This window comes from Lemur catta, chromosome 2 (assembly GCF_020740605.2).
Source record: "Lemur catta isolate mLemCat1 chromosome 2, mLemCat1.pri, whole genome shotgun sequence".
In the NCBI taxonomy this organism is placed as follows: Eukaryota; Metazoa; Chordata; class Mammalia; order Primates; family Lemuridae; genus Lemur; species Lemur catta.
Window position 1 is genome coordinate 7,951,071 of NC_059129.1, and position 142,040 is coordinate 8,093,110.

At 50.8% G+C, this 142,040-nt stretch overlaps 3 protein-coding genes and 1 long non-coding RNA gene across 7 annotated transcripts in view; 1 reads left to right on the forward strand and 3 right to left on the reverse strand.

The window, feature by feature from the left end:
• Nucleotides 1-5,040, forward strand: part of RMI2 (RecQ mediated genome instability 2) — a 5,409-nt gene extending 369 nt beyond the window's left edge. The window contains exon 2 of the mRNA XM_045542600.1: nt 3,917-5,040. Coding sequence (XP_045398556.1) covers nt 3,917-4,065 — 149 coding nt within the window. The 3' untranslated portion in view covers nt 4,066-5,040. The remainder of the gene's footprint in view (nt 1-3,916) is intronic.
• A 21,695-nt stretch (nt 5,041-26,735) lies between these two features.
• On the reverse strand, nt 26,736-82,849 carry LOC123631984. The gene is given in 39 exon segments (XM_045542121.1): nt 26,736-26,752; nt 26,847-26,915; nt 33,306-33,447; nt 33,601-33,683; nt 33,686-33,719; nt 33,971-34,080; nt 34,599-34,635; nt 34,637-34,692; nt 34,695-34,776; nt 34,894-35,099; nt 36,395-36,579; nt 37,683-37,780; nt 37,965-38,023; nt 39,124-39,334; nt 39,441-39,533; nt 39,746-39,930; nt 40,293-40,461; nt 41,176-41,347; nt 41,576-41,721; nt 41,832-41,874; nt 42,474-42,678; nt 44,418-44,578; nt 46,029-46,246; nt 49,281-49,373; nt 50,495-50,614; nt 50,711-50,848; nt 56,633-56,772; nt 59,898-59,978; nt 59,981-60,029; nt 60,626-60,760; nt 60,838-61,003; nt 63,231-63,301; nt 66,828-66,988; nt 68,215-68,268; nt 81,041-81,188; nt 81,277-81,482; nt 81,919-81,994; nt 82,373-82,724; nt 82,785-82,849. Coding segments are annotated over 39 exon segments (4,836 nt in total).
• Nucleotides 82,850-85,323: 2,474 nt separating this feature from the next.
• On the reverse strand, nt 85,324-86,361 carry LOC123632387. Its single transcript, XR_006733361.1, has 3 exons — nt 86,038-86,361; nt 85,535-85,884; nt 85,324-85,386 (listed from the first exon to the last, which is right to left on the reverse strand). It is a non-coding gene; the product is annotated as an uncharacterized LOC123632387 (long non-coding RNA).
• Nucleotides 86,362-91,748: 5,387 nt separating this feature from the next.
• On the reverse strand, nt 91,749-120,157 carry LITAF (lipopolysaccharide induced TNF factor). 4 transcript variants are annotated; one of them, XM_045542603.1, is made up of 4 exons: nt 120,139-120,157; nt 97,731-97,955; nt 94,485-94,641; nt 91,749-92,035 (listed from the first exon to the last, which is right to left on the reverse strand). In XM_045542603.1, the coding sequence occupies exons 2-4, from the start codon at nt 97,948-97,950 to the stop codon at nt 91,927-91,929; spliced, it is 486 nt and encodes a 161-aa protein (XP_045398559.1). In that variant the 5' UTR covers nt 97,951-97,955; nt 120,139-120,157; the 3' UTR covers nt 91,749-91,926. The 4 variants fall into 4 exon arrangements, with proteins under 4 accessions (XP_045398559.1, XP_045398557.1, XP_045398561.1 ...); XM_045542601.1 differs by lacking the exon at nt 120,139-120,157 and adding an exon at nt 119,887-119,952; XM_045542605.1 differs by lacking the exon at nt 120,139-120,157 and adding an exon at nt 119,124-119,144.
• Nucleotides 120,158-142,040: the final 21,883 nt, after the last annotated feature.

Sequence of the window (142,040 nt, forward strand, 5' to 3'; positions counted from 1 at the left end):
GGGGCTGTCCCACCTCCGGGCCCGTGCACTTGCCCGTCCCCCGCCTCGCTACCCTTCCTGCCTGCCCCTCGCTCGGTCGGGCTTCCTGATGATAAGCGTCACCTGCAGCCCGTTTTAAAAATGCAGGTTCCTGGGACCCTCCCAGCCCTCATAGAGGGAATCTCGAGGGGAGGGACCCCGGCATCCGTATTTGTCACAAGCCCCCTCCCCCATAGGTGATTTTCTTTTCCCCATCAAGTTTTGGGAAACGCTATCCTAGGAAACTTCTGCTCCTCCTTAACGTCTGTACTTACAGGTACCCTTCTCAGGGAAACACCGCACTCCCTAGGAACAGGGAGCCCCTCCTGTACCTCTCCTTCCTGGAACTGTCTTCGGCTGTAGTAGTTCACTAATGTTTGCCCCTCCTAGACGACTGCTGCTCAAACTTGCGCGTGCATCAGACTCACCTGGAGGGCTTGTTGAAGCTCAGGTGGCTGGGCTCCACCCTCAGGATTCTGAGTCCGTGGGCCTGAAAATCTGCATTTCTGGCCAGCTCTCTGGTGATGCTGTTGCTGCTGGTCTGGGGGCCACGCTTGGAGCAACACTGGACCAGGCTGAGCTGCTGGAGGGCAGGAGCTGTGTGGTCCTGACAGCTGTGTCCTCAGTCTGGCGCAGTGCCTGGCTCGTAGGGCTCTAAGCCAGTTGTTTTGAGTGACAGGCATTGGGCACCCAGGATCTCATGTCACTCATTCACTGGCATGTTAATTGAGCATGTGTTGGACATCAGGCCCCATGTGTGGCACTGGGCTGCAGCTCCGACCCAGATAGATAGGTCCCGGCTCGGGGACAGACTGGCGGCAGATTTCCCAGAGGATCATTGATGCCCGGGGAACGACAGGGAGGTGGTCCAGGGAGGCTTCTGGGCCAAGGAGATCTGAAGGGTCCGTGGGCCTTTCTTCTCCTCGGTTCCCTCTCCGGTGAAATCAGACCAAGTTCACTTCTTTTTAAGGGCCCTTCCTGCTCAGTCTTGGACTCTGACCAGGGGCAGATAGGTCCGAGGCCTGTCCTGGGCTGCTTCGGACTCAGACTTAAGGTTGAGTTCCTGGCTCCACCCCTTCCCAGCTGAGCTGCCTGGAGCACGTTACTTAACCTTTCTGGATTTTGAATCCTTTCTTAAAAAGGAGATAATAATTCCTCCTGTTGTGTGGATTCAGTAAGTAAACAATCGCCTTAACATATAGCGTTTAGCTGCTTAGCTCATGGTAAGGGTTCAGAAAATTTGCCTCTTGTTATCCACTGTAACTTGCTGCTGCTTCCTCCTCCCCTCCGCCCCTTACCCCTCAGCCTCTGCCCTCGGCAGCAGCCTTAGTCTAGTGCAGGGTCTAGCACAGGGTCGGCAAACTGCAGGCTGCCTCTTTTCACATGCTTTGCAAACTATACACAGTTTTTACGTTTTTAAATGGTTGGAAAAAATCATGACATCAAAATTATATGAAATTCAAACATCAATGTTCATAAGTAAAGTTTTATTGGAATGCGTTGGTAACTTACATAATGTCCAGGGCTGCTGTCCCACTACATGTACAGAGTCGAGTAGTTGTGACAGAGACCTTATGGCCTGAAAGGCCTAAAATATTTATTACCTGTCCATTTGCTGAAAAAGTTTGCCAACCCTTGGCTTTAGCCTTGGCCTAACTCATAACCCATGCTGCTTGGTGTCTTGGCCCCCAGGCAAAGCCCCTCGAAGGCAGGCTTGGGCAGTCTCCATGTCTGGTCCCAGCCCTGGCATAAGCCTGGCACCCAGTAGGTACCTCGGTGTTTGAACGAATGGGCATCGATGAACCTGTCTGACACACCTACTGGCCTGAATGCCCCCTAGCAGGGGCCATGTCATTTCCTCTTTCTGTTTAATGCCAAGTCTTGCTTGACAAAACTGAGTCACTGCCTCCAGACAGGGAGCCAGGGAAGTAGGCAGCCACTAAAACGCAAGTCATACTGTAGGCATGAGCACAGGGTGCTGTGGCCCAGAGAAGGGACAGCTGGTTCAGGCTCGAGGGGTCAGGGAAGGCATCCTTGAAGAGGCAGCCCTGAAGGATGTGTTGGAGTTGTCTGTGGGGACCAACCCTCCTGGGTTCCCTGGGACTGAGAGGGTCCCAGGATATGGGACTTTCCGTGTTAACACTGAGACAGTTGGGCACTCTGGGTCCATGTGCAGTGGGGGGAGAGTGCAGCTCCCTGGAACAGCATGTGCAAAGGCTTGGAGGTGAGAGAGCCCAGTGCCTTTGGGGGAGCCTGGGTCAGCACGTAGGGCAGCAGTGAAAGGTAGGAAGGTCCCATCCTGACCAGCTTCAGTGGCCACCTGTGGAAGGACCTGCCTGCTTCAAGGTGGACTTGAACTCTACTCACCGTGCCTGTGCACCAGGGCTGTTCCCCGCCCCGCTTCTCTGGAGCATCCAAGAGGTTGTTTCATAAACCCCAGGTGCAGAGTTCAGTCAGAAACTCTCCCTGCCCTGGAGTTGCTCCCAGTCTTCAGGGGAGCAGAGGAACGAAGATGACCTCGTCTCACTGTGATCTGCCGGGTTCTGGAGGCAGCTGGATTTAAGAACGACGCTGCAGCAGTGGGGCGGGGATGGGTCTGAGGAGGACGAAGCTGGCAGAAGACCAGCCGGAGCCACTGGAGTGGTCAGGGCAACCTAAGGGAGGGGTGCGTGTGGGGAGGAGAAGGGCGGCAGTGGGAGCTGCTTTGCGGGGAAGGCAGAGGGTGTGGGCAGAAGGAACAGGACCTCACCGGTGTGTCTGATCTCATGCCCCCAAGCTCATCCGTCCAGTGTGTGCCCTCCTCGCAGATGCCCTGGTAACCTGCCTGGTTGGCATCTCCTTGGGCTCTTGCTTTCCCGGGTCTCAGTCATTGTATTTCTGAGAGCTCCACCTCTACCAGCGCTTTAGGGCCGTCCAGAGGGATGGCAAGTGCATTTGTAGAACTAGCCTCTGTCACTGGGGCCCAGGTAGAATCTGGAGATGAGTTCAGAGACACTGCGTACACCCTGCCAGGGGCTGAACACCCGAGGGTCAGGGGTCAGCTTGCCTGGCTTCCTTCGGTCAAAGCCCTGGGCCCCACAGGCAGGGCGATAAAAGCGGCCTCCCAGGGACAGGCGGTGGGGGCTGGCAGCATGCCTGCCCTTCCTGCAGTGTTTGGAGTTTTCTTTTACACAATCGAGTTTGTGTGATTAAGACTGGCCAAGTTTTGCTTTCAAGGAGAGAGTCACTTCCCCAAAGGAATGGGAAGAGAATCACGGTTAATATGTCATTAGATCATCCCGGTGGCAGCCTGCCCTTTTGTGGATTTGCTTGCGTGTGCCAGCAGTGTCGGGATAAAGCTGGAGGTGGCAGGGATGAGTCCTGGGCAGCTGGCACAGTGGGGCCTCGGGGATGCTGCCGGCCCAGCTTTTTCGGCAACGTCGAGGGAGAATTGCATTTGCTTTGGGGCTGTCAGGGGTTGTGTCTGCACAGAAACAGGACCCGTCCTGTGCACAGAGACCAGTCGTGTACTCTGTGGCACTGGGCAAGGAACAGGATTAGAGAAACGCTTGGGTTTCCTGCCCCTGCCTTAGAGCAATCTAATTATAACTCATACTCTGATGCAGGAGTCTCTTCCATTTCTTGGGCATGGTTACTTTGTGCACGATGATTTCATTTAACATATGAAACCCAGAAACCAAAGATGATACAGATGTCATCCTCCTGGGTCAATGTTGTAATTAATATACGTGGACATCCCGATCACTGACTACCTTGCATTTTGATATCTACTATCTGAATGTTTTTCTTTCTCTAACTTCCCTCTCTCTGATCAAGTCAGACTCTCTGAAGGACTGGATCTGTTCGCTCCCCACCCCCTTATTATGAACATAACGATGGGCTTTTCTTCTTTTTCCAGGAAAGTATGTGATGGTAATGGGAGTGGTTCTGGCCTGCAGCCCTGAGCCGTGCCTTCAGGCTGTGAAGATGACAGATCTTTCTGATAATCCCACCCATGAAAGCATGTGGGAACTAGAAGTGGAAGATTTACACAGGAGTATTCCTTAATGTTGGAACCGTCCTTAAAAACACCTAGAGTTTCTGAAACAATTTAGGTTCTTATAACCTTGTGCATTTCACAGACATTGTTCAATGTGTATTTCTCAAAAGTTTCTCCGCTTTGCTTTGGTTGACCAAGGAGTCCAGATGTAGGAATTTGAAAATGCTGGGCCCCTTCAGTTAACACGCCTCTGCTGCCCCTTGCTTTGACTGTGTTTGCTGATGAAAAGCAGATGCTATGGGGTTCTTTTTTCTCCTTTTGGTTTGTGTGTGTTAATTCTCTCTCTCTCTAAAGTACACAGAAATCTCATGTTGCATTTTCCAAATTTTACCAGCGATGATACTTTTTCCGTGACTGCTGCATGTCCATTTTACTATGCAAAATTTGAATCTCAGTCATTGGCCGTGGTGATTAAATGCGGTTCCAGGCGGGAAGGCAGACTGCGTAGAAAAGGCGTGACATCATGGCTCCTTGTCGTCTTCGTCAACAACTGCCATGTCCAGTTTGCAAGTCAAATGGCGTTTCCTAACGGCAGGCACGGCGGCCCTGAAGGACACGGGTCCCTTTCTGCTTCGGACACGGCTCAAACACTTAAGGTCCCTTTCCCTCCAGGAAGGCGATACCTTCTTCCTTCTCTCGGAGATGTTGAGCCATTTTCAAATTTTCTTGTTGAAATTAAAAACTCAAGGTTGAGAACAACTTTCAGGCCTTAGCTAAACTTCCGCTTCGTAACTTTTGGCAAGACACTGCAGGGGGGCGGCCTCCTGGTTCGAGTTCCTGCATCTTTTTGTGTGGAGTGACTTTTTGTCGTGTTTGTATTGAACGTTGGGTTTCTGCGAGCTGCTTATTACCCGTGCCTGATTTTTGTTTAGATTGTAAATATCAAGGGAGTCGGATCATGTTCTGACATTGCTGTACAGTTTTGCCTGGAATTCTGATATTCTACCACTAATAAATTTTTTTTATATGCTGTCTGTTTTTTTTAAAAATAGACTTTACTTTTTACAGCAGTTTTAGGTTTGCAGGAAAATGAAACAAAGTACAGAGAATTCCCATATACTCCACTCACACCCCTCCCCTATTATTAATATTAACATCTAATATTAGGGTGGTGCCTTTGTTACAGTTGATGAGAGAATACTGATACATTCCTGTCAATCCAAGTGCATAGTTTACATTAGGGTTCACTCTTGGTGTTACACAGTCTGTGGGATTTACCAAAAGCATAAGGACACATATCTGCTGTTACAGTGTCTACAGAACAGTTTGCCCTGAAATCCTCCGGGCTCCCCCGTCCACCCCTCCACTACCCCCAGCCTGGCAACCACTGACCTTTTTACCGTCTCTATAGTTTTGCCTTTTCCACACTATCATATATATTAACAGTTGGATCATTCAGTATGTAAATTTTTTTCAGACTGGCTTCTTTCACTTAATATGCATTTACGTTTCCTCTACGTCTTTCAGCAGGTTGATAGCTCATTTCTTTTTATCACTGAATAATGTTCCACTGTGTGGGTATACCACAGTTTATTAATACTTCACCTATCAAAGGACATCTTGTTTGAGTCTAATCTTTTATAATTACGAAGAGAACAGCTGTAAACATTCATGCACAGGTTTTGTGTAGGATAAGTTTTCAACGCAGTGGAATAAATGCCTAGAAGTAATTTCTGGGTCATATGGTTATAGCCTTGTCAGAAACCGCCAGAATTCTTCCGAAGTGGCTGTATCGTTTTGCATCTTCACAAGCAATGACTGAGAGTTCCTGTTGCTCCACGTTCTTGCCAGCGTTTGGTGTTGCCAGCGTTTGGTGTTGTCAGTGTTTGGGATTCAAACATAGCATTGTCTTTTAAAGGTGGGGCAGATTGGAAAGTGCATTGTTTTTATTGCCCACATGAAGCCTGTTTTGAACTGGTTTATGTTCACAGGTTGGGATTTTCCAGGCAATATTGCTGAGCTTTAACAGGAGTTTTGCAGCCTTGTAGGCCTGAATTTGAGCCCATTATCTGTCACTAAACTTGCTGTGTGACTACAAGCAAGTAACCTAACCTCTCTGTTCTTCAGTTTCTTTACCTATAAAATGCAGATTATACCCAGTTTATAGCACTGGTGGAAGGAATAAATGAAGATATGTGTAAATTACTTTTACATAGTACCTGGCACACAGCGGTAAGTTCTTGCTTATATCCATCAGTTGCCTTAAAAAAAAAATACACAGAAAAATTGCAAAGATCCCAGCTTTCCCTATTGTTAACATCTTCCATTAGTAAGGTGCTTTTGTTACAACCAGTGAATCAATGTTGAGATGTTGTTATTGACCCAAGTCCCTACTTTGTTCACATTCCTTAGCCTTCTCCTAATGTCCTCTCCAGTCTAGGGTCCCGTTGCAGGACACCATGTTCCATTCAGTCATCCTGTCTCTCCCTGGCTGAGACAGTTGATCAGTTGTTTTGATTGCATTGAACTTTAATTTTGGTGCAGACCATGGGATCTCTGCTACAGAACTCTTAGGTTTAAAACTTTGGTACAAAATTATTATGGGGTAGCCAATAGTAGCCCCTGAGCTGGGTGTGTGGTTGACTCCTGAGGTCCCTTAACCTGAAATCTGCCACCCTCCCGTGGCTCTCCCTTATCTGAAATCTGCTTTTCTGCGAGAAAACAGACCCACGCTGCAGAGAACCATATCCTGCCCGGTTTGTCCTCACCTAACTTCTGGTAAATGATACCCGATTGGAAAATGCTGGTGGAGCCGACAGTGTCGCCTGGGCACTAAACCTCAGGATGGGGGAGGGGGACCGAGCAGGAGGAGGCTGCGTGTTCCAGTGGGTCGGTGCTGGATCCGAGTCACTTCTGTTTGTAAGCTGTGTGGTTTCTCTGAATATTAATAACTTTCACTGTCTCAGCTAGTGTTTCCTCCTTGACATCACCAAATGAAAACATATCTGGGAGGTTTTAGTTTCCCGGTGCCAAAGCCAAGTTGGTTTATCAGCGAGCACCCCTGGCCAGACAATGCGCGCCTGTGTGCTTGAGCGGAGCGGCTTCCCTTTCGAAATTGGCTCTTTTCTAAGAACTGAAAATAAGCAACCTAGGCTGTGACTTCACTTTTCTTGGAACTGCTTTATGTTACAAAAAATACATATACAAAACCCTCATTTGGCTGGTTTTGGATTGCCAAGTTCCCTAATCCTTTCTGTTGCCTATTCTTGTAAAGCTGAAGTTTTACTGAAATATTCTTCTGCATCAGGTGAAGCAGGAGGGAAGAGGAATGACCACATGAAAATAACTGAGTGTTTTGTCTCCTGGCCTGTTTGTGTACGGTTTAATGGTTGAAGGGAAAAAGAACCTGGGAGAGACGCTGTGTGTAGAGTTGCCTTCAGATTCCAAGGGTCACAACCCCGAGATCTGTTGGACCACCAAAGGGGCTGGTGTTGCTAAACCTCAGGCCACGACCCAAACTTACTGCGTAGCTGCCTGTTGCAAGGATAAGGGGAAAAATGCATTTCAGCCATAGTGACCTACATTCAGTACACATTTTGGATCCCGTGTAAGAGGACATTTTCCAGGGGCCCCTGCCTGTTTGGGGTAAGGGAGAGAGCAACGTGGTCACACCTGGAGTCCAGTCCCTGTCTGACTTGGGCTTGGAGGTCAGTCTGTGAGGTAGAGAGAATTCTGTCTTCCTGGGCTGGTACCTGGTGGGTTCTTAGGAGCCGTATGAGATGCCACTCCTGAGTGCAGACCTCTGCAGACGGGCACGTAAGTGGTTCTGAAATGTCTGTTGGGATCTCTGTCCCCACTGGAGTTGCTTCTAGTGATCGTGTCCTATGTATCTGTGTATCTCTGCCCAGCATGGGGCCTTGCAGGTGAGTCAAGTTAGGACTGGCTGGTTTGGGGGCTGGAAGACAGAGGAAATACTCATACACGAGCAAAGCCACCACGTTCCTGAATCTGCACTTGGCTCACAGCAGTTCTCACAAGAAAGGAACCCCCTTCTAGGCCTTGCCTAAGAGGGCCTTTTGAACCCGACACCCCCGTGTAGCTTATAGGGGCATAACGGCCGGGGTAAAGACATAAAAGGGCAGAGGAAAGCAAGAGAGACAGCCAAGTCCAAAAAAGGATCCCTGTGGTTTGGGCAGAATCTGAAACTATAGTCCTACGAGAATCATTAAACGTCTCTTAATAAAGAACGCAAATTCAACTAAGTTATGTGCTAAAAGCCTTCCCCCTTCGGCCCCCGCCCCGTGCTTCATTTTACTGTGTCAATAGCCCTGGGAGGGCGTTCGCTCTACAGCTGTGGAAGCTGCAGCCGCAGAGGTGAAGTCCTTTGTCCAAGAGCGTCTGGCCGCAGGCCCCAGGGAAGGGTCTGAAGCTGCAGGTGCCCCTCCTTAGGGACGCTCTGATTTTGCTGGTGGCCAGCACCTTCCTTCTGCTCTGAGATAGATGGCTCTTCTTAGGGCAGCTCTGGGAGCTGGTGGTCTTTACGTGGGCACTAGCACCCCCTGCCGGCCTGTCCCAGCAGTTTGGCTGCCCTGAGCCATCGGAAACGGGTTGACAGCCAGTCACCAGAATGAAAGGTGGCAGAGTGAAGCAAAGGCGCAACACGGGCAGCTGTCCACCCCGGGAGTTCTGCCCACTATGGCCGGGGGGCAGAGGTGACGCTGCATTTGGCACCCAGATGGGCTGCGATGGGCCTGCTTTTGAACCCCAGCCCCCTGTTTATTAACTGGGTGACCTTGGGCGAGTTTCTGCACCTCTCTGAGCCTTATTTCTGATATCCAGAGGGAAGGGGCGATTTGACATCAGACAGGTTGAATAACTGGTCCACCTGGCTGCTAACTGGCTGCCAGGCCGTCTGAGCAGGTGCTTTACAAAAGTTCATTTTATTGGCCTTTCTGTCGCCAAATATAGACTGAGCACCTGCTGGGCTCCAGGCTCTGGGGATACACAGCGAACAAGACACGTGGTGGGCCGCTGTGCCCCGTGCACCTTCTGTGACCGCCCATGCTGCCTTCTCTCTCCTGTTTCAGCCCGAGAAAGTTCTCTGCTTTTAGGAATTTGTGAATGATGTCATTGGGCTCACCTGGCGTCCAGGCTGATGTCTCCATCTCAAGGCCCTTAATTTAATCACCTCTGCAATGTCCCTTGTGCTATATAAAGTAACACAGGTTCACAGGTGCCGGGGATCAGGGCATGGACAGCTTGCGTGGGGGCGGGGGGATTCTGCCTACCCTAGTCTGCCCTGTAGCCCCCAAAGATGGAAGTCTGTCCCAAATGCAGAATGCATTCACCCTGCCCCAAGAGCCTCATCCCATCCCAGCATCAACTCAACGTCCAAAGTCTTGTCAAAATCTCATCTTATAAATCATCTGAATCTGGTATGCGGGAGGCTCAGGGTAGAATCCAAACTGAGCACAATTCCTCCCCATATGTGAGTCTGTGGAACTCACAAAGCAAGTCACCTGCCCCCAAGATACAATGGGCAGTGAGCCCAAGGGGTGCAGTCGAGCTCTGTCCCTGACCCTAGGGACCTGAGACGTGACATGAGACAGATAAAGGAGAAACAATGAGGCTCTATACCCGGAAGTACTAAACTACTAGGCTTTCCCTTCCTCCTGGTCGAATTGGAAAAGGAAAGGGGTTTCTCGGGAGGGTCTATCTGCCCGCACCTGTGTCCTACGGACTTAGGAAAAGGCCAAACCAGTTTTCATCCAGTAGGTGGTGCCCGTTTTGGACAGCGAGTCGGAGTCAGGCCCTGCCCTGGGCTCTCCCTGGTACAACCGCCCCCCGCACAGGTGAAGGCTTTCCCGGAGCACAGCCGAGCCCGCTTGCCCTGCACGGAGGACGCGCACGTGGGAGGTCGCTGATTGGCAGTGCCACGTGGGCTGTTTCTAATCAGTGCCTACCCAGATCGTTAGCATCCACGTGAGCAGAGGTGGTAAACGCTAAGCGCTCAGAAAGCTCCCTGGGTGATTCTCAGAACCAGCCGGGGTTGGCAGCCGCAGCTCCCCTGGCCCGGAGACACCTGGGCAGCAGGAGGGCGCGGGGCTGCCCGTGGCACTGGTTGAGTACTGATGAGGGGCCTCCCTGGGTGGGGACCCTGGAGCCCAGAGGACCAGGACCCAGGAGCCACTCATCCCCCAGGCTCCTGAGGAGGAGAAGGAACGAAGGATGGGAGGAGCCAACGTGGAGGAACTGCACTCATCCCCCTCTCGGACATCCTGCTGTGCGTTTGGTGCTGGGCTTCTGCTAAGGGCGTTGCAAGGTCGTGACATAAAAGTGAGTCTGTTTGCTTGCACTTGATGTTCTAGAGCAGGGCTGCCACTAGCCTCGCGTAGCTATTGCGTATTTGAAACGTGGCTGGTGTGACGGGCAGAGTCGCCAAACTTAGTAAAGACAGATGCAGGCTGCCTTCCCCTCCCTCAGCCTGGCTGGTGCACAGCGGCCTTCGAGAATAGAAGGGGACAAAGAGTCACCCTACAGCCTCGAAACCTGTCCAACCGCCTCAGCCAGGTGATCCCGGTTAATGTCAACAGTGGTAAATCACATTGACAGAGAGGAGGCTGGGATTTGGTTGGAATCTTCTATTGATAGTTCCAAGGCCAGTCCTCTCCTCACAGCCCTCGAATGGCTCCTGCAGCGCAGGGACAGCGCCCTGACAGGCCGTCAGGAGCCTCTTGGAGGCCTGGAGAGGCAGTTAAGGACATGGCGTCTTCCATAGGCTGTGACAGCTGGGGTTGGCGCTTGAGTCCACTGGTCAGGGACTGTAATGCCACGTAACAAACTGCCACAGACTCAGCAGCTTAACAGCAACCCAAACTTCTTATCTCCCAGTTCCCGTGGGCAGGGTCCCACAGGGCGCGGAGGGGTGCTCTGCTCAAGGCTTTGCCAGGCTGAGCTATTTCCAGGAGGCTCTGGGAAGAGTCCAGAAGGAGCGTCCAGGCTCACTCAGGTTGGCAGAATTCAGTTCCTTTCGGTTGTAGGACTGAGGTCCCCTTTCCTTGCGGCTGCAAACTGGGGGCTCCTCCATCTTCTAGCTAGGAGCGTGTCGCATTTTTCTCACCCTTTCCAATCTCTGTCCTGGGCCCAGATTGAAAGGACTCCTGTGATTAGGTCAGCCCCCCCTCAAGGTCACGTGATTTAGAACTTTAATTCCATCTGCATAAATCCCTTCCCAGCAACTCCGAGATAAATGTTTGATTGAATGCCTATAGGGAGGTGCATCCACCAGGGGCAGGAATTGTGCATGTTGAGGGGGGTGGTGAGTGGGGTCTTAGAATTCTGTCCACAAGGACCTGCCAGATGGCACAGCCCAAGGGCATTTTAGAGCCAGACAACATGGTGGCGGAATCCAGCTCTGTTCCCACTCAGCATATGACCTGGGACACACAGCCTTTTGGGCCTCTGTGTCCTCATCTGCACAATGGGAATAAGAACGGCCTTGTTCAGTGTGTTGCGTGTGTGGGTGCCCTGGCTGTCACACTTATTCCTGCTGTCACTAGTCACCTGCTCCCAGAGCCGCCCTGCCCATTTTGAGCCCTGCTTTGTCTTCATAGGCACAAGAGTCGTGTCTTCCCTGCCCTCATCATGTCCCCCACTTCCCTGGCTGGTGGTCTGGCCCTTTAAGGAGAGTGAGCTTGGTGGCTTCCGGATCTTGGTCTCCCCAGTTTGGCAGGCTTGGCCCAGCCTTGGCACGAGAAAGAAATGTCAGTGGAAAAAAATCTTTTTATAAATGTACGTATGTAGTAAAATGTATACGCAGTTCAAACATAAACATAGTTGCACGTGTTGATGTCTTAACGAGCCCAGGTAGGGAATGTTGGTAGGTGGAGGTTAATTTCCATCTCCTCCCTCATCACATGGGCCATGGAAGACGAGATTTTTGGCTTTAGCGTTCCGGTGGAGACATTTCGCCACGAGCATCCTGTTTATTCCACGGTTACGGGCCCTTAGTACCCAATTTGCTTGAAAACCTTGTGAAATTATTTATGGAGAAAAAAAGAATGAGGAGTCTTGAGTAACAGGAAAGCAATTGGCCGGTTTTGCAAAAATTCCAACATGGGTGGTTTATAACTAATTGGAAAAACATGTCTCTTCTCAGTTGACTTAATCCTCCTCGCCTTGCCTGGGGCCCTAAGCGTTCCCAGAGGGTTGCAGGGGCATAATCGGCTCCCAGGGTGGTCAGCATAGGGACAAAAGGGACAAAGCGCTCAGGCCTGCGTCTGAGGGTCCTTTGGGTGCTGCCAGCTTGGTCTGGGGGGCGAGGGCCCTGGCTGTCACCAGCCCCACTGGGGAGGGCAGAGGGGCCGGGACTGGCAGGGTGTGGGCATTCGTTCTGGCTTGAAATGGAGCCTCTGAAGAAAGGATCTGGAGGCAGAGTTGGGGACCCAAACGGGAGGGGAAACAGCCCACGTTTAAGTGCTGAGAGCTGAGGGATCCCTGGCCCTTTGATTATAAGCGCAGCGCTGGTCCTCACGCACTTTTACCAAGTTATTTTCAGAGACACGAACATCCATGGTCTCTGCTTTCCCTTCCTCATTGGGGTTCTCTGTAAGAGGACGTTCCCAGGGACGGACGATCCAACGGGGCCCTAACCCCGCCAGCATCCTTAAGAGGGAAACCCCTGGTCAGCAGAGGGAAGCTCAGCCCTCTGGTCTGGGATCTGCAGAAACCACCAGCCTGAGCTGAGGCCCCTGGGTCCCAGCTTTGCCGGCCGGTCTCAGTCCTGGGCTCCATCTTCCCGAGCCACTGTGGTGGTATTTATAAGATGCGGAGAATGACAGCCCCCTGCCCCCCGTGGTTTCAGGGTGAAACGCAGCATGTGGAACACCACCCCCCCACCACCACCACCGTGGACCGAGAGGTGACACTATTAGCGTTATATGGGTTTGTGGTTTCCTCTCACCGTCTCCACTTCCTTCCTGAAACCCTGAGAGAGGCTTCGCGGGAGAGGAAGGGCCTCTCAGATCCCTGAGTGCGGCTGGGAATGGCTGTCCCTAGTTAGCCAGGCTGGTCGGAGCCCAGGCCGACCCGGCCGGGCTGTGGGCATGAACCACCGGGGCCACTGAGGCACAGCTGCCTATGCCGAGCCCAGCCAGCCACCCTGCAGATGCCACCTGTGTTCACCCCTGGACGATGCTTTGGTGTCGACGGAAAGCACTGTGAGGTGTTGTCCTGCTCAAGACAGGCCACGTTACAGTGACCAGTAGTCATACTGTAAGGACAGATCTGGGTCATGTGCCACCCAAGAAGCTTTAGCATAGACTGGGTGTGTGTCACAGGGCCCCTGCCCATTGGCACTGGCCACTCTGCTTACTATTAATTATTCAGTCACGTGAAATGGATCCGCTCTTGAAGAGGTGGGCTGCCCATATTAAAACAGTGGAGGGGCAGGTCGCTAGGCTGTTTAAGGCTCCATGGGTCTCCCTGCCCGGGGGGCTCCGTGGCTGGCCAGCCCCTTGTTTTATGGAAACCCTGACCTGTTCCAGCTACCTGAGAACCTTCCTTATGAGGCTCTGAAGCAGGAATGGCTACCTAATTTGCAGGACTCAACCCTAAATGAAAATTCAGGGTCCCTCATTCCAAAATTATTAAGATTCAAGATGGCGACAGCAGAGCGTTGAAGCAGGCATGGGGCCCTACTGGGCACGGACCTGACTGCACGGAGTGTGTGCCCCCTGCTGCCAGCAGGTCTGGGAGGAGAGTGCACAGGGGTGAATTTAGTCACCCTGCCCTTTGGGGTCAATTCTTACCTCTTCTGGGCTGTTGCCCTGGGCGAGACTAATGACAGGAGTCGGGTTTGCTCTAGTTGAGTATGACATGCAGTGCAAATTGAAACAAGGTTGGGGAGGGTGGTCTGCAGGCAGCATCTTCTCTCTAGGCAGGAGGTGCCTGAGCTTGGGCACGTGACTTGATCATCTGTCCCAAGGTTCAACGTAAAACCCAGGTCAGGCAGTGACGCGTTGAAACTGTCACTACCCAAATGAACAGTTTCAACACCATTTTTTAAAAAAACTTTATTATATCCGTGATTTTGTATTATGCATCTTTCATTACTTCCATTAGAGAAAACTGACCAAACTGATGAACTTCAAAAACAGATTTGTCACTGCCAAGCGACCATACTAACCATGGCTTCCTAGAAGGAGAAACCAAAACCGGGTGAAAGAATTTGCTGCTTGTTTTCTTTGCCTTTGACCTTCAGCCCCATGCATTCCTGCAAACCCATTGCTCGTGGCAAACTTTTGGGAAGACCTTAACTTTTCTAAGTGAGATTTCCAAACAAACTTAGATTTTCTGGAAAGGGACAATCCTGTTACTGGAGAGCAATTTGTATCTAAAGAGAATGGGTCAGAGGTTGCTAAGGAAACCACTGTTTGCAAACTTTGGCTTCTATAAATTATTGGTGAAAAATAAAGCCACTTTATTCTCCCAGATGGCAAACAGGAAGGGAAGACTGTTACTGGGTAAAGTGAGTCATGGGGCACGGGGGGCTCAGCTGGAACCGGGGCCCTGCGACTCCTCTCTTTTCCCTTGGGACCCCTTCTACTGTACCCACCTGGCCTGGAAATGAAAAGACAAAGGCCTCTAATCTGTTTGGGTGGGAGCAGTCAAAAGATTCTCTGGGTGGGTGGGTGGGTAGGGGAAAGAGGAAGTCTGCAGAAACTGAAAGAGAGGACGTTTTGCAGGAGTTCGAGACCAGCCTGAGCAAGAGCAAGACCCCGTCTCCACTAAAAATAGAAAAATTAGCCAGGCATGGTGATGTGCGCCTGTAGTCCCAGCTACTCAGGGGACTGAAACAGGAGGATCGCTTGAGCCCAGGAGTTTGAGGTTGCTGTGAGCTGTGATGACGACGCCACTGCCCTCTACCCAGGGTGACAGAATGAGACCCTGTCTCAAAAAAAAAAAAAAAAAAAAGGGACTTTTGGGTGGTGGGGGCTGATCTCTTGTTTAATCTCAAAACCAAGATACCATTTGTAATGCTTTCTTTCTCCTGCTAGTCTTTTTAAACATTGAGATAAAATTCACATACCATAAAACATACCACTTTAAGGTGTACAATTCACTGGTTTTTTGTGTATTGACAGGATTGTGCAACCGTCACTACCATGTAATTCCAGAACATCTCATCCCCTTAAAAGAAAGGCCGGATCCATTAGCAGTCACCCCGCCCCCGACCCCATCCTCCCATCGCCCTCGGCACCTGCAATAACGAGTCTACTTTCTGTCTCTATGGATTATGGGATTATCTATTATGGACATTTCGTTCAAATGGAATCACACAACATGTGGCCTTCTGTGTCTGGTTTCCTTCGCTCAGCGTAATGTTTTCGAGTTCAACCACGTCATAGCAGGTGTCAGAACTTCACTCCTTGTTATGACCGAACGACATCCCATTGCAGGGAGAGACAACTCTTTGTCCACCCATCAGTCCAGGGGCTTTTGGTTGTTTCTGATTTTTAGCAAAAGGAACTTGTTGACACCTAGTGAAACTGCAGGAGTCCCAAAGCTGGGCCTGGGTTTTAGGAAAGACTTAGGCAGAAGTTCGGGAAAAGATAGTGCAATATTTTATGTTCCTATGAAAAAAGCCATTCTCAGTTTTTAACTGTTCCACCAAAAAGTACCAAGCCCACATTTTACTTGTCTACTTTATCTGATATTGATGGAGCTTTCTTATGATTGGTGTTTACATGGATATCTTTTTCATCCCCTTGCTTTCATCTTATCTGTGTTTTTCTTATTCAAACGTATCTCCTCTACACAGCATATAGGTGGGCCATGGTTTTGCTTGTTTTTAAAAATTCAGTCTCACTCTCAATGGGAGTGTTGAGATAGTTACATCCAGTGGAATTTCTAACATGTGTGCTATTTGCTCCTTCTTCCTCCTTCCTCCTCTCCTGCCTCCTTTTGGATGAAAGGAGTGACATTTAACATTTTCTTTCATCTCCTCTGTTGCCTTTTTGACTATGTCTTTTAGCTGTATGTTTTTAGCTACATATATTTCCTTTTTGTTCCAGGGATTACAACACACCCTGACTTACTATGCGTACAGCATACTTACAGTCCACATGGTCCTTCTGGGCGCTAAGGCAATGAAAAGGACCGAAGGGCTGACTCCTGCTGTGACAGACGAAGCTTGCCAGCATCGTGCAAAGCCAAAGAAGCCGGTCACAAAGGGCCACACATGGTGTGGTTCCGTTGATAGGAAATGCCCAGAACAGGCAGATCCACTGAGGCAGGAAGCAGATTAGTGGTCACCCAGGGCTGGGGAGGAAGGAACAATTGGGAAGGGTGATGACTATGGGTAACGGGGTTCCTTTTAGGGGTGACGAAAATGTTCTCAAGTTGGTTGTGGTGATGGACGCACAGTACCGTGAGTAGACTGAGCCATTGCTTGTTACGCTTGAAATGAGTGAATTCTATGGCATAGAAATTATACATCAATCGTAGGGGAGTCAGATCACCTCCAACCCCCTGAAGCTCTTATGTGGGCTCTTTGGCTGGATCCAGAAACCAAATGACACCAAGCAGCGTAACAGGAGAAAAGCACACCCTTTCCATCAGCTTTACCTGCACGTGGGGATTTCGCAAGAGAGCGGCGTCTGCAAAAGTGGCCAAAGCAAGATGCTTCTATTCTTTTTAGACAAAGAATGATAAATTTGAGAAGAATTGAGGACGAAGACAATCTGGCTGGGGGCAGGAACTTTCCTAGGGGAGTCACTGGGAGGTCTATGGGGGTGTGAAACCAGTGCAAGGCGGGGGTTACTTTGTTAAATAGGTTTATTCAGGTCCATTGCAGCCCCCAATTGTCAGTCTCTGGTGGTGAGGGACATTTTCTAACCCTGGGTACCCCTCCCAGAGGAATCTTCGTGGTTTGCTACATGCAGGGAGAGACAGGTCAGCTTGTCCTTTCTGGAACTACAATGTCTCCAGTGTTTTCAACTAGAAATAATCAACATATCAATTTGGCATATTTGGGGATGGCACTCCTTTACAACAGATCTGTTTAAAAATATTGTACTATTTTCATATAAGGTAAGAACCTTACAGCAGTGTAATTTCATTTACCTCTTTCCATCCACTGTGCTATTATTGCCATATATTTTATTTCTATATATTATAAACCCTACCATGAATTATTTTTGGTTTAAATTGTCAATAGTCTTAAAAATTAAAAAGTCTTTCTTTTCTTTTTGAGTCAGAATCTAGCTCTATTGCCAGGGGCTAGAATGCAGTGGTGTCGTCATAGCTCACAGTAACCTCAAACTCCTGGGCTCAAGTGACCCTCCTGCCTCAGCCTCCTGAGTAGCTGGGACTACTGGTGTGAACCACTATGCCCAGCTAACTGTTTCTATTTTTAGTAGAGATGGGGTCTCGCTCTTGCTCAGGCTGGTCTTGAACTCCTGACCTCGAGCAATCCTCCCACCTCGGCCTCCCAGAGTGCTAGGATTACAGGAGTGAGCCACTGTATCTGGCCAAAAGTGTTTCATTTTTACCTACGTATTGATTGCTTCGGGAGTTCCTCATCCCTTCCTGCAGATTTGGGCTTCCATTTAGGATCATTTGCCTTCGACATGAAAAATTAGTTTTAGTATCTCTTGCACCAAGGGTCTGGTGGTAACAAATTCTCATCTTTTCTTGAAATTTTCTTTATTTTGCCTTCATTTTTGGTGGCTTTTTTAATTGGCTATAGATACTAGGTTGACAGCAGCTGCCCCCCCCAACACCCCATCATTCCGTTATCTTCTGGCTTCCACTGTTTCTGCTAAGAATTCAGCTGTCATTATTGTTCCTGTGACTCTAATGTCTCTTTTACCCTCTGACTGCTCTTATATTTTCTCTTTTTCTTTGATTTTCATTAGTTTTATTGTGGCGTGCCTTGGCATTATCTTCTTTTTATCAATCCTGTTTACAGACTTTCTTGGATCTGTGGGTTGATGTCTTTCACCCATTTTGATATATTATGATTATCTTTTAGGATATTCTGCCCTATTCTTCCTCTTCTCCTTCTGAGAAGGAGCGTGTATGTTAGACAATTGGATATTGTCCTGCAGGTCTCAGCCACTACAGTCCATGCCCTTATGGCTTAGCCTTTCTGGAGTGTCAACTGAATGCCTAGGATATTCATTCCTCTCAGGCAGGGTTGGAACTGTCTGACCTCCAACATTTCAGTTCTCAGCCACTCCCCTCGCCCCCCCCCGGAAGGTGTTTCCAATAGACCTCATAGAGTCTCCCCTGTACATGCACAGTTTAGGATTTAGTTAAGGACCCAAGGTGAACCTCTGCAGATTTCTGGGGTTCTTTTTTCTGTGGCTCCTTCCTCTCCTGTGCCCTGCCTTGCGATTCCCGGGTGCCCTAACATCGATTGAGGTCCAATTTCTGTTTCCTCTACCCAAAGAGACTGCTGTTCTCTGCTTGGGCTGTACTTTCCTGCTCAGCATCTTGGAAAGCATGTCCTAAGCAGAAAGCTATGGTGAGCGTGGGCTTCACCTCATGTACTTGCCTTCCCCCAAGGACTATAGCTCTGTGCTGTGCTCTCCAATTCCTGCAGATAATTATTTTGTATATTTTGTCTAGTTTTAGAGTTGTTTATGACAGGAAGGGAGGGTTAATCCATTGTGGATAACCATGCGGAATTTTTTCTTTTCTTTCTTTCTTTCTTTTTTTTTTTTTTTTTTTGGACATATGAGAGAAATTTATTCTGGCACAGTTCTGAAGGCCAGAAGTTGGAAATGAATGTGTCAGTAGGGTCATGCTCCCTCGGAAGGCTCCAGGGGAAGATTTCCTCCTTGGCTCTTGCTAGCTTCTGGTGGTGACCACCTTCCTTGGCATCCGTGGCTCCCATCTGCGTCTCTGCCTGTCATCACATGGCGTTCTCCTGTGTGTCTCGCTTTCCTTATAGGGACACGAGTCATACTGGATTCAGGGCTCATTCTACTCAAGTATGACCTCATCTTAACTCACTACATCTGCAGTGATGCTGTTTCCAAATAAAGTCACTATCTGAGGTACTAGGGAGTGGGACTTCACCACATGTTTTTAGGGGATACAATTCAACTCTAATGCATGGGAAGCCAAAGAGTTTTGGTTTAGAGGTTAAATGATGTGACTTAGATTTTTAAAAGATCTTTTTGGCTGCTCTGTTTAAAGAGAGGTAAAGTTGGAAGGAGGGAGATTGATGATAGATGACAACAGCCGTGGACCCAGGTGGGGATAGTGGAGGTGGTGAGAGGTGGGGGAATTTAGATACATTTCAAAGGTAGAGCTGATAAAATTTACCTGTCGTTTCAATGGAAGTTTAAAAGAGAGCAGTATAAACAATTTCAACATTTTGACCTGAACAAGTGGAAACATGGGATTTTTAACTAAGAAAAAGATTTTAAAATTGAATCTAGAAGGATAAGATGGAGGATTCAGTTGAACATAGTGAATTTGACATACGCTTTAAATGGTTTGCCTGAAAAGCCCTGGTTTAGACCTATTTTCTGTGTCCTGTACAGTTCAGCCTGTCTCTTAGTATTTTATATTTTAACATAGTATTAGTAGTGTGTTAGTTTCCTCTGGCTGCCGTAACAAATTGCCTAAAACTATCTGGCTTAATTCAACAAATCCATTCTCTTATAGTTCTGGAGGCCAGAATTCTGAAATCCAGGTGTTGGTGGGGTTGGTTCCTGCTGGAAGTTCCGAGGGAAAATTCCTTCCGACCCTCCGCTCTAGCTTCTGGTGGCTGCTGGAAACCCTTGGTGTTGCTTGGCTTGTGGATGCATCCCTTTAATCACACCATTCTCTTCTCTGGGTAACCTTTCCCTTTCTCTTCTAAGGACACTTATTAAATTTAGGGCCCACCCCAATCCAAGATGATCTCATCCTGAGAGCCTTAATTGTATTTGCAAAGACATTTTTTTCTAAGTAAGCTTACATTCTCAGCTTCTGTGGAGGGGACAGCAGGAAGGCAGCCATCCACAAGCCAGAAAGGGACACCCCCTTCCCCCCGCTGGAGACCCGACCATGCTGGTCCTCTGATCTTGGATGTTGCAGCTTCCAGAACTTAGAGAAGCATTTTCTCTTTGTTTATTATGGTGGTTGCATCCATAACTCTGTAGGGACCAAGGCTCGTGGCCCCCTAAGGTTTGCTGCAAAATCAAATTATGGAGGCTGAGGAGTCCAAAGTCCAGGGTTGCAGCTGGTGACAGCTGTCTTGCTGGCAGGGGTTCTCTGAAGAGTCCTGCGGAGACGGAGCCGCAGGGTATCGCATGGTGACAGGGCTGAGTGTGCTCCCAGGCAGACTGTGGAAAGTTTTTATTAGGTAATATACATTTTATTTACATATAAATATTTTAATTTATATTTAAAAATTTTTAAATATATATATTTAATGGATTTCTGGGTTTTGAGTCATGCTTGAAAGGACTTTCCTACCAAGAGTTGGTTTAAAAGTTTCTTTGGGTTTTCTTCTAGTGCTTTTATGGTTTCATTTTTTGTTTAAATCTTTGACTCATCTGGAATGCATTTTGATGGAAGAGATAAGGAAAAGGGATCTAACAGTTTTTTCCCAGATGCTACCCAGTTGTTCTAATGCCAATAACTGGAGGGTACTTTTCCCCCACTAATTTGAAGTGAAGTGTTTATTTAGTTAAGTACTAAATTCTTGAATGTATTATATGTATTTCTGGATCTGACCTTCTGTGCCATTGCCTTGTTTTACGTACATGTACAGACATATACATTTGTTGGTAGAAAATTATTTTAATTCCTGGGGCATCATAACCTGATTTGGTATCTAGTTAGGTTAGTTCTTCATTATTCCTTTTTTCAGAAATTTACTGGTTATTATCTTTTTAATTTAATGAACTTTATTTTATTTAGTTAATTTTTTTGAGACAGGGTCTCTTTTGCCCAGGCTGGAGTACAGTGGCATGATCATAGCTCACTGTAGCCTTGAACTCCTGGGCTCAAGTGATCCTCCTATCTTAGCCTCCCGAGTAGCTGGGACTACAAGTGTGTGCCACCATGCCCAGCTAATTAAAAAAAAATTTTTTTTTGTAGAGACAGGGTCTTGCTGTGTTGCCCAGGCTGGTCTTGAACTTCTGGCCTCAAGCAATCCTCCTGCCTCAGCCTCCCAAAGTGCTGGGATTACAGGTGTGAGCCACCAAGTCCAGTCTAATTTAATGACCTTTGGAATCAACTTGTCTAGTTAAAAAAAAAAAAATTATGTACTCACAAGTACACACTCAAGCAGATATATACTATGGGATATTTTCATTGAGACCATGTTACTTATAGATTACATTTAGGAAGTTACTTTTAAAAGTGGCTTTATTGACATATCATAAAAATCACCCATCTTAAGTATACATTTCAATGCTTTTTTTGTGAACTTAAAGTTGTGCAGCCATCACTTCAAGAGGATTCCTCGTGCCCATTTGCAGTCACTCCCCATTTCTGCCCCAGCCCCACACAACCACAGACCCGCTCTCTGTCTTGATCAGCTTTCCTTTTCTGGACACGTCATACAAATGGAATCCTATGTTATATGGTCGTTAGCATCTGGCTATGGTCATTTAGCATAATGTTTTTGAGATTCAGCTATGTTGTAGCCTGTATCAATATTTGCTTTCCTTCTGTTGCTGAGGAGCTTTCCATGGTATAAACATACCACAGTTTATTCGTGCATCAGTTATTCATCCATCAGTTAATGGGCATTTGAGTACAAGACTCTATGTGAGGCCATATGTTTTCATTTCTTTTGGGTACATACCTAGGAGTGGAATTGCTGGGCCCTACGGTAAATTTGTATTTACCTTTTAGGAAACTGCCAGCTGCCTTTCAGAGTGGCCACGCCCTCTTATGTTTCCACCAGCACGCGTGAGGACTCTACTTCCGCACACCCCAATACTTAATATTGATAGTTACATCCTTTTAATGTTGAACTTTTCCAGATAAGAACGTATGTGGTGTGGCTTTCTTTGCATTTGAAGTGTTTTGTATCCCTCAGCAGCTTTTAAAAGATTTCTTGATATAGATTGTGTGTATTTTTGTGCATTTATTTCCAGAGGTTTTATTTTGGGGGGGATGAGCTATTATTGTAAATGGGATCTTTCCTTCTATTTTCTAACTGCTTGCTGTTTGTACATAGGAAGGCTGGTGGTTTAGTATGTTATTTTGGTGTCTTGCCCCTTAGCAAAATCTCACTGCCTCATTTTTGAGTTGCTTCTCTTGGATTTTCCACAGTCAACATAATTATTTCCCCTTCTCCTTTCTCCTTAAATTTCTCACTTTTTTTTCTTGCCTAGTTTCATCAGCTAGGCAAGCTGATGAAATAATAGTGGTGATAGAGGGCATCCTTTTGTTTTTGAGACAAAATTTTGCTATGTCACCAGGCTGGAGTGCAGTAGTGTGATCACACACACCTCACTGTAACCTTCAACTCCTGGGCTCAAGTGATCCTCCTGCCTCAGCCTCCCAAATAGCTAGACTACAGGCATGCACCACCACACCTGGCTAATTTTTTAATTTTTTGTAGAGACAGAGTCATGCTATGTTGCCCAGGCTGGTCTCAAACTCCTGGCCTCAAGCCATCCTCCTGCCTTGGCCTCCCAAAGTTCTGGGATTACAGGCATGAGCCACTCACTGCACCTGGCCATGATTTTTCTTTAATATATTAATATAAATGAAATTAAAAGAGATCTCAATAATGAACCATCTTTGTCACACTGTACAAACCTCATTTGGTGTTCTGATAACTTCTCTTAATATCCTGGTGGGTTTTTCCTGCTAATATTTCATTTGGGATTTTTTTGCATTGATTTATATGTAAATGAAGTTGGTCTGTGGTTATCCTTTATTGTACTGTATGGTTGACTTTTGATATCAAGTTCTATAGGTTCCCAATAAAGAATTTAGAAGCCTTTCTCCCTTCTCTAGGCCCTGGAGCAGTTTACAAAGCATGGGGCTTAGCATTGCTAATGGCTTGGTTGACTTCACCTAAGAAACCTCCGTGCCTGAGGTTCTCCCTTCCCCTCTCCCCTCCCAGCGCCTGGCTTGGGAGATGACAATGTCTTGCTAACAACTCTCCCGAGAAAACATCCATTTCCTCTAGATTTTCAGTTCACTTTCGTAGACAGTCTTGATAGCCCCCTTTTTGTCTTGATTAACTTAAAAACCTACCCCCCCCAATACAACTTTTGGATTAATGTAAGGCCACCGTTGTCCTCTTAGTTTGTTGATTTGTGCAAACTTTGGCATTCAGGAAATGCAGGCATGCTTCCAAGTTGACCTTAGAGAAATAGGCTAAGCCACATCTCTCAACTCCAAAGCCCCGAAGGCAGAGTGAAAGCACTGAATTCCAGGTTGGCTGGGTGAGAGCACTGAATTCCAGGTTGGCTGGCCGGAACCCTGCCGTGTGACCTCACTTCCACCTACTCCTCTATCTGTAAAGAATGTTTGAAACTCATGGTCAGTGATAAAAGCCCACTCCGTGTTTCCTAAGATGTGTGTTGGCTGGGTCAGTTTCCTTCCTCACTTAGACAAAAGGTCGAATGTGAGTTTTTTCCTCTCTCTCTTGTAAAACCCCATGGCCACACTTTGATTTGGTCACGACCTCAGCAGATGGCAAGGGTGGGATTGGAGAAATGACTTGAAAGGTTTTCCCCTTGAGGATAGACCTCCAGCTTCCTCCACACCTCCTGCCTCCCTCACCCTCTGTCTCCGCCTTCCCACTTGCTCTCTGTAGATTCTGTCCCTAAAACCATCGCCTGCTCTCTCCTCCGCCTCCCATTTCAGAAAACTTCTTTTAAGCTACTTATTTTCTTCCTTCCTTGGTTCTTTTTTTTTCTTCCAATTTTTTTTGTTGTGGTAAAATTCACCAAACATAAAATTTACCATCTTACTTAAGTGTCCAGTTCAGTGGCATTAAGTACATCCACGTGGCTGTGCCACCACTGTCCCTCTCTAGAACTTTTTCCTCTTCCCCAACTGAAACTCTGTCCCTTTAAATAACAACTCCTTACTGCCTTCTCCCCCAGCCCCTGGCAACCGCAACTCTTTCTACCTTATGGTTTCCACTGTTCTAGGTACCTCATATAAGTGGAATCGTAATATTTGTCATTTTGTGTCTGGCTTAGTTCACTTAACATAACATCCTAACGGTTCATCCATGTTGTAGCAGGTGTTAGAATTTCCCTTTTAAGGCTAAATAATACTCCAGTGTATGGATAAGACCACATTTTATTTATCCATTTATCTGTCGATGGACACTTGAATTGCTTCCTCCTTCCCTCCTTTTACTTTTTGAAAATTTCTGAAAGAAACAGCATCATAACAACTATGAAGAATTTTTTTTAAAAATCACCTACAGCGCCATCACCTTTCATCTGTAAACCGTTTCCATTTTTCTGTGTTCCCTCTGTTTTAGTCCACATATAGTCATTCTTAGTGCAGATTGTTATGCAGTTCTCATTTTCTGTTTTATTTGGAGTTTAATATTTTTTCCTGTTAAAACATTGCCCTATATTGGACTTTTTGACAAATGAGTTTAAGACAGTACATCAAATTAATATACCACATGTAAAAACAATTATTGCCTAATGGGCTATTTATAATTTTTTTGTCATTTTGAATGATGAAATTATTTTGAAATTTTTGGGTGTCATTTGTATTTCTCATCCTTCCCTCCCTTGTTTGGATCAAGTCCCAAGAGTGAACTTATTAGGTCAAAGGAGAGAATGGTTTTAAGACTCTAAAATTGCTGAACTTGGACTCGCTGAATTGCACACTTACAGGATTTGAGGGTACTGGTTTGACCACAGCCTCACCAGTTCTGGGCACTGTTATTTAAATACTAATTTTCCTGCAGAATAGGTAAAATTATAATCATTATTCTCATTCACATTTGGTTACCAGTGAAGTTAAATGTTCACCCTGATGTGTACTTCTCAGTTGTATTTCTTGTCTGTTGAACTGCCTACTCCTGTCCTTTGCCTAATTACTCAGAGAGGCTCAATGTTTTTTATTTGTACTTGCTCTTTACATGTGGTAGACATGAGTAGTTATCGGTCTTTTTGATGGAATCATTCCCCCTCCCATCTGTTTTTCTTTAAATTCCGTGTCTGCACATACACCCACACATTTCCACGTCCCCAGTCACAAGTGCTGACGTTGTCAAATCTGCCTCAAGAAGGAAGAACTATTAATACTTTTCTCCCTTCGTATCTCTGCTGGGGCCCAGCCCGCTGCCGTGTTCCTGGTAAATACTGGATCAGAGGAATGTGGGAGGCAGGTTGGAGAAAGCTTCTGCATTCCTCTCTGGACCAGAAATCACTGATCCATTAAGCCTATTTAAGCACCAACAAGTGAGGTGGTTGCAAACTATGGGTGCATCAGACTCTGAACTGCTCAGGGCCCCCTGCATTCCAGCGATTTGCTTTCCACTGTGAATTGTCGGTCTCACCCACACTCCCAGGCCGAGTTCCCTGAAACAAGGCCTAGCACAGCGCTCCTGAAAGTCGTGGGTGCGTTTCTGATCATGCAGGACGTGATGTGTACAGTGTGTTGAGCAACTGCTATATATCATGGCTTGGGACATGGCTAAAGTTTACTTGACTCTCTTTCTTAAAGTCATCGGTAGACTACGTGGCACGAGACTATTACGGCAAAAGCAGAAGGTGGATGACTGAGCTTGGGCAGCCTTGGGAGGCAGACAGGCTCAGCCAGCGCCATCCTGGACGTTTGCTAGTCCGATGACCTTGGGTAAGGCCTCTTAACTCCCCAGCCTTTGTTTCTTTCTTTAAATGAGGATCATCCGTTCCTCGTTGGGCTACTATAAGGTCTAAGAAAAAAATCAAACACCCAGAGCAGTGCCTGGGTGCTGGGGTGTTTTGGTTGTAACTTACGACCACATGGCAGGCACTCAGAAAGTCCGAGCAGCCCACCCTTCTTCTAAACTCTATTGAGCGCCTGCTGCGTGCCAGGATTCATGTTCAGGGAGGCCAGGGCAACTGCATGTGGTATCTGGCCTTCTGGTTGCCCACCTCTCATGCTGACACTTCGCCCTTTGCTCTGGGATCTGGACCCTGCTGGGCAAAGGCTGCGTGGAGAGGGGGATTGAGGGGGCCCCCTGCTGGCGAAAACCCTCCCCATCCCTTGAGTGGATGACGATGCCAGCAATCCAGGGGACATGCTCTCGCATTCTGCCAGCTTTATTCTTCCGTTGAAAGCTCAAGGGAAAAGCCTGCACCCCAAAAGGAAGTGAAAAACGTTGAATACTGTCCCCTGGGGGCCTGAGGCCCCAGGTACCCACCCAGTGGGACCTCACCAAGCAGCTAAGAGAACCCCCACCGCAGCCAGCCGAGGGCTCGTGCACTGCAGGCTTCAGAAACGGCTGTTGAGCAAGTGAATAAATATCTTGGGCAAAAGCAGTGGCAGGAGCGGAGCTCCCCTTCCATCCCTTAGTGTGCCGCGGAGGTGTGCAGGAAGGTAGAGGATCACCCAGAGTCTCACGTCCCCGGAAACATTTTGAAAGCAATGGCAAACAGCCCCTCCTTGCTGTGTGTGGAGCAAGGGCAGTTTCCCCTGAGTTTCCTGCTGCTTGTTCTGTCCCAGCCAAGAATCTTGACCTTGCCAAGGAGCCGGAATTGTGGTCGGAGGTGAAGGAATTTGAGGTCTTTGGCAGCCTGGAGCTGGCTCAGGCAAAATCTCGAACTGTAAAGAGAAGAGAGGTGTGAGGATGTGCTAGGGGGTCCGGAGGAGAGGGGCCCCCCTGTTTCTCTCCCCTTTCAGAAAGAGCCAGCCTCACCCCCTGGATGCTGAGGCATGGACCCCTCCAGCTTAGGGGTCACAGAGCCCGGTGGGCCCCCCGCGCCCTCTGTAGACAGCCACCATTAGCAGGCGAGCTTGAAAATCTGCTTCCTTTCCAGTCTCTGTGTGGATGGGATCGTGAGTACGGCAATGGAAGCGGTGACACGGGGCTTCCGTGTCTCAGTCCTCACTTTAAAGGGGCTTCTAATGTTTCACTGTCAAGTGTGAAGTCCAGGGTATACAGCAAATACCCAAAGCTACCAGGTTAAGGAAGTTCCTTTCTATCCCTATCACTAAGAGAATTGTTTAAAATACGGATATTGGAGATTTTTAGTAAATGCCTTTTCTGGCATCTATTTTGATCATGGTTTGGTTCTTCTTCAGATATGTAATTTTCAGTAATGAACTAATTAGCAATTTTAGCAATTAGTAAATTAACTGATTTACTCAATGTAGGAACTATTCATTTTAATAACTTCTAGTTCCCTGCTGCAGTCTGAGTCCCTGGGGTTTGTCTACCACTGTCTGTGTGCTGGTCCCTGCACTTAGAATTTGTGTCTTTCAGAGCAACTTTTTTTTTTTTTTTAACAACTACAGTGTTCATAGCACAGTGTTTACGGTTGTATCACCTAGCATGGAGTGGGTGCTCAGGATATATACATTTTTTAATTTAAAAAATTTTAAATCGTAAAATACATATAAACATGAAATTTACCCTCTTAACCATTTTTAAGCTCGCGGCTCAGTCAGTAGTGTCGAGCGCTTGCATGCTGTTGTGCAACCCGTCCCCGGCCCTCTGGCCCACTCCACATCCTGCCAAACCAAAACTCCACACCCACTGAACAACCCGGTGCCGCTGCTCCCAGCTCCCGGCAACCGCTGTTCTACCCCCTGTCTCTGCGAACTTGGCTGCTCTAGGTACCTCCGGTAAGGGGGCTCATATGGTATTTGCCTTTTGTGACGGGCTTATTTCACTTAGCATAATGTCCTCAAGGTCCATCCGTGTGGTAGCATGAGTCACAAATGCCTCCTTTTTTAGGGCTGAATAATCCTTGAGAGTATGAATAGACCACATTTTGTTGATCTATTCAAATGTCAGTGGGCACCTGGGCCCCCTTCCGCCTTTCGGCTGCTGTGAATAATGTTGCTGTGAATATCAGTGTATACATATGTGTGTGAGACCCTGCTTTTAATTTTGGGGGGTATATACCCAGAAATAGAATCGCTAGATCATATGATAATTCTATGTTTTTGATGAGCCGCCATGCTGTTTTTCATAACCGCTGCACCATCCTACATTCCCGTCAACAGCGCACACGGTTCTGATTTCTCCACATCCTCCCTAGCGCTGGTTTTCTGTTTCAACTGTAGCCATCCTAATGGGTCTGAGATGATGTGTCTCAATGTGGTTTTGATTTGCATTTCCCTAGCGATTAGCGGACGTTGGGCATCTTTTCATGTGCTTATTGGCCATTTGCATATCTTTTTTGGAGAAATGTCTATTCAGGTCCTTTGCACAGTTTTAAATCGGGTTGTTGCTGCCTTGTGGGAGTTCTTTATATAGTCTGGACAGTATTAATAACTCCTTTTCAGATACATGATTTGCAAATATTTTCTCCCATTCCATAGGTTGCATTTGCACTGTTAACAAGTGTCCTTCGGTGCAGTCCCATTTGTCTATTTTTCCTTTTGTTGCTTGTGCCTTTGGTGTCACATCCAAGATATCATTGTCAAGTCCAGTGTCATGAAGCTTTCTCTGTGTTTTCTTCCAAGAGTTTTATAGTTTCAGCTCTTACATTTAGGTCTTTGATCCATTTTGAGTTAACTTTTGTATATGGTATAAGGTAACAGTCCAACTTCACTCTTTTGCATGTGGATACCTAGTTCTTCCAGCACCATTTATTCAAAAGACTGTCCCCACTGCATAGTCTTGGCACCCCTCTTGAAATCATGTGACCATGTATGCAAGGGATTATTTCTGGACTCCCTATTCTATTGGTCTATATCTTTATTCCAGCACCACACTGTTTTGATTACTGTAGTTTTGCAATAAGTTTTGAAACTGGTTAAGTGTGAGACTTCCAACTTTGTCCTTCTTTTTCAAGATTGTTTTGGCCATGTAGGGTCCCCCTTGAGATTCCATATACATTTTAGGATGGATTTTTCTATGATTGCAAAAAAAAAAAAAAAAGGCCATTGGGATTTTGATGGGATGACATTAAACCCACAGATCACTTTAAGTAGTATTGACATCTCTATGGATTAGAAGACTTATATCATTGACATGAGAGGCCTTTACATTTATTTGTGTCTTTAAATATTTTCAGCAACAATTTGTAGTTTTCAGTGTACAAGTTGCAACCTCCTGGCTAAAAGTTCATTCCTATGTATTCTTTTTGATGCTATTGGAAATGGAATTGTCTCATTTTCCTTTTTGGATTGTTCATTGTTAATGTATAGAAAAGCCACTGATTTTTGTGTTTTGATTTTGTATCCTGCCACTTTGTCAATCTTTAGGATTTTCTACATATAAGACTATGTCATCTGTAAACAAAGATAATTTAACTTTTCTAATTTGTATTTGTTGTTTTTTTTGGTTTTTGTTTGTTTGTTTGTTTTTTGCTTAATTTCTCTGGCTAGGACTTCCAGTATTATGTTAAACAGAAGTGGTAAAAGCAGGCATCCTTGTCTTATTGCTGATCTCAGAGGAAAAACTTTGTCTTTCATCATGAGTATAATATTAGCTATGAGTATTTTGTTGAGGTAGTTTCTTTTTTTTCTTTTTTTTTTTTTTGTTTCTGAGACAGAGTCTCGCTCTTTTGCCCTGGCTAGAGTGCCGTGGCGTCAGCCTAGCTCACAGCAACCTCAAACTCCTAGGCTCAAGCAATCCTCCTGCCTCAGCCTCCCGAGTAGCTGGGACTACAGGCATGTGCCACCATGCCCGGCTAATTTTTTTTCTATATATATTTTTAGCTGTCCAAATCATTTCTTTCTAGTTTTAGTAGAGACAGGGTCTAGCTCTTGCTCAGGCTGGTCTCGAACTCCTGACCTCAAGTGATCCTCCCGCCTCAGCCTCCCAGAGTGCTAGGATTACAGGCGTGAGCCACCGCGGCCGGCCTGTTGAGGTAGTTTCTTTCTATTCCTAGTTTCTTTTTAATCCCAAAGGGGTGTTGAGTGGAAAATGCTTTTCCTGCATCAATTGAAATGGTCATGTGTTTTTTTTCCTTCGTTCTGTTGATGTGTCATATATATTGATTTTTGTATGTTGAACCACCTTTGCATTCCAGGAATAAATCCCACTGGATCATGGTATATAATCTTGTTATTCTTTTATTGTCCACTAGTATTTTGCTGAGAACTTTTCTACATCTGTATTAGGGATACTGGTCTGTAGATTTCTTACAGTGTTGTCATCTGGCTTTGGTATCAGGGTAATGCTGGCCTCATAGAGTAAGTTTGGAGGTATTCTTTCTTCTTCAATTTTTTGGAAGAGTTTGAGGAGGATGGGTATGGATTCTTTAAATGTTTGGTAGAAGTCACTGGTGGTCCTGGGCTTTTCTTTGTCAGGTTTTTGATCACAGATTCAATCTCCTTGGTGGTTATAGTTCTGTTCAGATTTTCTATTTCTTCGTAATGCACTTATCTATTTCATCTAGGTTATCAAATCTGTTGGTATACAATTGTTTATACTATTCTCTTACCATTCTCTTTATTTCTGTAAAATCAGTTGTATTGTTTCTTCTTTCACTTCTGATTTTAGTTTTTTGAGACATCTTTCTTTTATTAGTCATTCTAGCCAAAAAATGTTTGTCAATTTTGTTGATCTTTTCAAAGAACCAAATCTTGGTTCTGCTGATTTTTCTCTTTTGCTTTTGTATTTCCTGTTTCTTCTGGTAGCTGTGGATTTAGTTCTTTTTCTAATAGCTTAAGATATAAACTTAGGTTGTTGGTTTGAAATCTTTCTTCTTTTTAAATATAAGCATTTGCATCTATAAATTTCCCTCATAGCGCTGCTTTTGCTGTAGTTTTGGTGTGTTGTGTTTTGTTTTCATTGGCATCAAGACATTCTCTATTACTTGTATTTTCTTTTATGACCCACTGGTTGTTTTGGAATGTGTGGTTCCCACACATTTCCAGTTTTCCTTCTGCTGTTATGATTTCAATCATTTAAAATATATTAAATCTTGCTTTGAGGCCTAACATATGTTCTTTCCTAGAGAATATTCCATGTGCACTTTTGAAGAATGCTGTTGGTTGGAGTGTTCTGCGTATGTCTGTTAGGTCCAGTTGGTCTATAGTATTGTTCAAGTCTTCCCTTTCCTTCTGGATCTTTTGTCTGGGTATTTTATTCTTTATTGAAAGTGAGGTATTGAAGTCTCCTACCATTATGGTAGAGCCATCTGTTTTTCCTTTCTGTCTTATCAGTGTTTCCTATATTCAGGAGCTCTGATGTTTGGTGTATAGGTTTTCTTTTAAATTTTATTCTTTTTTAGAGATGGGGTCTCTATCTCCCAGGCTAGAGTGCAGTGGTGCAGCCTCAAACTCCTGGGCTAGGGCAGTCTCCCCACTTCAGCCTCCTGAGTATCTGGGACTATAGGCGGGTCCCACTACACCTGGCTAGTGGTGCATATGTAACTGTTGTAACATCTTTTTACCTTAAGTCTATTCTGTTTGATATTAGTATAGCTATCCCTGCTCTTTTTTTGGTTACTCTCTGCACGGAATATCTATTTCTATCTTTTACTTTCAACCTAAGTGTGTCCTTAGGTCTGAAGTAAGTCTCCTGTAGAGAGCATACAGCTGGATCCTGTTCTTCATGTCTTTCGGGGAGTTTAATCCACTTCCATTTAGTTTCTCTGTATGTCTCACAGCTTGGGATATGTGCGAGCAGTGGGAGGTATCCCTGCAAGACAGTTTCACCTTATTCTCGGTGAAGCTTTCAGCCTTTATTTTAGGTGCTTTAATAGCTGTGTAGTGTTACCTCAGTTCCCTAAGGCTAGACATGTGCTTATTTGCCATCTGTATGTCCTGTTGGATGAAATGTCTCCATGTATTTTGCCCATTTTCTATATATCCCAGATATGAGTCCTCAGTCAGGTATATGGTTTGCAAATTATTTCCTCCCAATTTGTAGCTTGTCTTTCCATCCCCTTAACAGGGTCATTCACAGAACAAAAAATGTAAATTTTGATGAAGTCCCATTTATTTTTTCTTTTGTGCATAATTCTTCAGCAAGTACAAGTATGCTTTTAACTACAGATTTAGTTTATTTATATAGCTATGGAATTCTTTAGTTTTAACATTCTCAAGAGTGTCTTTCTGACATCTCAGTTGGATCTGGTGCTTTAAGTCAGTTTAGCTTTCGACTGAAGGTGTCTGCCTCAGGGGGTTCCAGACATTGTAGGTGATGGATGTTCAACTCCCCTAATGGCAGGTCTGTGGTTACAAATTTCCAGGAGGTCCCTTTATAGGGGACGCTAGACACTTAGCATGGCCGGGGGTGCATGGTGGTCTATGGGCCTCTTTTGTGTGTCTTCTCCCTTTTTTCTCTTGATCCTATTTCATTTCTTTCCTATTTAATTTCTCTTACCATGATTTCTTCATTGTGCTTTCCTTGGTTTACACCAGGGGTCAGCCAACCTTTTCTGTAGATGACCGGATGGGACCGGGATGTAAGTATCTGTGGCTTCCCCGGCCCCCACAGTCTCTTGCAGCAGGAAGGCAGCCCCCACAGTACGTAGATGAACACACGTTCCTTAGGTAAGTGCCCACTGGGGGTAAAGGCATTTCTAGTCAGATGAGTACTGAGAATGTATTTCATCTTTAATAATCGTTGAACTCGGTGTAAAATCGAACCTGACTCTTACTTTCTCTTAAGGCTTTAAAGATTCAGTCCGCTGTCTCGCTGCTGGTGGGAGATCAGTTGCCTCCCTGTTCTTCCTTGAAAGATCATCTCTTTTTCATCTTTGGTAGCTTTTAGGACATTTTGTTGTTTTTCTGCAAAATTCCATTCTGATGGGTCTTAGGATGGATTTACTCATTGCCTTTGGGACACACCACACTTCCTGACTCTATTTTTTCGTTCTTAATTTGTTCTTTTATGTCTCATCTTAGGCAGCTGCTAACTCGAGCATCTGAAGTCCACGCCTTCCCGGCTGGGCTTCCGCGTGGGAATGGTTCGCAGCACTGACTGGAAAGCCCCGGGCCAGACCTTCAGACCCCTAATGGCAGGCCTGTGGTTACAAGTCTCCAGGAGGTGACGTTACAGGGGAGTCTAGACACTTGGCAGGGAATGAGGGGTGGATGGTGGTCTTTGGGCCTCTCCTTTGCATATGACTTCGTTTTGACTCTTAGCTCCCTGTATGACAATTATTTGTCCTCCCTACAAGGGCTAAGAGAAAGGACTGGTTTTGCCTCTGAGATGGAAGGCAGAGGCCAAGCAAACGGGGCTGCTCACCGCACTGTGGAGGCGGGTCCAGGGGCACGGAGGCCCGGGCGCACAGGTGGGTGCAGGCAGTCGCCAGGTTGCAGGCAGGCCGGAGCGCCCGGGGGCCACAGCTGTCCTGGACGCACAGGCTGAGGAAGGGCTTCGGGTCCACCTGAAATCAGGACCCCCCCCCCCAGTCACTGCCCCTGCACTCGTGGGAAGGGCTCAGGGAAGGGCGTAGGCTAGAACAGAGCAAAGGCCTTCTGCCCCGTGGTCCCTCTGCTGAGTGGCCTCTGCAGGGGTCCAGGCCCAGCCTCACACTCACCACCCAGAAGCAGTTTCCCAGGGTGGAGCGGGGGTCCTGGAAGGCCAAGCAGGCGGGGCTCTGTTCTGGGCATACGTGCTGTGCCGAGTCTTCTCCGTGGCCTTGCAGTCACCACCGAGCTAATGGGGCAGACATGGGACTCAGGCTCCCCGTGCGTCAGCCTCAGCAGGACCCAAACCCCCATCCTGGCCCTAAGGAGAGTTCTCTGCAAGGCCAGCGGGCCACCCACTTCTCCCACGACTGGGGGACAAGAGGAGCCCACCCTGGGTGCTGCTCCGGTCCACACGGCCCGGTTTCCAGAGCTCCACCCCCAGCCACAGAGGCCACTGAGATGCAGGGGGAGGGAGAAAGGGCGGGGACCCTAGCTCACCTGCCAGGCCCGGCTGAGCTCCTCCAGGCTGCCGGCCACAGAGCCATCCGGCAGCATGAGCTCATTGCCTGCTTCGTTGTCATTGGTGCCCAGGAGCCCGGTGGATGCACCTGTGGGGCAGGGGGCACCCCGTGAGGGCCCTGGTCCTCCCCCACTGTCCCAGCCTGCGGCCAAGGGGCCCCGGGCCCCGTGTGAGCACAAGGCACACAGAGGGACTGCAGCATCCCACCCTGTCCTCCTGTCCTTGGCTAAGGAGACGGTGATCTCCCCCCCAGGGAGGAGGGGGCAGAAGGCTCCGTGGCTGGGAGCCACGGGAACAGGGAATTCACTGGGCCTGGCAGGTCCCTTAGAAACCAGGGCGGTAGCCATGAGGACGAGCTGCCCCGGCAGAATATACACGTCATAGTGCTAGAAACCAAGCCAGTGGCCACTCTGCCTTCACAGGTGCCACCACCCCTGGAGCAGGGACTGACCCGGAGTAGGGAGAGAGGGCCTTGGGGGTTCTGAGGCATCCAGGCTGTTCTCTTGCCTGTATCAGGTGTGAGGTCCCCAAGGAGCCCCTGGGCCTCCTGCCCTGGAAGCTGACCTCAGTCTGTCCCAGAGACGCCCTCCTGGGGCCCAGACCCACCGTGGTGCCAGAGGCCCAGGGTCAGGCTGCAGAGGCCGGGCCCGCATGTCACAGGAGACGGAGACCCCGTCGTTACTGGCCAGCTCGATCCTGGGGCCGCCTTCCTAGTCTTGGCAGGAGGCAGACTGAGGTCCGGGCAGCTGTCCGCAGGCAGGGAGGAGTTGTACAGCCTGTAGGTCTGGGGGCCAGACGGGGGCTGAGCGGGTCTGACCCCCTGGCTGGGCCACAGGCTTGAGAGTGCCAGCTCCTTGGGCGACTGGTCGGGTGGACACAGGTCTCAAGGGGACATGCTCACCTTCAGGCTGGGGTAGAGGATGAGGGTCACACCGTCCAGCTCCACAGTCCGGGCCCCGAGCCCTGAGCCCACCCGGCTCAGCGTCAGCGAGAACGTGTTGTGAGTGAAGTCCTTGGCCAGCAGGAGGCTGCCGCACTGGGCACCGAGGCCCCACACCTGGCCGTCGAAGGTCACCACGTGCTCGGCTCCAGCCACCACCGCGTGGTCTGGGAAGAAGGGCCCAAAGGCCGGGTCAGTGGGACTCACTGCCCCAATGCCTGTGGGGCAGCCCGGGCCCCAGGGAGCCCAGCCCGGCTTCCAGATGACTCGAACTCCAGGGGCTCCCCAAGCGAAGGGGCTACAGGCAACTCAGCAGTCAAAGGGACGAAGCACTGAAGCTGCTCCCTCCTGGGCACATCTTGAAAACGGCAAGTGAAACAGCTGCCACAAACGGTCACCTAGGATTCTGTTCATATGAAGTGTCCAGCGCAGGCGAACCCAGAGACAGAAGGTAGATGGGCGGTTGCCAGGCTTTGGGGGGCACAGGAAGGTTGGGGCTGCAGGGTTTCTTTTGGGGGTGATGAAAAATGTCCTAATATTGGTGGCTTGTAGTATATACATAGAGGTGAGCTACCATCACCACCATGCAATTGTGCACTTGAAATGTGTGAATTGTATCTCTACAAAGCCATTGAGGAGGAGAAAGAAACTTGAAGTCTTTTTACAAAGTATATGGCCAAAGACTCCATCAAATACCAGGTAGGTGCCCCACGGACCTAGCCCTGCCCTCTTCAAGGTGGGTGAAAGATGGCCCGAGCAGGCCCGTGCTGTGGCTTGGGGGTGTGTGTGGCCAGGGCAGGGCAGGGCCCCAGGGTCAGAGACAGGCCCAAGGCCACACACATCTTGAGGAGCAGGCTGTTTTCTACAACATCAATGTGCTGCCTGGACACAAAGGGACTCCAAGGCAGCACCTCCCTGCCCCAAGCCTCGGCATGGGGCCTGCTCTGATCACCCACTCCTCCTGCGTAGACTCAAGATCTCCCCTGCATCAAGGGCTTGGGCTCAGACAGCACATGCTTGTCACCCAGAGGAGCAAGCCCTGTTGCTACTTGCATTTCACAATGGAGGAAACTGAGGCCCAGGGAGGTTAGCAGGCTCGCCTGGTCACACAACAAGCAAGGGTGGGACACAAATGCCCCAGAGCCACATCTGGTCCCAGCACTGCCCTGTGCTACAGGCCCTGGCTGGTGAGTCTGGACTCAATTAGTGGCCGGCTGGCTGTAACCGGAGGTCTGCTCTCACAGGGCCCAGCGGGAGGGAGCTGGCCTGGAGCCCCCAGCCGATCGCCCTGCCCCTCGGCTGGGGCCTAGGCTCAGATCTTACAATATTCTGGACAAAAAGCAGGACCTGGAGGCCCAACTCTAGTCCCAAGCACCTTAGGAAGTCCAGTAATCTCAGGGCCCTGCATGCTGGTTTCCTGTGCAACCAGGGACCCATCTGTGCCCCCCAGGGCAGGACTCACACTCCAAGGGGCTGTCCAGCAGGTGGCGTCTGAGCCGGTAGTACGCGGCCGGCAGGTGGGCCCGGGACAGCTCTCAGAGCGGCCGCAGCAGCTTCTCCTCCACCAGGTAGCTGGTCACCTGAGCCAGGCCCAGGGGCTCGTCCCCCGCAGGCAGCAACGGCAACGTCACCACCACGGAGCAGTTCCTGGAGGGACACAGAGGACAGGTTGCTGTGCCTGTGTGAGCCTCGTCCCCTTAGCAGCAGAGTGGCGATTCTCGGGTCCAAAGCAAAACCACTTTGAGCATCGCAGTGATGCAGGGAGCACTGGAGCCCCTCCGCAGTGGGGGACTGTGTTTGGGGAAATAGCGTGAGGACAGACACTGGGCATAGAAACACGGCCCTGTTCTGAGGCCACAGTGGCCGAGCTCATGTGCCCCACCCCCAGGGGCTCGGGTCAGCATGGGGTGGAGACTGTGTAAGGTACCAAGGTCGGGGCGAGGCCAGCATCCGCCACGGAGCCGAGCATGCAGCAATAGGAGCTCAAGCTGACCTGTGGGGCCCGAATGAGCAGGGAGACCCCCAGCTCCCATCAGAGGTGGAGTGGGAAGAGGAAGGCTTCACTCTCTGGTGCTGGGGGAGGCACAGGGGGCTCATCTACCTTCCAGGAAGCCCAGAATGTGCAGATTGGGGCAAGAGGCAGCCTAGGAGCCCTCGCTGCTGCTGGAATATCTCTTACAGCACCTCCACCCAGTGGGGACCGGATCCCACACACTCGCCAGGTAGCCCCTTCTGTTTTCAAGCTACCCCTGCCTGGGAAATCTTTCTCCACCCACATCAAACCCCACCTGGGGTGTGGCTCTTCCCTCGCTCGGCTTACTTGCTGATGGCAAGAGCCATACCTGCCACCCCACGGGATTTTTATATGGTGCCTTTTACCTGTGACCTATTTTACAGATGGGGAAACTGAGGCACAGGGAGCATCCAGGGTGGCCCTAGTTGGAGCCAGAGCTCTATGCCCTGCCAAACCTAAAACGTTTACGATCTGACCCCTTGCTGGAAGGTTTGCTGACCCCGGTGTGGCTGACTCACAGTGTCCCATCCCCCACCCACCCCAGTAAAACATGAGCTTCCTTGGGGCAGTGCTCGCTCTGCAGCTCCTGCAACGGGGCCTGCATAGACAATGAGCCTCAGTTTCCTCCTCTGTAAAATGCAGGTGGAAAGGGCCTGCGTGGCAGCGGGGGTGGGAGAAGGTGCAGCACCACACCCGGCCCGGGGCAGGAGCAGGGAAAACATCAGTCCCGAGTTACCTGGCCGAGAGGCTGTACAGGTCCAGCAGGGGTTTGCAGCGCCTCCGCAGTGCCCGCGACAACGTGGCTTCGGCCCGAGACAGCACGGCGTGGGCAGCCTGCAGAGGGAGGGGCAGCGAGAGCCGTCAGGTCTCCGTCCTCACCGGCCGGCTGCGTCCCACCCCTCCCCGCACCCCCCCCGCTTCAGGATGTCCTTCATGGCCCCCAGGGCCGCCCCGACGGGCCTCCCGGGCACCCAGGCCTGCAGCCCCTGCAGGGCCTCCGCGCCCGCTCCTGCCACACCTCGTCCAGGGGCCACAGCGTCACCTCCAAGTAGGCGTCCTTCAGCGTGGCCAGGGTCCCTGCAACAGGCAGCCGCCACTCAGCGTGAGGCCTCCGGGCAGGAAACCCAGCCAGCCCCGGCCTCGGGGAAATGGGCCTGCTGCCAGGACTAGGACGGCGGGACAGGGGACAGAATTAGGGCGTCGGACACCAGAGACGCAGCCGAGAGCGAGCGGCGGGCCGGCTCCCAAGGGCGGTCCTCGGCTGCTGCCGGGAACCCGGGTTCCAGCAGGCTTCTCACCGGCCCCGGGACGGGGCAGAGGGGCTCCCGGCACCTCACCGTGTGCACGCGCCATGGCTGTGCGGGGACGCCCGCTTTCACTGGGGGAGTCGGGAATTCGGCTACGTGCCAGGCGGCAGCCCCCGTCACAACCCTGGGTGCTGGGTCTCTCGTGGGCTCCCCAGTGGACATTTGCCACGTGTTGTCACGACTCAGTGCTGGGGGGAATCAAGTGTCCCATGTGCGACTTCACCGGGAGAGGACGCTGACACCCGGGGCTCCGGGGCCTTTCTCTGCACCACAGCCCAGCCCCGAGCCGACCGTGCACAGAGTCCTGGGAGGCCACCGAGCCCATCACTGCCCTGGGGTGGCCCTGGGGACTCTGGCACAGCAGGGACCTAAGCAGGGGGATGAAGGGAGACAACACATAACCAGTCCAGCACAAGGGGTGCCCTCCTTGGCCCTGGGCCAGGTGCCAGCCCCGCCAGGAGGCCACGCGGAGCAGCAGCTGTTTACCACACGGGACACGGCCTTCGACAACCCCACGCCACACCGTGCTCAGCACGGAACCAGCACCAGGCCCCGGGGTCCCAGGGCGGTGGGTCTCGCAGAAACAAGGCTGTGGACTCGAGAGAAACCAGGCGGAGAACTAAAGATACTTAGGGACCAGGCCCGAGGGCCACGAGCTTCGAGACCTATGAGAATGGAGACGGCAGACCGAAGGGAAACAAAGGCTGTGGGTCTGTAAGAAACAGGGCAGAGTCTAGACCAAGGTGGGCTCCAGGCCCCCAGGAACCGAGGCAGCCCTTCTGGCTGAGACAGGGCCCCGGGCCCAGGAAAGGGCAGGGGCTGGGGGGCCAGGGGGAGGTGTGGGGAACGGGGTCCTGCCCTCTCCCCCACACTCACGGTCCAGCTCGTTCCGCAGCTGCTCCAGCCCCCCCTGCAACCGCGCCAGGTAGAGGGGCAGGTGGTGGGTCAGCACCTGCCAGGCCAGGCTCCGGCCCCACAGGGTGGCCGCCACGTGGCTGCTCGCCTGCACGGTCCCCCGTCCCGCCTGGGACAGCTGCAGGAGGAGGCCCGCCACGCCGTCCAGGGTGCCTGCCGGCTGCACCTGGGCAGGGAAACTGAGGCAGGATCAGTGCGGAAGTCCAGGGGGGCGGGGCCTCCATGCAGAGCCCTCCACCCCCCTCGCATTCCCCAACGTGGTCTATACCCACCCAGTGCCGGAACCGTCTCACATAGGCGTCCACACCTAGAATCTTCTCCTCCAGCTGGGCTTGTACCTGGGACCCAATTGCTGCAATCCTGGACTGTGGGGACAGAGGAACCGGCTGGGGGCTCCCTCAGGAATGAAGTGGTTAGAAGGTTCTCGGTGCCAGTGGCAGGGGCCTGAGAGCGTGTGGGCCACCCCCTGGGGCTGTCAGTTTGGGTACTGCTGGAGCCAAAGGGCTCGGGGTTCCGGCATTGTAGTCTCTGCCAGGGAGGGAACATACCCCCTCTCCCCTGTCCCCAGCCCTCTCACCTCCACACGGCCCAGCAGGGTCACCTGGCAGCCGTGTGCGGCCAGAAAGAGGCTCGGGTTGGCAGCCTGCAGGGTCAGGCGTCCCAGGGGCTGGACAAACTGCCGGTGGTCCTGGAACAGGACCTCCACCTCGGCTGTCTGCCTCTGGGCACATGCCCTCAGCCTCACACTCTCTTCTCTGATCCCTGGGGCCAGGAAGGAACCTGCTGTCACACCCACAACTTCTCAATCTGCCTCCCAGTTGCCCACTCCTCCTCTACTCCACCACCTTCTGTAGCTCCCCATTGCCCCAGGCAAAGCCTCAAGGCCCTAGCATTTGGGGGCCTTGAACTGTGCCACCTAAATCAACCTCCTGAGCCACCTAAAGCCCCCCCACCCTCCTCTGGCCAGGCCAGGCCAGCCAGACCTGACCCAGCCTCACCTGACAAGGCACAGTCAGCTGCGGATGGCATGAGGCCCCAGCGGGGTTTACTTTGACTTCTGTCCTTTCTTGGGCCAAGTTGGGCCCTGCCCCAGCTAGCTGAGCTGGGACCCGGCCACCACTCACCTTCCTCGTGGGCCACAGAGTCCTGGAGACAGCTTGGGACCCGGGAGAGAGACAGCTGCGCTTTGTTATCCATGTTGTCCACGTTCCCCTCCAGCCGGACCAGGCTTTGAGAAGCTGAGGTAGAGACGCGGCCCCGCAGGCCAACGCGCTGAGCTTGGGGACCGTGGAGCTGGGGGCGGGGGCAGAGGCCTGAGTGGGGCCCCACACCCCCCACAGGGCTCGGAGTCCCCACCCATGGCAGAAAGTGCTTGTGAAAATACCCAGTTGGGAGCCCAGGCCACCCTGAGAAACACCCGATCCCCTGGTGTAGATGAGGACACAGAGGCTGCTTGTGGAGCTCACGTGGCCCGGCAGGGGCAGAGGGGGCGTTGGGACCAACTCTTCCCTCCCTGCTTCCCTGGGCTGCCCAGAGGGGGACAGAGCAGACGGGGCCACCAGCAGTAACAGCAAGTGCTTATGCAGTGGCTATTTTATATCAGGCACCGGGCTGAGTGACCTGCACACACCAACACACACGGCCCTTGCAATACTGTCCCGTGGGAGGCAGGACGGGTGCGACGTTATTATCCACTGTACAGGTAAGGAAGCACACGGCAAGAGGTGGAGCAGTGTCAGCTAGGAAGAGGCTGGGCTGGGGTCATACTAGGCAGTCCAGCTGCCGCCTGTCGCTTAGGGGAAGGGCTGGATGGCGGTAGGCGATGGGGCCAGGCCCAGGGGGTCCGCGTGCTGCCCCCACCCAGAGAGCGGCGCCGGCCTGCAGTTCTGAGGGTGGCCAGGAGATGGCGGGGCTGCCCAGGCGGTGGGCACCTGCAGGCCAGGGAGGACCCAGAGGGAATTCGGGGCGGCATCCCCTGGGGCGGTCAGCCCCGTCCTAGGCACCCACCTCCAGCTCCCCGGAGGAGTCAGGCGAACGGGGCCTGCTGTGGTTTCGGAGGGTCAGGCCGCGGTCTGGGGCCGGGGCGAGGCCCAGCCGGCAGCGGGAGTGGAGGAGGAGCCCACCCCGGCCCAGGGTGTGGCCCCCGGACAGCCAGACAGCCTGGACGAAAGGGTCCGGGGGTCAGCGGGGGTCAGCGGTCAGGGAGGGGCAGGGGCGGCCCCTCCTCGCCACCCCTCACACCAGCCTGATTCGGCAGCTGCAGGCCCCCGGCCCCTCCTCCGCACGGCAGCAGACTGGCTTCCAAGAAATGCAGCCCAGATGGTGGCCCCTGCCTCCCCCCTGCACTTAGAAGACAAAACAGTGTCCTTGGCAGGGCCTGGGGACTGCGCTGCCCCCTTAGCCTCACCTTGCTCGCTCCGTAAGGGCCACCCCCTGTTCCTCAAACTCCCTGAGCACGGTCCCGCCGCAGGGCCTTTGCACCGGCTGTTCCTGCTGCTGGGCTCGCACCCAGCGGGGAGGCGCCTGCACTGCCCCGCACCCTCTCCCTGCTTCCTTCCCACACAGCATCCACCCGGCTGAGCGCTGACTGGGGCCCTTGTTTGTTAACGTGCGACCCCGGAGGCACCACCTGCCTGTCTCCTTCACTGTCCAGGTCCCCGCACCTGGGGTGGGCCTGGCACCAGCGTTTTCTGAATGAACGGGTGGCTGGGTAAGGGGTGGGACACTGTGGTTTGTGGGCCAAATCTGGCTCACCGCCGGCTCCTGCGCACACAGTGCGACTGGAATTCAGCCCCATGGATCCATTTCCTTGCCGGCTGCAGCCGCTTTCACAACGCAGCGGCACAGTTGTGTGGCTGCAGCACCGCATGGTCCACAAAGCCTAAAATATTTACATCTGTCCTTTTACAGAACAGTGTGTGACCCTCCGGGAGGCAGGAGGGATGGGTGGATGGACAGACAGATGGAAGAACCAGCCAAGCAAGCAACTCACACACCCAGGAGGAGGGGTGGGGGGAAAGGGGTCCCAACGCTTTACCTGCACCGAGGACAGTCACAGCGACTCTCGTTCACGTGCCGGGCACCGGGCCAAGCACCCCTGCGCCCCAGCTCTTACCTCTCACATGTGTCCTGCACCCTGGGGTCTGCTGCACCTGCCATTGCTCAGGCGACACACTCGGGCTCAGCGAGGAGACGAGCCTCGCCCACTCACCCAGCGAGCAAGCGGCAGAGCCCCACGCTGGCACCCGGCTGCCTCGCACGCACCCCTGCACTCTGCGGGCGCCATCGTCCCCTTGCCCCCTCACCAGGGTCCCCGGTCCTCCAGCTGTCCCTCTCCAGGGGCAGACTCACCCTGGGCAGGCCACAGAGCGTAGTCCGTCTGCACCTCCCCCCGAAAACTCCGCCTGGTGCAGGAGGCCGTGGGGACGTGCTCCAGTGTGACCTCCACGAGGATCTTGTCTGGCTGGGAGGGCCGATGCCTCTGGAATGAGAGCGCACGTGGGCCAGGGGCTTAGCACACGAGAGAGTGCCCACGGCCAGCTGTAGGCTGAGACCCTCCCCCAGAAAGAGCAGGTGCCAGAAATCCCACCATTGTCGCCGTCAGCAGCCAGAACAGCCCCTTAGGCTCTGGGGCAGGATCTTTGCTGTGAGCACTTAGGGGGCTAGGCCTGAGGGTCCCAGGGCCCAGGTGGAAGCCCCAGAAGGAGAAAGAGGTTTCAGAGCCAGCTGTCCCCACGTCTCTATGGCCTGGGTCCTGCCCCATCACAGGCCTGGGCAGGCCATGATGCTGGGGGAGACCTGGCCCCTGACACCTCTGGGAACCTGGGCTCCCAACCTCCCCCATCCCCTCCTGAGAGCCCACTAGTGTCACCGGCTCCTTCCTGTGGTCCCCTGCATCTCCCACAAGTTCGTATTGAGGTTAAGGAAAGGAAGGGAAGAGGGAAGGGAGGAAAGAAGGGGGGAATAAGCAGAGAAAGCTCTTTCCACTGGCAGCAATGCATTTTCAAAAATAATAGAAAATCACCATTCGGCAGCCAGCATCAGAACAAATAATAGATTCCGTCAAGAACCATCAGTGGATACTAAAACTGGGCGTTCAAAATTTGATGAGAACACAGAATATGTACACGATCTCAAAGTATCTCATCACAAATTACTTACCAATCACAAAAGAGAAAAATTAACACTTTGCAGTGAAACCTGGCAGATAGCACCTTAATCAAGTGATCAAAGCTAACGTCACCGTGACTGGACAGACAGACACCACGTGCCTCCCAAGAGGAGGTCACCTCGCTTCCGTGGTATCCTGTCCGCAAGGGTTCTTGAAAGTAGGCGTGAGGACACATTCGGCAAACCCAGATGGAAGGATATTCCACAACACGACTGCCCTGTGCTCTTCAAGATGTAAATATCACAAAAGAGAAGGGAACACTGGGCAACTGTCCCAGGATAAAAGAGACTAAAGCAACACATGATTCTTGATTTTCTTTTACTATTAATGACATTATTGGGACAATTAGTAGAATCTGAAAAAAAGTCTGCAGATTAGACAACAGCATTGCATACATGTGAAGTTTCTGATGTTGATGACTGTGCTGTGGGGCATACGAGAATGCCTATTTTTAGGAAACAAACACTGAACTATTTAGGGGTAAAGAATCATCGTGTCTGCAACTTAGGAAAACAGAGTTCAGGAATAAAATATTATACATTGCATATATATAATAAATATATATGTACATAGAAAATAAACATGAAAATGATACAGCCAATGTAAAATGTTAGTAACTGGTGAATCTGGGCAGAGGGTTTATGGGATTCTTTGTACTATTCTTGCAACTTTTCTATAAGTCTGAAATTACGTCAAAACAAAGTATTAGAAAAAATATGCTTGGGACACCCTGCACCCAGTTCTCCCTCTTGGAGATATACAATGGCCATTAGCATGTTAAAGGCTCTGACAAGTCCTGCATAAGGAAACCTGCTCAGTTTTTAGTTAGCAGGGGAAGATTCTCTTTGTCAGAATGCATATTAATTTCTCACAAAGTAGTATCATCTATACGCCTTTCTCTAAACCCATCTGTACTCCAGCGTGAGACGCTGGAAGTGAACATCGGTGGACTTGCACGGAATTTAACCTCCCCTGTGGTTCCACAGAAAGTGCTTGCTGGAGACTGGCACTGCCCCTGCCCCCGCAGCGTTCCCCAGGCCCTCACCCTCTCAGAGCATCCCCTTCTGTTTCAGCTTGCCCATGAGGGTCAGAAGGTGGGGCGCCGCGGCCCAGCCAGCCACCGTGTGCTGGGCTCAGCTCCACAGGGTCAGGACCTGGCCTCCCCTCTACTGCTCAGAAGCCTCGAGGCGAAGCTGTGCTGAGTTCTGGCCCAGCAGTGCCTTGGAAAACAGCCAGGTCCTAGGAGGGAAAGCGGTTGGGACATAAAGGGTGGCGCCACTAAAATAATACCATTCATTGGTTTCTCTTTTTGCACTGGCTACCAGGAAGCTCAGAGCCAAATCTTAAGCTCAGCTCTAGAAAACGTAGAGGATCTCATGGCACACATTTTATTTATTGATGCCACTTTGAACACCTTTCCGTTTTTCCTATTTTCCCTTTCCCCTACAGTCCTCAAGTATTTTTTAAAGATCTAGAACAAGGGTTGGCAAACTACAGCTTGTAGGCCAAAACCAGCCCACCACCTGTTTTTACAAATAAAGTTTTACTGGAACTCCATCCTATTCATTTATGAATTGTCGGCGATGTTTTTGTGCCACGGTGGCAGAGATGAGTGCTTGTGACAGAGACCATATGGCCCACAAAGCTGAAAATATTTACCAGCTGGCCCTTTACTGAAAGCCTGCCAACTCCTGACCTAGGAGAAAATACATTTTCATAATCCTCAAATCCTTTTCAGATTGGGGATAAGGAGGGGCAATTGGACAGATGGATGGACAGATGGACAGCCGGCCAGCTGTGGCTGGTAATTCTGGGGACAAGGTTATCGAGCACCACATCCACAGCCGTGGGTCACCTTCAAGTCATGCCAAAGCTGGAAAAAAAGCTGGAATTATGAAAGAAATATTTAATGGAGACCCAGTTTGTGCCAGAACATTCAGTAGTAGCAGAAGATTCAGAGTAGCAGTGTGATGTTATGATAAAAAGTGATAATAATTGTTATCTGCCATTTCTCACCGGAAAAAAAAATCATAATAATTGCCCCCAACTCCTGACACAGAGCTCCTGGGTGACAGGAGTGCCTTCTGTTCTAAAAACTGCCCCTACCCGATGACAGAAGTGCCGGGCACGAGTGTGGACAGGCAGCGGGAGCAAGGCGGGCTGCTTCCCGCTACACGAGCAGCAGTGACGGCGCCAGCTACCGAGCACGCCTGCTGGCCCCGGCTCGGGACTCGCACGCCGCGCTCAGTTAATCCTTAGCAGGTGGAGAAACTGAGGCACAGAAGGGCAGCGTGGTCCCACCGGCGGCAGCGGCAGAGCAGTGGGCACAGCGTATGTGAACACACAGTCGGGGATGACACGAGGGTCGTGCACATTCCCTGTGATCTCTGCGGATTTCTGTTGCATTCTTTGTACGTCATTATGATCCTTCAAGTCGTCTACACTGAATGCTCTCATAACCAAAAAAAAAAGGAAATAAATAGAAGATAAAAGTGAGAACCAAATGCCACCCCCCTTTCATGCCCTCAGTGCCGTCAAAGCAAGACTGATGCCAACGGGGCTAATGTAGGCATTGTCTCAGAGTGACAGAAGAGGGGACCTCAGGGTGATGATGTCCCATCTCCCAGGCCACCAGCCCTTTGTCCTCAGTGACCCTCTGTCCCCTCGCAGGCCACCTGGGGACCATTACCTTGCTGGGGTGATATTGCCAGACAGCTGCAGCTGCACAGCCGCGGGGGCCCTGAGGACTGCCTGGTGGAGGAGGACACTCATGGGCCAGCCCCGGGTGCTCCTCTGGGCGTCCTGGCTGGTGTCGACCTCCAGCAGAACCGGCTCCCGGCCAGACGCGTGCACAGACAGGGACCCGCTGAGGCTGCGCGCCTTGTGGCGCCCGGCAGCCGCCTGCACCTGCGGGGAGGCAGGGGAGGGCTCAGAGGCAGAGCAGGGATGGGGAGGGTCTGTGGGAGCCCAAGTGGGAGGACAGCGCCCTCTCCAGGAAGCCCTCCGAGCCTGCTCTGAGCACTCGCCTGGCACAGCAGGCAGCAAGTGCTGTGGAAGAGAAATCAGCCAGAGAGGGAAAGGTGGGACAGCCCACCCCGGCCCAGGAACAGTCTCACCTTGTCCCTTCCTCCATGTGGAAAGTGAGAGCTCCCATCACAAATGGGGAAACTGAGGCTCGGAGAAGGTCACACATGCCACCTGGGCCTGCCTGGCACTGCAACACGTGCTGGGGCCTGAAGGCAGCTGGCGGGGAAGCAGAGGACCCCTTTGCAATTCAGTCACAGAGCAGGATGCCCGAGACAGTGCCCCTGGGAGCCGGAGGACCCAGAGCTCCTGGAGTTCAAAGGGGCTGGTGTCTAGCACGCAAGGAGCGGCCACAGCAGGCCACACCTGGCCAGGCCCAACTGGGCTACTGCGGGGAGCTGTGGGCACAGGAGCAGGGAGGACCGAGGCTCCCCCAGTTCCCTGGGACCTGAGACCCTCCCTGGCCTGGGCCTCAGTTTCCCCACCTACAAAGCTGGTTCAGCCCCACGGTTCTCAGCTCAGCCTTTGCATTACAACCGCACGGAAAGCCTTTAAAAGTCCGCCTGGTCCCTCTATGGAGGACCGATAAACTGCGGCGCATCCAGACAGTGGAACATTACTCAGCGCTGAAAAGAACTGTGCTATGAAGCCGGGAAAGGACACGGAGGAACCCTAAATGCATGTCACTAAGTGAAAACTGCCAATCTGAAAAGGCCACATACCGTACAGTTCCAACTCTGTGACGTTCTGGAAAAGGCAAAACTACAGACACAGTAAAAAGACCCACGGTGCCAGGGGTTGCGGATGGGGAGGGGTGACCAAGAAGAGCGCAGGGGATTTTTAGGGCAGTGAAACTGCTCTGTGTGACGCTGCCACGGCAGATAGGTGACATCATAGTTGTCCAAACCCACAGAATGCACACCACCAACCGTGAGCCCTACTGCCAACCCCGCACTTTAGTTGCCGATAACATGTTAACATGGGTTCGTGAGTCACAGCAAACGCACCGCACCAGTGCGAGACTGTGTGTGGCAAAGGGAGACACGTGGGAACTCTCTGCACCTTCTGCTCAGTTGCTCTGCAAACCTAACACTGCTCTTGAAAGATACAGTCTATCAATTGTTTTAAAAATATGTCTGGGGACACCCCCTGCCCCGCTGCCCCTTGACCAGTCAACTCAGCATCTCCGGGCTGGGACACAGGTGGGTCCTAAAACCTCTCCAGGGATTCCCACGTGCGACTCAGGTTGAAAACGTCCAGGCTACATGAGTGCGTCACCCAGGTGGCCTCTGTGTGCCCCAGGGGTCCCGTGGAGCAAGTATCCTCAACAGGGGTGACAATGACAAAAACTGGTTCTTGGAGGGTGGGCGAAAACCTCCTGCCCTTTTAATGCATAAGCCCGGAGATGCACACGGCTCGTAAACAGAAACATGGTATACCCGGGAGTTAGAACTTCCTGGGGGAAGGGGATTAGGGAAAAAACGTCTGAAAAGGCTTCACAGAAGGTGACAACAAAAATAAGGATGAAAGGCACGGGTGTAGACAGGTCCCTTGGAGTAGGCAGTTCAAGAGTGGACAGAGGCTGGGAAGGGAACCCCCACCTGTCCCCACTCAACCGCGGGGGCAACGTGAACAAAGGGCCGTTTTAAAAAATCACAACGCTTGAACCCGTGAAGTGAGCCAGCATCCAAGCTTCGGGGACCCGCACCCTGCTCCGCGACGAGGTCAGGGGGCAGCGTGGGCTCGAGCCAGAAGCCCTGGGTTCCCGGCCAAGCCCCGGCTCCCCCCGTGTCTCAGACCCTCGTCCACGAAAGGGTCCGGCGGCGGCCCCCTCGCCGCAGCGTGACGGAGCGTCCCCGGGGGGAGCCAGGGGAAGGGTTCGGGGCAGAGCCCGGCACACGTTAAACACCCCCAGACGCGTCTCCTGTCACATCGGGGTAACGTGACAGCACCTCCTCCAACCCAAGAGGCCAGCGGCTCCCGGAAGTGCCACGATTTTACCAACTGCCAGAAAAGTGAAAAGGCTGCCAGGGGAACGATGACGTGTGTCAACGCCAGGGAGCACTCTGACTTCAGAGATGTCAACACGCGAGGACACCTGCCTCTGGGAATCGTCAGCTCAGTCCATTCAGAGCCACTCTCGGGCTCCATTCAAGATTTTTTTTTTTTTTTTTTTTTTTTTGAGACAGGGTCTCACTCTGTCACCTGGGCTGGAGTGCCGTGGTGTCAGCCTAGCTCACAGCAACCTCCAGCTCCTGAGCTCAAGCCATCCTCCCGCCTCGGCCTCCCAGAGTGCTAGGATCACAGGCGTGAGCCACCGCGCCCGGCCCTCCATTCGAGTTTCATCACCTGTTTACATTCCATGTCCCCTACTCCCCGGCCCAATTCCTGTGCACACACTGCCTGCTCGATGAAGCAACAAACTCAGGGGTCTCTAGGCCCCCGGCCCTGGGGAACCTCCCACCTGGGCGTCTTTCTCCATCTCTTTACTTCCTTGCAGAGTAAAACCCTTCCATGTTTTTACCCCATACTGGGCCAAACATCCTTGGTTGAAAGAGCCTTCTCCAAGAATTACATACATGGCATCTCCCCCCAAACCCAAACACAGGACAAGGTTTGCAGGAAAATTCTGTTTCCCTCCATTTTTAAGAGTGAAATGTGGTCCTTCACCACCCCCCTTGCCACCCCCTTAGGGAGCTAAAAACCCTTCTCGCCTGGACAATCTCTTCCAAGTGACAGATTTGGAAACCTCCCCGCCATCTGCTCCTGATTCTGCCGGGGCCGCTGGGCTGAGCGAGGCACCGAGGCGCGGCCCCTCCTGCCCTCCTCCCGCCCCACCGCCCGGCAGGCTGGCTGTGCAGAGGCCGCGCTTGGCAGAGGACTCGGGGTCAGCCCCAAGGGAGCAGCGCACGTTTACCTGTAAGTTGGGAGGAAACGCTGGTCCGTGGGGATGTCTGAGCTGGAAGGAAAACACGAAGTAGGAGCCGGATCCGCTCAGCTGGGCTGAAACCTGTTGGGAGGGGAGTCGGAGAGGAGGGGTCGGGGGGCTGAGCGGGGAGATACAGAGGCCAGGAGGTGGCTGGTGGGCACCAGGGAGGGACCAGTCACCCCAGAGTGTGCTCGAAACTCAGGCCCGACAGCAGATGCCAGAAACCTCTACTTTCCCCCAGCCCCAAATCTTACTCAGGCTGCGCTAGTGGGAAGGAAGCTTGGGAAGGGAGGCCCCGGACAGGGGGCTGGGAAGACCATTCTGGGACCCCCACTTCCCTGCTGTAGCGTCTGCTCACGCCTCCCACACCCTCGCTGCCTGTCTGACCCTGACTGTGAACCAGGCGCTGGGCTACCAGCTTTACAACCAGCATCCTGTTTGACCCTCGATAGTGCTCTGCTGGGTTGGGATTATTTGACATTACCCCCATTTCCCAGCTGGCAAAACTGAGGCTCAAGGGGGTTAAGTAATTCACCCAATGCCACACAGCTAGTTAACAGTGGAGCTGGAAATTATATCATAAAGCTTATATAAACTAAAAGCCCACTAGACTGAAAGCCCCTTGGAGACGGGGACAGAAACAGAGTCACCTGTGCAACCCCAGTACCCAGCCCAGAGCCTGGCACACAGCAGAGACACGATGCATATGGTGAAGGAGTGAATGAGCAAATACACCTACAGCGGCTGCTATGTATTCCCCAATCCACACGTCCTTTCCCCCCCTGGACGCACAGCTAAAACCGCGTGTGCCAGCTCCCTTGCAGCTAGGCTGGTCGTGAGATGAGACTGTGGACAGGAGGGACTTGTGCCACTCAGGGGCCCACAAAAAGCTCTTGCATAATTCACCACCCTCTCTCTCTGCCCACATCCACCAGCAGGGCCAGCTGGGGAAGGCTGGATCCCGGGTGACTGTGTGGAGCAGAGCCACACTGAACGGGGACGTGAACTTCCACTGACCTTTCATGGTAAAGCAAACACTTGTTTATGGCAACAGCGTGTCCTGACTAATCACACACATGCTGCAAGACAAGAGCTGTGCTGTTGGCTTTCCGGGGCCACCTCAGCCATCCCACACAGGACACCTTCACTCTGATACTAAAACCCTCCCTCCCTCAGCAAGGAACAGAATTCAGCCTCCTGACCTGGGATGAGACGCTGTGGTTGACGGCAGCTTGTGCGTCCATGCTGAAGTTGAACGCTCCTTGGGGACTCCATTTAAAGATGATGCCCCCCTCCAAGCTCAGGGCCTGGGGGAACCCCAGCTGGGAAGAAACAGAGGCAGCACCGTTTACTCCTGCCAACAGCCAAGCTCTGCCTGGAGGACACAGACCAGTGTTTGCCCAGCCCCGTGACAGTACCTGGTAGGAATGGGCCACGCCCAGGGCCAGGCTGTGCCAGATGTCTCCGCGCTGCAATCTGTCACGGTGCAAGCCCTTTAAGTGCAGCACGACTTTCCGGTTCACTTTCAGAGTGGCCTCGACTTCCCTGTTCCTAGCCTGGGTGTGTGAGAACCCAGAGACACACACAAGTCACTTTCCATCTCTGTGTGGCTGCAGAAGCCACCCTTGAAACCCAGCAGTCATGAGAAAAGGGTCCCAAGATTGATGGGTTAAAGACAGTCTATATTCTTCTACTTACAGGGCAAAGGGTGGGGACAGGTGCACATGCGACCTTTCAAACAGGGATGGTAAGCCCCAGTGTGTACAGGTAGGGTTAGCAGGGTGGGCCTGGGGTGGGGGGACAAGGATGAGTGCCAGGGTCTTGACCAAAGGGGGTGTCCTGGCAGTAGTCTATTTTGTTCCCAACCCTCAGCATGAGTCTTGCCACATAGTAGGTGCTCAATAAATATTTGGAAGAATGCAAAGCCACAAGTCATAGCCTGAAGCCCCAAGGTCAAAGCTACACTAGAGTGAAAGAATGTTTAATTCATAGTATAGCAGGTGGACTAATACTCCTCCCATAATCATGTCCATGTCCTAACCTCTGAAACCTGAATGTGACCTTATGTGGCAAAACAGACTTTGCAGATATGATTGGGTTGAGGATTTTTTCTTTTTTTTGAGACAGAGTCTCACTCTGCCACCCAGGCTGTAGTGCCATGACACAATCATAGCTCGCTATAGCCTCAGACTCTTGGGCTCAAGGGATCCTCCTGCCTCAGCCTTCCAAGTAGCTGGGACTACAGGTGCACACCAACACACCCAGATAATTTTTCTGTTTTTTGTAGAGATAGGGTCTCACTTTATTGCTCAGGCTGGTCTTGAACTCTTGGCCTCAAGCAATCCTCAGGCCTCAGCCTCACAAAGTGCTGGGATTACAGGTGTGAGCCACCACACCCAGCCATGGGTTGAGGATCTTGACATGGGGACATGGTCCTAGATTATTCAGGCAATGGCAATGTCATCATCACACAGGTGCTTATGAGAGGAGGCAGGAGGGTCAGGGTGCAAGAGAGATGGAAAGATGCTACTCTGCTGGCTTTGAAGACGGAGGAAGGGGCTGTGAGCCAAGGAATGCGGGTGGCATCTAGAAGCTGGAAAAGGCAGGAAAAGGAATCTCCCCCGGAGCTTCTAAAAGGACTATAACCCTGTTAACACCTTGCTTTTAGCCAACTGAGACCCATTTTGGACTTCTGATCTTTGGAACTATAAAACGAATTCGTTTTAAGCCACTAAGTTTGTAGTAACTTGTTACAGCAGCAATAGGAAACTAATACGCATACTCGATTATTCACTGAACAAACATTTAGCTTCTGCCACATGCCAAGCACACAGCAGCATGTTGCCACCTCTGCCTCTCTGTGTCGACAGAGAAGTTAAAAATGCCATGCCAGAGAACTTGATCATTGTTGTGCATCTTTAGAGAAACGCACGACTTTGTTTTAGAACAAAGATGGAGGAAGAAAAATAAGAGTCCGAGAAGGGAGAAAAGTGTGTGGCATTAAGCAGATGTGGTTTTAGAAAGAGCCAAATTAAGTTACAGGATCGCCATGTACTCATTTCTAGCCTGCTGTCGTCAGCTGGGATTTGAGGCCCAGTGTGATCAGATCTGATTTCCGCTGTTGGCAAATTAATTATTTTAAAAATGTAAACACTAAGCAGACCAAACACACACATCTGCAGGCTGGATTTGGCCCCTGGAGCCGATCGGCAATCTCCGGTTCACAGAACAGCAAACACCACTGGGAGACGTTGGCGCAGGTGTTGGAGGCTGTCGTCCACCCCTCCCCCTCAGAAGCTCCAAGAACTTCACTATCTAATCTCCGGGGAGCCGTGTGTGCTTTTTTTTTTTTTTTTTTTTAAGGATTTTTTTGTTTTTTATTTCTTACTACTTGTTTTGGAGACAGGGTCTCACTCCATAGCCCATGTTAGAATGCAGTGGCGTCAGCATAGCTCACGTAACTCAAACTCCTGGGCTCAAGTGATCCTCCTGCCTCAGCCTCCCGAGTAGCTGGGACTACAGGCACATGCTGCCACGCCTGGCTAATTTTTCTTTTGTAGAGGCAGGGTCTTGCTATACTGCCCAGGCTGGTCTCAAACTCCTGGGCTCAAGCAATCCTTCTGCTTTGGCCTCCCAAAGTGCTGGGATTATAGTGGTGAGCCACCGCGCCAGCCACAGGCTCATTTAACCCAGTGAGGCAAGGCCCCAGCAGAATGGGCCTGGGTGCTCAACTGCTGGGCCGGCTCCATGCTCTTTCCCACAGGCTGTTGCCTGCCTTGCAAGAGAGAGATCACTACTGTCTTCCTTGGGGGCCTAGCACACAGTAGATGCTCAGTAAATGCTTGCTGAAGAGTGCAGTCATCTCCCAGAGCATCTACTCCTCCCAGAGGTGTGAGGAAGGAGACCTGGATGAGGGTCTAGCGGGCATGTCTTAAGCACTTGAGAGAGATTATAATATTACATTTCAGTCCTCACAGCCACTGCCTAAGAGATGAGTGTTGCTGTCCCCATTTTATGGACAAGCAAACTGTGTTCTGGAGACGTGAAATACCTTGCCAAGGACACACAGGCAAAACCAAATCTCACCCCTAGAAAGCTAAATGCCAGGATCTTCGAAAGTTAGGGGGTCTGCAAACTGCAGCCCCCGGGCTCCACCCGGCCTGTGTTTATCAACAAGGTCGTGTGGGAACACAGTCGTGCCCGATCTCTCACGTACTCTCTGTGCTGCTTTTGCTCAACAGCAGAGTTGAGTCACGGTGACATGGACCGTAGGACCACAGAGCCCAAAACAGGTTCTACCTGGTTCTTTACAGAAGAAGTCTGCCGACCTCTGCTCTGGGCTCTGGTACACAACGGCTTCGAATATTAACCGCACCGAGGCGGCCACTCTGCATCAAGTGCTGACTGTGCCCCAGGCCCTGTGGCCGTCACCACGGTACGTAAAGCAGACACGACACCGATCACGCATTGTCCAGACTTGCAAGGAGACAGTGACCGACTGAACAATCGCACAGAAATAGAATCAGCTTTGTGACGGGTGCTGCTAGGGCGTAGGGTGCTGGTGGGGAGTGACGGGGTGTGTGGGAGGTGATCGGGCTCCCGATTCTTAGAACACCCAAGGGTCTGAGGCAGCTCCCCTGAGGACCCTCAGTTCCAGGCCTGTCTCCCTCCTTCCTAACAGGCTCAGCTGCCGCCCCCCCGGCTGATGGTCACCTTGCCCCTGAATCAGCCCGGGTTCCCTGGGCTGGGACACGTGAGCAGATGGCACGCTGCTGCGCCTGGCTGAGCATCTGCCCACCTGGGGACAGCTCGGGTCCACCCTGGAGCTCTCCTGCTCGGGGGAGGCTTCTGGTGACAAGTGTTGGCCTCAGAATTAGCCTTCCAGAGCCAGGCGTGGCAGAAGGGGCCATGGGAGTCTCATCCTGGTTTCCCTCCAGCAGAGAAAGAAAAAATTCAGAAGTAAAAAAAGCAGAGCTAGGAAGATACAGGATGGAGGCAAAGGGTACGAGGCTTCCTGCCTAGATATGAGGAAGGTGGCTGCTGTCGCCACTAACAACACAGGCTAATGGAAACAGTAGCAAGGCCACTAGTTACTCAGTAAGGAGCCTTAGTATGTATCAGGCAGTGTTCGAATCATCTGAACCATGTCATCTAATCCTCCAACACCCTGTGAGCTGGGGCTGTCATTATCCCCACTTGACAAAGAAGGAAAGTGACACTCAGAGAGCACTTGAGTCAGGTCCCAGCAGCCACACAGCTACTTGGTGGCAGAGCTGAGACTTGAACCTGGGCAGCTCTGCAGCTCCCAAACCCACAGTTAAAAAAATGTTCGCCAATTTCCATGGTGTAAATATTCCCACCCATTTCAAGCTCCCAATGCATCATCCCTGAAGACAGACTTGGGAAGAAATGAGCAGTAGCACATTATATTTCCATAATGCGGTTACAATAGACATAACGAACCTCAAGATCATAGTAAAGTGTGCTGAAATAACTAGGTGGTAATGGTTTTGAGTACTTATTACCTTTGTTTCTAACATAATCCACTTTATTTTTGTAAACTTATTCATTGGTTGCTACATATTAGATGTAGATATTTTCAAGGCACCTGTGATAATTTGCTAGTTTCATATAATTCAATCAGGGTAGCTGGGGTACCCACTACCTTAAATATTTAGCTTTTCTTTATGCTAGGAGCAAATTATTATTCTCCTCTAGCTGTCTCAAAACATTCAGTTGATTCATGTTAACTATAATCACCCTACGATCTATGGAACACCAGGTCTAATTTCTGCTAAGTGTGTATTTGTACCCATTAATCCACCAAGTTGACACGTCTTGATGTGTGATAATGGCAACGTTTTAGCCACCAGCCTGCAGGGTTCCTGGAAATCTGCCCATCAGTTCTCGCGAGCCAGCATGAGCCAGCTCTGGCTGACCACTACGTGGTCTCTAAACCCCCAGGCTGCACACAGTCAGCCCTTAATAAATTCCTGAGACCTGGGCTCCCTATTCTTACAACACCAAGAGTGGGGACGAGCTGTGCCCTCTCCCAGGCGTCCTCGAGGAGTCGGCTGCCGGCTCACCCTGCGTCTGCCCCCACCCGCCCCTCCCGATGCACACTCGTCCCCTCCCTCGCTCCCTGGGACGTTCCCACCCGCTCCCCCCCACGTCGAAACTCTGGGGCCCTGTGCAGAAGGCCACGCCGGGCATTTGCTCTCTTTTGAGCATTGAGTCCTGGTTTTGTTTCCGGACTGAAAAACAAACCTTGTCTCCTGCCGACCGTCGGTGGGGAGGGGCAAAGGCATTTCAAGCTGAAGCCCACGAGGTCCATCCCCCTGGCAACCGGGCAGCCCCCAGGGGGCCCAGGAGCTGGTGTGCACTGATGTGTCCCGTGGAAAGCCATTTTCAGGAACAGAGTCCTGAGCAATTCACCCCTCGAGCCCGGAGGACCTCCCTGGTGGGTATAATTTGCTTTTAAGTGCCATAAATAAAGGGCAGCCGCTCAGTGCCCTCTGGGGCCGGCACAGCCAGTATCCGGGAGGGGAGACACAGTACGCCTTGCCCTGAGCCACCTCCGCCAGGGGAAGCGTCTGGTCAGCGGGTCAGGGAGCGCTCTGGGGCCCCGACAAGAGGAAGCAGGCCTGTCTTCCCCCCAGTTCACGGGGCTTGGCAGTGCAGTGGTTAGAGCACGGGCCATAGAGCAGCAGTTCTCAACCGGGGACAACTGTGTTCCCCAGGGACATCTGGCTGTCACAACTGTGGATGGGGGTGATGCTGGCATCTAAGTGCGTAGAGGCCAGCGATGCTGCTAAACATCCCACAAGGCACAGGACAGCTCCCCTCCCTGCAATGAAGAATGATCTGGCCCGAGGTGTCAGCAGTACCCAGGGAGAGAAACCCTGCTGTGGGCTGGGCTGCCGGGTTAACACTCCAGCTGTCACTTACCAGCTGGGTGGCCTTGAGCACATTTCCTAAACTCTGCAAGTCTCAGTTTCCTCTTCTGTAAAATGGGCCCGATGATAAGAATTTTACTAATAGGATTAAATTAGAGAACAAAAGCGAGGCCCTTAGCTTATTGGGGATGAGAAAAATTCTTCCTCTCTGCTTATATCCAACCTAGATGGAGGCACTGGCTTGGCACACATCTTCTAGACTTCATCCTTGTTTTTGCAACCAGGCACAATTGTGCTATGCACAACCTGCCCAACTGCACGCAGCAGCCCTGATACCAAACATCTGGGAGGCTGGGCCATAAAGAACATGAGCAGGGAGAGGAGAATGTCCCAGGGACTCAGTCCCAGGGAAGACTCTGGCCTGGGGCTGGAGAAGCCACTTACCTCAGAGCTTGTGGTCTGAGCCAGACACAGCCTCCTCACTAATGTCACCGCTGTGGCCACCGTGGCCTGGGATGGCATCTCCTCCCACTCATACAGCAGGCTGCTTGGGGTCACATCTCCGTTGTCGCCACCATCCGGATCTGAGGTGGGAAGGGCGGCATGGGATGACCACATGGGCAGATGCCAGACGGAGCCAGAAGGTCCCCTGCAGCCACCCCCCATTCCCTGCCAATGCTTCCTTCCACGTGTTTCGGGCAACAGGTGAGAGTGGCATATACAACGGAAACCATGGTGGCATCGCTGCCAGCAGCCAAAGGTGGGAAACACCCATGTACCCATCAATGGGGGGTGGCCAAACCCACGTGGCCCACGCACACCACACGGAGCCCCTTCAACAGACACGGGGCAGCTGGACACGCCCGGCCACGGAAAACTCTCCAAGCTGTTGAGTGGCCAAAGCAAGATGCATAACGTGGCATAAAAATAGAAACAGACCACACAGACACAGGGGCTCGCATGTCTGTGACAGTACGGGATGCATCCGGAATGCACTACGCAGCAGGCATGGGTCGGCCTCTGGGGAAGGGGTCTGGGAGATGAGAGGGGGCTCACTTTTAACTGGGTCCTTTTGCACCACGTCACATGTCAGCTTGTCAAAAAAATGATCTCAATCTCTCTCATGCATTCAGCCCTGCAGCCACTTCCTAATAAATGTGGCAATTGCAGAGACTGCCCTCTGCACTGCTCTGCTCACAGCCACGATGTCAGCCTTTCCCGAACCCTGCTCTGCTGCCCACACCGGCCAAAGACCTTCCTCGAATCCCCAGTCCACACCTCCCTTAGCGGCAGTGCACTGTTTCTTCTAGATCTAGATGCCATCCACCACGGTCTGGCGGTCTAGGTAGAGAGAGAGAGAGAGAGAGAGAGAGAGAGAGAGAGAGAGAGAGAGAGAGAGAGAGAGAGAGAGAGGAGAGAGAGAGGGAGAGAGAGAGAGAGAGAGAGAGAGAGAGAGAGTGTGTGTGTGTGTGTGTGTGTGTGTGTGTGTGTGTCTCCTCATCACCCACCGGTTCCTTAGACCTTTCCTTCACCCCAGCAGGTGCCTGGAACACACGGGGCTCTCTCCTGCCCCAGGGCCTTTGCACTTCCTGTTCCTCCCTGGATGCCCTTTGCCTACATCTTCCCACGGCCGACCCCTTCTCCTCCGTCAGCAAGAATGCTGCTTCCTCAGAGAAGCCCGTGACCCTCCCCATCTATGTCGCCGGCCAGCACACAGCTGTTCATTTCATCCCTGCCACATGTCAGCGTCTCAGACCACCTTGCCTGTGTTTGGCCCTGTCGGAGGTTTCTCTCTCCCAGGAAAACATCAGCCTCAGGGATCAGGCTGGCCCCTCTGCGGAGCCCAGGCAGCGTCCGGCACAAAGCAGGTGCTCAGACGTCTGTGGTCAGCATGGACAGACACACACTCCTGAAGCCCCCACCGAGGATCTTCAGACCTTCGGAGAATCCGCCCCCAACAGGCAGGAACCAGCCCGTTCCACCCCCACAGACGGCCACCAGGGACGGGGGCAGGACCAAGCCAGAGCCGTCTGCGCCGGGCGCTGGACCTACAGGAGGGACCAGGGGTTGCTTCTCAGTGTGTCTCTGGGAAACTCGGACGCTATAAACAAGGGGGCCGGGGGACGAGAACCAGCATTTACAGAGGCCGCTCGCCGGGTCCTCAGCCAAACGCATTAACCACCTCCCCTCACCCTCTGTAGGGTTCGTGTACCCAGATATTTACAACTAAGGAAACTGAGGCACAGAGACAAGCCAGGGGCCAAGTCACACAACACAGAGTCAGAATGTGAATCCAGTTCTGACTCCAAGAGCCTCTTGAGAATGACAGAGAAAACATTAAAGCCCTCATCAACACAACGGAATGTTACTCGGCAATAAAAATGAAATTCTGCTTCCTGCTACCCCCGTGGGGGAACCTTGACAACACTGCGCTGGGGGAAGGAGCCAGACACTAAGGCCACCCTCTGCGACCTCGTTTGTGTGAAACGTCCAGAACAGGCAAATCCACAGAGGCGGAAAGCAGACGAGAGGTTGCCAGGGCCTGAGGGGTGGGAGGATGGGGGTGACAGCTAACGGGTGATGGAGATGTTCTAAAGCCAACCATGGTGACAGTTGTATCCTCTGTGACTATCCTAGAAGCCGTCGGATTGTAAGCAGTGAGCTGTGTGGCGTTAATTCTCTCTCAACGAAGCTGTTAAATAAAAAGGAAAAAAATAAAAAAGACAAAAATCTCATCCAACTCACGGGACACCACCAGGTCCGGACAAGCCTGTCGTTTCCCGGCTCTGCCAGTTCTGGCAGCTGAGGGTGGGGGGATCTCAGGCCGGGACCCCAGAAGTCGTTCATGGAGCCAGGGAATTTGGGGAAGCCCCAAGGCTCCCTATACTGGGTTCCCCTCAGGCCATGAAAGGCAGACAGTACTAGCCGGGGCTGTCGGGGAAGACTGCACTGCAGGGGTTCAAGTCCCAGCCCTGCCTCTCCCTCGCTGTGTGACCTTAGACAAGTCATTTGACCTCTCTGAACCAGTTTCCTTATCTGAACAATGTAACTAGTAACGGTACCTTCCCAATGGGGTTCTGATGAGAATTAAATGAAATAACATACACAAAGTGCCCTGCACAGTTACCGGCCCGCAGTAAATCCTTCCGAAGTGCCAGCAGTAAGAATACCCATCGTGGTCTCATAGTTCAGGAAATCAGCTGGTTTCTAAACAGGAAAGAGACATGTCTTTTCCCCAGACGCGGGCCTTGCCTGCTGCTTTCCACGCAAAACCGCGGGGGAGCCGAGCTCCGGGGAACGCCGCGTGGTAGTGGGATCTTTCTCAGGTCTCAGGAAATCGAGTCAGTTTGCCCCCAAAAGAGCCAGACTGAGGGGTCGCTGGATTTAACGTGAATTCCTCCACAAAAGCCGGGAACCAGAGGATTCCATCTCCACTGAGGACATCCCAGGGAGAAAGGACAAGACCAAGCTAGAGCCCTCTGAGCCTGCAGAAAGAGCCTAGAGAAGCTTCTAGAAGAGGCTCCCCCTCCTGACAATGGCCATTTCCAGAAATGGCTGGGGTGACCAGGCAGGGACAGCGCGATGGAGTCTAAGTCTAGGTGCGCTTGGGCCCCTCCGGCCAGAGGAGGCTGGGAGGTCCCTGAGGGTCCCCACACCCTCCTTCAGGCTACGGCCAGGGTGGCGGCCACCCGGGGGAGGTTGGAGTCACCTGTGCGGGCTGGATCCCGGGGCGTCTCGTGCAGCAGGGCGAGCGAGGCAAAGGCCCACATCTGCGCAGCACGGGCCTGCTTGCCCCGGCCGGGAAGTGCTGCAGGCAGGTCAGCCAGGAGGCCAGGCTGGGCTGCGGGGCCAAGTTGGGGGGCTCAGGCCAGGACCTGGCTGTGACAGGACCCAGCTGAGGCCCCCCTGAAACCCGAGGTGGCTAGAACCGAGAAGAGGGGGCCCCACGAGAGCATCAGGCCCCCTCCCCACTCTCAGTGAGGGCTCAGCCTAGCTTCACCCAGCCCCGCTGTCGCCTGCCCAGGCCCAGGCGGGTGGGAGGTGAGGAAGGTTAGGGGCAGCAAAGGGTAACCCCAAGGAGAGGAACAGCCAACCTCAGCTGGAAAAGACCAGAGTCGGCACCGCCTGCAGGGCCTGCCTCGGCCACCCAGAGGCCAAGCCTTTGATGACAATGTCAGGACTAACCACCATCTCTTACCCTTCTACAGACATTACACTTGCGTTTTCAGGGAGCTGGTGTGGTGGGGAGGCGGGAAGGAGAGGGGAGAAGGGAGCAGGAGAAGAGGATGAGCTTTGGAGGGAGGAGGAAAGGAGAAAGAGCTTTAGAGGAGAGGAGGGGGAAGAGGAAAAGAGGATGGGGAGCTTTAGAGGGAAGAGAGAAATCTTTAGAGGGAAGGAAGAGTTTGGGAGGGAGGAGGGGGAGGGCCCAGCACTCACCGCCACCCCGGGCAGGGCCTGGGAGTGCAGTGAGGAGCGCGCCTGGCGCAGGGAGCACCGTGCCAGGTCCTTGGTCTTGTGCAGCCACTCCCTGCGGAGCTGGTACATGGTGGGACACTGGCCCAGGACGTTCACCTAGGCAGGCAGGTAGGGGACAGGTCAGCCCCCTGCCCATCCCCACCCCTCGCTGCCCTCTCAGCTCCAGGCCTCACCTCATCGAGGGTCTCAGGGTCATGGACACCAGGGTGGCCCTGCAGGAGGCTCAGCACAGCACACTTCACGTTCAGCACCCAGCGCGGCTCGGCACGGTGGGGACACAGGCGGGCCATGTGCCCAGCACTCAGGACAAAGCCAAGCGGGTTGTGGCCCAGGGTGGCGCTGCAGAGCGGAGGGCAGGGGTCAGGTCACCTGTTCACTGCCAGAGGCCACAGCATCCCTGCCTCCTGCTGCTCAGCCCCCGGGTACCCCACATCCCTGCAAACAGCCTTGCCCCTCTCCTCAGCTGGGGTCTGGGGCAGCCAACTCTGCTCAAAGCTGCCCCCAGCCTCGTCACCACTGGGACAGAAGGTGCACGCGTGTGCACCACGCGCAAAAGACTAAAAGGCTGCGCTTCCCACAGCCGCCTGATCCCAGAGCTTCCCACTCGATCCCAGTGCGAGCTGAAGGTGTTCTGGACACGCCACCCCAAAACGTGCTGTATGTCGACTGTTCTGAACTGAAGCCACCTGAGAAACAGCAAATGCAGGGACAGGCTTTCTGTGACCTCCCTCGTCTGCCTACAGACAGCTCCTCCAAGAATAACTCAGCTGTCGTCAACCCCGTACTGGGAGTTCCAGCACCCTGGGAAGAGTAACTCCAGTCACAGGGGAGGACACTGGAAGGTGTCCACACCCAAACTTGGTCCCAAACTAGCCTATCTCCCATCTGCTCCTCTAAGGGCCCACTCATCTTCCTAAAACATTTCTCGTTCTCCAGCTTGCCCACATCCCTCCCCCCCTTGCCCCATGAAGACAGTGTATAAGCTCCCAGATCTCCCTGCATTGGGGGTCTTCACCCATTCGCTCCTGTGCTGCCCCCATGTGGGTGACAAGTCTGCACACCTTCCCTCCCGGTGTCAGCTTATTTCTAGTCCCAGCCACCGAACCAGAAAGGTGGAGAAAGTCTTTCTGTCCCCTACAGATCCCACCAGGAGGTACTTACCATCCCCCCACCCACATTCCCAATGAGGAAACTGAGGCTCAGGGCAGTCCAGTGACTTGCTAAGGGCCACAGCTTGCATTGGAACCCAGCCAGGCTGGCTCCAGCGACACGGGCCTCAGAACCCTGACCTCGGAGTGAGTTGAGACTCTGTTGTTGTTGCGACAAGGAAACAAGGTCCCGAGATGGGGAGCTCGGGGTGAGGATGGCAGCAAGCTGAGGCAGAGGCCGGGATCCGAAGTCAGCCCGGCACTCCCCTCCGCCACCCCGCACCTGGCGGAGAAGTGCAGCGCCCAGGGTCTGCCGGGTGGGCGGTGTGGGGTGAGGAGACTGTCCCACACAGGGACGGAGGCAAAAGACAGATGCTCCAAGACGAAGGGGAAACTGCCAAGTCCCCAGACCCCACCAGCTAGTGAGACAGAACAATGGGGAACATTGTCGCCACATCTACCCCCCTGGGGGGTCATTGTCCCCTCCCTCTCCAACGCCAACAGAAGTCGGGGGATCTTCCGAAGGAGGTCCCCTGGGTCTCAGGCCTTGATGGGGGGAAATGCTAACACCCCGCCTGTCCCAGAATAGCAAGTGTCAGTCTGTCCTCCAGGAACTGACAGCCCCTGCCCTGGTGACTTAGCATTTCTGATGGAGCTGGGGGACAATAGTCCCCTTGGAGGAGACCCTCCCTGCGCCTTTCAGCCGGTCTGTCTGCCCCTCAGCAGCATCCCGCATCCCGTTATCCCTGGACAAAGGCTTTATTTTTTAACAAATAAATTTGCAATAAAAAAGGAAGAGGAATCTTCGCAGAAGGAGATGGCTTCAGCTTTGAGGCTCCCAGGCCGCCGTCAGGGAGGCGTGGGAAAGAAGCCGGAGGGAGAATTCCAGGCCTGGCTGGGTCACAAAAGGGGACTTAGCTTGGGGTGGGAGAGGACGGGATCTCCTCCCTCTCGGCAGTGTGGGGGAGGGGAGAAGCCCGGCCTCAGTGGGCCCCGCAGCCCGATCAGCCAAAGTCTTCTAGATGCACTCAAGGCTGACGTCCAAGGGGTGATTGGCAGACAGGACATCTGGACATGCCGGGAGTGACAGGCAGGGGAACGTGGGTGAGCTCCTCCCCACCAGGTGAGAGGAGGGCACCTCAGGCTGTCTGGAGTCACCCAAGACTCCTACATCGTGACAGCCCCAAATGGTCCCTGTCAGTGGTACGGGCTGGGTGCCTGACGGCAGCGCATAAAGATGGAGCCTTCTTTGAACTTCAGTCCAAGAAGGCGTCTCCGCGCTGCAGACGGGCCACCCTAACTGGGGTCTCCCAACCTAACCTGGCGCACCCAGAGCCTGGTGGCCATCGGAGGAGGGTACAGGGCTTACACCTTGCCCTGCCCGGAGGGAGGCCCAGCCCCAAGGCCACGCGTCTTACCTCAAACTCTCAGACTCCTTCAGCACCTCCACCTGGGACCCCAGGATGGATGTCACCTGGAAGTCTTGGAGCTGAAACAGAAATCACTGAGCTGGTGATGTCTCCTGAGACGCCCCAGGACCTCACCAGCACCCCACGCACCAAGCAGTTCTAGGGCCCGTGTTGGGGACAAGGCAGAGAGACCCTTGCCATGGGCGGGTCTAGTTCCTGGGCGGTGGATGTCGAATGTCACCAGGGTAATTGAGACACCCAGGTACCTACCTCTCCCCGCCAAATGTTTGGAAAGTTCTCATTCTGCCCAAAAAGGTTCTGGAAGTTTGGTTGAGGGATCCATATGACTACACAGTACCAACAGAAATATGTTTAATTGGAAAGCAAAGAAAAAAAGGCTTTGCCCATGATGAATAAAAGACTTGGATGTCCCACTATCACCACAGTTGTGTGCATGTCTAGTGCAAAAGATGGACTTTCTAAAACTGGAAAATAGTAGCCAGGCGCGGTGGCTCACACCTGTAATCCTAGCACTCTAGGAGGCCGAGGCGGGAGGATCGTTTGAGCTCAGGAGTTCAAGACCAGCCTGAGCAAGAGTGAAACCTCGTCTCTACTAAAAAAATAGAAAGAAATTAGCTAGACAACTAAAAATATATAGAAAAAATTAGCCGGGCATGGTGGCGCATGCCTGTAGTCCCAGCTACTCGGGAGGCTGAGGCAAGAGGATCACTTAAGCCCAGGAGTTTGAGGTTGCTGTGAGCTAGGCTGACGCCACGGCACTCTAGCCCGGGCAACAGAGTGAGACTCTGTCTCAAAAAAAAAATAAAAAACAGAAAATAGTATTCCTAAAACCTGCCTTTCTGACATAACTGATTATCCTTTTTTAAATTTAATAGTCTTCATTTTTATTGCAGTTTTAGATTCACAGCAAAATTGAGCAGAAGATGCAGAGATTCCCACATTCCGCCTGCCCCCACATACATACACACACACACACACCCTAGCATCATCTGCACCAGAGCGGTGCGTCTGTTACGATCCATAGACCAAGCCTGACACGCCCTGATCACCCCAAGTCCGTAGTTTACATTAGGGTTCACCATTGGTGCTGCACGTTCTCTGGGTGCAAATGTACAGTGACATGTCTCTACCACTACAGCACCATAGAGTGGTGGCATTGCCCTGTGATTTCACTTTTTCAAGTGACTCATCCTCATTTGTCTTACCTAAAACCAAATTCCTCTACCTCCTCCAAACCAGCTCCCCTCCTCCCGTCACCCAGGCGTAAAATCTTGGGGTGAAACACAGCTCCATTTGGCATTAAGATGTTTCTCTCAGCAGCGTCCCTGGTACCACCTGTTGTCTGACCACTTCCTTAAAAGCCATGGTTATAACTGTACCCCATATGTTCAAAATGCTAAAGACAGATATGGAAGATTTTTTTTTTAAATCCCCCACTAAACTGTAACACTTTAAAGTGGTTAAAGAGGGTAAATTTTGTATCTTGTGTTTCTTACCACAATTAAAAACAAAAAATAGATTTTCAAGAAAGGAATGAAGCTCTGATACATGCCAGCACATGGATGAACTTTGAAAACACCATGCTAAGTGAAAGAAGTCAGACATAGAAGGTCACATACTGCATGATGCCACTTATATGAGATACTAAAACAGGCAAATTCATAGGGACAGAAAGCAGAATAGAGGCACCAGGGGCTGCCAGGGCGGTGGGAGTGGGAAATTACTGTTTAATGGGGACAGAGCTTCTGTTTAGGATGATGAAAAAGTTCTGGAGACGGATGGTGGTGGTGGTGGTTGTACAACAATGTGAATGTACTCAATGCCACTGAATTGTACACACACAATGGTTGCAATGGTAAATGTTATGTATATTTTGCCACAGTGAAAAATAAATAAAAAGCCAGACACAAAGGAGAACATCCTGTGTAATTCCGTTAAAGAGAAGTTCAAAAACGTAAAACCAACCCATGGCGATAGACATTGAGAAGGTGGTTACCCTCCGGAGAAGCGGCCAGGAGGAAATATGAGGGAGATTCCGGGGGTGAAATTTTGTTTCTTGCTCTGGTGATTGCCATACAGGGCTTTTCTGCATGTGAAAATTCATACTTTTGTGTATTTTTTATTTCTACACTTTTTACACCAAAAATATATTTAGCTGATCAGCCTCCCAAGGTGCCATAAAATTTCCATTTTCACCCCCAATCTTTGAAATGAGCCAGTTCTTTATATCCTTGCCAACTTTTGATGTTACCAATTTTTCTTAAATGCTAAAAACAAAGCACATGAATGAATACAACTGTAGCAGTACACAATTTGCTCTGTGAAAACTGGCCCTGCATAAAATAACCACCACCGGGTGTTTTGATGGATGTGAAATGATGGCAAAGACTCTAATAAAGTGGCAGCTCTGACATTTTGGACAGTTTAAGAATTCAGGCTGGGCACGGTGGCTCACGCCTGTAATCCTAGCCCTCTGGGAGGCTGAGGCGGGTGGATCGCTCGAGGTCAGGAGTTCGAGACCAGCCTGAGCGAGACCCCGTCTCTACTAAAAATGGAAAGAAATTATCTGGCCAACTAAAAATATATATAGAAAAAATTAGCCGGGCATGGTGGCACATGCCTGTAGTCCCAGCTACTCGGGAGGCTGAGGCAGTAGGATCGCTTAAGCCCAGGAGTTTGAGGTTGCTGTGAGCTAGGCTGACGCCACGGCACTCACTCTAGCCCGGGAAACAAAGTGAGACTCTGTCTCAAAAAAAAAAAAAAGAATTCAGAGGCAGTTGAGTGCCACCTCATGAAAGACCCCATACTGTGATCTATGTGAAAACACAACAAAACAGTTTTGAGAAACTCTCATAAGCAAGTGCTCCAGCCAGTTCAAAAATGCTTTACATGTACTAGATAAGATTTCAGTGGAAACTAAAAGCCATTTTATGTGGGGTGGGAGGATTTGTCCAGGAAACACACCAGAGTTATCAGAGACAGGACAGAGGAGGATGAGGGGGCATTTCCACTTGCAAGAACATTGGTAGAGCTTTAGGCAAATCTTGACGAAAAGAAACCTGCAACCATCAAGTGAGCCTGGCTCACAATTGTGCCTTAGCCCAGGACGAATACCACTGCACCTTACCCAAGCCTGTGGACCCAGGCACTACAAGGCCAGTGTCCAGTAGGAAGGAGGCCAGGGCAGGCCTGGTGGCTCCATCCAGGCATTTTGTTTCTACCCAGTCTGTTCCTTTGTCTAAAGGCCTTGACTTTGGTTGACTGTGCTCACCCTACAGACCTACAGACTTGATCCCCATCCCTCCCTAGGACATAGTGTGTCCCCATCCTGTGGCTCTTCTCTCTCCAAGGAACCCCTCCATCCATCACCCTGCTACCCCTCCACCGGGCCCACTGCAGCACCTCCTACAACCAAAATGGCGCCACTTTCCCTCATCCCTCTCTGGAGTTCCCACTTGCTAACCATGAGATTCCTCAGAAAGCTCCTTTCTGTCCATTAGACAGACTGGAAATGTGCAGGGGCTGTGGCTTCCCCTGGCCCTCCCCAGTGTCAATGTGATCTCCCAGTTGCCCAAAGACACTCACCCATAAGACCATCTGGCATGGGCCAACCACATCAAGGACAGCCAAGCCTTGGAGGCCGAGGCCACTGCCCTCCACCAGGGCCCCCTGCAGGCTGGTGCTGGTGTTGGTGGCAAAGTGGTAGGTCTATCTGGTGCCCACAGGGAGCTGGGGCCCAGCAGATCCTGGAGGGCAGAGGGAGGGAACAATGTCACCTTGACAGTCTGTCACCCCCTGGGACCCCACCATCACCTGGACTGTTGAGGCCTCTTTGTTCCCACCCCACCCCCTTCATCTGGAGCTGCCTGCCCCCATGAGGGTAAGGAAGAAAAGAAAGGTAATAACAGTAAGTGCTCAATAAACGCTAGCCGGTGTTGTCGCGGGCTACGCCCTCTTCCGAGAGCTTTGTACACATCGGGGCTTCTCAGCCTGGGCACTGTTAATATTTGGGGCCAGATAATTCTGTTGTGGGTTTTTTCCTGGGTGTTGTCAGGAGGTTTAGCAGCATCCCTGGCCTCTACCCACTAGATGCCAGTGACACAGCCCAGCTGTGACAACCAAAAATGTCTCCAGACATAGCAAAATGTCCCCTAGGGGTGGGGGACAATCACCCAGACTGAGAACCATTGCTCTACATTTCCGTGAACTCATTTAAACCTCTTAACCGACTTTGGGGTGAAACACTGTTTATTTTCTCCATTTTACAGAGGAGGAAACTGAGGCTCAGAGAGGTTAACTAACTTACCCAAGGTCACACAGCTGGGATTCCAACCTTGGCGGTGTGATCACTGCCAACTGCTTTGATGGACATCCCATGGGGGCAGGGAGCTGGCACCCTGACCTTTCTAGCAGATATAGCTGCGCAGCTCACCAGCTTCGGGGAGGGTAGCTGCTCTGGGGAAGAGCTGATTTAGGGAACAGAGACGTCTGTAGCTCTCGAACCGCCTCCTCATGCCAGGGGGTCAGTTGTGAAACCGCATAATGATGCCTCCCCCTCCCCGGGCTCGTGATTGAATTAACATGTTTGTCAATTTCCTTGAGACAGGACACTTCATATTCCCAACATGCTCTCAATTTCCAAAGAATTTGCCTCCAACATTCTCTCATCTACTCCACCCCAAGATGCAAATGGCATCACCTGGCAAAGTCACTTGTTCCATCCAAGGCCCCAGGCCTTGGGAGCGGGGATGGCTTGAGGCATTTCACTCTGGCTTGCCTTTGCTTCTCTAACTGCAGAACTGGCCTTGCTCCTCCCAACTGGTCTCTTTGGGAACCCGGCCAAGGCCCCCTGGGGCTGTCCCTATCACACCTCTCACAGTGTCACACCCTCAAACCACCCCCTCTCAGCCATCCTGGCTCAGGCTCCTGGTCACCAGAGGCGTGACAAGGTGTCCTGAGAGACTACACTCACCTGCGCACGCAGTCATGCAGGAGGCCGCCTGCCCCGCCGGCACATCTGCAGTTCCTGAAATCGCAAACCAGGTGGCAGCAGGGCAAGGCCAGAAGAGGCATGGGACAGCCCCACGCTATGGGCCACCGACCTGCTCATGGAAGAGGACATTTAAGGCTCCAGGGGGCTGAGGGCACAAGAAGAGATAATGCCCCCTTCTCCATTCTCCCGTGGGGCTGGAAGTGACCTCTCTCCGCTTTGCCCAACCTGCTCCTCCCCGTCTCGGGTACTGGCACCTCCACCCCCCACCGCTCAAGCTGGACACCGGGCAGTCACCTGTGCTCCACACTCCCTCGTCACCTCCCCAGGCCAGCATGTCAGCAGCTTCTGCCGACTCCGTGGGCAGACGCAGGTCTCCATCCTCCTCCCTCCCCGTCTCCATCCCACGGCTGTCCCTCCAGACATCCCACATCTTCCCGTGTCTGGATGGCCGCGGTAGCCTCCTATTTTCCGTGTCCACCCAGCAGCCAGGTCAGCTTTTAAAAGCATAAATGAGATCACATCACTCCCCTGCTAAACTGCGCCTGCGTTCCCTGCCCCCCACCCCCCAATCCCCACCACACACACCCCACACACACACACTCACACACTCACAATAAAATCCTAACCAGAGGAGCTGCCCTCTGCCTGCCCCTCTGGCCACATCCCGGCGCTCTCTCGCCCTGCAGCCATGCTGGCGGCTCCTCTCGAGCTCAAGGCCTTTGCACACACTACTGCCCCTGCCTGAGCACTGTCCCTCCTGCCCTCCGCGTCCCAGGGCCCTTCAGGTCTCAGCACAAACATCCCTCCACAGGAAGGCCCGCCCTGACCACCCTGTGCAGAGTCGGTCCCCCAACCGTCCTTCTCTACCTTAACACCTTATTCTCTTCGGAACCCTTGCAAAATCTGTAAACGATCTAATTACTTTGGTTCTCTTATTTAACATCGTATCCCCGGCTCCCGGGAAAGTAGCTGGTGTGCGGCGGAGACTGGAAAGATTGAATGGACGGAGACAATCAACGTTCCTACAGCACTAACTGTGGGCCAGGCACTCTCCCAAGCAACTTATGTATTGAATTCATTCCATCCCCAACAATCCCACGAAATAAGTACTATTATTATTCGCATTTTACAGATAAAGACTGTGTCCTGAAGAGACTCGCCCAGGGGCACACAGCCAGTTAGTAGTACAGCCTGGATTCGAACCCAGGCACCCTGACACCAGAGTCCACAGCTGTACCCACCACCACACTATCACAAACGAACAAGAGACTGAGCGAGTGAATGAATGAATGAACAAAGGGAGAACCAAGGAAGGCAGGACCAAGAGGCTGCAGCGCTGAACGGTGGCAGCTGGCACCGCTTCCTGGTAGGTCTCATGACACTTTCCTTTCTCCCAACATCTAAGCAGTAGAGGACAGCCAGGGCATGAACACGCCGGGCCAGGAGGCCCCCTACCGAAGGCCACTGAGGACAGTCTGCCAGGGCCTTCCCAGAGCCGCCTCCTGGGAAGAGTCCGCATCCCACCCTCCTTCCTGCCACCCGAGCCCTCACCTGACACCTCCCCGGCTCTTAGCCAGCCTCGCTTGTCCTTCCTGCCAGGCACTTGTCTGGATCTTTCTGGCACCATCCATGCCCTCCTGTACCTTAACCAGGCATTTTCACATGATGGCTTTTCAATGATACCATTTCCACCCTCAAACCACCCCCCCCCACTGCACCAGGCCTCACACATGCCGACCGGTTTGATCCCTTGAAAAGCAAATCATTTCCCCTAAAGCAGGAGGGGAGAGTGCATTTTATACCATTTTGTTTAGACCCTTGGAAACAATAGATCATGGTAGAGTATTTGGCAGAGTTTTCTTGCCCCTGAATATTTTGGCTTATCTAACAAAACCCTCTCTGCACTAAAGTAGAATATCAATGGATAAAACCACATTTCAGAGACGTTTGACCCAACTGATTTCCCTCCCACTCTCTGACAACTTGGACCCCGGGCACCCAACTAAGCATATTTACTCACAATCATCAAACTCTCAACTGTGCACAAACTCAGCACCCTGCTGGTTTGCTCGACCCACAATCTGTACACATTTCTTCACCACCCAGCTGTGCTGCAGACAGCCACGCTCCCAACTTGATCTCCAGTGACCTCAGAAGTGAGGTGTGTTCCAAGAGCATCCTGCTTGAATCAAGTCTGTGCCCCCTTCCCACTTCTCAAGCACTCAAAAAACACCTTCAAATTTTTTAAAAACATTTGGAGAAACCAAGTTCATTCAATGATAGATTCATCATAGATTAGCCAAGGAGGGGAAACACGACACATTGGGAGGTAATGAATCTTTCAACCAGACCCTACACACTTCTACAGAGAGATCAGAGACAGACTGCAAACAATGTCATCTCTGCAGCCAGCAGATGAAATCGATTCGCACTTCAGCTTTCTCGGATGTCAGAGCGGACCCCTGTTCATTCATTTCTCCAGCCACCGTGACTTACCGAGTGCCCACGGTGGAGCAGCGCATGAGAGAGCCCACGATCTCACCTCGCTGTCTAGTATTTGGCTATTTTTAAGCATCCGAAATGTTGCTGTTACACAGAGACTTTTCATTTTATTTAATTTCAATTAATTTAAAGGAAAAACTGATAATTCACTTCTGGGAAAACTTTCACGTATATTTGAAACAACTTACTGCAGTCTCGGAATCTACTTTCTCAACTCGAAATTTTGAGAAATCTAAAAACAGACCAAGAATTTGCAATGAAATTTTAGCGTCCAAATTGAAATATCCTCTAGGTATAAGACACACATTGGATTTTGAAGAATGGGAAATATATTTCATTAATGCTTTCTTATATATTTTCTAATGATATTTTAGATATATAGGGGTTAAGTAAAATATGTTACTAAAATAAATTTTACCTGCTTTTGTTTACACTTTTTAAACATGACTACTAGGAAAATTAAAATTACATTTGGTTCACACAATTTTGGTGGATAGCACTGCCCGAGACCCTCCTGCGATAAACAGACAAGCACAAAGTTTCATTTCGGAGCATCGCCCTGCATCGGGGAGCGGCTTCGTGCTTTTCCATACCCACCTCCTAATGCCGGGGACCAGCTAAAGCCCCGCAGGGGCTCCTCGCTCAGGATTTGAGACCTGGGCTCTGCATCTCCCCAAACCCCACCTTGTCTCAGTCTCCAGAGGATGTTGGTGGAGGACGAGAGTGAGAGATAAGGATCCACCTGTCCCCAGGAAAAGCAAAGCACAAGTGGCAGCTGAGAGGCAGGTAAACAGCATCTGTCCGCCACAGTGCTGCCCCGGGTGGCTCTCACTGCCCCCCTATTCACCCCAGACAGAACTGAGAAGGCAGCAGCTTTACTCACTCTCCGAAGTCACTGCAGCCAGCGCCCAGAGCAGGACCAGGGAGCTGGCATCACCACCCGGCCACCCCGAGGGAGCCCCATGCCACCAGCCCCATGCTCCAGAGCGGCTCAGCGTGGCCCCGAAAGAAACCTCCTTTCCAAAGAGGAGGACTCAGCTTCGGCCCACTGTCCCAGCCCCGGGGGGTAGGCGGGGAGGACGGGGCTTCCAGGGCAGAGACCCAGCCAATCAGAAGCCCCCGGTAAAGTTATCAGCACCCCACCAGGAAGAGGGAGGGGGATTCTGACCAATGAGGGGGAAAGGCCCTTTTCGGCCTCAGGGGGGGGGGGAGGGGGGAACAGCAGCTGCCTCTTCCAGCCCTGTAAACGGAGATCTCAGGGCAGAAAGCAACACGGTCTGGCTTGATTTTTTTAATTGCAGTATAATATATATAACATAAAATCGACCATTTTAACACTTTTGCAGTGGGCAGTTCAGTGGCATTGTGGCATTCACAACCTGTACAACGGTCGCCGCTCTGTAGTTCTCTGGTTTGACGTTGCAGGGAGGGCAACTTGGAGGCTGACTCGGCGGGGCCTTTGGAAGCGGCTTAGCACAGTGGAGACCCCCGGAGAGGGCGAGGAAAGTGATTTGAGAGGCCGGGGGTCTGTCACACCTGCTCTGTGTCTCTTCCCCGTGTGTCTCCTCCCCGTCCCATCTCCACCTGCCTCACCTCAAACTCCCCTCCACCTCCACCTGCACCTGCACCTTTCGGGTTTTAAGCGCCAGGTAGCCAAGCTCCTGGAGCGTGACCTCTGCGAGCCATTCGCAGGCTTTGGGGACGAGCCCTCCCTCATCTGCACCTACTTCCCACAATAAACACGCTTTTTATAAACCACTTTATTGAGATACAGTATATAGCAGACGATGCTCCCCCTTAAAGTGTACGATAGTTTCCGGTATTTCCGGGGAGTTGTGCCATCACCACCACAGCCAATCTCAGAACCTTCTCACTGCCACAGAAGGAAACCCCAAACCCAGCAAGCCGTCGCTGCTCACTGCCCTCGTCCCCAGCCCGGGCCACCACGGATCCGCTTTCTGAATTTATGAATCTGCCTATTCCGGACACTGCCTATAGACGGAGCCATTCAGCAAGAGCCCTCTTGCGTCTGCCCCTTCTACTCCGCGTGACGTTCTCGAGGGTCACCCGCGTGGTGGCATCAGTCAGTACCTCATTCCTTCTTACGGCTCAATGACATTGCTCCCAATGGACGGAGCGCATTTTGTGTATCCATTTCTCTGTTGACGGACAGTTAAATGGACTTTGAATAGAACTTTCGCAGCGCCACATTAAGACACGGTTGACGGGTTGACACATCGTGTTTTACGGAAACAATCATTTATGCTTTCAGGCTTGGCCCATATTTTGAAACCAATAATTCCACCTCCCCTCCCCCCAGCTCAAACATTTTCACGGCAGGACTCGGCAGCCCCGATGCACAGGGCTCGAGACCGAAAAGGACCTTCTGCTTACACTGCCAGGGGTCGGGGGGGGGGGGGAGTCCTGAGGTGGCCACTAAATGCTAAGGAAAAACCGCATCCCAGAGGGCTGGCCTGCAGGGGCTCCTATCTCAGCGAGGAAGCGAGATGCCCACGCAGACGACGCAAGGCACAGAGGAGAGCCCTCTTTCAGCGAGGGGAACAGTTATTGTGCCACAGAATCACTGGTGGCAGCTTATGAAGGAGCAATTTCCTTGGGACCTCAAAGAATAGATAATAATGGTAATAATAATAATAATGGAAACTGTAGCAAACTGTATCAGGCTTTGGGCAAATCCCTCCTAGGCCTCCTTGTATATTATTCAATCAATTCCGGGGCGGAGGGCGGGCGGGGGGACTCTGCAAGGTGGAACTAGCTTCATCCCATGGTACAGACAAGGAAGTCAAGACACAGAGAAGTTAAGTCACTTGCCCAGAGTCACACAGCCCATGAGGATTTTAACCCAATCAGGCTCCAGAGTCCTGTTATTTAGGTCACTAAATATGAAATGTCCGATTTAGAATCAAAAGTGTAGTCTATTATCTCTCAAACAAGAAGCAGTACAATTAATCAAAGGATGCACCTAAACTGTCCACACAGTTTTGCCCTCTTAACGGTAGCTTGTTTGTGCCAGCAGTGAAGAAGCCTGGAGAGCCAGCGGTGAAGAAATTGTGAAAGGTGTTTTCTGCAGCTTGTTGAGAATGGAATATTTTTCCTTGCAAGAAGTGATCCAAAGCCTGGAAAAAGTGGTAGTCAGTTGGGGCAAGGTCTGGTGAATATGGTGGATGACAGAGAGTTTCCAAGTCCAGTATCTGTAGTTTGAGCAGCATTGTTTGTGGGACATGTGGTCAAGTGTTGTCTTGCAAGAGGATTGGCCTGTGTCTATTGACCAATCTCTGCTGCTTAATCACAAAGCATCATCACCATTTCATCCAGTTGGTTGCCACAGGCATCTGTCATAATCGATTGACCAGGTTTCATGAAGCTGTAGTGGATATTACCAGTGCTAGACCACAAACACACACCATTAGCTTTTTATGATGAATATTTGGTTTTGGACTGTGTTTCAGCATTTCATCTTTAACCAACCACTGTGCTGAACACTTGTGATTGTCAAAAAGAATCCATTTTTCGTCATATGTAACAATAGGGTGTAGAAATGGTTTGCCTTTATGTCGTGACAGCAAAGAAAGGCAAGCTTCGAGATGATTCCTCTTCTGACACTCGTTTAATTCGTGCAGAACCATCTGTCTAGCTTCTCTACCTTGCCCATTTGTTTCAAATGCTCCAATATCGTTGAAATAGTAACGTCAAACCTTGCTAATTCACACATAGGTTGAGATGGGTTCTCTTCCACTAAAGCTTTCAGCTTATTATCCACCTTGGTCACAGGTTGCCTACATGACTCATTTTCAAGATTAAAATCACCAGAATGGAACTTCTCAAACCATCGACATACTATGCATTAGCCACATCCCTCCCAAACACTTCAGTGATATTCCGAGCTGTGCGCTGCATTGGTTCCATGACGGAATTCATATTTGAAAGTAACACGAATTTTTGACTTATCCATGGTTTCACAAAAATTGCTCTAAAAAGAAAAATTTGAAAGATAAGCACAAGCCAAACTGTGCGTTTGAAAGACTGAGGATATACCTCCACAATAAAAATAAAACAAATAGTGTCAACATGAAATGTCAGAGATACCAACTGTCAAACTCAGTACTTAAAGAAACTTCATATTTAAAGTAACCTCATATATTTAAACTCTGGCAGCCGTGCTCAGTGAGTATCGCTTTCTTCTGCCATCTTCTCCCTCAGGAGACGCTAGTCTCTGCCCACAGGCCTGGGTTCTGGCACCATCCAAAGTCAGGAACCTGGCTGGGCGCTGTGGCTCAGGCCTATAATCCTAGCGCTCTGTGAGGCTGAGGCAGGAGGATCACTGGAGGTCAGGAGTTCGAGACCAGCCTGAGCAAGAGCAAGACCCCATCTCTACTAAAACTAGAAAAATCAGCTGGGCGTGGTGGCATGCCCCTGTAGTCCCTGGTACTCAGGAGGCTGAGGCAGGAGAATCGCTTGAGCCCAGGAATTGGAGGTTGCTGTAAGCTATGGTGATGCCACAGCACTCTAGCACAGGTGACAGAGCGAGTCTCCATCTTAAAAAAAAAAAAAGTCAAGAACCTGAGCAAAAACCTTGCAATCTTTGATGTGGTTTCCAGTCAACAGAGCAACATCCCAGGGGTACTGGCCACAAATGCAGATTTCTAGACCCAACCCAGGCCCTCCCTCGAGGCCATGCCGATGACTAGCCGGGTTGCACGGCCTCAGTCTACCGGAGTCTGCCAAGGCGGTGGGGGCGGGGGGCCACACCTCCAGCCTCACTTATCTCCACCGTCCCTGGCTCAAAACGTGTGAAGTGGTCTGATGGGACACTGGGACTCAAGGACTCCACTGGCAAAAGTCAGACCCTCCAGACCAGCCACTTGCCACAGACCAGCTTCCCACCTGCTCTTCCTGCCACCAGGACTAAGAAAGTCCCGCTTCTCCCTGGAGAGAACTTGTGGGACCCCGTTTCCCAGTGACTGGGGATGAAGCTTCCAGTCCACGTGAATTAAGCCAGAGGACGAGGTAAGGCCCATCACACTCAGGTCAGAGTCACCAGAGTTAAGAAGGCTTCTAAAATTCCCCTGTGCTCTGCCTGGTCCCCCCTCCTCCCACAGCCCCTGGCAACCACAGACCTTTGCACCGTCTCCATAGTTTCGCCTTTTCCAGAATGTCATAGAGTTGGAATCACGCAGCATGCAGCCTTTTCAGACTGGAGGAGCTTTCTTTTTAAACCACCAAAAGATAGTGCCATTTTGCAGAGCTAGAGCGAGTGTGAAGGTCAGACATATCCCCGGTGTAGAGACGACCTAACCAGCAGGGGGCGCAGTGTGTTTTCCCGCCTGAGTGGAAGATGTCACTTAAGGTTTTGGCCTCGATGAATGACAACTGCAGCATCTCTTATCTTTGAGATAAAGATCACAGGGAGAAGCCTGCTTCCTGGTGATAATTAGTAATGTTGGAAAAGCCAGGGTCATGGGGGAGGGGGTGGGGGGTGATGGCTCATCTCTTTGCTTATCTGTTCAATTACTGTGTGACCTTAGAAAGGTTACTTAACTTCTCTGGGCTTGTTTACTCATTGGCAAAATGAAGGGGTCAGAAATGATTGGTAAGTGTCTTCCGGCTCCACATTGGGTTCAAGTGGAGAATGGAGGGGCAACAAGGAAGTACACAGGAGTTATCACATAAAAATAGCATTGCATGCAGTTGGGGAGAGAGATTATTCCAAAAGCCTGGGCGCAGTGGCTCACTCCTGTGATCTCAGCACTATGGGAGGTCAAGGTGGGAGGATCACTTGAGGCCAGAAGATTGAGACCAGCCTGGGCAACATAGCAAGACTCCATCTCTACAAAAAAAATGTTTAAAAATTAGCCAGGCATGGTGGCACGTGCCTGTAGTCCCAGCTACTCAGGAAGCTAAGGTGGGAGGATAGCTTGAGCTTAGGAATTTGGGGTCACAATGAGCTCCGATCAGGCCATGGTGCTCTAGCCTGGGCCATGGAGCAAGACCTTGTCTCCAAAAAAAAAAAAATTACAGACAAAGTATACGAGAGCACCCTGTTCACAGAAAATGACGCAAAAAGGACACAAATAGATTTTCATCATACTAAGAGCCTCAACCTCAGCCATAAAAGAAATGCAAATTAAAAGTAGCAACTGTGTTTCTTTAAAGTTAAACGCACACCTACCATGTGACCCAGCTACTCCACTGAGACACGAGCAAGAAGAGCAACCACACAGACTCGCCCATGAATATTCACTGCAGCTTTGATTGTAGTAGCTCAAAACCGGAAAACACCCAAATGTCCACTGATAGTGAATGGACAAATTGTGCTACATCCACACAATGGAATATTACTCAGCAACAAAGAAGAACTGGTGCTCACAACAACACAATGAACCTCACAATAGTTCTGAGTGAAAAACACCAGGAAAAAAAAATACGTTCTGTATGACCCCATTTATATAAAATTCTAGAAAATGCAAGCTATTCTATAGTGACAGACGGCAGATCAGCGGTTGCCTGGGGAGGTACGAAAGGCAGGATCCCAGGGAGGAAAACTTTGAAGATAATAAATGTTCACTATCCTGATTGTGGTGATAGTTTCATGGGTATAAACATATGTCAATATCGATCAGATTCTATACTTTAAATATGCACAGTTCATTGTATGTCAATTATACTCCAATTATTTTTCACAAACTACCATGAGATATCCTGTTCATTTACCCGTTGATAAAGATAAAACATTGTTCGAGACCCCGTCTCTACTAAAAATAGAAAGAAATTATCTGGCCAACTAAAAATATGTATAGAAAAAAAAAAAATTAGCCAGGCATGGTGGTGCACACCTGTAGTCCCAGCTACTGGGGAGGCTGAGACAGTAGGATCGCTTAAGCCCAGGAGTTTGAGGTTGCTGTGAGCTAGGGTGATGCCACAGCACTCACTCTAGCCCAGGCAACAGAGCGAGACTCTGTCTCAAAAAAAAAAAAAAAGATAAAACATTGTGACAAAACAGGATTTTGGCTAACTGTAGGGAAATAAGCACATACATCCACTATTATGGGGGCAGAAATTAGCACAACCTTTAAGGAAGAAATCTAGCAAAACTGCTAAAATTTAATGTGCACTTACTTTTAACCCACTTCTAGAAGATGTACCACTTTTAGAAATTTACCTATATTAATTTTTTATTGCTGTCACAACACATTACCAGAATACATAGGTGTTGCTTTAAGCTGCTAAATTTAGCAGTTTAAAACAACATGTAGGCCGGGCGCAGTGGCTCACATCTGTAATCCTAGCACTCTGGGAGGCTGAGGCAGGTGGATCACTCGAGGTCAGGAGTTCGAGACCAGCCTGAGCAAGAGCAAGAGCGAGACCTCGTCTCTACTAAAAATAGAAAGAAATTATCTGGACAACTAAAAATATAGAGAGAAAATTAGCCGGGCATGGTGGCACATGCCTGTAGTCCCAGCTACTCGGGAGGCTGAGGCAGGAGGATCGCTTCAGCCCAGGAGTTTGAGGTTGCTGTGAGCTAGGCTGACGCCACGGCACTCACTCTAGCCCAGGCAACAAAGACTCCGTCTCAAAAAAAAAAAAAAAGAAGAGCAAATCCATGTATTTTTCTTGTGAATGTGTAGAACTCTCTGGAAGGATCCCCCAGAACTGGGAACAAGGGTTTTGTCTGGGGGAAAAACTGGGTGAAGGGCCAGAGGTGTGAGGGAGAGTCCACTGTTATGGTACAATTTGAATTTTATTCTAGGGTATACGATGCTTATTCAAAAATAAATTGTTTTTAAGTAAAAAGGCCAAGAAGCCTGGATGAAATATTGGCGACTCATGGAGAACGAGGACATGGGGCCATCAGGGAAAAGCAGGACACGGCGTGTGGATGTTTTGCAGGGGGAAGGGGGAAGACAGAGAGCTCCACCCTTGGAGTGTGTGAAACTCTCAAAAACAGGCAGTATATTTCCCAGGGCAGAGACCACCTTCCCTCCTGTATCTCTCCCTCGAGTCACCTTCATGCTGTGGCCACAAGGAAGAGGCACATTTTCATCGTCCCAGAAAGTCTGCTTCAAGCAAGTAATCTTGCAGATATTCACACACGGGGAGGTACTCAAAAAACATTCGGCGATTGTTAAACGAATAGGATACGTATTAGGAACCAACACCTACACGGGAGCAGAGGAGTGGAAATCAAAGAGACTCAAACTCAGTGGCACAATCAATGATCACATACTACGCATCCTTGCATTGCTTTTTAGCAGAATATTATGGGGACAAAATTAAAATTCTCATGGCTCTCGTGTAGGGTACTGGGAGGTCTCCTGTGAGCGATGCGCTCCTGGAATCACTCGTTTTCCTTCAGGCAAAAGAAGAACCTAGACGACTGCAGGCCCTTTGAATCACCCATGAGGCTACCTCAAGGCCTCTTCCCCCGGGATTAAGGCTCCAGCCATCCAGACCACACGCCATGAAGCGACAGAGACCCCTCATGCAAGCCGGGCTCCATGGAGCTCCGAGAGCCCAAAGGACCGACGGAGCAGCCGGGATTTCAGGGCAACAGGGGAGCCCAGATTTGTCTGCCTGCTCCCTCCTGCCCATGGCTGTCACCATCTGAGACTCAAAAAGTAGAAGGGACACACCCAGCATGGGGCCCTCCAGGCCCAAGTCCCAGCCCCACATCCACTAGTGAAACACCTGTTAGCAGCAGCTGGTCTGCCTGGCCCTGTCTTCTGAGTCCCAGCCTCACTCAGTCGGCATCTGGGAGTGGAGTTACCTGCTAACCCTTCTCCGTTTTCTCCTAGCTGGAGCTGCAGTGCCACCACCTCCTGAGCCCAGTTCCCTCCCCGCCACCCAACGCCAGCGAGGCCTCCAGGGCCAGTCTTCATTGAGCACTAATGCAGTAACATCCCTGGGGACATCCTGCCTGATAAGAGGTCAGTGTCTGTTTACCTGCAGCCTGGGCCAAGCCGGCTACTCTCTGGTCACAGTGTGATTTCTGGTGGCTGCTTGGTCCATGCGGTAGCGGCGTGATCTCTAGAGGGGCGGGAGGCAAAGCCAGCCATGCAGGCAATTGGCCACCACCACTTGCCAAGAAAAACCCTGGACACCAAGGCTCCGGCAAGCTCCCATGGCCGTCAGTGCTCTGTGCATGTTGCCACACTCCCTTGAAGGGTGAAGCAAGTGCCGTCCACACGGGCCACTGGGACAGGGTAACTGGAAGCTCGTGCCTGGTTTCCTCGGACTCTGCCCTACATGTCTTTTCCTTCTGCAGATTTTACTTTATCTTTCCCTGTAATAAACCATAACCATGAGTAGAGTGACTCTTCCCAGTTCTGAAGTCCTTCCAGACGGTGGTCGTGGGGACTTCCCCAAACAGCAAGCGCCTACTGTGTGCCAGGCACTGTTCTAGGCGTGAGAGACACAGCACTGAGAGGCAAGACAGACGAAAGGCCCTGCCCTCGTGGAGCCAACTTTCTGGCGCAGGGAGACAGAGGAGAAACGAGATAGATAAGCTGATTTTTCAGTGGTAGAATTATGGGCAGCCTGGGACACAGGGCTGGCACCTCTGAGCAAGTCTCAGGACCAGGCAGTGTGCAGCTTTGACAAGCTGGAGCAGAACGAGCCAAGCAGGTGAGACTCCACTTTGCAAGAACCGGCTACCTGTGTCCCCTCCCCACCGTCTGCTGCCAGGTATGGGTGTCTGCAGCAGCACACCTGGGTCAGCGTGAGGACGGAGCTGGTGGCCACCCTGGCAGGTCATTTGAAACCCCCTACCCACTTCCTTCCACCAGTGGGCCGTGGGGGCTGCCTCCGTCCCAGAAAACAGGAAAATGCATAGTTTGTGAGTGCTAAGAGAAAAAAGTTCAAGCACAAAAAGGAAAGGAAAGGTTGGGTCTGGGAGGGTTGACATTTTAGCCGAGTCCCAGCTTAGAACTTGGGACCAGTAACTACACCTTTGAGAATTTCAGTTTCTTTGTCTATTAAACAGAGAGGGGACACTCACCTTACAGAATCATTGTGAAATGAAATGACAGAACACATCCTGCCCATGGCAGGCGTCAACACGACACTCACAGTCGCTCTGTGACAGGGGTGAACCATGATGATTGGTCGTTACGCTCCCGGCATCTGCAAACCTGCTCACCTCCCACTAATTTCGCTTTACTAATCACAGGTCAGCGCCATTTCGTAATCAGAGATCTAATGCCAGGAGCCCCGCAGAGCTGCCGGCGTCTGGGGAGCCCATTAGAGCACCCCCAGACATGGGAGAGTGAAGCCCCAGATCACTCACCGCCACGGTACAGCCAGAGGCTAACACTGGAGAAAGCACGACCACCTCTTCCAGCTTCCCGGGGACTGGGCAGCAGCCGAGGGTCAGGTGCACCAGCCGGATGTGGGGTCCTGGCAGTTTCACGGACTGGGGGTGGTGCAGGAGGCAGCTAGAAGTGGCAAAGTATGGGGTCCTGAGTCAGAGTGGGGGAAAGTAACTTCCAGGTTCTCCTCCTTCCCCCCATGAAAAGGCCTCACCAGGGCCACCTGCCCGAGGCTGCAGACGCAGAGATCTGGGACTGAAGGCTGCAGGGCTGGGAATGCAGACGTCTGAATGCAGATAGCAGAGCTGGCATCACCCTGCCCTCGGAGGCTGCGGTGCACGGCCGTGCCCCAGGGGCGGGGTGGGAGGGCAGCCCCCGGAGCCTGCCGGGTAAATCCTTTGCGATCGCCTGTAATCAGGCCTGAAAAAAATCACATGTGGGCTTTTAACCAGGGGCAGACTCTCAGCTGGACCGAGGCGGGGCATCGCTCCCACCTGGCCTCAGGAGCGGCGTCCACACGTGGCACGTGCCCGGGACAGCCCCAGTTCTGTCCTGGCAAACGCATTAATAGCCACCTTTTCATATTCAACACGTCCTACCCAGGCTTACCACAGTGATCATTTTTAAAAGAATATGGAAGAAAACTGTTTAAATCATTTTACCACAAATGGCACAAAGCTTTTTTTTTTTTTTTTTTTTTGCACAGCCAATACGATGAGTAGCAGTTATAGAATCGTGAACTTTTTAAAGATAAAGTAACCATCAATAGATGCACGGATAAACAAAATGTGGGATGTCCAGGCAAGGGCACACTACCTGGTCATGACGTGGCTTTCACGCCACAACACGGACGCACCCTGAAAACATTCTGTAAAGTGAAAGAAGCCATGTTCTATGACTCTGTTTACATGAAATGTCCAGAATGGGCAAATCTGTAGAGATAGAAAATACGTCAGCGGTTGCCAGGGTGGGGTTGGCGGGGACAACGACGGGGTATGGGGCTTCTTGTTGAGATGTGGAAGTGTTCTAAAATTGATTGTGGTGGTGGTCGCACAACTCGTATTAATACTAAAAAACTATGAATCGTACACCTTGCATCGGTGAGTTGTGTGGCATGTGAATGACATCTCAATGAAGCTATTTGCCAAAAATCCCAAACAGTTCTTCCCTGGAAGCCCTGTGTGAGCGGCAGTTGACGGAGGAGCGTCTAGGTAGAGTCCAAGTGCTTCTTTCTGCAGTAAGAGGCCTGCCTCTGCCACCGCCTGTCCCCCCCATTTCTTAGCTACTCAGAGACCCACGAGCCACCTCACCTGGGCCTCAGCTCTGTAATCAACCCCCGCTTCCACGTAGCCCGGCAGAAACACACCTGCCCGGCGTTCGTTCCCCCCAGCTGCTGGGGCCCCACGGTAATGACCCTCACGTGAGGACTGTAACACGCTTGTTCCTGCTCCCAGGAATGGGCCCTGTGACCCATGACCCAAGGAGGACACAGGTGGATGCAAAAGAGTTGCCTTGACGATGGCACTCTCAGTCCAGGCAGGGAGGCAGCCCCCACGGCCCACGGGTGGAAGGAAGGGCTGAGGGGCTTTCAAGTGACCTGCCAGGGTGGCTGCCAGCTCCGTCCTCGTGCTGACCCAGGTGTGCTGCTGCAGACACCCACACCTGGCAGCAGACGGTGGGGAGGGGACACAGGTAGCCGGTTCTTGCAAAATGGAGTCTCACCTGCTTGGCTCGTTCTGCTCCAGCTTGTCAAAGCTGCACACTGCCTGGTCCTGACACTTGCTCATGGGTGCCACACCTGTGTCTCAAGGGGTTCCCTAGCTCCCCTCCAAGCTTGCCCCTCACAGGTCAAGAGCGCTATCTCCTGGCATGTTCCAGTATGTTCTGAAGTGTTCTAGAATGTTCTGACATGTCCATAGTCTCCCCTGGGACCTGTCCGTTTCCCAACACAGGCATTTAGAGCTGGAAGCATCAGCCTGCCTCTTTAGAGAAGAGAGGAACTCTGGGAGGTTTAAATGACTTGCCTCAGCCACACAACGGTTGCAAGTGGCTCGGTCTCCGGTCTTGATGAATTAACTGTTTTCACTTCGTTTTTTCTTCCCAGATTCAGCAAGCATGTACGGTCCACTAGAACCCAGCACTGTACTCATTCCAAAGATGTTGATTCCGAAGTCCTGTCCTCAAATTCTACCCTTTGCTTTCCAATTATTTAATTGGCTATTATAGTTTTGTTACACTTGTGAATGGTTACTACTCCATTTAAATAACCACTCCGATGTACACTGCATTCACAATTCACTCCATCCCCATCTTACCAGTTGTCACATTAGATGATACAAATTGGCATGTTTTATTGAGGTGAAATTCACCTGCAAAAAATTAAGCAATTTTAAAGTGAACAATTCAGTGGCAATTAGTACATTCCCAGTGTTGTGCAGCCCCCACCTCTAGTTGCAAACATTTTCATCAGCCCCAGAGGAGACCCCGTACCCACGAAGCAGTCATTCCCCTCCTCCCAGCCCTGACAACCGCCAGCCAGTCTGTTTTCTGTCTCTGTGGGTCACCTATTCTGCATATTTCATATAAATGGAGTCATACACTACGTGACCTATGTCTGGCTACTTTCACTCAGCGTGTTTTCGGGGTTCGCCCACATCGTAGCATGTGTCAGTGCTGCATTCCTTGGTACGGAAATCGGCATATTTTAACCACAGGCTGGGGTGAGTGAGAGACACCCGATTCTCAAGCACGGGAAATGTTTTCTTCGACCCGTGCACTTTGCCCAAGAGCTCTCAATGGGAGCGATGTTGTCCCCACTAGGGGATATTTAGCGATGTCTGGAGCCATTTTTGATTGTCACAACTGGGGACTGCTGCTGGCATCTAGTGGGCAGAGCCCGGGGTGATGCTGAGCATCCTGTTATACAACGCACAGTCCTGGCCTCCTCAGCAAGGATGATCTGGCCCCGGAGTGAGGCTGAGAGCCCTGACTTCCGTGTCTTCTCTCTGGCCCATCTGATCTCAGTACTCACGGAACAGCATTTCTCAAACGTGCCTGTCCTTAGGAAGCACCTGGGCACTTTCTTTCTTCCTTCTTTTTAAGAGATGGGGTCTCACTAGTTGCCCAGGCTGGAGTGGCGTGGCCATTCACAGGCACGGTCATAGCTCACCGCAGCCTCGAACTCCTGGGCTCAAGCCAGCCTCCTGCCTGAGCCTCCCAGGTAGCTGGGACTACAGGCGCATGCCACAACGCCCTGCCATTTCTTAAAAATGCATATTCCTGGGCCCCCTCTGAATCAGAATCTCCATGCACAGGGCCCAGGAATCTGTATTTTAACAAGCCCAAGGCGAATTTCGGGACCAGGAGTCACTCTGCTATGAATTGCTCAGCTGCCCAGTGTAAATCACACTTATTTCCGAACCTCTGTTACTTTGTTTGTAAAACGATGATGCTTTTCCTTTCAATCTGGAATAGTCCTTGGCAGGATTGGTGAAGACAATATTCGAGGAAATGTTTACACGCAAGATTACCTTATCATAATGCACAAAGCGATCCTGAAATGACGTTCTTGTTTAGATTCCCCGAGAGCACGCAGCCCGCCCTCCTATCTGCTGCTGTGTCTGGGGAACGTGTCACACACCCAGTAGCCCCGACCGAATAAACCTCGGCGCCGTGGACTCCCACATCAATGACGGAGCCCTGCACACTAACACCAGCCACCAGGCCGGGCCGGTGACCTGGGGTCATGCCGGAGCCACCAGCTGGTCAGGGCCATCTTAGCACTTCCATGGGCCTCTTCCTCCATAAAAATATATTAAAAAGTATATTTTATGACTGTGTTGGTATTAATATAATATAAAGAGAAATAGGATCCAGGCTGGATTTATTATTATAATATTATAGTCAGGCTTTTTTCCTTCTGACTAAAAAAATAATAATATTAAAGCTCTTCTGTGAGCCCCAAGCACGGCAGTTCCTGGGGGACAGGCTGATTGACCTGGGGTGTGGCCTGAGCAGGAAGGTCTTAAATGCTCCCCAGGGGATGGCCCTGGCCCTGTGGCGGACGTGTCACCAAGAGCCTTTCCCAGCTGGATTCACCCACCTGTAGCCTAACCCGTGATTGACAAGGTCAGAGAGGCCAGGTGTGATCCACTCCACCCTGTGGGACAATGGAAGGAATAATCCTTAGTGCCCTTTAGTCCCTGAGATCAGTGAGGTGACAGTCATTTATCTTCCCACAGGAGGGCTCCCAAGCTGAGGACCGAAGGCTTCCAGGAGGGGGGGCTCCAGAGAGTTCCAACCCTTCTTCTTTCTGTACGCGCACCTGGAGACACACACAGGGACACGACACACACACACACACAGGGCCAGATGCAGCTACAGAGACACCCAAACCCACCTCACACGCACCCCACACACACCCAGACCCTCCCCAACAAACACCCACTGACACCCCCACCCCACACACTCACGTGCACCATCTGGTCACTGGTAAAGACCTGAAGAGACAGGCTAGACACAAAACAAGGAGGAAGACATTTAGTTATAAGAGAAAAACAACCAAGCCGGGAAAGACAAACCAATACAACTACAGAGGCCCTCCGTGAAAATGTGGGGAAACTGTCCTGTAGCTTGTGTCGCAGCAGATCAGGCTCAGGCTGCCACGCACGGGGGATGTCGCTGTGACCAGAAGTCCCGCCAGGCTCTCGGGAGCTCACTGCCGTGCTGCTGCTGGGGCCCGGGTTCGAGCCGTGCAGAAGACTGGGACCCCAGCCCGTGCGACCTCTCCACGAGGCATATGATGGTCGTTTTTTTCCTACCACTTTAATTTCAGACAAAAGCAAGAAATACAAATTATACTTAGAAAACTACTCTTCAAACTGCATTCTTACCACGCACCTTCTTCCCTACTCTCTCTAGAATCCCCTGCAAACAAATCAACAGAAACGGTTGAACATGATTGTCAAATGTGTACCACTTTCTCTTTTTCCAAAATGTCCCCACTGGTAATGGTGAAGTCTGCTCTCCTCGAAGGAGCCCAGGTCCCAGAGGGCGTCTCCACCCTCGTGGGCAAACACCTGGGAGACCCTCGGGGCGGATCTGACATTTTCTCCTGGCCACCGGCAGGTACACAGAGCCACGTCCCACTGGAATCCGCCTACTTCCTGAAGCAAAGCCTGTCTTCCTGTTTACCAACAGGACGTGGGGACACAGCGAGCCAAGGACTGTCTCCAGGGGCTGCCGCTGTCCGGAAGAATAGGGAAGAAACCCAGCGATTCCACCCAGAGGGGGAGAAAGAGCAAATTACATGACACAAGGACGACACAGAACAGCAACGAACTTTCCTGAGGAAGCTAGACTTGCCTGGCTTTGAGACCTGACGCCATCTCCTGACGGGAGACACGTCAGAATGACATAATTGTAGTGGAGGACGTGTCCCTCCCTACGATACCCCGCTTTCCTGCACCCCCACCCCACAGTTTGTAATGTTAGGTTTTCTCATGCGATGTCTCCCTCTCCCCGCTTATCACCAGTTCCACAAGGGAGGGGACAGTGTCCACCCCTTCACTGCCGTACCCCAAGCTGGGCATACGGGTGAACGCCTGAGTTCACCTGGGGACTCCCGAGAATGCACCAGAGTTTGCCACGCCTTCTCGGAGGGTGCATGAGATGCTGGGACGCGGCAGCCACCCCGCTGCACCTGTCACGCTCTGAGCAGGCCCAGAAGGTGCAATGGCGCTCGGGCCGGCCGAGGAGTCGAGGTGCAGGTCTCCCTGCTCCCAGTCCCGCTCCGCTGCCACCAGGCTGCCCCAAATGACTCTCGCTTCAGAAGGTGACAAAGTTCTCCACGCCAGGGTGGCTGCACAAGGGTAGCCCTTGCTGGATGAGGTTTTTGCAATAAGGACACAATTCCTGAAGAGGCCACCAGGCAGTTAAGTTAAACAGAATCACGATCTAACCCAGCAATTCTATCCCTAGGTATGTACCCAAGGGAACCGACAACACATGTCCACACAACCACCTGGGAAGCAATGTCCACAGTAGCTTTATTCACAACAGCCAGAGGCAGAAATAACCCAAATGTCAATCGAAGGATAAAGGGAGAAACCAATTGCCCTGTCCATATAATGGAATATTATTCAGCCACAAAAAGGAACGAACAAAGCACGGATACACGTTACAACGTGGATGAAACTCACTTATGCTAAGTGAAAGACCCCGGACACAAAGACCACACACTATGTGATTCCATTTATATGAAATGCCCAGTAGAGGCAAGTCTGGAGAGACAGAAAACAGATCAGGGACTGCCGGGCCGGGGGAGGGGAGGAGGGCATGGGGAGGGACTGCTAATGGGTGTGAGGCTTTATTGTGGGCTGATGAAAATGTTTTGGAACTAGGTAGAAGTGTTGGTTACAAAACATTGCAAAGGCACTAAAAGGCGAATTTTAGATAAGAAGAGAGGAAGAAAGGAAGGGAGGGAGGGAGGGAGGGAAAGAAACAGGAAGTGAGGAAGAAAGAAGCCACTGGAAGTGTTGGCAGAGCAGTGCGAAGCCTACTGTTCCCTCTTCCCAGGCAGGGTCATGTTTTCTACCTTGACAGTATAATGCCTCAAATACAGCAGGAGTCAATCAAAGATAAACAAAGTGAAATCCACAAATATATCAACGAGAGGCTTCCAAATCTTACCCCGACACACACTTTGCACTGTGACCCCCCCCAACACCCACACATCTGCATATCCAAAAGTTTCATAAGCAATACTCAGCTCTATTGCCAGTAATACATTGTGATTTTGGACACATCCACTAAGTTGATTTTGCCCATTTGGGCAACTGTGGACAAGATCACTTAGCAGACACGGCAGGACTAAGAGCTTTGCGAGTACGTCCATGTGTACTTACATATATCCAACATGGAACATGATCTAGCACTAATAAGAAACACGCTACCCAGCCATGAAAAGACATGGAGGAACCTTAAATGCGTATGACTAAGTGAAAGAAGCCAATCTGAAAAGGCTACATACTGTGGGATCCCAAGGATACAACATTCTGGAAAAGGCAAAACCGTGGAGAGTAAAAAGTAAGTGGTTGCCAAGGGTTAGGGTGGCGTAGGAGGGATGGACAGGCAGAGCTCAGGGTTTTCAGGGTGGTGAAACCATTCTGTGCGATGCCATACTGGTGGCTACATGTCACACACACTTGTCCAAACCCATAGAATGTGCAACCCAGAGTGAACTCTAATGTAAACCATGGGCTTTGGGTAATAACAATGTGTCAATGTAGGTGCATGAATTGTAACAAATGTGCAACTCTGGTGGGGGATGTTGATAGTGAGGGAGGCTCTGCATGCATGAGGCAGGGGGTACGTAGGAAATAATCTATTTAAAAGGGAAAAAAAGTACTTAAATGGGAGAACATATTCCTGATGCTGCAGAGAGCAGTGGCGAGACGGTTAGTTAAATGCACTAGACTGTACACTTGCCTGTGAACTGTTTTCTTACTTTTCATTTTAACCTCTCTGAGCCTCAGAATCCTGTTTCTTTAAAATTCTTACATTAAAAAAAAATCCCAAACTACTCCTAGTCTCTCTTTCATGCCCTTGCTAGATCTACTTCCAATTCACTCCTGTGCCTGTAAAAACCAGACAAATTGTAAACATTTGAGGCACAAAGGCATAGATAACTTTAATAAGGATCCAAAATGCAAATCAGAATTCTGCAAGGAAAATTCCAATGTCTAGATTCACTCCTCACAGAAATCTTGAGCCCAGAAAGCCAGAGAAGCATTTTAACATCCCAAACACAACAGGCTCTCGCTGGGGAAACAACCAAGGCCAAATTGTGAGTAGATGAAGCTACATTTATAAACAGTTCAGTACCCAGCACAAGTGGTCTCTGTAGCGATTGGGAAGCCAGTTGTCCCAGAGAAAACATTGTCATGGGCAATGCTGCCGTTAGCAAGGAATCTATCATGTGCTTAAAGTTTTCTTAAATAGATGTGATGGCTGAATACTTTTTGTTAACAACACACAAACCAACACTTATTACAAGTCCTAGGTGGATGTAACAGTATATAAGATATACAGCCACTTCTGGTTTGAAATTGGTAAAATTCTTCTTTGAGGTCCAAGTACGTAGTAGGTATAAAGCCCTGGCATTCATTGAACAGGATCCAGTGTTTGCAACAGACTAACTCCAAAGTCCCCAACAAACAGTGGCAGAACAAAAGAGCCTTTTAATTTGCAAAAATATGTGAATTAAGTCTGTATTTTGAACAATAAAAAGGAACATCCAATGAATGAATGAATGCTTCCTAATGCACTTGTGTGACATTAAAATGCTACATAATGTATATTTTTTTGGTCCCTGAAATGGGGCTCTTGTTTCGAAGACGTTGCATATGTAATTAATAACAGCTTGGGATCATTTCTATACCACCGTCTGAGCAAAACTGCTAAATATGCATGGTCTTGAATTTTGTCAAGTGAAAGAAAAACCACACCAGCAGGAATCTAGGGAGCAGCAATTTTTTAAGACCATAATTTGGGGTTTAAATGACAATGTAAGCCACACCAAGATGACATTATTTTCCTGCACCTTCCAAAATGAAGCTGCATCATCAGGTAGGCAGGGAGGGGGGTAGGGGGTGGCAGCCATATTCCTAGCATGTTACAATACCCGCCTTTTAGCATCTCACAAAGCATGTTTTGTTCGGAGAATGAATGAGGACAGCTTTCTTCTGTGCATTTTATTAAAACTTGAAAGCTATGGCTTGCTGCCACCGATGACGCCTATTGGGTTCCAACAGCCTAGTGTTCAAATCCGACTCGTTAGCAATCCGCCCAACTCGACATCAGTCATCTTGACATTGCAGGATATTCAGCCAGTCTGAAATTTTTACCAGCAAGGATTTTTCTGCTGTTATGGAGCAAATAAAGGTTCTTTGTAGCAACGGCTAGAAACACAACATGAGACCTTTCTTCACACCGTAAGAATTGATAAATAGTTCATCGAGTGAACCAAAGACTTTATTTCTTAAAAACAGATAACACCAAAGTACTATGTGGTATCCATATTCGTTGCAAAAAAAAAAATAATTACTGTAATTTTCAAAACATCAAATGGACAAGGCAAATCAATGGTTACGACTGTCATTTTCAACAGATATACAGATTTTTGTTCAAGGTCTAATTTTTCTTTCTACATGATATTATTCAGAGGAGATCCCCGTGCCAATGTATTATCAAAACGGGGGCTCCTGAAAGTCAAGCCCAGCTTTGTCCTGATTTCCAAGTGGATGCAGCCGCCAGCCTAGACCGCTGGCTTGCTGCTTGAGTCCTGGAAATCATGGCTTCCGATGTTAGGCAACAAATCGTATCTCTGGAAAACAAGATCAGACTTTAGATTCCTCTGAAACAGCTGCGGTGCCCAAGCTTTCCAGCGCCGTGGCGCTAAGACGTGTTCGGACACGCCTGCCTCCTCTTTCTAAAGCCACCACCGGCAACCCAGACGGGACTCCGCTTTCGCGGCTCCGTGACGGAGGTTTCTTAAGAACCACACTGACCCCAAGGAAAGGCAGTAAATGAAATTATCCATTTCTTTTACTGTTTGTCTCCAGAAAAAAAAAAAAAAAAAAAAAAAACCGGTCTCGCTCTGTTGCCCGGGCTAGAGTGAGTGCCGTGGCATCAGCCCAGCTCACAGCAACGTCAAACTCGTGGGCTCAAGCGATCCTCCTGCCTCAGCCTCCCGAGTAGCTGGGACTACAGGCATGCGCCACCATGCCCAGCTAATTTTTTCTACATATTTTTAGCTGTCCAGATCATTTCTTTCTATTTTTAGTAGAGATGGGGGGGGGGTCTCGCTCTTGCTCAGGCTGGTCTCGAACTCCTGGCCTCGAGTGATCCACCCGCCTCGGCCTCCCAGAGTGCTAGGAGCCACCGCGCCCCGCCCTCTTTTACTGCTAACAACAACAAAAAGTGAGAGTGCACTGGCAAGTGGGAAAACAATACCAATCGTGCGGTCACAGAAAATGGCTTTCTAAAGCCCTCCTTTCAAAGTTACTTTCGAAGGCATTTAAGACCCAGAGGAGGGCATAAAAACTGCTAATACAATGAATCTATAGGAAGAAAAAGTCCCTTCATGTAAAATGGTGCTAAGGATCTGGCACAAGAACAGGGGAGGCAGCCCAGTGACAAAACCCAGCCCGATTTTTCTAGCATGCGCTGATGACCTCATGGATAGGCCTCTAGCGGGTGTCAATAGCCTCTCCTTATACTTTAAAAAAAAAAAAAATTTAAAAATTAAAGTGAGTGTGTGTGCTAATGAAGTCTGCAATTACAGAATCTAAGAGCCAAGCCCATAAAGTCTATAAGGCAAGAGTTTGTCCTCAGGGGTGGGGACAGGTGGGTAAGGTGGCAGGCACTAAAGGCTGGTTCAGCCGCGTTCGGGACAGAACAGCCTTAAACATAAGGCAACCTGTGGCTTCCCAGTTCGAGCCCAGCAGAAAGGCCCACTGAGGCAGGAAAAGGAGCCAACCGACAGCAAATCACAGGAAGGTGTTTGGGTGGGGCAACGATCACAGTTAGATGGGATGACGCGGGGTCACGAGTAGGCAGGAGACCCTTGAACCGGCACTCAAGGGCAACGTCTGTGCATGTCCTGTGCACGCCTCCAAGCAGCAATTTCTGGGGTTTGGAGGTTTGTTAGTTTTGTGACATTTTTCCCCCCAAAAGAAGACATGAAGGTGGGCCCCCTGGAGAGCTGAGACAACCGGAGCAGAACCTCCACCACGGGCGGGGCTGGACGAGAGTCAGAAGGGAATTCCTGCAGCACCCAGCTCCCTCCACGTCCGGCTGAGTCCTACAAACGCTTGTAGGTGCCCAGGAGAGCTTTGCAGTTGGGACAGTAGTGGTCCACGTCCTGCAGCGCGTCCACGCAGAAGGGGATGAAGCAGCAGCCCGCTACGCACCTGGGAAAACAAAGAGCCGCATGCGGAGCACGTTACTGACGGCAGCAGCATGTAGCGGGGCCACCAAAAGCCACCAAAAACATATGGCCACGTCCTGACCCCGGAACCTACGAATGTGACCTAATTTGTAAGAAGGGTCTTTGCAACATACTTAAGGATCTCAAGGTGGGACCACCCTGGATTACCCAGGGGGACCCCCTAAACCCCATGACTGGTACCTTAGGAGAAGCAGAAGGGACATAAAGAGACACAGGGGAATACGGCCACGTGAAAATGGAGGCAGAGACTGCAGTGACACAGCCACAAGCCAAGAAACACTCGCAGCCACCAGACGCCACAAGATGCAAAGAAGGATTCTTCCCTGGACCCTGTGGTGGGAGCGTGACCCTGCCCACGTTTCCATCTTGGACACCTGGCCTCCAGAACGGTGACAGGATAGGTTGCTGTTGCCGTAAACCACCAGGTTTATAGTCATTTCTTACAGCAGCCCTAGGAAGCGAACACACCAACCCAAGGCCAAGGTTCCCCCGATAGACAGACTGTCCTGGGTGCATTTTCAAATCTTGGGTCATTTGGGAATTTTTCAAAGTCTTAGATTGGGGTTGGTGAACTCTTTTGGGAGGGCGAGATATACCTACTTTAGTCTGCACGGGCCATGGAGTCTCCGTTGCAACTACGCAACTCCACACTCCACCCTCGTAGTGAAAAAACAATCGCAGAGAATTCGTAAACAAATGGACGTGACTGTGTCCGAATAAAACTCACAACCGGTGTCTGTTTAGATCTGGCCCCAGGGCCCCGTCTTACTGATCGCTTTTCCATACAGAACGGCTGAAGCTGCTTCTTACAGCAACCAAACAGAGTTCCCCAAATAATATCAACACCCCTCAACCTACATACTCCGTCCCGGCACACACGGGCAGGAACTTCCCACGGCCTCACAACTCGCGCTTGCCAAAAACCTACTTAAGATTCAACATCTTACAGGAAGGCGTTGATTTACATAAAGTGGAATCTGGAAATATTCTGAGGAGGAAGCTATCTCGTGAAAGAAATTTCCTCCTATTGCCTAAGCTGCCCAGGGTTCAAACAAGGGCAGCCCACCCACCTAGCGACAATCCCGAACTGTAGCTTACAGGTGTGTAGGCACAGCCCCAGGCAACACCACACACAGACTTATTTTATCCTCCGCAACCCTCTTGAGGGGGTGTTATCGCAACCCTCTCGAGGGGGTGTTATCGATCCCAGTTTATGGATGAGGAAACTGAAGCACAGAGAGGTGAAGTCACGTGCACAGGGTCACACAGCAAGTGAGGGGCAGGGTTTGAATCAGCTCTGCTGCGTTTAGGGAAGGGACGAAAAGAGGAAGAGAAAGCCTGCCAGAGGAGCAGAGGCAAACACGCAACAGGAGTTTCTATTTCTATTCTGCCTTTCCCTTGATTTCAAAGACAAAAATGAGTTTTTAACATAAATGTCCAGAGACAACGAACTTGCATTTTCTGCCTGGACAACGAAAACAGCAGTGAGCAGTGGAGCCCTACGGGCAGGACAGGAGTTAGGTGCCAAGAAACCGGGTCCAGCCCCTCTCTTCCCACTTAATGTGGGACCTTACAAAGTCAATTAAGCGCTCGGGGGCTTGGAGCCTCTCTTTGAACTTAGGAAAAGAAATATTGCTCCTTCCCGACCTCAAGTCGCCAGCAAAGGAAACTCACAAATATAGTTTCCTTCAAGGAAAAAAATGGGACTTTTCAGGGTTTTCTCAGTCACTCGCACACGGCCAGGAATAAGGAGGCTACTTTGACCTGCCTGGGGAAAAAAGTTGCAATTGTTTTTTCTCCTAGAACAGAAATTATTATCTCTTTAAATGTAACGCCCATGGTGCAGACGTAAATATTTATACAATTCCCGCACATAGGCAATGGCAAAAAGCCTCCAGGTCATAAAAGGGTACGTTGTTGTTTTGAAGAGATTACCGTGAAGAATTTTAATGTACAGATTGTTTAAAGCTTCTCCCAGAGTCAGGCAAACCTTGTTATTTCGGTCATGAAATTCTAGAAGAAACAGACATCCCTGAGGGTGTTGCCCTGCACAGATGTAAGCAGCTGCCACACGTGTCCCTACAAGCAGCGAGTGGTGTCAGCAGATAAGCAGGATGATGAAGGAACAGCCATTTCCAGGTGTTGAGATGCTTCAGAGCAGTGGTTTTCAACTGGGGACGATTCTGCCCCGCAGGGGGCATTTTTGGTTACAAGACTGGGGAGAGGGGTGTTCCCGGATCAAGTGGGTTAGGGCCAGGGACGCAACTCAACATCCTACCATGCACAGGATGGTCCCCCACGACATAGCGGCACCTGGCCCTGAACGTCAATCATGGTGCAGCTGAGGAACCCCACCCCCACCCCCACCCCTGGAAAGAGGGGCAGGAGAGCCAGGCGGGCGGCAGACTCACCCCAGCAGGCACAGGCTCCCGCAGGACAGCCAGGTGAGGGCACCGGCGTTGTAGGACAGCTGAGTCACGATCATCTTGTTGCAGGAAGGACAGCACATCTGCACAGGGTGGTCGAAAAAGGAGACGGGCTGCTGCACGTAGACCGTCTGCACAGCGACTGGTGGGAGGAAAGAGGACAAACAGGCTGCTCAGGGAACAGGGCAAACGGCATTCATGAAGTGACAAAAAGGTAAACGTAGGGACTCCTGCAAATATTTGTACACCCACGTCCACAGGTGAGTTATTCACGACAGCCAAAATGGGGAAAGGAGGAGCCCAGGTGTGCAGTGACGGATGGATGGGTAAACACAACGTGGCCGATCTCTACAACAGAATATTACTCAGCCTTAAAAAGGAAGGAAATTTAAAAAAAATAATAAAGGAAGGAAATTTGACCCCTGCCACAGCAGGGATGAAATCTGAGAACATGGTGTGAACTAAGCCAGTCCCAGAAGGACAAACACTGCAGGGCTCCTTTCTGTGAGGCCCCTAGAGCAGTCAAACGCAGAGGGGGAAAGTAGAGCCCTGGGGGCAGGGATTGGGGGAGGGGACAGGGGAGTTACTGTTGAAGGGGTCCAGAGTTTCAGTTTGGGAAGATGGAAAAAATTCTGGAGATGGATGGTGGTGATGGCTGCACGACAGTGTCATGTACTTAACGCCACCAAACTGTACTTAAAAACAGCTGAAAGGGTAGAATTTATGCCAGGCACAATGGCTCACGCCTGTAATCCCAGCATTTTGGGAGGCCAAGGCGAGAGGGTCACTTGAGGCCGGGAGTTTGAGACCAGTCTGGGCAACATAGTGAGACCCCTATCTCCACAAAAAATTAAAAAATCAGCCAGGCGCGGTGATGCATGCCTATAGTCCCAGCTACTTGGGAAACCGAGGCAGGAGGATCACTGGAGCCCAGGAATTTGAGGTTACAGTGAGCTATGATTGTGCCTGTCTAGGTGACAGAGCAAGACCCTGTCTCTTAAAAAAATAAAAAAGTAGACTTTATTAATATTATGTGTATTCTGCCACAATAAAAAACAAGAAGAAAAATGACAAAAAGAGAGGAGGAAACAGTGGCAGATTTCCAGAATGATCACCTGAGAGGCTCTCAGCTACACCAGGCGTTCAAACTCAACTGCCCATAGAATCGTGGGGGGACCATACTGAGAATGCAGATCCCTGAGCCCCACCCCCAAGAGTCTGATTTAGCAGGCCTGGGGCAGGGTCCCCAAGCTGTTGTAAGCTCCCCGAGTGGTTCTGCTACGGTGGTCTGCAGATGGCAATTAGAGAACCAGTGGTATGACAGGGTTAGCCTCAACATTCCTCACCCACAGACTGGCAGAGCCCGGGCCTAGGAGGAGGGGAAGGGGCATGGCTGCTAATGGGCACAGGGGTGCTGCCAGGGGTGACGGAATGTTCTGGAATTGGATAGTGTGGACAGTTGCCCAACCCTGTGAATATGCTAAAAACGTCTGAATTGTAGACTTTAAAAGAGTGAACTTTATAGCACGTGACATATTATCTCAATCGAGCTGTTATTTAAAAAATGGAAGTAACAGAGTACTGACAAGGATTAAATGAGATAAGGATTATAATGAGTCTCACACCATGCTGGAAAACTTTTCTTTTTTTTTTTTTTTTATTTTTTGGCAACAGAGTCTCATTCTGTCAACCAGGCTGGAGTGCAGTAGTGTCATCATAGCTCACAGCAACCTCAAACTCCTGGGCTCAAGCCATCCTCCTGCCTCAGCCTCCTGAGTAGCTGGGACTACAAGCGTGCGCCACTACACCTAGCAAATTTTTTCTATTTTTAGTATAGACAGGGGTCTCACTCTTGCTCAGGCTGGTCTCGAACTCCTGAGCTCAAGCAATCCTCCCGCCTCGGCCTCCCAGAGTGCTAGGATTACAGGCATGAGCCACCGCACCCAGCCGTGGAAACTCTTGATAAACAATCCACTGTTTTCACCAGGGTTCCTGGATGAACTCCAGCACCCGATGATAAGGGTAGAGTTTACCAAACCAGTAAATGCAGACCCAGCTCTTTAAGATGACAAGTTGGTGAACTGTGTTGATATAAGAACAAATGCTACTAAGAGAAAACTATGTGAAAACATGTACAGACGTTCACCATGATCAGAAGAGAACCCAGAGTGACGGGAATCGTTAAGTACTTCAGTTCTTAGGCTCATATTTCTGTCAAAGTGACTTCATTCTGTTAGAATGCCATTTACATAAACCTAGGTATTAGGGGGAAATTACTGCCCAGAGTTAACCGAACTTAATAATACTCACAGAAAGATCTTCCTTCCAGAAAAGCAGTAATGATGCATACATTAGCACTTACATGTAAATTCTGTTAAGTATTTTTTGGGTTCAAGAATAAGTTATTTATGGATCACAGCTGCTCTGAGAGTGTAAAGTCATTATCTCATCCTCTTCAGACTCAAGGGGTCAAAAAAACTTGAGCACAATAAGCATTCACTCTCATCAAATGATTATTCTGTGCTTGGCCCATAGAACTTTATTTCATCTTAACAACCCACTGACATAGGTACTTGGGTCCTATTTTACAGATGAGGAAACTGAGGCACAAGGTTAAATGAACACAGGCAGTCTGATTCACAGGCCCACTCTTAGAGCTAAAGATTTCTTCCTGAACTGCTTGTGACACTGAGTCAGCTACACGCCCGGCTGCACCTGGGCAGCAGGAAGAACCAAAGGGCAAGGACCATGAAGGTGCTCAAAGGCAGAGGAACAAACTGCCCTGATGCGGAGCTGGTGTGAAAACACAGCCACCCATTTCCCACTTGGGGCTGTCTCTTCTCCCTGTTCCTACCCAGCCCTGGCTTCAGGACACAGTTTCCCCATCAAACCTCAGCAGGAAGGGTGGGAACGTTAAAACACAAACTCCCCTGCCCAAATTTCTCTGGGACAGTGGGTTGTGCCTGTGAGATGTGCCAAATGATTAATGTACGGTGAACCTGGGAAAGATCCTAAACCATATTTTATTATGGAAAAGCCATGAGCCTCACTAACATGGAGCCTAAAAGACTAAATGTGAAATTTCAGGGCAAGCGGTGAAGTTGGGCAGACTGGCACTTCACTTAGACTCTCCGGCAGAGTCACTTCGGCGGCTCTCCTGATCCGCACGGAGGCATGGCCGGGGTGGAGGGCCGAGGGGGTGTGAAAGGGGGCCTGGGAAGCTGCACGTACTTGCATTGGCATTGGGGACCGGCACCGGCTGGGTGTAATACGAAGGAGGATTCATGCCCTTCCCATCCGGGCCTGTCATGAGCCCCGTAGTTGGCCCAGGCACGGGTGCTGGAGGCGTGGGGTAGTAATTGTTGACGGCCACCGTCTCTTCATAGGACGGGGGCGCGGTCGGCACCGAGGAAGGCCCAGCGGCTGCCTGGTAAGGTCCTGGAACCGACATTTTACCTGGAGCAAAAACAGAACACACTGGATAAGAAGTTCAATTGATCTCTCCCCTTCTCTCTCTCTTCCTCCCAATCTTTAAATTTTCTACGTGGCAAACAAAAAAATCTCAGGAAATGACTTGTGTCCAGCCCTGTCCAAAAGCCAGAAAGGGAGTTAACATTCCTTCAAGACCCCAGAATTACCACCCTAACAAGGGATTCCCTGCATCAAGCTAAAAAGTAAACCATTACTACCAAAAGTCACCAAAACCTAGAAAATCCCAAGAGAGAAACTTTAACCCAATTTGAGCAGTTCCTTTTTCATTACTCAAACCATTACCTGACAATGAATGACCTATCTTCCGTATCTAGTGTTTCTTTTTCTTTTCTTAACCACTGTGGTTTTCACTGACTGTTTCACGTCACGGAAAACACAGAGGCATCCGAAAACCAACCACAAACTATCGCAAGTAAAGCCCTGAGCACAGGAAGCCAGATACCAGAAACAAAACTCACACTGTACGATGCCACTTACATGAAGTTCAGAAACAGGCAAAAGGAACCCACAGGGCTAGCAATCAGGAAGGTGGTTATGCTTGGGAGGAGGACAAGAATCTGGAAGGGTCTCGGGGTGGGGGTCCTATTCTCTGTCCTTCACCTGGGAGCTGGTTACACGAGTATGTTCTCTTAGTGAAAATTCCCGAGTTGTAGAATTAATTAAGATGTGCATACTTTTTTGCATGTTATAGTTTTTTTTTAAAAAAGGGAAACACACATACCCACCAGCTCCCATTTTGAAAAATGAGTCCCAGGACAAGCAGACACATATTTCCTTTTGTGAGGGCAAAGAAAGGATCCTCCCGCCCAGGCAGAGCTGTTGCCCGCCTAGAATTACACCCCGTGCCCAGGGTGTGTTCCCGCCTGCCGGTCCGCGCTCGGCAACCCCGGGCCAGCTGGAGGCGGACACAGTGCTGTCCTTTGTGTGGCTGTGTTTCCACCCGGGCAGGGCTCAGGCTGCGTTACAAGAGCCATTCAAACGTGTCTTGGGAGAAACGGGGGCAGCGAGCCACGCCGCGGGGCTCGGGCAGGCCTGCGCCTCTCCCCCCACGCCCTGCCTCGTTTTCCAGAACTCGTGGGACGCAGAGGCGGCTATGGCTTCTGCTGTGGGGACAAGGGGAGAATCCGTCTCAGAGCTATGCCTGCAAACCAAGCCCGAAGGACACTTCTCTAGAGCAATCCAAGAAAGGACATCTGCAAGTGGAAGTGGTGGCAGGTGGACGTGAGCATGGTTAAACAAAGTCAATAAAGAAAGACAGATAGGTTCTAGAAAGCTCTGAAAGTCCTTGGAGGTGTTCACACTTTATTCCATCAGACAGTGCTAATAGAATCTTCTGTGATGACAATGTGACGTATATACAGTCCCAGTAGAGCAGCCACCCGACACATGGAGCTGCCGGGCACTTGAAATGTGGCTAGTGTGAGTGACGAACTGAATTTTTAATGGTATTTATGTTTCAGCAATTTAAATTTAAAAATTAATACCCAATTCAGCTCTTGGAAAGGTTGTATGTAAGCCTGGGCCAACCTGGGTCTGTGAATCTACTTTTTCAACAGTGAATTTTACCAACTCTGTATATCGATCAGAATGTTTTTGATAAAAATGTAGCATCCAATTTGGGCAGGATGTCATTGTAAAATACACCCTGGACTTCAAAAAATTTAGTAGGAAAAACTGAATGTAAAATACCACATTAAAATAATTTTTATATTGATCATAGGTTGAAATGATCATAGGTTCGATATATGGAGTTAGGTAAAATGTATTGTTACAGTTAATGTCACCTTGTTCTTTGTGTTTTTTAAATGTGGCTTGCTAAAATAATTTAAAATTACCTATGAAGCTCACTTCCTGGTTCTAATGCACAGCGATGCTGTGATCCACAGAAGGTTATAAGAGAAGAGGAAGGGTCCAACTTCAGAGAGGGCAGAGGAAACAGAAGGTCTGCAAGAGGAAAAAAGACAAAACCTGCAAAGGCCCCCTGCTGTGTAGCGGGGGGTGGGGGGAGAGGCCCATCTATGGAGGAGGGAGGAGGAGGAGGGGGGGAGGAGGAGGAGGGAGGGGGGGAGGAGGAGGGGGGAGGAGGAGGAGGAGGAGGAGGGAGGAGAGGGGAGGAGAGAGGAGGAGAGAGGAGGAGGAGGAAGAGGAGGAGGAGGGGGGCGTTAAGCCGGTGGGCAGAGAGGCAGGGTGAGATCATGGAGGCGTTTGTGAAAACAGGTTCAGGTTTAAAAATGAGACCAACAGTGAACACTGGTTTGAGGCACGCTGCCAGTTTCCTCCGACATACGGGAACAGAAATGCAGAAGAGGGCCACAGATGTCAGTCCCAGCTCATCCCCAAAGTCAGCTGATGTCCTTTCCAGATGGCCCCCAGCACACCCACGCATCTTGACTGGGCTTGTGGAAACTTCCAGCAAAAGGAACAATATGACCACCCCGGTGCTCTGGAGAAACTTACATCCGTGTTGAACATCTAGAACTTGCTGTCCCTTCCCGTTTCAGGGAAAAAGACAGACCCAGACCTGCCTACACGATTTATTATGAAAAGTGACTCATATAAATAATTGCGGGACCACGCCGGGGTGTGCAGAAATCCTAAAATAGCCCTGCTGGCAGAGATCCCGACGGGGAGCGCTTGGGGAGGGGGGAACGGGGCCTCGGGGTACCCTAAGCTGCGCGAACCATTCGGTGCAAAGCTCCGAGAGGCAATGACTCACCCCAGTAGCGGAATTAATTCCTCTACTTCAGAAACCACTGCGTCTCCTCCAAAACTGAGAAAATTTCGTTTTTTAAAGAGTCAAGGGACGGGGGGAGGGGAGCCTTCTCTCTGTGACCTTTAAAGAACCAAAGGGCCTGAGTTGCCCCTGGAAATTGAGGACTTGCCCACAGCCAACCCCATTTATTGACTGAGGATCATCGTTCACGCGGTCGTGTCTTTCTAGACCCTCAAGAGCTGCCTCTTTAGAGCCCTGCTTGCTTTCGGATCAAACAGCCACATAAACACATTTATAATTCTGAAAAGAACAAGAGCCACTGGCCAAAACAGTAAAATACTTACAACCTGCTGCCTTGAAAGTATTTCTAAATAAATTCCACGGCCTTCCTGGCCTTCCTTCCCTCGGAGCCCAAGGCCAGGAAGTGCCACTCCATTGAGTCCCATTTCTTTTTCCTTTTTTCCCCCATTTCTCTTTAAGCTGCCTTCCCCGGGGCACAGGAGGCCACCTCCCCACTCCCCCGCCATTCCAGACAGGATCTGCTCAACCCTCCTCATCTCCCTGTGAACTAAAATAAAACCTTAAGGCTCCCCGCTCCGGCTGACTGAATGGACCCCTCTTGGCCAAGGGGTACCCTAAAATTGAATTGCCAGCCATGAGAAGGGAGGTCAGACATGCCTGGTCATGTCCCCTCCCTTCTTGGAGACATTCTTTGTAATCCATTAACAGGGCTGAGGCTGCCGAAGACACACCTGCAGGTCCTCAATTTACACAACAAATAAATGGCCAGTAGCTTGTCTCTGTTTAACAGACTTCGTTATCTTCACTTAAAGCATTCCAAGCTGTTACACAAAGCTCCATTTCTTTAACCAGTTTACAAGTCAAAAAGTCTGTAAACCAACCTATATCCTGTAAGCCTCCCCCCACCTTCGAGATGGCCCACCTCTTTGGGCCAAACCAATGTACACCTTCCACGTGTTGATTTATGACTTTACCTATAACCCCTGTCTCTCTGAAATGTACACCCAGCCACAGCGAGTCCACTTGCTCAAGGCTTCTTGGGCGTGGCTCTGGGTCATGGTCCTCAAATGTGGCTCAGAATAAACCTCTTCAAATTATTTTACAGACTTTGGCTTCTTTTCCGTTGAACTCCCCTACTATGAAACTCTAAAGTACAGCAATGAGTCCCCCTCACCCCAACACACACATGCACGCACACGCACACACACTCTCCACGCTGTCTCCATAGAAGCTTCATCACCCAAGTTCAGGCCACTGGGCGCTGACGCCCTAGCAATTAGGTCTGATACTTGCCCCTTTCTGGAACAAACTGGAAACCATAGGAAAGCATTTCAGAGTTTACCAGAACAGCCAAGCCACGGTTTTGCCACACGAAAGTGCAGCCTCAGAGAATCCCTTTGGTGGCCCTGGGAGGTTAGGCAGTCACCACACTGATCAAGTCGGGCTGCCCCTGCACAATCCAGGTTGCCATAGTTACATGGAGCTTTGCTTGGGGTGGGGGGATAAAGGAATAAACACGGAAGCCTCCTTCCTCTTTCCCCAGCTGTTTAACTTTGTCATTAGGCCCCTGAGGGTGGCATTCAATTGTCTATTTAAAAGAATGGGTTGGAGGGGGTGATGCCCCCAACGTCCACACTTCCCAAAGTCCATCAAGAAAATGCAAAGGGTTGAAGATTTCTGTTTTCACCATCTCAGGACGGCTCATATTAGCTATTTCCAAATCCAGAGAGAGGCATTCCAAATCCATCTTTTGAATATGGAAAACGTGACCAGGGCTGGCTTCACGGGTCTGGGACCAGGTTAGCTTCATGGGGCGCTAGACTCAGAAGGGACCCGAGCCCGCTTGGTTTCATGCTCTGCTGCTGTCATCTTGCAGCTCTCAATACTTTCTGTGCAAGGGGCCCCGCATTTCCAGGCTGCACTGGAGCCCAGAAATTAACTAGTCAAATGTGATCGCTGGGAACAGAAAGGACCAGGAGGCATTTCTGATCTGATGGACAATTTGGGCTTGGATTCAGAAAGCCGCCCAGGATGCAGTGTAATCCCGGCCTGCACTTTCTCATCTGTTAATAATGCCATCTGGGACTCTGGGGTCTCTTCTAGCTGAAAATCTCCCTCACTCTCAGTCTCAATGATCTGCTCGGTAATTGATATTCTGGGGAATGCTGATATTGATCACAGCCCCCTACAGGAACACGTCTGGGAGCAGCTCACTCATGGAGCTCCTGCACAGAGCAGCATTCCTCTGTCTTGTTTTCATTACGGCTGCCCATTCCAAGGGCAAAAATTCAATTCTATTTAAATTTAATTAATTAATTTAAATATAATTGAATTTCTGCATAACAAGAGAAATCAAACACTAAGAAATAAGATTTTGTTGGGTAGGGTTTGAGCTTTTTTTTTTTTGAGACAGAGTCTCGCTTTGTTGCCCAGGCTAGAGTGCCATGGCGTCAGCCTAGCTCACAGCAACCTCAGACTCCTGGGCTTAAGCAATCCTCCTGCCTCAGCCTCCCGAGTAGCTGGGACTACGGGCATGCGCCACCACGCCCAGCTAACTTTTTCTATATAGATTTTTAGTTGGCCAGATAATTTCTTTCTATTTTTAGTAGAGACGGGGTCTCGCTCTTGCTCAGGCTGGTCTCGAACTCCTGACCTCGAGCGATCCACCCGCCTCAGCCTCCCAGAGTGCTAGGGTTACAGGTGTGAGCCACCGTGCTCGGCCTGGGTTTGAGCTTTGAGGGCCACGAACAACCACTGTAATATCTAAGTTGTTTTTTTGTTTTGTTTAGTTTTGCTCTAATCCGTCACCAATTCTCACACCCTGGGGTGCCCTGTTGAGAACACACGGTGTGCAGAATGGGGAGTTTGGGCCGAATGAATTTTCTAAGTCACCAACATTTATTCATTTAATATTTCTAAAATGCCTCTCTTTGCTTGCTGTCATGAATGCAATCGTCCGAGCGCCCTTTGACCTTTTATTGCCCAAGTCCTGGCAGCCCTCACATCTGTGTTTTCCTCCCGGGGCAGGCGCAGCTCCCTGGCATGAGTTAATCTCATGAGCCTGTCACAAAGGCCAAGGCCTGAAAGAAAGCAAAAATGTGTTCCAAGCTGTCTCTTTAAAACCCCCTCACCCTTTTGGGGAACAAAAACCTGCATTGCTGCCGGAAGCCAGTAATCAGAGGCAGAGGGGAGTGTTCTTTGGTTTTTGTACCACAGGACATGGTGCAACAGAATTGTCCTGGCAGAAGAGGTCACAGATTGTGCAGAGGTCACAACAATCTGGACATGGAGATGGGGTCAATCGGAGCCATCAGCTATAAACAGCCTGAAGCTGAAACCTCCCTTTAAAAGCTCTGTATTTCTGCTTACAGTGAGGACAATGGTACTTTAAGAGGAGAGTCTGCCATCCTCCTCATTTGCCAGCAAAAATAATAAACTTCTCTTTCCTTTTCCTCAAACCACTCGTCCTCATTCTGCTAAAGTAACCTCAGGGCCAAGTGCTGAACTTCCGGGAACAAGCCCACCCAGGGCAGGGTGAGGCTGGCAGCCTGGTGGACACTCCCCTCTGTTGTCCGGGGGCCAGGCAGGCTGGGCTGGCTGGAGTCCACTGCTTCCCTGCCATGGGTCACTCCTTGGTGTCCCCCTCTGGGAGCCCATTCTCTACACCCATGTCTGGGGCTTCCGGCGGCGAAGATGCTGTGTCCTCGGCCTGGGAAGAAGTGAACGGTGCTACGAGGCACCAGGTAACCAGGCTTCTTGAAACCTTAATTGTGCATCTGCTTTGAGTCCAGAGGTTCTGGCCTGATCATTCTGCTACCCGTCTCCTCAATAACCCCGCCCAACCCTGAGCCCCAGATGCATTAAGATGAACCTTATTGGGCTCTGTCTGTCACCCCCTTACACGCATCACCATCCCACGTAACTCGCATGGGTGAGACAGAAATTATCATTATCATCCCGATGTACAAATGAAAAGACAGGGGCCCCGGCAGGTTAAGCTGCTTGTCCAAATTCACACAGCCAGAAAGTGGCAGGGCTGGGGTTTGAACCCACGTCCATCAGACCCCAGAGCTCTTTAGGCCTCACCAAAACACCTCTGGGCTTGGAGGTCCAAACACAATCACAGCCTGGTTTTGCACAACTCACCCCTCAAACAAAACATGAAACAAAAATAAAGCTTCGGTGGAAGCAGCACAGCGGAACTGGTGTGGCGCCACCTCTCTGCCTCCCCGACACACACACACAAACACACACACACACAGATGTGCGCACCACATGCTTTAAGCCACACACCCAAGAAATGACAAAAAACCACACCTGCCAATTATGGATGGCAACTCATTTTGTCACTGAGCGCTTTGCAAATCAAATTGACCTGCTTCTTAGTAAACAGGGCCAAGCGTGGCTGTTCACAAAGCTCTTCCCTCCCATTCTGGGGAGACCAGTGATGGAAGGAGGAGAGCTCAGAATTCCTGAGATGCTGAGCATCCAAAGCTGCATTTTTAAAGCAACCTGCATGGTGCTGGGATATCTCAGCCACCTGCTCCAACCCCAGCAACAGGCAAAGGCCTGGGAGGCGGGGGCAGGTGGGGAGGGGGGCCCTTGCCAACTGAAAGCAACTCAGTTTCGGTTTTTTAATATCATACTGTTGAAGGCAGAGGGGAAAACCCTGTAAACCCTGCAGAGAAGCTGTCAGACCAAGCCACCTTCAGCACCCTGAAGTGACATTAATGAACTGATGATCCTGAAACCCCAGGGGGTAGGAATAAACTGCAGGAAGGACTTTGCTTTCAGCAACAGATCTGCTTCCTAACAATTTGGCCTAAGCAGCCTCCGACTTCCCTGGTCCCTGGAATGGACCAGTGCGAGCTGCTATTTCAGGCGCTCACCACAAGCTCCTTATAGACTCCTCCTGTGCCCATGGCAGGGGCTCATTTGGTGTTTGCCAAACGGGGCAGGTCGGAGGTTTGGTGTTCTGCCTCGAATCCCACATTCAAAGGAAAGGATCCCAGTCCAGGATGACAGAGAGAGCCGACCACCAGCTTGCTCCCTGACCATTCGGGTTCCAGGCATCGCTGGAATGAACCTCTAAAGCCCCAAAGGCTACTTATGGAATGAGTCCATCTATATGAAATTCATAGAGACAGGAAGCAAGTTAGTGGTGGCCAGGGATGGCAGGGAGGGTGGCAGGAGGACGTGGGGAGTGACTGCTAATACTGGGGGTCTTTGGGGGATGATGAAGATGTTCTAGAACTAGATAAGGGGAGTGGCTGCACAACACTGTGAATGTGCTAAATGCCACTGAATTGTTTAAAATGGTTAATTGTATGTTACGTGAATTTCACTTCAATAAAAAGAAAGAAAAAGACATTGCTAGAAATCTCTAATCTCCCTAGCCCAAGCCAAGGCCTTGAATTCAAGCCTCCAAGTTGTCCATGACCTTAGCTCAGACCATCCAGAGGTCCCGGTTTGCTTAAAATCCAGTCCGCACAGGTCTTTCTGACACCCCTTGTCATGCTCTGGACAAGCGTGACTAACGGTCCTGGTTTTGGGGGACAGAGGGGATTCTCAGGACACACTGGTACCCTGCTGCCTACACAGTCTCTCATGTCATCTCCTGCCACTGGTGCCTTGCTTAGATGTCCCCAAACATGTCCCGGGTGTGCTCTTTCCTCTGTGACTCCCCCCATCTGCCTCCTTCCTAATGGGTCTGGCAAACTCTTCATCACCTGTCACATTCCAGCTTGCCCATCACCTCCTCCAAGAAGCCCTCTCTGGCCTTCCCCAGGGAGAATTCATTCCTCCTTGAGCCTCTCTGTGTGATACAGAGGTTGAGAGCGCTGGGACTAGGGCCAGACCACCTGGGTTCACATCCGGGCTCCCCCACGCCATGATACATGACTTTAGTGTCTCGGTTTTCCCATCTGTAAAATGGGCACACCAGTAATGTCTTTCTCCTAAGGCTCTTTGGAGAATTAAATGAATCCACTTGCAAAAAAGTACCCAGAGCAACACGGGACACAAGGCACTCAGTGCGTGTCAGCTGTTACTTGTCCCAGGGCACTTTATTTGTCTGTCTTCCTGACGGGTCTGTGGGCCCCATGAAGGCAGGAATTAGAAGTAAAATCTGCATCCCCAGCACCTAGAATTAGGCCCAAAACATCATGGGTGCTTCACAGAGTGACCCGCCATCCCAGTTTGCCTGGGACAGAGGGGCTTCCCCGGATATGGGACTTTTGGTGCCAAATCCAGGAAAAGTCTCACACAAACCAGGACAGGTTGGGCACTTCAACAAATGTTTGTAGAACACAACACCTAGGTATATAAAGGACACCAAGACCCAGCTTGCATGGCATCAAGATACGGCAGGAGACATGAATGACAGCAGCTCACCCCCACCGCCCCGACCTACAATCTGAGAAAACCAAGTTTTTACAGCAAGGTGTTTATGGAAGGAGAAGTCCCAACACAGACGCCCTCGCAGTTCCGCTCAAGGTACCACGAGGATTTGCAGCTCAGATGCCAACGCACCGCCAAATATGCTGCAGGACTGGAACCCTGAACCGAGTCCGGAATCATGTTTCCTCCGGGATTCCTGTTTGTTTCTCAACGGGGCACCCTGGGAAGTCCAGGCAGGAGAGCAAGTCAAGGCGTGGGTGCAAGAGTTTGAGGGGGAGCGCGGAGGCGTGCCAACATGAGCAAGATAAAATCAGACAGAAAAAAGGCCCCAATCTCCGAACCTCCAGACTAGCTCACCGGTTTACGGAGCTGCGGCATCCCGGCCTGCGGGAGGGGCACCCGCTTTGGGCCGGCATCCCTTCCGCTTCTGCTTCCAGCTACAGGGGCAAAGAGGGGTGGTTCCTTCCACCGTGTCATCCGTTCAAACCCTGAATCACCAGCGGGCTCCCTGCCGCCACCCAGCAAACCCAAAAGCACCTGTCACTCCGCGCCCCGCACCTGCTCCTCGGTGTGGTTCTGCAGCCGCTTGTCCACCCACTCCCCAGAAACAGCACTGTCCCTTCCCGTGGGTGTCACGCAGATTCTGAGGCTCTAACCTGCGTGCATCCCAAGATGCCACACACGCCAACACGCCTGCTGGCAGGTGTGGACAGGGAGGGGACACAGTCCACACCCTGCAAGCAGCTCCACCCTCGTGCTTGTCACACCCTCGGCAGAGGAGGGACTTAAGCATGGGGCCTTTCCCTCCCGGACCCCATCTCTTCCTGCTGAAATGACCAACAGGCAGGCAGGGCCCAAAAGGGGAGGGGGACAGACAGACAGACAGACAGTGCCCGAGGCTGGGGACCCGGGTCTCGCGACTAACAGGATGCAAAAAGGGCATCACAGCAGAACCATCAGGAACTGCCTGGTGGGGAGACCGAGGCGACCGGGCTCAGAGACAACACAGGCCGGACGTCCCCGCCTGGTGCCCAAGATAACGTAGCTCTTGGGATTTCCAGAAACACCTGCTTGTGCCTCCCTGTTATTCGCATCACCCATAACTTGGGGGACAGCAGGAATGGCGTGGATTGCGGCCCGCGGAACACCCAGGGGTTACTCAGTTAGCGAGAAGGCAGGGAGGAACGGGGGCAGGGTGGTACCAAGAGGGGAATGAAAAGGGTCAAAAGTCAGGATGATGGAACTTTAAAGCAGGTCAAATCTTTAAGAGCAGACACTCTGGGACCAACCCTCCTCGGTTCAAATCCCAACTCTGCCACTTCCAGGCTACGCGAACCGGGGTGTGTCACCGAATCTCTCTGCGCCTCGGGTTTCCTCATCTGGAAAATGGGTTCACAACAGCACTTACACCGCCGAGGCTGCTGTGATAACAATGTGAGGGGATGTGCCCAGAACGTGGGCTCTGCGGGTTACTAGAACAGCGTAGCTGTCATTACTCCCAGGGAAGCAGAGTAAATCCCGGGGGGGGGGGTGGCTTGGCCAGGGTCACAGGGAGGCTTCGCTGTGAGAGGCAGGAGGAGCTGCAAGGCACGGACTCCTGTTCCACGGCCGCCACCCCCACAGCTTCACAGGTAGACATTCACATGTTTGTCTAAATCCCCTGCTGTCTGAGCCTCCCAGCCCTACCCCAGTGGGGCAGGCAGAGCAATACCCCCCTAAAGTGGTCCAGCCTAATCCCTGGAACCTACGAACATGTGACCTTAAATGGTAAAAGGGACTTTGCACCTGTGGTTAAGTTAAGGATCTTGAGATGGGGGGATTAGCCTGGATTAGCCCGGGGCCCCCATGTAACCACAGGGTCTTTATAAGAGGGGGGCGGGAGGCAGAGAAGAGGCCACGCCGCTGGCTCTGAAGGCGGAGGGAGGGGCCCTGAGCCCAGGAGGACAGGCGGCCTCCAGGAGCCGGACAAGGCAAGGCAAGGGCTTCTCCCCCGGAGCCCAGAGGCAGCCGGCAGAGCTGACACCCTCACGTTAACCCAGGGAGGCCCACTGCGGACAGCTGACCTCCTGAACCGTAAGATGATGAATTCGTGTTATTTAAGCCACTGAGTTGGTGGTAACGTGTGACAGCGGCCACAGGAAACACACCCAGCCTCACACCTGGGCTGCCCGGATGCCCCACTCACTGGCCCTGACGATTCTCAGGGGGGACTCTCCCCTCCACAGTGGGGGTCCCTGGTGCCCCCAGCAGAGATCGGACCCTCGCAACCTCCCAGGCTAACCTTCAGGCGTCAGTCCGCCCTCCTCTGGCTCAGGCACACTTCAAGCCCCTGAGTGTGGCCGTCCCTACATGCAAGCAGGCCCTTGCGGTCTCCAGAGGACCATGTCCCCCTCTTGCCAATCCTGCACTGTCATCTGGCTCCTCTCCTGAGACCCCTTAAAATGGCTCAGATCTTTGCTTACCAAAATGTAAAAACGAGGCTGGGCGCTGTGGCTCACGCCTGTAATCCTAGCACTCTGGGAGGCCGAGGCGGGAGGATCGCTCGAGGTCAGGAGTTCGAGACCAGCCTGAGCGAGACCCCGTCTCTACTAAAAAATAGAAATTAGCTGGACAACTAAAAATATATAGAAAAAATTAGCTGGGCATGGTGGCGCATGCCTGTAGTCCCAGCTACTCAGGAGGCTGAGGCAGGAGGATTGCTTGAGCCCAGGAGTTTGAGGTTGCTGTGAGCTAGGCTGACGCCATGGCACTCTAGCCTGGGCAACAGAGTGAGACTCTGTTTCCAAAAAATGTAAAAACGCAATTCCCCTCCGGCCTCAGCCCAGGTCCCTGCTGGTGTCCTGCCTCTCCTCCAAGTCCACTACTTCACACAGCCCGCACCACCGCCACCCCCTCCCTCAGCCACCACCCCCTCCCAGACACTTCCTGTTCAGCCCCCCCAGGGACCCTACCTCAAGCCCACCAAGCTGACCTCAACCCTTCCCTGGACAATACCCTGAGTCCTCAGAGGCTCAGTCCTCCCAAGAGCTGGGAGATGCAGGGATACTCCATGGGGACAGATGGTTGGGCTCACTATTGTCAGTGAGAAGTTGCATGGACACCACGTACCTGCCAATGTGTCACCTCTGTGATCCTCCTCCCCCCCACCCGCCCCCGCAGGCCCCCGGCCCCAGGCAAATCATGAGAAAACTTGCCGCAGAGGACCGGGCCAGCACTCCTCAAAACCATCAAGATCACAGAAAACAGGGAAAGTCTGAGAAACTGTCATTGACCAGAGGACAACCAGAGAGACATCATGACTGAGTACAACACAGGATCTTGGCACAGAAAGAGGACACTGGTGGAAAACTGTGACATCCAAACAGTAACGCACCAATGTCACTTTCTTAGTTGCGGTAAACGTCCCCTTGTGAGATAAGGTGCTGGGTGAGGGCACAAGAGAGCTCTCTGTACTGACTAGGCAACTTTTCTGTGCATTTTTAAAATTCAATTTTTGTTTTTTAAGAGACAGGGTCTCGCTCTATCACCCAGGCTGGAGTGCAGTGGCACGATCATAGGTCTGAACTCCTGGGCTCAAGGGATCTTCTCGCCTCAGCCTCCAGAATAGCTGGGACTACAGGTGTGTGCCACCACACCTGGCTAAGGTTTTTTAAAAATTTTTTTGTTGAGATGGGGTCTTGGTAAGTTGTCCAGGCTGGTCTCGAACTCCCAGCCTCGAGTGATCCTCCCGCCTCGACTTCCCAAAGTGCTGGGGATTACAGGCATGAGCTGCCATGGCTCGCAACTTTTCTGTACATTTAAAACCATTCTCAAATAGAAGATCAAGAAAAAAAACCCACAACTGATGCCACGATATCACTTTTCACCCAATCACCTCGCAAACAGCAAAACGTTTGGTAGCACACAGAGCTGGCCTGGGCATCGACAAACCAAGCCTCACGCAATGGAAACATCCACCGAAACGTAATGTGCACAAGTCCTTTGGCCAGCAGTTCTTCCTCTAACAATGTGTGTTGGAGATCACCCCGCACATGAGTGAAATGACAAAATGACAAGCATCCAGGGTGTCCACTGCGACACTGCTGGTAACAGCAAAAGCCTATCCATCTGCAGGGCACTGGGTAGGTCCCTGAGGGCCCATCCCCACAAGGGAATGGCAAACGGCCACCAAAGCAGAACAGGAAGAGTTTTATGTACGGAAATGTGATCATCTCCAAGATACAGCGTCACGAGAAGGGCAGAACAGTGCTGGTCGCGTGCCACCACTTGTGCGTGACGGAGGAGGGTGTACATATGTCTTTATATAACACGCATAAACGTCTCCAAACATAACATCAAGGCCTACAGGGAGGGAAGGAAGTGGGCTGGGGGAGGCAGTGGGACAAACACTTTTCACTTTTACTTTCTTCTTGCTCTTCTGTATGTTGAGCTATAGCAATAGTTCATATTCACCAAATAAATTACATGTGGTTTTTTTTTTAATTAAACAAAAAAGCCTCCTCTGCCAGCCTGTCTCTGTCCTCCCCAGGCCTCCCTTCCCATGTCCTTCCCACCTCTGGGTGAAAGTGGCATCATCGTCACAGCCCTTTGTCCCATGACTGCATCTCCTGCCCCTGCCCAGCACCTGGCCCTGGGTCCCCGACTCTGCAGAGTGATTAAAGCTGCTAATTACTTCCATTTGCTGAGAAGAGTCTCACTCTACCCCTCCCACTATATCATCCCACAAATTTGTACTAACAACATCCTATTTATCAACATAAAGTTCTTTTTTCCTGCATTTTGTGCTGTGATCCATCTTTCATCCAGGAGGTTGTGAAGGCCAGTGGTGGGCAAGGGACTGGGGTGACAGGGACCCTCCCTTGCTGGCCTTCGGGAGACAAAGTTGGTACACGGGGCGGGGATACAGCAGAAGATACGAAGGGGAAACAGTCCCTCAGTCCCTAAGGGCAAGTGGACAATCTGGGGACAGGGCGAGGGCAGAGCAGCAGGTGGGGAGCAGCACACCTGTGTCCCATGGTTGGCCAGCAGGGTGGGGGTGTGTTAGAGGAGCCTTCACACCACCACGTGGTGGGCACCAGCCTGGTTTTGGGGGGACCCCACACAAGGATTGTTTCAACAACCAGCAGCCCGAGACTGACTTGAAAACTTCCCAGGAGTATCCAACTCCTGCCAAGAAGGAGAGTCCAGATTCTAAAAATAAGCTTCAAAACCTAAAATACCAGGAGAAACCACCCACGGCAGGAGCCACCCCACAACCCCGTCTGTGTAAACACACATCAAAGGACCAAGGGCCCACAGCCAAGGGTGTCTTCTCCCCAGATCACAAAAAAACATGTCTAAACACAACAAAAGCCCCGGGCTCCATGACTTCTGGTGTTGGCTCACTCTGACCCACAGCCTTCTTAAACATCCCCCCCCCAAAAAGGATCTTAACCTTTTTCTCAAATTGATCCCATATTCCCCTCTGCTTTCTTAAAGTCTGGAGAGGAAAAAAACAAAAAACAAAACAACAGCAAACCCTAAGACAATGCTTGTGTCTGCATTCTGTGGTTTGGTACCACCCCAGGCTGCTGACAGCCCCATCCCGGCCCTCCAATTAGCCGATTCGAAGCCTCTGCAGACTTGGACGCCCGCAGCTCCAAGCACGTAAGAACTCTACGTAAAGTAAGAGTTAATAATTTCCTCGGGTGCCTCCTAAGAGTAAGGAAAACAAGCTTGGGCATCTGCTTTGATGATAAATATCTGCGTTCCTTGGGAGTCTTCTATTTGCTTACTTCCTCGGGTCTGGCGACATTCCAGATGACTGCAGGTAGTCTAACTGTCCCGTCTTTGAAATTTACAGAAAACAACAGGCTTGCCTCCAGCAAGACTTAAGGAGAACGTGAGAGCAGGGTGGTGGCAAAGGTTACCTGTCACGTTCTTTTAAGGCCCATTCCACCTCCCCTGGCCTGCCCCACACAGCCCAGCACCTCAGCTCTGTGTTTTCCCCCAAAACCCACAATCCCAGGGTAATCATGAGAAAAACATCAGACAAACCAGATGTGAGCGAAATTCTTCAGAATCACTGATCGGTACTCCTCAAAAGTGTCAAGGCCATGAAACACAAGGAAAGACTGAGAAACTGTCACAGCCATGGAGGCTGGGGAGACGAGATGACCAAATGCAATGTGCCACCCTGGACAGGACCCTGGCCCAGAAAACAGGACATCAGTGGAAAAGCTGGTGAACTCCAAATAAGGTCTGGAGTTTGGTGAATAGTAATACACCCACATCAGTTTCTTAGTTTGACAAACATACCATGGTGACGTAAGATATTATAAATGGGAGGAAAAGGCGCCAGGCACCAGGGCTCATGCCTACAATCCTAGCGCTCTGGGAGGCCGAAGCAAGAAGATTGCTTGGGGTCAGGAGTTCGAGACCAGCCTGAGCAAGAGCAAGACCCCGTCTCTACTAAAAATATAAAGAATTAGCTAGGCATGGTGGTGCATGTCTGTAGTCCCAGCTACCCGGAGGCTGAGGCAAGGAGGATCACTCCAGGCCAGGAGTTTGAGGCTGTAGTGAGCTATGATGATGCCCCTGCACTCTAGCCCGGGGGGGAAAGAGCAAGACTCTGTCTCAAAAAAAAAAAAAAAAAAAAAAGGCGGGTGGGGTGGGGAGGACAGGGAACTGAGAGAGAAACTCCCTATCCTAACTTTGCAACATTTTTGCAAATTGAAAAGTATTCTAAAATTAAACGTTTACTTAAATGCTTCCAGGGATCATACTTACAAAGGAATCAAATAGGTGTTGGGAACATCACCCCAAAATAATGACTGTAAGAGAACAGATATGCCAACCTAAGGATGTATTTCTTTGGCACATTTCCAGCCAGTTATTCTGAGAAACTGCAGACACAGAAGTAGCTTTGAAAAGCTATCCCTTTGTAAAAGAAATTTAAATCTACAGGTTGAGCATGTCACATCAGAAAATCCAAAATCTGAACTGTTTTGAACAAAGACATGATATGATACTCAAAGGAAATGCTCAAGGGAGGATTTTTGGATGTGTGATGCTCCACCAGTAAGTATAATGCAAATATTCCCAAATCTGAAAAAATCCAAACTCTGGAACACTTCTGGTCCCAAGCATTTCTGATTAGGGATGCTCAGTCTGTATGAAAGAAAACAATTGTCACACGAATCTCATGAGCCAGGGAAGAGCTATCACAGGAGAGGCCATCTTCACCTGACTTCTTCTTACCTGAGGGACTTTTTATCTGCCTAACAAGACACCTTTGTTCACCAGACATTTCCTCCCCCTCACTATTGTAGGGAACCTACTGCCACTCCCCTCTAGAGTCCCCAAGGCCCTACTCCTTTCTGAATGAAGCTCAGCCATATTATATAAACTTCAATCACCTGGCCTTTCTTTGAGTCTCATATTTTGGGCAACTCCCATGAGTATAAAAGGAATAAATTTGTATGTCTTTTTTCCTGTTAATCTGTCTACTGTCAGTTTATTTTGTAGTCTCCATTACTGAAACTTCAGAGGGTAGAAAGTCTTCCCTCTCCCCTAAGCGGGCCAAGTGTAAGTGAGGGAGACACAAGGTGAAGTGGAACAGGCGGAAGATCACACCCCAAAGCACTCAAGTTCATTTAAAAAAAAAATTTAAGAAGTTTATTTTTTAAAGTACATTTTTGGTTAAATACCGAAGATGAAGTGGGAGGATAAGAGGAGAATTTCTAATATTTCTCATTGGGGACGTTAAAAGAAGAAAAAGATACCCCAGAATTTCAGCAAAAGAACAGGTTTTGGAGGCATTTCCAAAACTCCCAGCTGAATATTTTCGTATTTATGACTGTGCACAAATCTACACTCCTCGCCTCTTTAAGATGTAGATTTCAAAAACTTCCACTAAGGAACAAAAAAAAGAAAGAAATGAAAAGAGAAAAGAAAAGAAAAGAGCTCACAGAAGCACAGGGCAGAACTGTGGATAGTAGAGGCTGGGGGAGGGGAAGAGAGAGAGGTTGGTTAATGGATACAAAATTACGGTGGGAGGAATAAGCTCTAGTGTCTGTAGAACTGCAGGGTGAGTGTGGTTAACAGTAAGATTGTGTAAATTTTCAAAAAGCTACAGAAAAGGATTTTGAACTTTCACAGCACAAAGGAATGGTAAATGTTGGAGAGGATGGATACACTAATGACCCTGATTTGATTGTGACATATCGTATACATGCATCAAAACATCACTCTGTATCCCACAAATACGCACAATGATCACGTGCCAACATAAAATAAAAAATGGCCAATGACTTTTTTAAGAGGTTGAAAATAAGAGCAAAATATGTTTACTCACACTAAGAAAAAGAAAAAAAAAAACACCTCCCACAAAGTAGTTTTAGCCACATGTGGGTGGTAAACTCTCCTAAAAATATATCTTCATGGCGTGTATAGTTCTAGATTTAGGTATCAGATCAACACATAAAAGGGCAAGGCCTTCAGAAAGATAAAGCAGCTTTTTACCCACCAACTTAATCCTCTAAGATCAATTCTTCCAGGAAGAAAAAAGAGAATTATTCAATTCTGCTCGTGCCCCCACCCCCAGTCCCAGAAAAGGAACACTAAGCAGGCACCATGAATATGTATATCGCAGAAATGACCCCAGAAAAAAAGGGATTCCTTAGGCAAAAGAAGGGCACTCACATGCAAATTTTCAGGTCCCCCAAGAAAATAGCCTAGTTTGTAAACAAGCTAGAGAACCAACCGAGAGGGTCAAAAAGGGCTGTCTTTTAGGATTTAACACTTTTCTGGAGGAAAATGTTCTTTACAATAATGTGAGCCTAGCGACTCCCGACTACAACATACCCTGAGGAACTATTCAAACTCTACGTGTATTAAATCGATATTGCTTAAAATTCTTAAACTAAGGCCCGTTGGCTGCCAATTTTTAAAATATAAAGATTTTTTTGCAACACATTTTTGTTGTAAATGGGATTTAACATGCATGTAGTTCCAGAAAATGTCCTAGGTGAATGACACCTCTTAAACCCTAAATGAGGAGGAAGGATTTAGACAAAAGGGGAAGCTGGGACCTCCAGCTGTCTTTGGGAAAGGAATGGAGAAGTTGTTATTTAATCCCAAACAAATTCAAATTCAGGATTCTTCAATAAAAATACAGAAACTCGTGAAATTATTTCAGACAAATGTTTTCAAATTCCATCTTCTGAATTGAGTCTGTTCTGCGGGGCGCTATGTTCCACGAGTCATGAGTCACAGATAATGTTACCAGAATCTCAAAGCGGGGTTCCAATATGGCATAGCTACAAATGACAGTGATTTGGGGAGTGGAAAATGCTTCCACGGGGGAGCCGAGCTGCTCCCCCACAATCAGAGCAGGCAATTTCCCTCTGGATTCTTGGTGAAACCACATCCCCGCTTTCCACACGAATGATGGTTTTTGATGAAACGGTGCAATGAGATCATTAATAAGTCTGCATTAGGATACAAAATTGTATGAACCCTGATTACAATTTCGTAGAAAACAAGCACAATGACAAAAACACAGAAGCCACCCAGGAAAGCTGGTACTAGCTGTTTTCATTCCCATGGTGAGATTATGCCAGATTTCCTTCTTTATCTTCCACGTTTTCTGTAATATTGTTATTTTTTTAAATATCCATTTTAGAAATATCAGTGCATCATCTATGAATAACCTCGCTGTATTCAAGGTTAAGCAAAGTCAACACTAAGCTCTCAACCGTACCCAAGGCACACAGTCAATTCTAAAGCTCCACGAGCTAAAGAGCTTCAGTTTTACATCACCATTTTCTCTGAAGCCTCCGGTAATGGTACATTAACTGTGCATCTACTAAGATTTGAGCAGAGAATTGCCCACCTACAAGCACCTTCTGTAATATTTCCTTCCTTCTGTCCATGCCTTAAGGCCTATGAAATCAGACACAATTCTACCAAAATAACTTGAGGCGAAGGGACAACTTCATTAGCTACAACGGTGTTACTGCCTCTGTCCGGAGTGTCAACACAGGCTCAAACAATATGACAAAATTATGAGGACCCAGGAAAGTACGACTTGACCTCAAATAACAATTCTAAGGCAAGTAAACACCAATCCAGTCTAGAACAGGCCAAGTGTGGCACCAGAAACACCAAAGCACGTGTGGGCTGCAGAAACACAGAATTAAGGCCGTCTACTTACCTGATAGACCACTTGCCCACTGAGCTGTTTTCACAGCAGTGAAAGCAAAAACCAGTCGCAGTCCAAGACTCCAGGATTTCCTCCTGTGGATCTTTTTTCCACCCTCACTGGAGCTTTGGGGAGATTCATCTCCAGTGGGAGAAGTTTAAGTCCCCGAGGGGCACTAGCCCATTCTCAAAGTGACATTACACACACCTCTGATTATCAGGGATGGCTAATGGCAACAAAACAGGCACTGTTTATCTTCCTTAAAACTAACTTAGGCTGCCAACACCTTCCAGCTCCTGCCTCTCAGTGAGGTTTCCATTTACTGTCCTCAACCCTGGGAGTATCTATACCTTCTCTGCAGCTTTGCTGAGACCCTTCTACTTGTTGGAACCCTGTCCAATGTCCCTTCTGCCCCATGTGCTCAGGTCTCAGTTTTTCCACAGAACTCTCCTTGACTAACCTAGCTCGCTCTTCCCCACCCCTCTCCAGCCCCTTCCAGAGTTATTAATACAAGGGAATTGGCAAGCACTGGCTTTTCCACCTGTGTGTGTTTCTACTTTCCACCCATTGCGTAAATCCCTCAGGACCAGGAGCCATTTCCTCTGTGTCCTTCACAGGACAACGGTAGCTAGCACTTTATTTCTCCACTGCTAGCCCACAAAAGGAACTGAAGGAACAAAGGGAACTGTAGTCACCAAAGGCAGCGAATTACATCAATCCAGTATTTCAGAGGCTTAAGAAATTCATCCTACATCTTAGATCCATCACCAAGTCACTGAATCCATGAAAACATTACAAGGATACTTTCTCATGTGTGATTAAAGGCATCTATTATTAATGCCTTAAATTAACAGAAAGAGGGAAGATGGGCCTCTCCCATAATACATCTACAATAAATGTTTCTTAGAGGCCAGGCGTTGCGGCTCATGCGTGTAATCCTAACACTCTGGAAGGCCAAGGTGGGAGGATTGCTTGAGGTCAGGAGTTCGAGACCAACCTGCGCAAGAGTGAGATTCCCGTCTCTACTAAAAACAGAAAAAGTTAGCCGGGCATGATGGCAAGCACCTGTAGTCCCAGCTACTCGGGAGGCTGAGGCAGGAGGATGACTTGAACTCAGGAGTTTGGGGTTGCTGTGAGCTAGGCTGAAGCCAGGGCACTTGCCCAGGCAACAGAGTGAGACTCTTGTCTCAAAAAGAAAAAAAAAAGTTTCTTAGCATGGTGCACATTTAGATCCCAGAGCGACGGCTGGCTATGAGGAAAGCCCAGTGCACCATGGGTGCGATTTTATGCCAAGTGGAGCAAGTCACACGCCCTCTGGATCCTGATTGAACTGATAAAGCCAAACGCTGTGGAATTCCAGATATCAGCGTGTACCTCTCCCTGCAGGGATCCGGGTTAGTCCTATTGAAAAAGGCACTCTGAGAAGGCTGGGGTGGGGGCAGGGGGCAGGTGAGGCAGGCAGACACACACTAGCACAAATCACGGCTTCCCTGAACAGGACACCAACCTGGGCTCCAGGCAGCCCTGGAACGAGCACAAGGCCAAGGGGAGGGATGGCTCCCCTTTGGGAAGACTGGCAGGCGCTCCAAAGGCACTGTGGCTTCCGGAAACTAGATTTCCCAGTGACCACAGCTCAGTCCAACAGCCAGTGACAACAGCTCTACTAACTGGAAGCACTAAACCGACCAGAAGACCAGCGGAGGTCCGACTGGCCCTTCCGGAACACACCCGTTTCCCCATCTCCAACTCTGCCTGACTCGGAGCAGGAGCTGCGGGCCGAACACCGACCGACCGCACTGCCCCAATCCCTACTGACCTGGAAACCGGGACGGAGGAGGGCACTTGCCTAGCCAGGCGGGGGGAGGCGATGTCCCCTCTGCCAAGGGTCCCCAGCCTGTCCCACAGCACCTGCCCCGCCCGCGGTGGGCGGCGCCCGGGCTGAGCGGGCGCTGCGGACAATAGAGGAGCCCCGGCTCGGGGTGCCCACCTACCCCCCGGGGCAGGGTCTGGCCCAAGGGCCAAGTTCCGGGGCCCCTGGGCCTCGGGTGCTCATCCTGGGTATCGTGTGGCACCCAGGGAACAGGGGCAGAAGCGCGTGTGCCCCGGCGCCGGGGAGCTGAACTGATGCCAGCGGCCTTCGGAAATGCGTTGGGGTTTTGTTTGTTTGTTTGTTTCGTTTCGGTTTCAGAGTCCCGGGGCGAGAGTTCAGGAAAGCGCAACTTTTGAGACCCGCAGCCGTTAGAGCGAATCGCGCCTTTTCCTGAGAAGCCCCGCGGGCTTCCTGTCGGGGAGGGACCCCGCGCGCCGAGCGGGCGACCCGGCCCTGCGGGGCGCGGGGACCGAACCCGACTTGGAGCAGCGCCCGGCGCGGCGCGGGGACGCCGGCCCGGCCCCGAGCGGCTCGCGCGGAAGGGCTCGCCGGCCCCACGCGCCCCCTCCCCGGCCCCCCGGTACCCGCCGCCGCGCGGCGTCCCCGCCTTCGGGGCGCCCCCGGCCGAGAGCGCGGCGCCCGGGGCTCCCGGCAGGTGCTGGCGCCGCGGGACCCCCGCTCCCGGCCGCCGCCGCCGCCCCGCACTCACCGCCGCCCGCGCCGCCCGTCGAGCCCGGAGGTCTGAGCCGGCCGCGCGGCGGGCGGGACGGGAGGAGGCCGGCGGCGGGGGCGGGGGCTGGGCCCGCCGGGGCGGAGCGCGGCCGGCCCGGGCTTCCGGCTTGTCCCGCCTCCGCGCGCCGCGGGGACCGGCGCCCGCACCTGGGTCCCCGCGCCCTCCGCCCCCCGATCGCCCCAGGTTTTTCCCCGGCCCCGCTCCAACCCCGGAGCCCCCCAGTCTCACCCAGGCCCCCCGCGCGGACCCGGGATGCCCCCTCTCCGATTCTGCTCCCGCCCGTCCGTGCCGACCCCGAGCCCCACCCCTCCCGACTTGCAGCCCCTGCTCTCCCCCCTCCGCGGGTCCCCACCTCCAGGCCTCGCGACCACCAGCCGCGCTCCCAGACCCCGTGCGGAGGCGCCCCCGGCCCTCCTCCCAATACAGAAGCGCCGGGACAGCCCTGGACGCTCCCTGTGCCTCCGGGCACGTCCCCGGCCTGTGCACTGGGCGCGAGAGCCGGACCCATCTCGTAAGGTCTCCTGAGAATTAGCTGGGATCTCGGGGCTTCGCACAGAGTTCAGTGTTAAAGCTTAACGGCTGCCACTTTGTGTGCCCCGGGGTGGCCGGTGGCCCCCGGCAGGCCTTTCCCACTCCGTCACCGCAAGCCCTGGAAATCAGTAACTCCTGTTTCCGCATCTGCCTCCTAAACGGGTGCCACCTGCCTGCCTGCCAGGAGCCCGTCTGCCTGCTGCGGTGATAATGCCACAACCCGGAGCCAGCAGGGCTCTCTTGGGAATCATTACGGGGAATTAAGGTGCGTGCCTGGCATGGAGTGTCCACAGAGCCCTGGAGATGGGCGGAACCCTGACGTGGCCAAGGGAGACAAACGCCATTTGGGCAGGGAGCCGACAGGCCCCGTGGTGGATTCAGAAATCTGGATCTTAGAACTCCTGTGTTGGTCATATCACGGGATTTGACCTTTACACCCAGGCCCTGAAGATAGTGAGATCCAGACAGGGAGAGTGGCTTGTCCCAGGGCCCATAGCAAACAGTCCCCTCTGTCCCAGCCCAGAGCTCTCACCATGTCACCATCATAGCTACCATCAGCAGTGGACATATTATTAATACTAAGTTGGAGGACAGGGATTTCGAAGTCCTCCCAAGTATGGGAATTTGCCAAGTAGATGTTACTGGTGAAGGCAACCTTTGATTGTTTTTAAAACATAAAGGAAATTGGATTATGCCCAACCTCTCCCATCCTCCACTCTCAGGGTGCAGCCAAGACTTGCAAAATAAGCGATTATCCTGACATGAAACGAGAATATCACAGGCCCTTGCTGGTGTAGGGGTGAGGGGAAACTTGCCCTTTCCCCACCCCCCACCAAAGTTCCCTGAAAGATCAACTGACAATTAAGGCGGATTAATAAGAGAGGGTTATTTACCATGTGCATGGGGAGAATCACAGAGTGATTACCCAATATCCCAACGGAGTTCAGATATTTGTATACCTATCTTTCTGGAGGGGAGGAGGAATGTGGAGTACATCTGACTCTGTTTAGGGGTGACACATGGTGCCAGGGAGGATGAATGGATAGGGGACACAGATTGACTTGTAAATGAATCTCTTTGCAAATTAAATTAACCTGAGGGACAGGTATTGTGTTTAAAATAATGTGGGGCAGGTCCGCTTGCATTCTTGATCTTCTTTCCTGCAATATATTGAAATGACCGGTAGAGGAAGGGAAGTCATTTGCCCCCTTTGACCTTTTGATCTGGCCAGTCCGGTTTATGCAGATGGAGAGAAAGCCCCTTCCACTGCTTTTTGATCTCGAAAGGCCTTTAATTCAAAATATTCTTTATACCAAGGAGTCATATTTTGGGGTGAAATTTCCTGAGCTCCTTCACTAGGGAGCTATGAGACCTACAGAAAATGTCTCAGAGCAAAATGTTCAAGAAACATCCCTGTATGAATGCTTTTCTTCCCATCTGCCTGTCTCCTTTCTTCCCCTCCCTCCCTCCCTCCTTCCCTCCCTCCTTCCTTCAAAGGGAAAAGCTATAGGAAACCTGAATTTTCTTCTGCCTTTTACTGAATGCTACCATATCTTCATTTGTTTTTCTCCCCCCAACTGCCGAACCACACAGGAGTTGGTTTTATTTTTTCATCTGTTCTAAACACTTCACACGGCTGTGAGCTTGCAATTACTTCTGGGGAGAGCTGTAAAACTGTAACTCTTTTTATAATCCCCCCAAAACCACAGAGATTGAATTTCCAACCCAAGGCTTCCAAGCAGGGAATAAAAGTAAACTGGTCCACATAGTCATCTCAACAGACACAGAAAGCTTTTGACAGAATCTAATGTGAAAAAATCCAATATGCTTTCATGATAAAAATACTCAGCAAACTAGAAATAGAATATAACTTCCTTAACCTAATAAAGGACATCTATGAAAACCCCACAGCTAACATCACACTTAATGGAAAAAGACTTGTTTCCCCGCTAAGGTCAGGGATGAGCCAGGGTGCCTGTTCCCATCATTTCTGAAAGTTCTATTGGTTCTGGAGGTTCTAGCCTGGGCAATTGGCAGGCTTTAACCACGGCATTAGGCAAGAAAAAGAAATAAAAAGCATCCAGATTGGAAAGGATAAAGTAAAGCTATCTCTATTCACAGATGATACGATTTTGTATGTAGAAAACCCTAAACAATACACGAAATCCCTATTAGAGCTAATAAACTAATTGAGAAGGTTGTACGAGGTTCAAGATCAATGTAGAAAACTCAGTTGCAATTCTATACATTAGCAATGAGGAACCCCAAAATGAAATTAAGAAAACAATTCCATTTACAATAGCATCCAAACAAACAGAACACTTAGAATTAAGTTAGCTAAGGAAGTTCGAGACCTATACACTGACAACTACAAGACATTGCTGAAAGAAATGAAAGAAAACCGAAATAAATGGAAAGACATTCACGAATTGGAAGACTTCCGGTTAAGGTGGTGTATCCGTCAGAGTTCTATCAGAGAAACAGAAGCAGAGGAGATATATATGCATATACACAGTCAGACAGTTCCTGACTTCACGGTGGTTCGATTATGAATTTTTCACTTTATGAAAGGGATCCACATTCAGTAGAAACTATACTTTGAGAACTCACACAGCCATTCTGTTTTTCACATTAGGACAAAGTATTCAGTACATTGCATGAGATATTCAATACTTGATTACAAAATGGGCTTTGTGTTAGATGATTTCGTCCGACTGGAGGCTAATCTAAGTGTTCTGAGCATGTTTAACATGGGCTGGCTAAGCTATAATGTTCAGTAGGTTAGGTGTATTAAATATATTGTCGACTTATGATATTTTCAACTTATGACGGGTTCATCAGGATATAACCCCATTGTAAGTTGAGGAACATCTATATAGAGACAGACAGAGACAGAGAAAGAGAGATTTTAAGGAAATGGTTTACACAATTGCGGGGCTTGGCAAGGCCAAACTCTGTAGGGCAGGCAGCAGACTGGAAACTCTTGGCAGGTGTTAAAACCACAGGTGGAATTCTTTCTCTGGGAAACTTCAGTTTTGCTCTTAAGGCCTTTCAACCAATTGATAAGGACCCCCCAGATTCCAAGGATCATTTCTTTTACTTAAAATCAACTAAAATTAACCTCATCTACACATAGATAAAACCACATATACATAAAAATACCTTTTCAGCAACACCTGGATTAGTGTTTAATTGAATAACTGGGTACTATAACCCAGCCAAGTTGACACATAAAACTAATCATCACAAATGGCAATATTTCCCACACTGATACACAGATCCAATATAATCTCTATCAAAATTCTAACTGCCTCTTTGGCAGAAATAGATGAACTGATCCTAAAATTCGTATGGAATTGCAAAGGACTCTGAATAGGCAAAACTATCTTGAAAAACAATCAAGTTGGAGGACCCACACTTTCCAATTTCAAACTTACTATAAAGCTACAGTAATCAAAGCATGTGGTTCTGGCGTAAGGATAGACATATAAGTCAATGAAATGAAATTGAAAGTCTAGATTTAAACCGATACATCTATGGTCAATGGATCATTCAGTGGGGAAAGAGTCTTTTCAACAAGTGATTCTGGGACAACTGGATATCCATATGCAAAAGAATGAAGTGGGATCCCTACCTCATACCATAGACAAGAATTAATTCAAAATGGAAAAACTATAAAACTCTTAGAAGGAAACAAGAGCATAAATCTATAAATCTTTGTGACCTTGGATTAGGCAACAGTTTCTTAAATATGACACCATGTACACAAGCAACAAAAGAAAAAATAAAGTGGATGTTAACAAACTGAAAAACTTTTCTGTGTCAAAGGACACTATCAAGAGAGTAAAAAGACACCCCAAGAATGGGAGAAAATATTTGCAAATCATATATTTGATAAGGGTCTAGTATCCAGATTATATAAGAACTCTTACAACTCAATAATAAAAAGACAAATAACCCAATTTAGCAATGGACATAGGGAAGATGAAAAAGTTCTGGAGAGGGATGGTAGTAATGTTGCCCGACACTGTGAACGTATTTAATGCCACTTACAAATGGTTAAAATGGTAAATCTTGTTATAAATATTTTACCATAATAAAAAATTGGATTAAATTAAATTACAACAGGCAAAGGATTTGAATAGTCATTTCCTCAAAGAAGGTATACAAATGGCCAAAAAGGACATGAAAAGATGTTCAACATCACTAGTCATCAGGGAAATGCAAATCAAAACCACAATGAGGTACCACTTCCTAACCAGTATGATGGCTACAACAAATTTTTTTAATGGAAAATAAATTTGGGGGGGATGTGAAGAAATTGCCGGTGGGAATGTAAAATGAGACAGCTGCTATTCCACTGCTAGGTATAAACCCAAAAGAATTGAAAACAAGTGTTCAAACAAAAACTTGTGCATGAATGTTCATAGCATGAATGTTTGACTATTCACAATAGCCGAAGGGTAGAAATCACTCAAATGTTCATCAGTGGAGGAATGGATAGGCAAAATGTGTTATATCCATACCATGGAGTAGTATTGGACCATTAAAATGAATGAAGAACTGACCCGCTACAACATGGCGGACCCTCAAATGCATTATGTGAAGCGAAAGAAACCAGACACAAAAGGCCACGTATTATATATATGATTCCACTTGCATGAAATGTCCAGAATTGGCAAATCCAGAGAGAGAAAAAGTGGATTAGTGGTTGCCTGGAACCGAAAGGATGGTGGGGGAGGGGAGAATAACTGCCGAAGGGTATGAGGTTTCTTTTTAGGGTGATAAAAATGTTCTGGAACTAGATAGTGGTGATAGTTGTACAACACTACATGCCACTGAATCGTGCGGTTTAAAATAGTTCAACTTTATGTGATGAGAATTTTATCTCAATTTAAAAAATAAAAACCGTAAACCAGGCATCTCAGGGCACAGCACGAGGGGCCAGGCAGGCTATAGTTTCAAACGACATCCACAGATAGCCCCGGAACAACAGGGATCTGAAAAGGAGATAACTTTTCCCCTGGGTGTATTCTGAAACTTCAGAAATGACAGAGGAGAAAAACTGGTTCCCTAAAGAATGCAGAATATGATCTCATTTTTTTTCTAAAAAGAAAAAAAAATGCACATACACCTGGAAAAAAAGTTTTCAAACTTTTTCAAGGATAAAGAATGCTATAAGGCCGGGCGCGGTGGCTCACGCCTGTAATCCCAGCACTCTGGGAGGCCAAGGCTGTTTGAGCTCAGCAGTTCAAGACCAGCCTGAGCAAGAGCAAGACCCCTACCTCTACTAAAAATAGAAAGAAATTATCTGGACAGCTAAAAATATATATAGAAAAATTAGCCAGGCATGGTGGCGCATGCCTGTAGTCCCAGCTACTCGGGAAGCTGAGGCAGGAGGATGGCTTGAGCCCAGGAGTTTGAGGTTGCTGTGAGCTAGGCTGACGGCATGGCACTCTAGCCCGGGCAACAGAGCAAGACTCTGACTCAAAAAAAGAAAAAAAGAATGCTATAAATAGTTGTCTCTGAGTGATGAAATTAGAGATTTTTTTCATCTTTGCTACTCTCCATGTTCTGATGTTTCAAGAACAAACACAAGTTGCTTGTTTAAAAAAAAAAAAAAAACAACCTAATTTTCCAAAAAAGGAGCCCAGTTGCCAGAAATAGCCCCCACTGACGGGTCTGTGTTACCCATTAACAACGAATTCTGGTAACTAATGTTTCCATAGCACATTTCCATTTCCCAAACATGCTGCCTACACACATCACATGCTTCATCCTTGAAAAAACCCTTGCAGCAGAGATTCCTACAGCTGAGTTATGCAGATGGGGAAACTGAGGCCAGGAGGTGGCACCCCACCCTGTGCCCCGATCCTGGCTCATTGCCCTTGCCCTGGCCCTGGCATTGGCCGAACGTTTTTTCTGCTGCTGCCAAGATGGAGCTGAAACGGGGTGAGTTCAGGGGCAGAGGGAGGCCCGGGGCAGGGCTGCCGGATAAAAATACAGGCTGCCTAGTTAAATCTGAACTCCAGATACACAGCAAATGATTGTTTAGTACAAGTATGTCCCAAATGCTGCAGACTTGTAGTATGTCCCTAATACTGCATGAGACACACCTAAACTAAAAAAAAAACACACTTAGTGTTTGTGTAAAGTTCCCAGTTAACTGGGCATCCCGTATTCCACCTGGCAAGCTACCTTCGAGATCTGCTCCTGGACAGGGAGGAACTCCGAGGCAGCAGGCGGTCCCTGGTCACTCTCTGTGGGCCATGCCACCTGTAGCTGAGTGGCCCAGGTAGAGGCCCAGGTGAGCTTCCTGGGCCCTGTAATTACATGGGTCAGCCTGTCCCCTGGAGGTGTTGGGAGACTGTCCCAGGACAGGCTGGGTCTCCATTGTCACCAGGCCTGGAAGTAGCCCAGCCGGATGGCAGCCGGGGCCTTTCCTGGCCTGCCCAGAGTGAGGCCCCAGTTACCTGCTCTGGGGAAGGGGCCCCGTAAACCACAGAGAAAATGTGTTCTCAGGATGGGAGGCCTGACCCCCTTGAAAATGACACACAGGTGTCCCCCTCCAGGCCACAGAGATCATGTTGCATGCTGTGTCTCTATTTAACAAAATATACCCAGGTCATGGCAACTGGCAAAGAATGCAGAATGAGTCCCCAGTAGAGGAGAAGGAGGAGGAGGAAGATGGGGGAGGGGAGGGGGCAGGAGGAGGAGCATAGTGATGGGAAACACATGCTGAGTCCCCCTGAGTGGTGGGCCCTGGAATGTAAAAGCACTTTTACATCCCATTTTCTCATTTTCTCCTTACAACCATCCATCTGTTTTACAGATAAGGAAACTGAGGCCCAGAGAGGTTAAGTAACATGCCCCAAGTCACACAGCAAGAAGGTAACTTGGAGGTGAGATGTGAACCGACTCTAGCTGATTCCTGAGGTTGCCATACAGCTTTTACACACCCTCAGCCGAGGTGTCCTGGGTACCAGGCACTGTGTCAGGGCTAGGACTGGAGCAACAAGATATGGGTCCCAACTCCCCTGGAGTTCATAGATTCTAGTTAGGAGCTGGGGAGACAGACAATAAATCAATAGTAAATGAGTCCCCTGCGACTTTGGAATCACCCGCTGGCTCTTTCTCATCCTTGTAGCCTCCAGGAAACACATGTCTTCGTGACACAGAAGAGTTTCACTCTCTGAGCTCCACTCCACGACCCAATGGCAGGGGGGTGGGGGGTGGGGCGGGACGGGTGGGTAGAGCATGAGTCACAGGATCATATTTATCTAACAACCACTCACAGCCACATGTCTGTCCACCAGACACTGCTCCCCCAGCAACCCCATAGGGGAAATGTTATCACCTCCACTTTACAAATTTAGCACTCGAGGCCCAGAGAGGTTAAGCAAGTTGTCAAAGGTCACACAGCTAGTACGTGGCATCAGTAGGGTTTGAACCCAGGCTGTCCGGCTCCAAGTCCATTCTTAGCCCCCATGCTGCGGAGAGCTCCTTAGAGCTTTTAGCTTTCTAGATTGCCCAGACCTGTGGCTTTCGGGCCACTGAACCTCAGAACATTTCCCTCGGACACAGTCTCATGCAAACCCCACACCCACACAACAGAAAGAAGCAGTTCTGTGTGAGCTGAGGCAAGCCCCTGCCCTCCCAGTGTGCCGGGGAGCACCCTGCCAACTCCCCCCGACTCCAGCCCCTCGTTTTATAGCCGAGGCCCAGGAGGGGCTGGGGAGCAGAACGGCCCCGCAGCTGGTGTCAAAACCGGGACAGAACGTCAATCCAGGGTCTGGGCCTTTTTTTTTTTTTTTTTTTGCCTCAGACACCAACAAGCCATGGAGCCACCTGCCACTCAGCTCTCAGAAGGACTTCCCCGTCTGAGGTTTTCCCGTAGGTACAAGACGGGGCTGTGTCTGCGTTTCCTGGAATTTGAACCTAAACAGGAGGGTTTGTCCATCAGTCTGGGGCACCTGCCACCAGCTGCCCAATGAGGTTCAAGGCCGGTTTCTCTTCCCCAGGCCAGAAGAGAGTGTGGGTGGGTCTTGGGAGAACCCTGAGAGTCCGAGCAGGGCTGGGCACAGGGCGGTCGGTCCCCTTCCGTTTGAGGAAATGGTCCGAGAAGTGGTGATGACATAGTGTGTTGAAAGTCCCCTCCTGTCTCTTTCCCAGCAGCAGGACTCAGATCGGCCCCTCCCTTCTAGAACCCTCCCTGTGGTGGTGACAAGGAGATGAAACAGCGGGCACCCTGCCGAGCACGTAGCTGTTATGGCGACTGTGTTGCTCTGTGTTCAAGCTCCTTCCACCCCAAACAAACCCGCAGGGCCCATGAGTGAGCCCTGGGCTAGAACCCGTTTGTTCCCGGAATCACAGTTTTGATCTGTTAGCAGCAGCCACAGCTGTGCAATAAGAAAATGGTCCCAGCCAAGCAAATGCACTCATGACACAAACCTCCAGCCGCCCCCTACCTGAGCTCCTGACTCAGTTTCCCCATAGACTAGGGAGGCTTCAGAGCCCTCCAGGATCTGAGCCCCATTTCTCCTCTGCCCTCCTCTCCAAAACACCCTCGACCTTGCTCACTCTGCTCCAGCCACAAGGGGCCTCCCTGCTGTTTCAGCAGCCCCCTGCCTCAGGGCCTTTGCACGGGCTGTTCCTCCTGCCTGGACTGCTGGCTCCCCTGGGATCCAACGGCTTGCTCCTTCCTTCAAGACTTGGCTTAAACATCACCCTCTCAACCTGCCCACCTGACCCCCCATCTGACATTCCATCCCCTGCCCTCACCCCCATGACACCCACCCGTGTTCCACCGTGCTTGCCACCTCCTAAATAGCCACATGGCTGTCATTCCACATCTGCCTCCCCAGCCAGAGTGGCAGCTCTGAGAGGGCAAGGCTCGCTGTGTGTTGGTCACCAGGGTGTCCCAGACGGCTGGCATCGGCCTGGCATGTGACTAAGTGAATGGCAAGGACAGTCTGGGCAGGAATGTAATGGGGGACCCTGACTCCCCCAACCCTCCACTGCCCCGACCACAGGCGGCCCCCTAGGCCCATGCTGGGAGCATCCCCAGGAGGCCTCGTTGTTGGGGGGTCTCCACAAAGAGGGCAAGTAAAACCATTTCCACCTACCCACCCTTCTGAGTTAGAGGTCGTCCCCCAGCACCCCCCTCGGCCTGGCTCCCCATCCCTGACATCTTCTTGGGGCCACCACAATTGGACATTGAAATGCAGAAGAAACACTTGGAGAATCCCCCAGGGAAGAGGCCTCTACGATTCTTCTTCTCTGTCCTTGGCCAGACACAGCCAGGGCTAAATGTTAGTTAGACCTATCCTCTTTCTGAACCAAGAAAATCCTCTTTCTAAAACTATAATTTTCTTAAAATCATGACTGTTTCCTACATGCAAACGCAGCAGGAGCCGCTTTCAAATGCATCATCTCATTTCATCTTCGTGACAACCTATCATTTTTTTTTTTTTTTTAAGAGACAGGGTCTTGCTCTGTTGCCCAGGCTGGAAGGCAGTGGTGTCATCATAGTTCACTGCAGACTTGAACTCCTTGCTCTCAAGTGATCCTGCCGCCTCGGCCTCCCAAGTGCTGGCACTACAGGCGTGAGCCACCGCACCTGGCCAGCCTATCATTCTTAACAGTAATAACAGCAGCAGCAAACACAAAGCCAGGCATCCATCTAGCACACGTATTAACTCATTTAATCCTCACAAGAACCCCATGCGGAAGGTCCTATTACTATCCCCATTTTACAGATGAAGAAACCAAGACACAGAGAGGTTAAGTAGCTTCCCCACCGTCACACAGCTACTTAGTGTGAAGCCAAGATTAGAATCCAGACAGGCTCTTTCTAAAGCCCTCTTCCCCACACAGGACATATAATCCCTGTTTTATAAACAAAGAAGCAGCCCAGACTCAGGGTTTTGCTGCTGGGACGTGTCAGAAGCAGAATTTGAAACTAATTTGATACTAATTCACTGCAGCCACTCGGCCCCTTTCCGGCTCATGCGCACATGTCTTTGGAGCCAGCTTTTACCGCCTGAGAACTTACTAGCCGAGCTGGACAATCAAAAAGTCCCAAGTCCCAGGTCCCCACACCCCAGAAAGGCCTCTGTGTGGAAGAGCTTTAGAGTCTGAGCTAAGGAGAGTCCCCTCGTCCAAAGCCCTCAAGTGACAAGGAGGAAGCCAAGGAGGAGAAAGTAGAAGCGAATCGGGGCCAGGTTCATTACTAAAACCGATGCAGGTTGTGAGACAAAACAGACTCAGTCCGCTGAGTCATCGGTGCGGGTTCAGTAGGGTTCCTGGGTGCTTCCAGGCGAGCTCCAGCTCACCTCCAGCCACTCCCGGCCGCCCCCGGCACCATCCAGGACCTTTGGCAGGTGCCTGCCTTTTGATCCAGGGGGATCCACGCTGGCAATCCACCGCACAGCTGTCCTTGTCCCCTTGCACCGACGATGGGATGTTCCACACGACCACGCTGGTGAGAGCCCCAAAGTAGAGACGATGCAAATGCCTGTTAAGAAGAAGCCAAATAGGCCGGGCGTGGTGGCTCACGCCTGTAATCCTAGCACTCTGGGAGGCCAAGGTGGGAGGATCGCTCGAGGTCAGGAGTTCGAGACCAGCCTGAGCAAGAGCAAGACCCCATCTCTACTAAAAATAGAAAGAAATTATCTGAACAACTAAAATATATAGAAAAAAAAATTAGCTCGGCATGGTGGCGCATGCCTGTAGTCCCAGCTACTCGGGAGCCTGAGGCAGTAGGATCGCTTGAGCCCAGGAGTTTGAGGTTGCTGTGAGCTAGGCTGATGCCACAGCACTCTAGCCTGGGCAATGGAGTGAGACTCTGTCTCAAAAAAAAAAGAAAAAAGAAAGATAAAAACAAATGCCTATTAAGAAGAAGCCAAATAGCCCGGGCAAGGTGGCTCACGCCTATAATCCTAGCACTCTGGGAGGCCGAGGTGGGAGGATCGCTCAAGGTCAAGAGATGGAGACCAGCCTGAGCAAGAGCAAGACCCCCGTCTCTACTAAAAATAGAAAGAAATTAGCTGAACAACTAAAAATATATAGAAAAAATTAGCCAGGCATGGTGGCACATGCCTGTAGTCCCAGCTACTGGGGAGGCTGAGGCAGGAGGATCGCTTGAGCCCAGGAGTTTGAGGTTGCTGTGAGCTAGGCTGACGCCACAGCACTCACTCTAGCCCGGGCAACAGAGTGAGACTCTGTCTCAAAAAAAAAAAAAAAAGAAGAAGCCAAATACCTTCCAGAAAACCGCTCAGTAAGATGCTCTGTGCTGTTGAGGAGGGAGCAAGAGCCCTATGCGGGCTGTTATGGAAATAGGACGGAAGGCAGGCTGCAAAACCCTTAAATGCAAAAAAGCAAGTAGCAGAACAGGGAGTCTTGAGCAACTGCCACCGCGCATCAATACCTACAGCAGCTGTCTCTCTGCAGGTCAGACATGCAGCGCGGAGTGACATCATTTGGTCGTGTTGTGACCAGCCACCTTTCCTTGTCAACGAGATGGAATCGCATGGAACAGAACAGAACAGACAACCCCAGAACGCACTGCATTCCATCATCAGCATCGCTGCACCAAACTTCCGTCGTAGTTACAGGCGCGTGCCGGTGTGTACCAGGTTACAATGTACAATCTATTGTTCGCTGTGGCTTGTAGCTAAAAGAAAAAGTTTGGAAACCCTTGATATGGAAAAATATCTGAAAGAAAGGACACAAACAGCAAAGAGTGGCTCTTTGAAGAGGAGGAGGAGGGTGGCAGGCAGAAGCTTTATTTCATACAATTCTGTGCTTTTTTTTCAAAAAAACCAATTAGCATATATTGCTTTTGCAATAAAATAAAGACCTTTTTAAACCTTTTAGAAAAAATAAACATCCCTACCTCAGTCTCCAGGATAGGGGCGGTGCTGGTTTGAGCTGTCAGAGAGCTTTTGACATGAAAAAGACCAAATCCTGCCCCTGGGGCTCTGCCTCCCTGGGGGTGCCAAGGGCCCCCCCCCTGGTTGTTTTACACCGTCCTTCTCTTCCCCTCCCGAAATCCAGGGGATCATCCAAAAAGGAAACACGCCTTAGCATGTCACTCTTCATTTTCGAAAATGGAACAGGCGCTCCAGTTTTAGCCTGGGAACGGCTGGAAGAGCCCTAGGGGACACAGCTGGCCGGGGTTTCCTACCAGACAGAGCAATGCGACAGCTCTGTGGAATGTTAGGAGAATCGGCAGCCCCCCCCCCCCCCCCCGCAGCCTGCCATCTCCGTGTGCGTGCGGGGCATGGCGTTTTCAGCTCAGCATCACACCAGGGCTACCTGCCCCGTCGACAAAGAGCTCTCAGAACTCCTTTTTATAAACGCTGACTTAAGAAGCCACTAAGCGGTTGCAACAGATGCGTGAGTCCGATGGTTTCCTATTATAAATGTCACCGCAATAGATACTACTGGGCACGTGGCTTTTCTTTCCCTTTTTTTTTTTCTTTTTTTACAATTATTTCCTTCGGGCCAATTCCCAGAAATGTGATCACTGGTGAGAAGAGTGTATGCGTTTTCAATCGTCTGAAACAATCTGCCAAACTACTTTCCGAAAAGGCAGGGACCCACCCACGCCTTTTCAAGGAACTGCCTGCTGGGGCGATTAAGCCACTGCCACCTTGTCATCCCCCCTGTGTCGGGAAGTAGGAGCAATGCAGGCAAGAGGGACTTCCTTTCTCCTTTCGTACTCCAGGAATCAGCCAGGGCCACGGGCAGACACAAGGGCACTGGAGTAGGACCCTCACCCTGAGCTGGCCCCGAGGGCTCCCAGGAGGAGGAAGACGTCCCATCCTTTCTCTCCACTGTGGAAACCTGGATGCCAAACCCTTAGCCTCCCCCAAGCCGGGCCTGGGAGGATGGGCTGAATTATGCACTGTGGGCTTCATCCGTAGGGCTGTGACAGGTGGCCACGTTCCCACGAAGAATGTGGTCCACAGCCTGTGACGCTGGGCGCATGCAGACAGGTGGGTGGGGACACAGCTCAATGCCAGCTATGTCTTCAGGGACCCCGAGGGACCCCCACAAGGCTGGGGATTCCTCCCAGGTGGGACCCTTCCCACTTCCTGGGGGAAGTTTGGAATAAGTTAACTCCAACCCTCATGGGTGACTTTGAGGGGCTCAAGACTTTGCTAGGCTGAGCCCGAAGATGTGACTGAATTGCTGCAAATCTCACGATCAAGCTTGAACGCATGAGGAGTTGCTTCCTATGGATGAGCAAAGAGAGCGGTTTCCTGAGATGGAACCTACTCCCGGTGAAGACACCGTGAACACTGTTGAAATGACAACAAAGGATTTAGAATGTTCCATAACCTTGGTGGATAACGCAGCAGCAGGGTTTGAGAAAACTGACTCCAATTCTGAAAGTTCTACTGTGGGTAAAACGCTACCAACCAGCATCGCGTGCGGCAGAGAAAACGTTTGTGCAAGGAAGAGACCATCGATGCGGCAAACTTCACGGTTGTCTTAATTTAAGAAATCGTCACAGCCACCACCCTGATCAGTCAGCAGCCAACGGCATCAAGGCAAGACATCATGCCATTGAATACGTAATAGACTATAGCTTAAACATAACTTTTCTATGCACCAGGGAACCAAAGAAAATCTCTGCGACTCGCTTTACTGCAATATTCACTTTATTGCAGTGGTCTGGAACAGCGCACGGTATCTCCGGGGTATGCCTATAAACCACAAAACTACTACATGCCAATAAAAATTAACAAGAATTTCCGAATTTCATCCAATGTCATCCAGTCTGTGTTTACATTTCCCCAACTGTATCATAAACATCTTTTTAAAAAATCTGGTTTTTTAAAAATAGGCTGCTGTTCACAATCTCCAGCACCTGGCACATAGTAGGTGCTTCATAAATACTTTCTGAGCAAACAAATAAGAATAAAGAACAACAACAGGTAACATTTCCAGAGCACTTCTCAAGCCGGGCACTCAGATGTTCTCATCCAATCCCGATGGCAACGCAAAGAGGTAACTCCTTTTGTTGTCTCGAACTGAAGCACAGAGAGGTGCAGTGGCTTGCCCAAGGCCACACAGCAAGGAGGTGACACCTAAGTGAACAGGTAAAGAGGGCGTGGGCAACTAGCTCACTGTGCCAGGTGTGCACTTGACCTGAGAACAGCTCTCAATTTGCAGGTGAGGACATTGAGACACACACACCACCAGCTTGTACCGGGCCGGCCTCACCCACTCCCACCTGTAGGCAGAGCAAGGTGAAGACAGAGGAGGGCACGTGGCAGAGTTTCCAGGCCTGGGCTTTACGCATCTCTGCACGGACACACACATGGGTACCCTCCGCCCCATCGGCGCCCTGCAGAAGATTCCCCCATCTCCTCCAGAATTGTCCTCCTCCTAGCCCCAGAGGGAGGAGCAAAAGTGTCTCAGGCTGCCCTGTCCCTGTTCAGTCATGCAACAGATATTTAATGACCATTGCTAGATGCCCGCCACCGTGGCAGGTCTTGGAGAACAAGCAGTGGCCAAGATCAAGTCCAACGGAGAGACAGGCCTTAACTCAGACCAACAAAAGCATTCATTTCTAACAGTCAGTGGGAAAAGGGCACCAGGGAAGGGGGTAGAGGCTCTAGGGGCATCTCAGAGGGGTGATCAGGGAGGGCTTCCTGGGGGAGGTGACAGTGTAAACTCTTGAACCTAGTGGCCAGTCTTCTTATTATTTGATATTTATTTTAAATAATTCTGACAATGAATTACTATTAATAGAAATAATTATGAACAATAGTCACTATAGCTAACAATGACTGGATTATTTATTTTTTTTAATGTATGGCATCTCCATTAATCTTTATAATAACCCAAGGGGTAGATACTACTGTAAACCCCATTTTATAGATGAGGAAACTAAAGTTCAGAAAGGTGAAGAAATTTGCTAAGTCATAGAAATATTAGACGCCAAAGCTGGGGTTTGAAGCAGGCCCCGGCCAACTGCGGGGTGCAGGCTCTCACCACGGCCTTTACTAAGGGGTGGGCTGGCTGCTTGCTGCACCCGGCCTGGGGCCTCAAGGCATCGGTCGAGATCATCTTCCTCCTCCAGCAGCTCATTCCAACTTCAGACCCTGGGTCTGTCTTACAGGGGCTATTGTCACAAGGGGTCAGAGGTTTGACAAAGCTTCAGAGCTGTGGGCCCGGCACAAACAGCCCTGGGAGCCCAGCCCCTGCCTGCCCAGGCCCTGCAGTCAGAAAGGTCTGAGTTTGGCCCTGGCTGTGCCACACACTGCTGTGTGACCTGAGGCAAGCTACACAACCTCTCTGAGCTGCTGCCTCCACCAGGCCTGGGGTCAGCCCGGGGCAAATGCTATTTCACTTCATTCTCCCGACAACCTTATGAGGTAAATATTATTCCTGCCCCATTTTGTGGATGAGGAAACTGAGTTCAGAGAGGTTTCAGGAAAGTTCCAAGGATACACAGCTCCTTGGGAGTAAATCCAGGTCTTGACTCTAGCCAGTGTGGTTCCAGAGTCCCTGTTCCCACCACTACTCTGAACGGCTTACTGCACGGCCCTGCTTTCTGTCACCAAGTTGGGAAAGTAAATCATCACCCTCAGGGCAGGTGCTGAATGTACAACCACCCCGTAGAGCCGGGCTCAGTCTTACGTCACAGGCTCCAGCAGAGGATGGGATGTGACACTCAGTGTTGTGTTCTTGGTGGGGCTGTTGTTGAGAACAGTGCTGTCTGCCGTAGCATGTTGCCTCGGCCCCTGTATGAGGGCCTGGGAGAGAAAAGCCTCGAGCCCTTCAGGCCCAGGAAGGCTGGACTTCCCTTGAGCTCTTAATTTATTTTCAACTTTGGGACAGTGAAAATCTTGAAATTGATTGTTTCTCTTTTTGCTCTGGCCACTAGGAAGCTCCGGGCCAAATGTGCATCCCATTTCTGAAAGCAGTGTGCTTTAACATAGGTATCATCATGTTTTTAAAAATTTTCCTTCCCTCCTATTGTTTTCTACCTCAATTTCCTCATTTATTTATTTATTTTTGAGACGGAGTCTCACTTTGTCACCTGAGCTAGAGTGCCATGGCATCAGCCTAGCTCACAGCAACCTCAAACTCCTGGGCTCAAGCAATCCTCCTGTCTCAGCCTCCCGAGTAGCTGGGACTACAGGCTCACACCACCATACCCGGCTAATTTTTTTCTATTTTTAGTAGAGACGGGGATCTCGCTCTTGCTCAGGCTGGTCTCCAACTCCTGAGCTCAAGCAATCCTCTCACCTCGGCCTCCCAGAGTGCTGGGATTACAGGGGCGAGTGTCTACCGGGCCTGGCCTTAATTTCCTCATTTAAAAAAATCCCACTGTTTTGTTGGTATCTTTGCAAGTTACTCTGAGTCCATCTTGGAAAGAGGCGAGAATATAAATTAAACACATGCACATGTGAAAAATAAGAATAACAATAATGTCACTAGACCAGGGTTTCTGGAACCTCCATGCTATTGATATTTGGGGCAGGGTCATTCATTCTTTTGGGGGGCTGTCCTGTACACTGTGGAACGTTTAGCAGCACCCCTGGCCTCTCTCTTCTAGATGCCAGTAGCATACCCCTCCCCCATCGTGACAACCAAAGATATCTCCAGATGTTGCGCCATGTCCCCTGGGGACAAATTCCCTCCCGGTTGAAAACTCCTGCTCCAGCCCCAGCTCCCTGAAAGCAGGATGAGCCTGGTTTCTGACAGGGCTCAGGGCTGGCACTCAGCAGGGCCCCTGGCTGAAGACATGAACTAATGGTGGCCCCAGTCCCACACTGCCCCTCTCCAGGCTTCCAGGACACAGAGTTCTTGCCATCTCGATCCTCACAGCAGCCCCATGGGGTCAGAATTAGATCCTCACGTCACAGACAAAGGCACTGGGGTTCAGAGAAGCCGAGCAAGTGGCCCAAGATCACACAGCAAGCACAGTACAGGGCAAAGGTTGAAGGTCAGAGTGACTTCCTGCCGCCCACCGTGGCCGACAAGAGCAGGGAGCAGTAAGAAACGACATGAGCTGGACCCTGAAGAATAAGCTGGACTCCACTGGGGGGCAGAGAGGGAAATCCCAGCATGAGCAAAGGCCTGTGGGCAGGACGTTTCTGACTTGAGAGCGGGGGCTCCCAAGAGAACTGAAAACACACGTCCCCGTGAAGATGTGCACACCAGCGTGGTCAGAGCGGCGTCGCTTCGCAGCAGCCAGATAGTGGGAACACCCCAAAGTCCAGCAGCAGACAAGTGGCTAAAGCAAACGTGGTCTCTCCGCACGATGGAGAATTATTCAGAATTATAGAAAGGAACGACTGACACCTGCCACAACGCGGCTCAACCTTGCTCAGTGACAGAAGCCAGCACAGAAGGCCACATGGTGTACGATTCCGTCGATACGAAATGTTCCCAACAGGCGAATCCACAGGGACAGAAAGGAGAGTAGTGGCTGCTCAGGGCTGGGGGGACAAGGGAATTGGGGGGTGACAGCTAAGGGGTACAAGGATGAAAATGTTCTAAGGCTGACTGTGATGTTTGCACAACTGTCTGTACACTAAAGGCCATTGAGTGCCACACTTTATAAGCTGCTGGAAAAATCTGGTTGCGGGCAGCAAAGGATTCGGGCTGCAGGGCTGGCTGTGCCACTTGCTGGCTGCGTGACCACGGGCAGGTCACTTCACCTCCCAGAGCCCCGCGGGCCCCCATCTGCCGGGGTTGACGTGAGGGGGAGGCCAGCAGCGGTGCCTGCCACACGAGTGCCCCATAAACGTCACTCACGGGACGTGTCTCCTTCCTGCCCGCTTCTCCCTCGCACCCCAGAAGCCTCCAGAACGCTTATTCCAGGAACGGGGCAATTCCTTGAAATCTGAACTGAAAAGACCAAGCCCTCCTGGCCTGGGAAGGAAACAAAAGCTGTCCAAGGGCCGCCTGATCCTGCAGTCACGTCCCGCCTTCTTTCTCCAAGCCCAGAGTCCCAGCCCGTCATTTTTAGTTTCAAGACACCGCATGAGCCCGGTGGTCTGCAAAGGGGTCCCCACGGCCACCAACACCTGAGGCCCTCAAATCCACGCCCGCCCAGTCCCCACTGCTCCTGGTGGCTTTGGGGGACCTCAGGAAAGGCACAGAGAAGCTGACACTCGCCCTGCAAAATAATCCAGCCCGGCAGGACGGGGTGGGGGGACCCCCACAAAGAAGGGAGTGTGTGGGCAGCTCTTCCATACACAATGGCCCCTCAGAAACCTGTCCCTGGGGAAAACAGAGGATCTCTATTGACATGGCCCAAGAAAGAAACGTCTGTATTCGTTCAGGACCTGCCCCCGCAGGCTCCAGGCCAAGAATGTGCAGCACAGCGTCTATTAAGTTTCTAAAATTATGCCGAGGTCGGCGGGCTGGCAAGGGCGAGGGTCGGGAAAGGATGTGGCGTGTGGGCGGCAGGAAATCTTTCTCCTGGCCCCTTGAGCCCCAGCCCGCACGCCGGGCAGTGGGAAGGGAGTGCCCCTCCAGCAGATGTCACGTTGACCCTAGAACCGAAAACGCTTCTGTGCATGGCCTGGGAGTTCAACTGTTGTGGGACATTGCCACAGCGCCTTCCCAGATTGCTCTCGTTTTCCCTGTGGTGAGGGAGGAATGGGACGCCATCCTTGGGCAGTCCAGTTGGAGAAGCAAATGAGAGAAACAAAACTCCTAGTGGTCAAGGTCTCGAAGTAGGGGTAGGGTTGCTATGTTGGGTTGTGCAAGTTGCGCACTGCACAACTGCAGGGGGCACTCCTCTCAAATACGGAGTCGTACTCCTCTCAAATATGGAGTCACACCATGTACTACCTATACAACCATTCAAGGTGGCCCATAACATACTAGAAGGGGGACAAGCTGGCTTATGTGGCCAGGGCCTCCCTCTTGGGTAGGGCTGGGGGGATGTGAATCCCTGACCAGTTTGTACATGGAGGGCAGACTGAGACTTCACCACAAATGTCAATCCTAATTGGAATACTTAAGACCCACTCCTCCAAGCTACCTACATCGAAGAGGGACGGGGACTTAAGAAAATTCAAGGGGGAGAACCCTCAAAATCTGTAGGCTGTCCCACCTCCCCGAGGTGGTTTCCGTATAAAACATAGGACACACAGTTAAACTTGAATGTCAAATAAACAAGGAAGAATTTTTTAGTATAAGTACGTCCTAAATATAGCATGGGATATACTTACACTGAAAAAAAATCATTTCTTGGTTGTTTATCTGACATTCAAATTTTACTGGGCATCTTGCATTTTTATTTGCTAAATTTAACAACCTTCCCCCCAGAGGCCATGCCTATGAAAATTCTTGTTCACCACCCACCTCACCACCCACCGTGGCCTGGAAGTAGCTATTAAATCAGCAGCTAATTAGGAGTAAAGTCCCCCAAAGCCTTCGGACTGCTGTGCAGTCAGTCACACAGGATATGGAGTGTGACAGCACCCCCTCCCAAACGCATCTTAATGGCTTCCTTCCTCCCCTGGGGGCTCGGCCACGGGCCACCCAGCCTGGCTAGGAGAGCTATGCAGGTGCCCTGCGCAGGCTTGTCCCTGGGGAGTGTGGAAACGGGGCTCGGAGCCAAGGATCTCGTGGCACTGCCCACATCGCTGACACTCAGGGCGGCCGATCTTGGGCAAGGCTCACTCACCTCGGGTTTACAACTGGGGCCTCTCGGGTAAGTCAGACAAGGCGGTTTCCCAGCCTAGTGACACTGTGACGCCTGGGAGCTCCGTGTCATCATTCCCGTGAAACGGGGTCACCTGGGGGTCTGGGAGGCCGGCGAGGAGGCCCCTCCCTGGCTTGCCCTGGGCTCCTGGAAGGCGGGGAGGGAATGAGGAAGGAAGGGCCTGGCTGGGCACCTGCCAGGCCGGTGGGTTTCTGCGGGAAGGGCCGGCTGGCCTCGCGAGGGACACCGTGGTTAGGGCACACTGCGGGCCTGTGGCCAGCGCGCAGTCAGAGCCAACCCGGCCCGGGACGCCCTCATGCACAGAGACCCTGGGTGGGAAGTGACCCCGGGTCCGGGCAGGACGGGCGGGGACCCTGAGCCCCTGCAGAGCCCTGGTGGAGACAGCAGCGCTTCCCAGCCCCAGCCCAGAACCGGCCACCAACCTCCCCACCCCGTCCTCTCCCGCTTCTCTGTCTGAGTCCCTGAGAAGGGCCAGACGCTGGGACAGACTGAAAGGGGATATTTAGGGGATGAGTCAGCCCTCCGGGGACGATTCCGCTTTGGGACCAAGCTCTGCTACAGCGACATGAATGGGCACCTTCTCGGGGCCTCCCCATGGCTCCTGAAGACTTGTGGGTCCCCTCTCTGTCACTCCAGAGTCCTGACCTCCAGAGATGTACAGGGACACTTGGTCCCTGCAAAAGCTGCCCTTGTGGGCCATAGCCAGTGGCCCAGGGTGTCCTCATCACACACAAGGACCAGCCAGTTGGGTTCTTGACTCTAGTTTTTGTTTGCACTTCCGGTTGCCCAGGGGATGGAGACGGAAGGACACTCACACTGACAGAGACCAGAGCTCCTGGGTCACCCAGGGAACAAGCAACGCAGACGGCAGGTCCCCAGGGCTGCTTTCTCTTGACTATCTGGGTAACTCAGTTACAACCGGGTTGGAGGTATTGGAGCATGCTGTTCTGCCTGTTTAGACCTGTGAAGGCATCAGTGAGTCACAATCTCACCTGGGACTGCCAAAGCCTGGAGGGCGGGGACCCTGCTGATTCCAGCTGGCCTCCTAGGAGAGCTCCCAGAGCGGGAGGGCAGTCAGGGAGGGCTTCCAGGAGGAAGCAGCTCTTGTCGAAGGCTAAACCAGAACTAGGTGGGAAACGAGCAAGAAGGGCAGGCGTTGTCACAGGGGGAAGTGCCAGATGGACGGTGTGGCACTCCCGCAGACTCAGCAGGTGGGTAACCCCTCAGCAGTTCAGGCTGGTGGAACCAGGGGCACAGGGGTGGCCAGAGAAAAGCCCAAGCAGAAAGGACATCCCAGAAACCGGGATCCGGACACTGAGAGCCAGACTCGCCCTGCCACATGCTGTCAGATGACTCTGGGCGAGCCACTTCCCTTGCTGAGCCTCGGTTTCCTTATCACTAAAATGAAAAGGACAGTAGAGATAAACGTCGCTGCTCTCTGGGCTTCCTTTGCTCCCTGCCGGGCCCTGACATCTGCACGTTTGCACATGTATCTGCACATCCCATTCGCTCTCACGATGGCACCAGTGAGCAGGTGGAATGTCATCCCCATTGTGCAGACGGGGCAGTGGAGCCTCACACAGGATCGGAAAGATGTCCCAGGTCCCTGGGTGGGCAGGGCGTGAACCCAGGTCCAGCCACACAAGGCCCAGGTTCTAGCAGCCTCCCAGGGCCGGGGGGGAGGTGAGAGGGCTCCTCTGGGACAAGGATGTAGTTGTCTCTCCCACTTGCCTTTTTCCTTTCTAGGGCTGCCATGACACATGACCACAAACTGGGTGTCTTAACACAGTGGAAATTGATTGTCACAGTTCTGTTGGAGGCCAGGAGTCTGAACTCAAGGTGTCAGCAGGGTTGGCCCTTCCTGGCTTCCAGTGGCTTCCAGCAATCCTTG

What these genes read in the sequence shown, in the direction of transcription:
- LITAF (XM_045542603.1), bottom strand. Translation starts at nt 97,950, where the DNA reads ATGTCGGTTCCAGGACCTTACCAGGCAGCCGCTGGGCCTTCCTCGGTG. An exon ending in GGTCCCCAATGCCAATGCAA is followed by an intron (nt 94,642 to 97,730) that starts GTACGTGCAGCT and finishes TCCTCCCACCAG; the next exon opens with TCGCTGTGCAGACGGTCTAC. An exon ending in GGGAGCCTGTGCCTGCTGGG is followed by an intron (nt 92,036 to 94,484) that starts GTGAGTCTGCCG and finishes TTGTTTTCCCAG; the next exon opens with GTGCGTAGCGGGCTGCTGCT.